This window comes from Lipophrys pholis (genome assembly GCF_963383615.2).
Source record: "Lipophrys pholis genome assembly, chromosome: 2".
Lineage (NCBI taxonomy): Eukaryota > Metazoa > Chordata > Actinopteri > Blenniiformes > Blenniidae > Lipophrys > Lipophrys pholis.
Genome location: NC_137636.1, coordinates 15,938,562 through 16,082,740, shown reverse-complemented (window position 1 = coordinate 16,082,740; position 144,179 = coordinate 15,938,562). Strand labels below are relative to the sequence as shown.

Sequence of the window (144,179 nt, the reverse complement as noted above, 5' to 3'; positions counted from 1 at the left end):
TTTTTTTTTTTTTTTAATTCAAGGCAGATGTTTTTATTGTAATTATTATTGCTATGGCATGTATTGGGTTTATTAGTCAGAGATTGCAGGAGCTTAAAAAATGAAAGGGGAACTGTTCCTTTATTAGAAGCCACGCTGTATAATTAGACATGCAGAGTGGGGGAAGGGGTCAGTGTATATTGGGGCTCAGACTACCAGCTCAGAACAAGTGTAAATCGCCCTGATTATCTTTTTAATGAATTATATATTAATTGTCTTTGATATTTGTACTCATTGCTTTTTGAGTTAGATTTGAAATGATATGATTTATGTCTACAAGGTGTTTGTTGTGCAGCTATTGCTTTAGCCACTTAGTGAATACTGACTGAATGTATATTTCGTCCAGAAGTTAATTCAGTTCCGTAAATGTATAAGTCGGAAATAGACAAAGACTAATTAACAGCAAATACAAAGCAGTCCAAATTAAAAATAAAAAATGTCTGCTCAATGCTCAAAGCAGTGCAGTCTCTCCGAGTCTCTTTGCGGACACTGTGCACTCCAGCCGCAGGAGACCTGTTGGTAAACAGTGACCAGGGTCCACATTATAATTCTGATCCTGGCTTTCTCTCCACAATAGCCACTTTGTGAAAGGAGCACTTGACAAAGGTCCACCACTTCTTTTTCCCCAACATTGTATATGTGAGAGGTTGCTGCAGTAAACCGCAGGCAGAGAGGTGGGAACAACGGTCCAGACCAGACAGTGGCAGATGCCTGCATTAGCACAGCAGCCATCAGAGTGTCTTCTAGAAATATTGAGCCTTTGTCTTCCTGCTTCTTTATGTCTGCTACCATCTTTCACACTCAGCGTATGGGTGAGCAATAATGTGGGGTCTCATGCCTGTAATAATGAATGAGAATGTGACTGTTCTCATCAAATAGTTTGTCCTTCTTGTATCGGATTATGACATATTTCCCCCTTTCTTTCAACGATGTGTCACACTGCAATTTCTTTAAAATTATAGCTCATGGACAATCACACAGTAACACAGTTTCTTCTAATGAGAAATACTAACAGCTAACAAAATCTTAAAATATTGGAACTTTATTAGATATGTACTGCTTGCAGGGAATATGGATTGTATAAAGTCGAAGGGAATGCAGTTTTCTCACCTGATGCATCAATGACACATTGCCAGCTGACCAAGTGGTGAAACAAGTTTTGAACGAGAGGTATTTGGAACAATTGATGTGTCTTTGGGGATAAGATGATACGTTTATTTTGCCTTGTGTAAGAAACAGATGTGTCATGAAAGATGTTATCGAAGTGTATTGATCATTCTTTGCGGAAAAAACAAATTCTTGTCTAAAATCTGCCATCTTAGTCTCACAGATGTTATCTTTGTCATGAGCTTGTTTTGATCAGGTCAGACTAAAAGGCCGAGACTTGTTGTCACATGAACAAAGCCTTTCTAACACCCAGGGTTTTTATGGTTGGAGTGGTTCTGGTCCAGATAAGTTAAACAGTCTCACATCTCAGCAGGAGAACCTGAGTAGAACGAGGTTGACCTTGAGCGCTCCTGAAAACAGGACTTTGTATGTTTTACGTCTCATAACCCCTCCCCAGGACAACGCAGCTGCGATCCTGTCTTAATCTGGGGATAAACACGATTATCCTGCTATGGCTTGTTCTTGGCTTTGTAACTGCGACAGGGGACCTTTCACAGCTCCCTTTTTCCCATGGTCGAGTGGGTCTGAGCGGCTAAGACCCCCGATGAGGACCACTCACCATTCATTTCGGCCGGAGCAAACAAGCACACCGCACTGACCTGGAGGAAGCTCGACTTTGAGCGTTATAAATATTGGCCTCACGGTGTTATTGAGCTTTTCATAGTCCTCATCCCCAAAGATGAAACTCCCCACAATCATGATGAAGACAAATGAAATCACACTGTAATATTGCATGTGTATGTATAGATTATATGCCAGGAGATTACATGACGCTTATCTGATAGCACAAAAATACGGATCTCTAGTCAAATATCCTTAACAGTTGCTTAATATGAATATAATTTTACTATTTATGATCATCCTAAAAAAAAAAATACTCTTTTTGATACAATGTATGTATTATTCTGTGATTTGATTTTTTATTTAAATGTGATCAATGTAGAACAATTGAAATCGCATAATATTACGGCTGAGATCAACTGCATTCCACCAAGAAAATGTCCCAACTTTCATAAGATAAATAGGTTTAGCATTTTCATAAATGTCACATCTGCACTCATTACCATTCCTTCTCGCCACTCATTCAGACTGTCAGTCAAGTTCAAGTTCACAGGGGTAGAAACGTCTCGACTCCTCATTCACTCCTGTCACTTGTACCCCCCTGAAGTCCTCCTCCTCTCCCTCCGCTGCATGGCGTTTCTATGACAGAGGGGCTGTGGCGTTGTTATGGCAGCAGGCTGGACGGCCCGGCTATGTGCTGGTGAAAAGGACAGCCTGTCAAAGTCTGAGCGAGACAGAGAGAGAGAGGGAGATTCAGGATCCCCCCCCAACAGCTGGGCACAGCCACCCCCCATACACCCACCCCTTCAGGCCTTTCAAACACCATCCAGACCCTGGGAACACCAAGAATTTCACATTCATCTTCCTCTCTCTCTCTCTCTCTCTCTCTCTCTCTCTCTCTCTCTCTCTCTCTCTCTCTCTCTCTCTCTCTCTCTCTCTCTCCAGACACACACCATCCACACCCCTCTCAACCTTAAACTTCATGCCCCCCAACCAGCTCCTGCATCCCTGCATGATCCAACATCACCTCCACCTCCAACCTTCCATGTATTCTTTGTTTTGGTCTCATTCTCAGTGCCCCAATACGACCATGTATGATAAAGCAAAAAAAAGAAAAAAAAAAGAAAGAAAATTGAAATGTGAAGAATGAAGACGATGGAGATGATGACAAAAATACATGGGTGAATTTTCAACCATAGTCTGTGTGTGTCTGTGAATGTGTTTGCCCATGTGTGAGTGTGAGTGTGAGTGTGAGAGAGAGATTTTATTGAGGTCTCATTCAACTTTGTGCATGAAAGGCTGTTCATTTGCATAAACTGCATGCTGTCTGAGGGGTTTGGGGGTGGCAGCCATACTGAGAAAAGATATGAGGGAACATGAAAAAAAGAGAGCACAATCCTGCATTATGGAGCTACAGGAAGAAAGAGTAGGTTTGAATAAGTGAGAGGGTGAAAATTGGCGGCGAAAGGGCCTTAGCATGTCTCCCGGTGGGATTAAATTGTCCAGGAACCTCTTTATACATAATTTGGTGAATCTGGCAGCAGCATGGCTGCAGGGCTGGACTCCGACTGAGCGCACATGGAGCTCCCGCCTCAACTCATCTGACAAGAGCTACATATAAGCCTGGATGATGCAAATTTCTAAAGAAGACTGTAAATGTTCACAGAGATTCACCTGACATCATTTCCTCTCACTGATGAATATCAACACACAAACAACACTTTACGTTGAATAAGCGTTGGTTTTCATGGGGTTTTGTCTTCTTTTTTCCCCACAGAAAGGAGCCACTCTGCTGGGATGCTGTTGAAGATCCTCCATGATGATATCACCACTTTAGCTTTATGAGCTCTGATCTCCTGGCCTCTAAATGAAAAGTAATGTAAAAACTTCAAGATGTTCAAACAGAAAAAAATGTGTGTGTAACTGAATAATAAATTAATTGCTCATCCTGACCAGATGTATAAGTTGTTCACATTATTTTTTGTAGCCTATCAGTCATGTTGAAAATTCTTTTTTAAAAGACATTAATTTCCACATTTGATTTTGCTGCTCCAGATGTGTGTGTGTGTGTGTGTGTGTGTGTGTGCACGCACAAATACTCACATGCAGATGTGTATCTAAAGTTATTGTTTGTGTTAATCACTTATGTAGCACTTTGACTTGCATTTCATTTTACTGACTGTAATATGCGACACAAATAAAGATTGATAATTCAGCCACACAAATACTATATGTTGCCCGTGTTGTTGTTGTTTTTTTAATGTGATGAAAGACTCTATTGTGTCTCTCAACAAAAATAAATAAAAAATAAATATTGCATAGCTGCACAGCATTATCAGTTCACATAAAATTTCAGCGTTTGGGGCGGCATGGCTCGGTTGGCAGAGCGGTTGTCTACCAATTGGAAGGTTGCAGGTTCAATTCCCATCTTTGCCTGCCTGCACGCTGAAATGTCCTTGGGCAAGACACTTATACCCAACCTGTCTCTGTGAATGCAGCGTGAGACTGAGTGGTTGCCGGTGGTGCAGTTTGGTGTCCTCGCTTCTGTCAGTGTGCCCCAGGGCAGTGTGGCGACATACGAAGTTGACCACCATGGAGTGAATGCATGCATGTATGCATCTTCGTGTGTTAGAAGGAGAAAAATAAACGTGTGAAGATTTGACCAAGTTTAAAAGGAGTCAAAATGTGACGGCTGGACAACTGGGCAGACCAAGTCCAAAACTGCAGCTCTTGTGGGTCCAAAGAAATGAACTGGTCATGTGATCCAATTCAATAGAGCTACTGCAGCTTAAACTGCTGCTGAAAGTAATGCTGGTTCTTCTAGGAAGGTGCAAAGTCTATCACAGTTTGTTGTATATGGAGAGCAAAGTGGTGCTACAGGATATCAGTCAGGTCAGGTGATCATAACTGTATGGCTCATTGTTGTATTCTTTGTTGATGATGATGTTGACGTCTGTGTGAAGCTCCTGTTTCACCGTTTGCATAGGCCAGGGAGACAGCGAAGTCTGGATCTCTCTTCCTTATATCTAAAACTCCGCAAAACTGATAGAGTGGACCAATATCATAGATGCAATGATGCCTCTGTCAAGCTTTAACACTATATGTTGAAAAACTACAGCAGCCTTTTCAATGATCTATTGGAGCCAAACAATTGCTCCAGAGAAACCTCTAAGTTTGTTCTCAATTAAATGAAACTGACGAGCCACACTGAGAATTACCTTCTCTACATGTAAATGTAGGCATAGTTAGACTTTTTTTACTCTATAATCTTAAATAATTTATTTTGTGTTTGTGTTATTTTATTTTCTGTTAAAGTTATGCTATAGAAGAAAAGAAATCCCAAAACAAACACACCCCTGCACATGGCGCATGACTCATGTTTGGTTGTGTCTTTGCAGCAGATTAAACAAATTACCTCCCACAGTGTGAACGCTTGATGTCCGGAGAGCCTTGGTCTGTTGCTGGACAGCGATCTGACCTTTTACTCTCCCGGGACTCCAGCTTGACCCGGCACAAGCCGGCAGACACGTGTGTCTTCATTTGACGAGCCTCAGAGAGCAACGCTTCCGCCATTCTGACAAAAGACAGGTCACAGGCGCTGATGCAACCAAGATGTCAAAAACAAATGAAAAGAAAGAAAGAATGAAAGAATGAAAGAAAAAGAATGGAATTTCTCTGGGAATGATGTCTTGTACAACAATCTGTGTTAATGCCACATGGTGTCAGGACAAGTAGTGTTCCTCTGACTGCAGCATTAGTTCCAAATCTCAGCAGTCATCTGGGAGCACAGTAACACATCATGTGAATGCACACAGTGACCACATTCTTTCTACTGTACCTGTTGCTTCTGCATCTTTAAATTCAAACCAACCAGGAATATTAGTGCTGATTTGTCAAGCATATTTATGTTTTGAGTATTTGGAATTTTAGTTTAAAAGCAGTATTGCATACAATCAATGAATTATGCTCTTCTATACTTTTAGAAAATAGAGGAAAATTAAACAAGCAAATCCTCGTGTGCCCTGTTCAAAACAAGGAGTAGGAAGGAGTGTAAACTTTGTATGTTTTAAAGCACGAGACACTAACAGTAGAAGTAATTGGAGACAATATAGCAGGACACTTTCTTTGCACTTTGAGCTGCAGTGATGTATGTGAAAGTGATCAAAGGATGAGCTGCTGGCTGCAGGAGTTTTCTCCCATGCCACTCACTGTATTCAGCCATTAATCCTGCTCTGATTTTCTACTTGTCGACAGATCTAGATAGATGTTTCTCATTGTGTTTGCAGTCACCGGAGGTCATACTACTCACCAGAGCCGAGAAATTAATTCTACTGGCAACACAAAAGCACACTTTTATGTGCTCTTTAGTGTACTTATCATGACACCTATTCCCTGCAATGCCCCTAAACAAGAATTCCAGAGGATCTCCGACATTTTTCAAGAGATAGCATTGAATGTAATTCTCAAATGTTTATCCGAGCTGTCATTCAGCTCAGCGTGTACATTTCAGTCAGCAGGCAGGAAGTGAGACATTTAGGGTGAACTCAGACAACGCTGCTCTACCTCATGAATGGCGAGCAGGCAGCTGTAGACCAGGCTTGTGTCTGTGGAGGGCTGCAGATGATTGTCCAGTCATTTATATCTTCCAACTCAGTGAGCTTTAGGTCTTGTTCTCTGCGTTTGCATAAGAATAGAATCAGGTCCTGTGAACTTCCCCAACCTATTGACCCAGCTCCCCAGACATGAATAGCTCTGCTTTCAGGCTCCCCAGCCTCTCAAACAGGCTTTAACCATGCCTTAAGTCCCAATCATGGTAATTTAATATATCTTAAGCTCCTGGCTGTTTTGCTGAAACCCCTCTACAGTTAGTTTTAGGCATTCCTTGTTTCTCACCTCATAAGTAATACGTAGTGCCACATTGATGGGGGCTGCTGAGGCACGGTGAGTCCCCCGTGAGCAGCTAAATAGGCCGAGATTTCTTGTAATTAGAGAAAGTTTTCGCTATTGTTATTCAGTCTTTTTCAGTTAAAACGATTTTTTTTTTACTGAGGGTAGAAAATTTTGGTGAAACAATCTCTCTATTTATTAATGAGCAACTAAATATATCACCACACTACCCTGAGTAAGCGCATAGCTGTTTGGACATCAATACAGTATGACTATAGACTGTGTACAATGTCGTATTTGATTGGAAATCAAACAATCAAAATTTGCTTTAAATGAAGACTTTAAGGTGTTTATATCCAAAGCCTGTGAACAGCGAAAGTATTTCAAAACATCTTATACAGTATGATCCCTGCAACTTTTACAGGACGCAGCAGTAATACAATGACATGCTAAAAATATTGTGTTTCTGTGCATGAATAGAAATTATTTGAACATCATTTCAAATGTTTAACTAATATTGCCACATATTGATATAAATGTTTTATTTTTTGGGGGGTTTCTTAGCTTTAAAGTTTGTTATAATGAAAGAATAAGCTAGACTTGGATTTTACCCACAAAATAGGAAGAAAAGTGCAATAAAAGGTGATACAGAAATACAAAATTAATAAAACAGCATGATGAAATATCTTTACTGCCGAAACCTGGTTATTATGAGAGGTATGCAGTAAAGTCCCAGAGGTTGTTACATGATGACTTTAATATGTAATAAGAAAAACAGGCCTTAAAACAGGTTTCAGTGTTGGAAAACAAAATGATTGTTTCTTCATGTGTCTTTTATATAGAAGTAATGTGGTTTTGGGATTGATAGGAGAGACATGTTACTGCATCTAACACAGGTTTCGCCCTGTAACATGACTATGTAGAACCATTCAAGTTTAATGTTAATTATTATGAAATTTACAACAGAAATAAAAAAATATTTTTTACTTGGATTTATCTATCAATGTTTTAATCATTAATTAAAACTTGTGGATTTATTGTGAGGGACTTTTTAACCACAGTTTTGATAAAAAATTAAAGATACTGCCAAAATGAAAAAAATCATTATTATATATGTAACACTGTACTACATTAGACCTCTGGAGCCACAGTAAAGACAATTCCTGTTCTCATAATGATTGTATTTGCATTGGCATCTTGCACTGGCCGGTTGAACTGTTGCTGCAAACACATGCCACAATGCAAAATAAGATGTGACATGTTGTGGTGAATTATAAAGAACCCCCCCCCCCCCCTTTAAAAAAAATAAAAATAAAATACAAAACACAAAGAAGTGAATGAAAATATGTCGGCCTTAAATAATTAAATGTTTCAGAAGACAAGCTTGTGTCATTGCTGTTGTGGCACCACCTGCTGGAAATAAAGACAAAACTCTTTCATCTGTCTGGGTCCCTGCTTCCTCGCTTTCATGCACCTCTTCTCTTGTCATTGATCATAAACATACAAATCCACAAAAGCATACGATGCAGCTGAAAATGTCAAAAGAATAAAACACAAACGGTTATGCAAGTGACCTGAAAACCGCTTAATCGTACTTTCAGCATATAGAGCATTATTGACACGCGTTCAATTGAAGCATAAAAAGTTAATAGAATAGAATAGAATAGAATAGAAAAATTTAAAAGATTTTTCTCTCAAATGTTTAGTGCAGATGGACACGTTTCTGTGTTTTTATATATAATATTTAATTCTATGTGCAATACAATACACAAAATGCACACAGTATTGTAAAATTGTTTGTGGTCATGTTTACTTCTTGTCCCCCAACCCTTCAAAAAAAGAGATGCTGCACCTTCAGTACAGTTCACCCTCTAAACAATACTCTACATGTATATTGCCACACACAGGCAAAGGCTTTTGGACATCCCTCCATAGATTTCAATACAGTGCATTGTTTTAGTTCTTTGGGAGCCCTGATGAGCGTTTGGATATTTTCCCAGGGTACAAAGATGGGACTGGTCCTGAAACAAAGATCTCACTAAAGTTTCTGCATTTCTGCAAATACACAAACCCCCGAGAGGAGGGATTAGTTCAAGACAACAAAGCAGACGTTTGTTTCTCTTCTCTTGATGTCCTAATCACAGCCTCTAATTAACACAGTTTCTTTTCAAATAGCGAAGATCAAATAGTTGCAATTATCTATGCAAACCTTGATGAGATGGAATCCCAACCATTTATGTCTGCACATTTGACAATAATCTCAGTCCATGGTCTGGTTCACTGCACAGCCAAAGCTTCGTGAGGCCCACTCGGCCCAATATCTCTAATGAAGGGCTGTACAATGATCAATGTGGTGCCAAAAAACCTGGCACATGCACACATGCACGCACGCACCTTCACAATGGTACTCATTCATCGTTTGTTTGTTTCTTATAAATGCCTGAAAACCTTCAGTATTCAGTCTTTGTGAATTTGCTGGAGTAAAAGCACTTTACAGGGCAAAAACCGAATCGAGAGCTGTGATTTATAGGAAATCGTTCTTCACACATACACAACTTCAACTGTTACACGTTCTTTCATTTCGGAAATGCTGACTGAATAATGAATCCAAAAATAGTTTGTAAATCTCTGTGTTCCTCCCAAGCTGAACTATACTATCTGACACCATCACGTTTTCATTTTGTGTGATATTCAGATCGATTCATCCATTTTTTCTTTTTTTTTAACTTAAGGGAATCTGGCGCCTGCAGAGACAAGTGGCAATTGGTCAGGGAGTTCCAGGCCTTGCTCAACGGCTCACAGTGGTGGTGATGAGAGTGGAGACATGTGACTTTGCCACATAAATCTTTGTCCGGCGTGTTACAGGCCAGGGCCGCAACATGGCGGAAGAACCTTTCTATTGGAAACCTCTTTCTCTTTGTTTCTCCACTACAATCAACCACGTGCAGTAAATATGAGGTTTTTCACTGCGGGAGGTAACCAGAGTAATCTGTGAAAATTCATGCACGCTCACAGGTAAAACTTACAAACTCCAGACTAAAAGTCAAACCACATGTAAATGTGTCTCCTTGGCTGGACAAATCACAGGAAAATCACAGGGCTCCCTCGTACACAGCACCATTCCCAACTCAGATATAAAAAAAATACAATTTTTAATATTTCAACTTTAGTTATTTCAAATCTAACAAGTAAAAGTTAACACATCAGTAAGAGTACTGAGGTGAGCAGCAGAAAATGTTTAAAAAGGATTTCATCAAATAAATATCATCTTTACAATATGTGTGCAAAAGAATGGTATCACATTTGCACAATACTCTCAATTTTAAGTAAATCTGTTCTCATTTAAAATGTTTCTAGTCTCATTATTATCCCTTTGATTGCCAGTAGTGTGAAGTTTGCATGTTCTCCTTGTACATCAGTTTTCTCCGGGTGCTCAGGTTTCCTCACACAGAAAAAAACAAGAACAAAACCTGTACTTGAAGTTAATGGTTAACCTCAAGTACTTGGCGAAAATTTTTAATCGAAAATGAATCAGTGATCAAGATACTGGAACACTGCAAGTAAAAACTTTACAATTAAATAATTAAAAAAAATATAATAACTTACATGAGGCTTGCAAAATGAAAAGGGAAAAAAAACAACCCAATCTGATCATAAGTATCATCACACAGTGAAATGAGTTCTACAAAAAATAACCTTGACACATCACCAATATTTCCAGCAGATAGAATTGCAGCTTTGGGCCTGAAAATTAGCAGGTTTTAATTTAGCTGATTTTTGACAATGGAAGTTCTCACACATGCACAAATGCAAAGTTCATAAAAACAAGATCCTTGAGGGCCAGGGAGGGAAAAGGTTTAAATTTCATCAGCAAAGCATAAAACCACAAGGCCACAGTGTGTCTCTGTAGCCGGGCAGGCCAATGTGTGCACATCAGGTTTTGTGGGGCTCTGACGAGATGTGACAGCCCAGCTCTCACTCAAAGATCCGAGAATTTGGCCCATTTTCTGCCCTTTTCATTTACAATGCTTCAGTGGAGATTTCTTTATTTCAGAATGGACAATGGTCTCTTTCTTTCTCGTTCCCCACATCGCCTTCTCTGTGCGTGCGCGCGCGCGCACACACACACACACACACACACACACACACACACACACACACACACACACACACACACACACACACACACACACACACACACACACACAAAGCCTTACTGGCAGACGCACGCATGCTTCCTTGCTTGCTTGCTTGCTGTCATGCTCATTTTGATGGTAATTAATGACATCACCACTGCGTGAGGGAGCATGGTGGTGTGTCAGTGTGTGTGTCTGTGTGTGAGTGTGTGTTTGTGTGTGAGTGTGTGTTTTGGGGTGGTAGGGGTACGTTTGTTTGTTGAGCAAACCGTGGGAACAGGGAGCTCTCCAGGGTGGCGAGTCAGGGCCTCCAACAATACATATGCTGTTGCTTTTCACCCAAACACCCTCCCTTCCCAAGATAATCATTGCTCTCCCCTTCTCTCCTGTCCCCATCTTTCCCTCCATTTTTCAGTGACTTTCCCTCCTATGTTTGCATTTGTTGCAGTGCTGGAGTGTGAGATTACTGCCCCCTCCCTGTCAATGTGTCTCATCAGACTTACTGTTTTATGTGAGTGTCCCTTCACATTACTTTGCATAAGAACACCAACAAATATATAAAGTATATCTTTTTTTATTCTCCTCACCGCCACAACTATTTGCTGCTCATGTTTTCCATTAGAAACCATAAGAAACCCCTTAAGGCCGTTATTAGCACCATGTCACTAACAACATTATTCTGATGGACCTGGTCCAGAACTGATTAACTCAAACAAATCAATTTAATATGCGTGAACCATCATTTAGCTTCTAACTGATGTAACTTCAGCTGAACACAACGAGTCAATCAATCATTGGACTGACCAACTCAATGCTGACAGCACAGATGTCTGGCACAGCATTCATCCTCTCACCTTCAATAGCACTTTCAGCCGATTCAGGGTCTCAGCAGGCTGGAGCCGTTCCAAACTGAGTATTAGGTGAAGGTGAAGTTCATTCTGGACCGGTCACCAGTCCTTCACAGGGAAAAAAACACACCACATCAACAATACAGTAATACAGCTTTGTGTACATTACCATGACATCCTATATGAGAGATACAGTCGATATTTATTTCACTACTTTGCCTCCCATTGTTCTTCTCTGATCACATTTGTTTTTTCTTCAGTGACCTTTCTGAGAATTTTCAACGTGGACTTGAATGAAAGAAGACTGAAGAGAAAGAAGGTTTAATAATGGCAATGTTACAGAGATGGGAGAACCCCACAGTAAAGACTTAGTGAGACATACATTTCATCACGTTAACCTTCAGAAAGACACAGGACTCAAGAATAAAGACAATCTGAATAAATCCAGGGCGAGTATCTTAAAGAAACTTCTTGGGATGAAGCTAATAACTTATGCTCCTTGGCGGGTGAACATACTTTGGTGCATCCTCTTGTTTTTACACGTCTGCTGTTGTAAAGGTTTTCCTTCGTCATGAATGGCATAATAGTCTGTAAAATGATTCAACATTTTTAAGTGTTTCCTTTTCTGGGAGTTGCCATTTAATAACAACATTTGTCTTCAACTTTCTGTACACCAAGGCGTTCTGCAGAGCTTCATCGTGGTACTTTCATTAAATTCAGGTGTGATGGAGCAAGGGGACATTGAAAGCATGCAGGGCTGTGAACCTCCAGGACCAATGCCCACCCCTGGTTTAGGAGATAGAAAGAGGATAGGACAACAACAGAGAGCAACAAGCAGAGAATGTTCGTGACAGAGGAGAGAAGAGACGGTCAGAGCAGCCAAGGTCTTCCAGCAGACTTAACCTACAGCAGCTTTACGAGAAAATGGTCTGGGGTGGCCTGAACCATGTAACGGCAAGCTTGATTAAACTGTAATGTTTAAAGCCGAGTGTTAAAAGTAGACTGTGCCAGCTTTCCACATGAGAGGAGCCTGAAAGATGAAATCTCTGCTGTCCATTCTACTTTTATTAACCTTGGAACCTCCGGTAGGTCAGCACTCCGCATCTACAAGAAAGTCAACCGGAGTGATGCAAAGAAAACTGCTTTCCGTTGGATCCACATAGAATTGAAGCAAATATTGATTATTTCCCTAAATTTGGTCACTTGACTGATAGAAATCTCCTATATTTCAATTCCTTTCCCAGGTGCTGTAAAGCCAGTTAATGTAAATTTAGACAATCTGACGACAGAGGGTCGTTTTCATCAATGTCAATACCAGAAGTCAGGACAAGATCGAGGTTGTGAATAAAATAAGGAACGGTTCACCTTCTGGGAAAAGCCGGCTGTATCTTGTAATGAAGTAAATGTGATTTTGGGGCTATAATTGTCAACTTCTTTACAAATGTTAAAGTCTATGATGTGTTTTTCTGAGTTCAGCACTAAAGTGGAGAGAAAGTCTGAGAATTCAGATCAAAATTCCCAATATGGTGCTGGGGGACGATACATTCCGGTAAATTGAACTGGTTGTTGCATCAGTCAGAGTGCATGAGGTTCAGAGCGAGACTTTCAAAAGAGATCTGGCTGGTTTTAGTGCTGGGACTGATGAGAAGACTAGAGTTGTAAATGGATGCGGCTCCAGTTTCTTGAAGAATATGATCATAAATATAAGCAGTATTACTTCATTTCGGCCAAGATATTCTTCCCCCATAACCAAATTTTGGTGAGAGTAAATGAGTCAAATTTTGATGAGTCAGTTGTAATTTTAAATAAGTTTCTAAGATTAACTCTTCTCTCGTGGAACTAGCTTTGTCTTAAATGAAATGGTCAGTGAACAGACACAGTCTCCACAGGATTACTATTGCAACAACACATCACCAGTAGGGTAAAACTAAAGAATCCTCTCCAGGCCAAGTTTTACTAAAGAACTATTCAAATTTTTTTTCTGGACACCATCAAGATAACCAGCGATTAAATGAGGACTTCCGACTAAACATGTCGGAAACATTGGTCAGAAAATGTCATTACACTTGAAGTTAAATGTTCTAGTTGCATGTAAAGTTGATTGACTCATTAGAAAATATGCAGAAGAGAAATCACCAGCCTTATTTACTTTATGACAACCAAATAAAGCCTCTAAAGCATTAACAAGGACTCTGAGAGGCAGGTGCACCTAATTAGTTAAACCATTCAGGTTGGATCTCTCATGCATGTTTTAAACAAGCTCTGATGTCTACTTCTTTCAGTCCAGGCAGGGAACTGGTGGCCTTTGTGCACAAATCAAAGCACTCCCTGCTATGAATAGTGATTTCTCTGGTTCTCCTCCTCTGAAGTTCTGGCAGAAAGGTCTTCCCCCCTGAGACTTTCCTCTTTGACCCCAACAAATGGACTCTTGTCAACTGGATAAAAAAGTAGTGATTGGTCTTTAGCACTGCCTGGTGTTCAGGCAAAAGAAGTTTGATGAGTAATCACAATGACAGAGAACATCCAGCTGAGAGATCGGTGGACTCCAACACTCATGGGGATATCTTGTGATACATATAATGTCAGCATTGCAAGATCTTCCAATGCATCCTTTTGCTCAGGTTGTTGATTGTTGCCCAATCAATCAGTTTAACATCACACATCATTGGTTCTGTGCTGTTTACAGATGTATTAATACAATTAAACAACAAGAAAAAAAACTGAGATCCAATGTTTGATCATTTCTGCCTTCTAAGTAAGCATCTATCACTGATGTTATGCAGGGCAGAATGTCTTATTATTATTATTTCATAATGGCAGGAATGTTTACCTTCCAAAAACGTCTAAAACATATTTCCAATTACAATTTTCCCTAGCACTAAAGATGTATGGGTAGGTTTCAGATTTAGGTCAAAAGAAGAATGTGAACTGTGCTTGTGATGTTTAACTACATCACGTTTGGTTAAATAACCTAAATTGGATTTTTAGCACACGAGCGTTTTGGCTGAAAAGCTTTATTCTGAAGTAGCTGTCACTCTGAGTTTCCTACTTGGCTCCCAAAGGACATTGTAGCAAAGGTAAACATGAGTCATTTTACAGACCGTGTGTTTAAGGACGGGGTGGTCTGTTTAAGGAGCGTGTTGTGGAGTTTTATTTAGACTGCTAGCTTCTGCTATCTTGCTCGGCAGCCTGGTCAGACCACTTGGACGGGACAGTGAGAAAATGTAGGGTGGATGTGTCCAGCTATAAGCCCACATGGACTCTGCAGCCTGCTCCAATCATCTCACAAAGGTGATATAATTGCCAGGGCAAGATGGGACAAGGCTGCTGCCTTTGGAGTTCTCCAGTCTCCTCCTTTTCCCATTGCACCTATTCTCTCCCACTCTATACTCACTGATTATACTCCCCTCCCTCATTGTCCCATTATCCGTCTCTAACAACAGGCCAATTTGTCCCTCCAGCTTGGCTCCCGCCTCCCCTCCTGCTGCGTTATTTAGCCCCTCTTCTGCACTTCAATGGCAGGTACTGATTAGAGAACTTCCACGACCTCTTCGCTATTCCTCTAAAATCCCTCCTCCCCTTCCCAGCAACCTTTAATCTGATTACAGGCTTTCTGCAGCTTTTCAGAGGAGGCCAGTCCCAGGAGGACAATAGGAGACCAAGTGGTTTCACAAACACTCTACTCTGGGTCAGATGATTCAGACAAGGATGTGCGTTTACTCTCCTGTGGCATCAGATCCATGATAAGTTTGTCTGTGCTGTGGTTTAAGGGAAACGCCACGGTTACAGTTACCTCATCTCTCCTCATGCGCCCTGATCTCAGATTTGGTCTCTGAGAACATGTGATTATTGTCAACATCCACAAACTATTATTTCTTATTTGATGAAGTAATTATAGGTTCAAGTTTAACTTACTTGCAGCTTAAAAAGCTATTGTCACACTATGATTTGTAACTTCATTTCATAATATTTAAACTATATTGATATTTTCTTCTTTTTTGAAAATCTTTTTTTAATAGATATGCTTGAATCTTTTCAGAAACTAGAAGTTAATTTTATTTTATTTTTTTATAAACCTTTTTATGAAACATGACCATAAACATATACCATGTTGAATTGAGAAGGGTTCTCTTCTGTATTTTTAACATTAGAAAAGCCTCTAAATAATCTGCACTTAATGTTACTGTAATGTCTAACCTCAGTACTAATGATTCAGTTATTTCACCCCTCAAGGAAAATGCAAACAATATTACCTTGTAAAGGTAGAAATGATGACAAATCCACTCTTCAGGATACACTTTTCAGGGTTACTCAAACAATAAGTAATCAATTAGTAGATATGTTGATTTATGTGAGATTAGAATTACAATATCAACAACAGCCATTTGTAGCAAACATCATGTGGTTGTGTCCTATAATAAAATACTTAAAAAATTTTTTTAAAACTTTGTTAGTATACGCAAGCAAAGCTATTCATTATCAGTCTCATTAATGCACTTAATTTTGCACAAAAGCAATGCCACACAAAATGAAGGCATACAAAATCAATCACACCATGAAATGATGTTGCTTTAAATTAATACTTCAGTCTCTGAGAGCGCCCCAAAACGGTTTAATCACCAAAATCAGCCTGTTTGATCCCGTCATACCTTTTGAAAGACCACTTCAGCCAATAAACCTCAGAGAAAACCAACACAAAGCTCATGTTCAGCCGGTGTGTTTAGAGTTCATTAATGTCACAGTGATTGGTCAGAAAAAGATCCATTGACTGGCCTCTGTCCGGACCTCATTACCATGAGACTAAAAGGGGCAGAGACACCAGAGGCCTGAGGGCAACAAGTGTGCCCCCAATGACCAAAGGAAGCCCACTTAACAATCTTTGACTCTCTAGTTTTCAACCAAAAGTCAGGTCAAGGTGATGCTAAGGACTTGAGAGACGGCGGGACCATTAAATGGTAATAAAGTCAAGAGAACTTAGTTATGTAACGACCACCTGGAGTCCTCCATTCATTTGTCACACAAATAATATGTCAGATAAATCAGTTTTTCCTTTTTGAATACTGACTTACACTAATCTGCTGACAACTTATAAACCAGTAAAACTCGAAAGAAGACAACTTTAGAATACTTCAACTTTCCTCAGTTTGGGTGCCACGGCTTCTCACGTCTAACTTTCCCTGTCATGCTTCGCATATGTCAGTAATTAGAGTTGTGAAGATGTTTCACTCGAATACCCAAATCTTTTATATATATAGATATATATATATATATATCTATATATATATCTATCTATATATATATATATATATATATATATATATATATATCTATATCTATATATATCTATCTATATATCTATATATATATATCTATATAAGCCAAAAAGATGAATCAAACGGGGATCCTCATGACAATCAACACCAAGTGCTGTGCACCCAGAAGAGAATTGTAAATCAAAAACTGATGTATGTAGTCTATAAGTATAAGTGCATTGAAACACTATTAATCCTGAGATAACAGTCAAACAACACATAATCGAAACTTTTTCTCACACCTCTCAGAATAAGTACAGGAAGTTGGCGGATCATAGAAAGTCTGAGCTCACAATTACCAGCATTTATATACTCCTCGCGCCACCATGTGGCGTTAATGGGATAATACAACTGAAGAAAACAACGCTGCATACTTCAACCTGTGTTTAATTTTTTTTATTGTTTATTCTGGTGTGATACTTTCTCAGAAAAAAAAACGTTTGCTTTAATTTTTTCAACTGTCAACCGGTTCAGCAACATTTTTAAAGATCAGCTTGGGCGAGGTACTAAAAAGCATTGTTTGACCACGGTGACAGCAGAAACAAAAAAAGGAATGTTAATTAACGAGCAATAAATAACAATGTCAGGAAAAATGAAGATGAACTAAAAATCTAAGCTTTTGCTTTCAAATAACCAGCTCAAGAGGATTTTTTAGTCAGATGGTATCAGCACGCATGTTATTTTTAATTAATCAGTCACCGCAAACGCTCCCATGAGTGGCAGAGACAGATTGTTTTTTTTAGCAGCAATGGAGAATTCAGAAAAAAAACAGCATGTACTGCGGTGAAGTGCATTATTTAAGTATTTTAAAAACAAAGGATCAAGATCGAAGAAGCTCTTCTAAATTTAACCCAATCTTACAAAAAATTCTAAAGAAATTATATCAGTGGCTTCTATGTGATTTATGACCGAGGGAAGAATATTATTCAATCTGCACCTGCGTCTCATTATTTGAACACGTCAGTCATTGTCAACTTTTATGGGCTCAACTTTCTGAATTTTCACACTTTAAGTAATACATCTAAGATTAATTGGATGAACCCAATCTTAAAAAAAAAAAAAAAAAAACAGCTTCAACTTGGAATATTATTTCTCCCCATATATTACCCAAAGTAGGTGGCAGACCTGTACTCCCAGCCATCTCGTTATGAGGAACACTAGTAACCACGGCACCGAAGTGAAATTGGTCAGACCTTTTTTTTTTTTTTTAAATCATTGGTTCAGCTTTAAAAAAAATTGACAAACGACATAAACACAATAAAATTACTTTATTATTTAATTCTAGTACAATGTGATTTATGGAGGCATGTCATTCCAGGAAGTCACATCCAGTAAAGTGATAGAAAGGTTCAATACAACAGCGAGAAAACTACTGGAAGAATCATTGTTACTGAAGTTACTCAAAACTTCCATTAAGTTCATATGTAAGCAATACAACAAAAGGCTGCAAGCGCGAGCGGCGTGAGGGGATAACATATATACATGTAGCTTACAAAGAAACAACTAATAATATATAAAACATAAAAATGACATTATTTCGCAGCAGAAATATCTTTGATTCCTACTTGACTTCATTTATGTCTGCACATGCAACTCAACAGACTCTTTGTTTCAAGGAAATACTATCGCAAACATGAACAGTGACCATATTTAGTAACCAAAAATAAAGTAAATGTAGTCTTACAGTAATTGGATGTACACCCACCGACATAGACAGTAATGCACATATCCCTTTGACTTTCTGTGCTTTGTGAACAGCTCTCACTACATAAACACATCTTCCCATCTTACCAGTCAGATTCAGTGCCAGACATCAGTTCATCAAATTTTTGGTTGCACAACAAAAAAGAGATTGAATTCAATTTAGCTGTTTAAGCTTCCTTCATTCCTAATGCCAGATCTGATTTACATTATTTCTCTATAAACTAGAACTTTTTAAAAACTGTTGCAACAAGAGTGACGCATCAGATGAAAGGAGTGGCAGAGATCTGCTTGTCAAAGCATTCAGTTCTAGAAGAATTGCTCTTTTTTTTTTCTTTCTTTTTTCTTTTTTAAAGCTCTTTCAGGTTGTTTAAGGAACATCAAGTTCATTACGATATGACCAGTTCAGGCTCCCACTTTGTGAATCTAACTTTGCTCCACGGAGAAGTTCGACTCAGAGCTGTGAAATAAAAAACAGAGAGATTAAATTAAATCACTGCTAAATACAAAGAAATTAATGGAGAAAAGAGTGCGAGTGTGACCGAGCTCACATTTCCTGGTGCTTGTGTATCATGTGGTTGTTGTACTCCAGAACAGGAGGGACAGTCTCCTCGTCCTCAGGGAGCTAAAACAGATGAATCAGATCATAAGACAAAAGTGTTTTGAACGTTCAGGTTGATAGACTGCCAGAGCGAAACGCCCAAGAAGGACTGTCTGCTGGTAGAAATACACCCTTACCTCCCAGTAAACTTCATCATCGAAGCAGTTATCATCGCCTGGATCGCCCCAGATGGGAAACTTTAGGATGAAACCTTTAAAGAGAGAGTGAACAAGCCTTAAGCAAAGCGACTAACCACAGTTATCCCTGTTATCTCCAACTAAATAGGGAAAAAGCTGAGGTTAGGAATGTTTGCAAGATATTTCAAAATTGCCTTCTGAGAAAAAAAATCGAAACAAAAAGTGTTCTACAAACAAATACACTTCCAAGAATCCAAAAGACAGACCGATTGATTGGAAACGAGCCAAGTTTTTCAGGTTTTTATGGTATTGCACAACACATTCTGCAATCTTACCAACAATAGCTCCCCCAACAAGGCCAAACGCAATCGACACACACGTGCCGGCAGCCTGGAAGCCTCCCTGTGTTCCCGGAGTCCTGTCTGCAAACTCGCCCTCAAAGTCAAACGTGTTGATCAACCTAAACGTCGAAACACAGCGTGTCATAAGAGCCAGTTCACTTCAGTCTGATCAAATCAAAAGAAACTTTGAATATCTTAGCATTTAATCACAAAATCCTGATGACGCCAGATAAAAGAGGGTGTTTCTGGCATGAAGCCACAGACAGGACTGATCAAGTTTTTAGCCTGGTTGTGTCACCCACCCCTCGCGGCCGTAGACAGATTCACTGGCTGCTGCAGCAACGATGGCCCCGATGAAGCCACCGAGCATCCCAGGGACTGCATGCAGGTTGTGGACACCGCATGTATCCTGGAGCTTGAGGGATTTCTCCAGAAAAGGCTGGGAATGAGAAACATCCATTATTAATTTGTTGCCTGATCTGTGGGATTAGAATTTTAAAACTAGTCGTAGCTTGATTCGACTTGACTGAATCTAACATGATTTTTTTTTTTCTTAAAATTAAATGTGCCTCCAAGAACCAGAATGGTTTTTTTTTTTTATTGAGTCATCAGCGTTGTAATCAGTGTGGTATTTGTCTTTTAAATCAGCGTGCAGTTGAGTTAGTGTCCTGTATTTGCAGCAATTAGATCCGAATGGGCTGGAAAAACTGCAGACTCACCGTGACAAAAATATAACCAAAGGTGGAGATGATGCCCATGCAGAAGCCCACAATGAGTGCACCATATGGAGAGATCATGAACTCTGCTGCTGTTCCCATGGCAACGCCACCAGCAAGAGTGGCGTTTTGGATGTGCACCTGCCAGGTAAACAGAATACCAGTTTTAAGAAACAGGGTTTTAACAGTTTTAAGACAGGCCAGTAAGGGCAGTGTGGCCATTATACCATGTCCAGTTTTCCTCTCTTCTGCGACATGCTGGAGAGAGCCACGGCGGTGAGAACAGAGGAGGCGAGGGCCAGGTACGTGTTGATGGCTGTTCTGTGCTGTCCATCGCCGTGGTCTGTGATGGCGGAGTTGAAACTGGGCCAGTACATCCACAGGAAGAGCGTCCCTGAGAAGAGAGAGTCCATCGTTATCGCAGACAATCGAGGATATAACTCTTGAAGCGTAAAGCTGACAAAGCCCGCCACTCACCAATCATAGCAAACAGGTCAGAGTGGTAGATCGCTCCATTGTGGCTTTTGCTTAGGTGAAGATTTGGTCGATAGAGCACCCAGGAGACGGCCAAACCGTAGTAGCCTCCGAAGCAGTGAATGACCATGGAGCCACCAGCGTCTCTGCACTGTGGAAAGACATACATTTCGCTGCTGATTTGGAAACACAGCCGCAGAAGCATGAAATATGGAATACAACATTTGGATGAAAGTTGTTGCTGCACTAAGAGTTCGATTTCCTGTGAGCGGATTTTGCTTGATGAGACTCACATGAAGAAGGTCAAGGATGATGTACTCCTCCACCGCAAACAGTGTCACGCCAAACAAAGCAAGAACCAGTGTCTGGACAGGGCTCACTTTCCCCAGTAGAGCGCCAAAGGCGATTAGAGAGCCGGCACAGCAGAAGTCTGCGTTGATTAAACTGTTTGGAACGAGAAGAACCAAAGTAAAATGCTGGATGATTGCTTCAACTCAAAGAATGCGGTCTAGTGGTTGAGTGGCGCAACACACTGAGGAGACATACCTCTCTACTCCGATGGTGATTTTCCCAGTTTCAGGGTTTAGCGCGTGAAACCAGCCTTGCATGAGAAGAGCCCACTGCAGACCGAAGGCCGCAATCAGAAAATTGAAGCCCACGCCACCGTAGCTGTAGCGCCTCAGAAACGTCATGAGGAAACCAAACCCGACAAAGATCATGACGTGGACGTCCTGGAAGCCTGGACAGATGGAAATAAAACACAAAGTCTTTAAAAATTATTTACAATCATAGTTGTAAACTTTTCTTATAAATGATGGATTTTTAATTTGTGCTTTCTTTTTCAAGTTGAATGTTAAAATTTACAGGTGTCCAAAGGCTGCAATATTCCAACATATTGATTAATCAGTAAATGCCAGGCTGACATCTACAAAATTGATCAAAGATGCATTTTACTGCATTTGATGTTTGTTTTTTGTTGTTGTTGTTGTTGTTACATCTAAATAGAAAATATATAAGATTGTTCTGCTTTCAAGAGCAATTTTTTTTAAAATTAATATGTTTAACAGCCTCCTGTCATAAATCCTGCAAGTTTGGATGATCTCTGACCTCAGAAAATATAACGATAACACTGTAATTTCAGGTCCTCGAAAAGATCTAAACTCTGCAACAGCGATCTGCTTCTACAACTGTATACCAAATGGGTGGTCACATTTCTGGTTTCATCTTTTAGTTGAATGGAATCTTTAGCAGACTCATTGAAACAACATGACCGACTGGATGCACAACATCATAAAATTAAGCACCTGCCCTTAAATTGTTAGTTGTGTTGGAAGGCGGCTGCTGCTTGCTGTTGCACTTACTGGGATATCTGAAGTAGAAGTCATTTTCAATGTCGCTGGTGATGTTATTTTCTCTCCTGAATTCAATCCAATGTGCGTCTGACTCCTCATCGTACCGGATGAACACTCCAAACAGCACAATCATTGCAATCTGCCAAACAAAGCAGACGGCCGGCAGACTGATCCGCACATTGGTGTTCTTCTGCGGGCCAAAAAAGTTGCTTGCGCTCTCACAACAATTCCCCATGCTGAAGCTGTTTGATGCCCTGTGTCCTGGTCAATCCTCAGCAGAGCCTCCTGTACTGACTCCCACTCGTGTGTGAGCATCCTTATATACAGCAGCCTGTGGAGGTGTGACTCTCTCCCCCTGTCACAAACAAGGCGTAGACTGATCTTACCTGTTAGCAAGTTTAAAAACCACCCCTCCCATCACCTGCTGATATTTTTTACAAAGAACCCATAAACCTTTACCCTTGAACAAGCAGCAGCAAAAATGTAATCGCTGCAGCACGGTTTGCGATTGTAACAATGCAGTACGCTTATTTAATGAAGATGGACTTCATTTTATAACATCAGTAATGAAAGCCATTCTTTTAACATGCTCAATTTCTCAGGTTTCATCTCAGTGTAAGAAAACATGGTGGTACGCTTTATAACGGTATATATCGAGTCTGTAAGAGGTTACGAGATAAACTCCTGAAGAACGTGATCTCCTACTAGAAAAGACTTGTGACTGTCAGGTATGTATACACTGAAAGCATTAAACTGCCCTCAGGAGAAAGCGCCTGTCAGTCAGGCTCACGCTGCTCATCATTTTGAACGCTGCACTCTGAATGAAGACGTGCGTAAGGCTGATTGGTGAAGTGAATACACCACACCATAATAATAATAATACTGCAACCATATTTACTTTGTACCAAAAAACACATTTCTCTGAAGGAAATCAGTGTGAAGGGAGTTGCTTTATCCTTGTTTAGTTAGAAGTGTACTTGGTGGTTTAAAACAATCATATCATTATACAGAGTTAATGGTTCTGTCCACAAGGAATTAAATTCCAGTAAGAAGTCCGTAGTCTGCCTGAGAGCAGGAGTGCGCAGGGAGATTCTCAGTAAATGAACAGGAAATAGTTGAGTGATGAGCAGCAATAATTATCAGGCCTGGGCGTGTTTTTCCAAATCATTTTTAGACTTAGACCATATATTCAGACCAACGCATTGACCTCACATGTTTCTTGTATCCCCCGCCTGCAACAATCAAAAACAGACTTGTCAAACTCTACAGTCCAGTCTTCTTTTCTTTAACTGATCTGATCATTTCATTCACTTCTTCTGTCAGATACCTGAATTTCAGGTTTTTTTCGGACCCTTGAAGCACTGCATCGTCGGTTTCATGTGCATCAACGTGCGAGCTTAATCTCTCTGTGCCATCAGTCTTTCTGTCCTATACAGTAAACGGGCACATGGTTGACTCTGAGCCCCACACGTTTTTGCTGTATTTTCAGACCTCAGAGATTATCTGGAGGACAAGATTCCACTTTCAGTATTTATCATGTAGCGTGTCGGAGCTCTCAAACTTTGAGACAAAGAACATTCTTGATGATATCTGCGTTCCGTCTTCAGCTCCTTGTGTAACGCCGCTCACGCCGAGATGCTCCTGGTTGACAGTATCGCAAGTGCTGTATGCTCATGATTCACTGGTTGTAAACACCCCACCTTTCCTTTTTTGTCTGATGTTATTAAAATAAATTTCCCAATGTCAGTCATCAGCTGCCCTTAATTCATAAATGTCAGAAGCTTAAGATTTATTGCATGCAGGTGTACTTTTAGGACAGGACGAATTCCACTTTTATGCTTCGGAGAATTACTTCATTGTGCTATGCTGCTATGCACTTTATATCTAAGTTTGAAATCAAAGAGTCAAAAAGTCAAAGAGTCACTTGAGTTAGATTTAATGAATACAATTAATGAGTTGTTCACCAGCTGTGAGGCGAGTGAGTGGCATTGAAGTTCAGCCGGCTGCAGCCGGCAAGACAAAAATAACTTTGATGTCAAGACAATGGATTGTTGTTTTATGTCAATTACTTTGTCACACTGCTGACAGGGAAATCTTTTTTATGATCGCTTACATCTTTCTGAGATCCACAACGATCAGCGCTAAAAACCAAAAAAACTTAAAAAGTAATGAATTATACAATAATACAATTTATTTTGCAGGTTCTCATGACGATATATTTTTTTCAAAAGTTTTCCTCAAAAGAGTCTCTTGTCCAAATAATCCTCCTGATCAGTGTTGTAAATGTTATCATGGGCCAGTGTTGTGTCTCCTGAGAAAACAGAAATACTGCATCGTGGGTAAACCTAACAGCACCGGCAGGAACTAGATATAGATATTCAGCAGCTGAAATATAATATTACGGCTCACCCTGCCATTTCTAGACGACAAACATAATGTAGAAACTGAGTCCTCAGTTAGGAAACAAGATGGCGTGAAGAGGAAGAACAATGCTGCTCAGTCACAAATTCATATTCAAAACCAAGGAAGCATCTGAAAAAAAAAAAAAACCTCCAGCAAAAAGAGCCTCTGATTTTACAAATGAATGCTGCTGCAAAAATTCAGATAGAAAAGCTCTATATAGAACAAAAAAACACAAGTCGTTATTTTTTAACGACCCAGAGCAGAACGGTAGTCAATAAGACTACTTCCCTGTAAAACATTTATCAATCATTACAATTGAGGCAGAAATGATACACTGTCTACCTAAAATGGTTTAGCCCTGGGTGGTGAAACATGTGACTGAGGAGCAGATGGAGGGTTCAGATCTTATCAGTGGAAGGTATTTCTGCATGTCCTTGTCACATGGTGTGGTATGCTCTGCCTCAGAGGCACCACTCTGTAATGATCCTGCTGGAGATATTACGAGCCGCTGTCAATCTGCAGGCGGGACACAGATCACTTCGTGGCAACTATTCAAACAAACAACAGCACTTCTTATTTTTCCTCCTTTCCTTCAACCCAGCCATTGTCTTAAATGTACTGACATGAAGAATGGCACCACACTCAAGAGCGGGAACGTGAAAAAACCAACAAAATCTAAAGAAATGGCCCACATGATCATATAATCATGGTCAGTATGACTATAATTACACTGCATTCAGAAATCGTCCAACCTCCTTCACTCCATTCATTCTGCATCAACAGTTTACATTCAGCAGTTCATGAGGGAATCTTTCATTTGTAATTTAGGGGAATCTGAGACACATCACTAACATTAACATTCAGCAATTTACTTTGTACTTTGAAAGCCCGTTCTTATCACAGCATCGACTTTTCACAGGGAGGATGTCGTAAGTTGGTTTGCGTTTGTTGCTTGTTTCGTTTGGTTAGTTCAATTTCTTTATTTTGATTTATTCACACATGCTTGGCCCTGATCTCAAACTGGGATGTTGTCACAGTGCAGGCGTCTCTAGGGAGCGTCGCTAAAGTTCGGGTCAAGGTTGGATGACAAAGTTCTTGCCCGGACAGTCAGATGTTGTCTTGGATCTGACTGTGAACCTCCAGGCCAGTTTAAGATCCTCTGAATCTACCAGCTCCATATCAGGCAACACCAGTGGGTTGGAAGCATTTAGTCTGAAGAGTGCTGGGCCTTTAGCTTCTTTCTAGGAGATTTATCAGGTGTCTTTTCTTGACTTGACAAATGTTTAAGTTTCTACTCTCTACATGATTAAAACTGACTTGTTCTTTGTTTTTACCTGTATGAGAATAATTCAAGTGAACGGATGAACGAAATGATGAAGTATAACAATCATTGAGTGATCAAGTTACTACGATGATGAGCGAATGAAAAGATTTTATATTAAAAAAAATAAATAAATGCGTCAAATGGAATTCATAGTGTTTTATCTGATGTTCATGCAGGTTGTGATTTATTTGACTCAGAAAATACTTTAATTTATGATCTATAAACTATGACAACAGTTGAAATATGATCTTTTCTATCACACATTACATTTGAACACATCACATTTCTGAGTTCATTGTACAACTGGATTTGTATTCATTGAATAGGTACTTTTTCTTTTGCCAAAGTTTTTTTCAAACACAACTTTCTGTACTTGAACATACCTAAAGATTAAAATTATTAGAATATGTTGCCAGTGTAATGTTTACAAATTACAATTGTGGAATAAACTTCAGTTCAAAATCGTTAGTGAAACAGTTAATTCTGAGCATACAAACAATCTAATTAATAAATGAAAACTACCTATCCAGCACAAGAAGAGCTGTGCTTTTTTTACTCCCTCTTTTATCGCTCATGGATCACAAGACAACAATAACATCTTGTAATAAGACAAACATTTAGAAGTCCAGCATTCAACCAAAAATGACCACGTCAGGTGAAACAAAGCAGTGAGTGATGTGAGAACTGGTGGAAAGCAAGAAAACATACCTTATTAATTGCCCTGGAGAAATTCCTTCTCCGCATTTAACCCATCCTCTTCATAGTTAACCTTAACTCAGCGCAGTGCCTGGGAAGCGGCAGGGTCAAAGGTCATGCTTGGGCACCCACAGTGGTGGCTCGTCAGCCGTGAGAGTCGAAGCTGCAACCTTGTGATCTCAAATTCTATTCTCGATTTGACAGGAACGTGTATTTTTCCCCACGTCATCCTATATGTTTATTAAATCAAAAAGTCACTCAAGTGACTTGGCCGTTAATTTGATATGTTTGGAGGAGCCGAAGCATGTGAGCCACCACAGAGGAATTTCCTGGAACCTTGGCAGGGACACACAGTAACTTGCCACACAGTCAGATGCCGTAAAGATACGCGCCCGTCAGGCAGTCGGCTCGTCACAAAAACTGCAGTGAACTCCTGAAAACGATGTGACTGTAAGATAACCTCCAGCAGCTGCAGCAGCGGCAGCAGCAGCTGCACGGAAGAGATGCAAGTTTTGCTTTCTGCGTCCCTCACATGGTCTTCAGGCTCAGGCACATGCAGATTGGACCAGACGCGTCACACAGTCTCATGTGTCTCCATCAGTCACGCAGGTGACTCGGAAGTACGGGCGACACATTTCTGATTCAGGCCCGGCGTCGTCAGCCGTTCCTAGAAATGGACTCATTGGCAAAATGTACACAATGTTTTTGAAAGAGGTGACGCCATTTTGTGTTATTGCACTTATATATTTATTTGTTTATTATCAAAGCCAGGGATTTCCTTGGTAATATACAGTCACATTCCCGTCGCCTCCCTTTGCTTTTTGCAGTTTCATAATTATTGCTAATCATTTTTTCATACATTTTCATAGATTTTGCTGCTGCAATCTCATTAAAAGCATCCAGAACATGCGTTGGATCATCAAATAACATTATTAAATATGAACTGTTTTCGCTAATCTTAACTCCGATATTCTAAATCAGTCATTTTATGTGTTGAAACATTTCATTGGAATAAAGAGTGTTTTAATTGTTTTAATCCCATCACAGGATTTTTGTATAAGTTGATTCTCTTCTTGATTTTTTGATTGATCTTGAGGTTTGTGTTTTTTATGTAAAACCTAGTTTTTATTGTTAGCCCAGTGTGAACGGAATGATAATGTGAGCGTAAGTTGAAGTAAAGGCGGATCTTGTGCGTCATCATCTGCACTTTCCCACTGTAATAAACTACAAAGCGTTCATCAAAACACATATCATCAGAGATAATGATGCTCTTTTGAAAAGAAAAAGATGCAGTCTTTTGTATAATGTAATGATGTAGTTTAAAGGTTTTTGTTTTTTTCAAAGACTCAAAACCTAAAGCTACAAGTAAATTTAAGTAAACGAACAAGTTACGAACCAATTATATTTAGAAAGTTGTATTTTTTGTCGTAATTGGTTTCTTTAGATAGAAGAAAAATAAGTGGGAGGAATCCTTGGTCATCGGGAGAAAGCTGGTTTTTCTCTCTCATTATGCTTTTTTTGTTGGTCCAGTCCCACAAAACCAACATTTTTGTCATTTTTAAAACAAGCTGCAGGTCAAATCAAGTACAAGTGAAAAGTTTAACTAGTTCAAACACAACAACACCAACAACAACTTTATCTTTTACCATCTTTTGAGTTATTTCGGTGGTTAGAGTCACTTATTTAGGATTGAATGCTGCAAACTCTTAAAACTGCGGGAAAAAAAATCTGAGCTCACTTATAGAAGAGGCATTTTTGTTCTTCAAGTGGCCGTATTTGATACCTCGCTATATATCTCTTTGTTTACTTCTAAACTAACAATGTTAAGGAGTGAAGGAAATACTAAAACATGGGGGGGTCAAAATAGATGTGCATATCATAGAGAAATGTAGTATTTTTGTGATGTTTCTTATAATAGAACGCCATAAACATGGTTATGTTTGGCCCCTTGGCTTTAACAAAGCATCTTCAATTGAGTGCTCCTGATTTATGACAAAACGTAAACAAAGTGTGCACGTACATCAGCACCGTACAGAGAATAGTTTTAAAAAGGCACACCCAGTCGTTCAGTGAGTCAGAAGGAGGGAAACGCTTGTATAAATAACACATTGTATTGTAGAATAGTGGCGCTCCGTAATGTATAGGGAATCTCTGTCATCTTTGTCTTTATCTCACATTTCTGATCACAATGGTTCAGTTTCAGGCACATGCAGACTGAACTGCACATGTCATACAGTCTCATGGGCCTATATCAGTCCGACAGGTGACTTTGCAAGAAATCTTTGTAAAGATTGGCGAGAAATCTCCCTTCACAATCTGCATGTAATGGTCTATGTTTATACTGACTTCAACAACACGTCAGAGGTACATTTTTTGTTACTCATATTTTAACATAAAGATTTAAAATAGTGTCATGGAAACACTTGAATACACGCTGCCAAATTAGGGTTCATATTTCATACAATTAAAGCCTGAAAATGAAAAAGGAGACATATATAATAATGCTTCCTTTTTATGTCTTTCATTCGGGATTTATTCTTTTTCCTTTTTCCTTTAAGTTTTGATTTGATTTGAAATTTTTATTTCGAACATGCAAAAAAAAAAAAACAGAACATCTAATTCCATAAACAATTTAAAAGGGTCAACACCCTATGTGCCCGTGTTTTTCACATGCACGAAAAGGAGTAGGACGAAGATACACTTATTTAATCCTACACTTCACATCATTAAGTTTATACATTTCATGCATTTCTTTTATTTATTCTTTTTTTTTTAAATTTGATAGCAGGTCAATTATTTTATAAACATTAATTTCACATTCTGACTGATTCCATTTTTACTTGGTTGCATGAAATGAAAAGTAATATTTTGCCTCTATTTTCATTTACTCGCCTTTTGGAGTTTTATGATTAAAAACAGCTGGTACGATCGGGGGAATTGCTTTCAAGTCGCTGTTGTTTAAAAGTACTTTATTTTGATTCAGATGCATTATATTTGAATTCTGGATGTATTTAACATGTCTTAAGGTTTTTTTGGGAAGTGTTCTTTGTGAGCAGGCAGAGAACAGTTTAAGCAGAAGAGTTTAAGCACCCACAACGTTGCATTTGCATTCCGTTCCTGAAGAAGCTCACGTGCAACCACATCGGGCCATATTGTAGTAAACCATTATGTTAAACGTGAGACGAGGATGGCATGGGAGGACGACTGGACGAGTTTATAACGTGGGTCAGGAGACGCAGAGTGGAGTAATCTGTTATTTCTACAGTCTGTAAAGCTTCTTCAACCTGAGTGTCAGACCTGATGTGTCCTACGTTCAGCCTGGTCTTCATAAGACACTCAGGTGACGAGCAAAAGCTACCGAACATGCTCAACTGGTAAGGTTTCACAGACAAAATGACTTGGAGTTGATGGGTGAGAAGCAGAAGGGGCCACACCTTCCTCACCGCATATCTTTGACAATAAGCTGAGTGCACAACAAAACCTTAGTTTCAGTGTGCTCCTTTGACATGGTCAAAACTCAATACCAACCCTATGATGTCTTAATTGTATTTATTATTCTTCTGCCGTATTTTTGATCTTGAAGGAAAAACACCATTCTGTAATATTCTTATTGTTTTCTTTGTGTATCCGGGGAACCCATAATCGTGTGAACGCTGCTTGATGATTCAAAAAGTTGTGTAACATCCTTTGGAAGTACAGTCACCTCTGACTACAACACTATCATGTTTTCATTCACCAAAGGATTAATTTCAACTTGGATTACAGGCCTGAAATCCTGCAGCAGGAAAACTGTCTTATCAGTCAACACAAATAAAGGATTATCCATCCTGGTGTGTGTAATCCGTATCAAATACGGCTTAAGAACAGACAATGTAAATAAATTCAGGAACAATGATTGTAATATTGTCCACTTGTCTGAATGACATGAAAGCAAGGATATCCATGGCCAGACAGGAAAGTGACAGGCAACGCTGTTGGATTTGTGTCGTGGAATAGTTCAAAGTAACCTTTCTATGACATTGCACGCCTACACTGTTATCATGAGGCAACATGTCAGTGTCACTCAAAAATGTCACCTGTCTTCTCTGAACAAAAGGCTGATGCTTCAAATTAAGAGACTTTGTTGACTTTACATCCGTACATCCGTAATAAGTTCCAATTATACTTTTAAAATGTGTCGCTGCATTACAAACCGCAACTCCACTGACACTGGACCCGCACTGGTTGTAAGTCTGCTCGGTTCCCCTTGACGGACACACATCTGTTTATTCACGCATCTTCTCTTCTTTTCCTGTGTGTCACACTCAACAAGAATTGGAGGGTGAAAAAAGAAATCTCACCCAAGTGAAAGGATCTTGAGTAAGTGATAAATGCAACCTACATTATAAGCAGCAATGATATAATTACTGAGAAACAATGAAAAAAACTTTTCAGTGTGTCCTACTTCAACACCAAAGTGTGTGACCATTGTGACACGGTGGGGAAGTGGTTAGCACTCTTGCGGCACAGCAATAAGATCTGGGTTCAAACACTGAAGGGTCAATCAGTACAGAAATTTCCCCAAGGGGGGTTTTAATGAAGTATGATAGAATAATAATTATGGCAAAAACACAAATGTGTCCATTTGGCTGTTCATGTTAACAAGCGTCACCACAGCGAGTCACTGCAACCCTCAACCTCCAGAGGCCGTCAGTCTCATAACTGGAACATGAGGTTGACGGTCTGAACCTGATGTGACACCAGGGAGCGCAGACAGAAAAAAATATTTCCATCCCCTATTCTAAAAGTATCTACATTTTCATTTCTTAATTCTATTTGTTTGTTTGTATGTTACCAGCTCTGTTTCAGGGTGCATCCTGCCTCCTGCCTCCTGCCTCCTGCCTCCTGCCTCCTGCCTCCTGCCTCCTGCCTCCTACCTTGCATTCACTGGGATAAACGCTCCAAACAATGACATAGATAAAATTTGTGAAAAATATGTGTTTGGAGCTACTGATGGAAAGACCCACAACTATATGTGGGGAGATATTTCTGAGGCACATATTTTCAGAGGGTAGATTTTCCTGTGAAAAGTCAAACGATCCATCAAAACTCAAAAATAGCTGTGAGACATAGAGTCTTTATTATACAGCACACTTTTTGACATTTTGAGCCAGGTGGGACAAATCTGATAACACTGCTGACATTTCAGGCTGAAATGGCAGATTTATAAGCCAATTGTTTCCCATTACTGATCCAGCGTGTAAAGATGAGGTCCGAATGTCGTGTTAAACCTTTAGGAGCTGCGGTGAAATGCTAAAAGCTCCAACGGCACTCTGCAGAGCGCGGGGTGATACAGGTCGGGTTTTGGTAATAATTCTTTGTTAACATCACATAGGCTCACATTATTACAAATATGATTATATCTGTGGCTGAGATAAAAAGAGAGAACCTTTCTAATAAAGTCTATAATATATCATGTAAATCAATTGGATGAATCATATAATCAGAGCTTCTAGAGATGCGTGTCTCGTTCACAGCCAGGAGGTCACTGTACTGGGACGGAACTGTCTCTCTTGTTGAAACACAAGCTGTTGCTGTTATTCAGAGGCTCACACAGCTGTGGTACAGTCACAGAGGAAGCTGGCTGCTTACGCTGTGACTAAAATGGATGTCACTTCGGTTGTGTTTCATTTCTGTTGCATCAGATTTGGAAGAGTGGAAGCAAAGGCGTTTTAAACAGGTTTGATCACATAAGTGTTTTCTGACTCTTCTGATTTTGGAGGATTTTATTTGGCTAAAGTGTGGGGAAATGGATTCTATTTATAAAGGGTATCAAACAAACAAAAACAATTTAATCAATTTAATTTAAATCAGCTTTGTTAAAAGCATTTATGTGTGTTTTGTCTGGTTTTATGACTATGTTTTTAAGTAAAAATCTAGGTCGAGATTTTGAAAGGTTGTTTTAATGAGTTGAAAAACTAGTATTTTGAGGAGAACAAAGTGAGTTACAGTTAAGTCCTAATTGTACCCTTTGGTATTTTTCCTTCTCAAGTGTTTCAGGAGTGCTTTACTGAAAATCCATTCAGCAAGTAAAATACGGGAAACGCTTTATTTAGAACAAGACACATTATAAATGTTTTCAGAAAAGCTGACTTAAAATAGGCAAAGACAACAGAGAAGAGAGCTGCCATGAGCTCGCCTGTTGATGTTTGATGAGTCCTGAAAGTCACTTACAAGATTATTTCTATTCACGTCACGTTAAGGTTCAACAGCAGAACAGAGTGCGCCCTCTAGCGGCCACCAGGCGGAACTGACAAGCTATATGCGCTTTGCGCGTTTTTGTGAGTATTTATTCAGTAGTTTCATTGAATTTCCACTTACTTTATGAAACAAATAAAGAAAAACAAATACATATACAAAGGTTAACCCCACTATCAATCACCGGGTCCGCATCAGGAGGTTTTGTTGTTAATGGCACTGAGCTCGACTCGAAGTCTCTTGAATGAAGGCCTTTTCTGGGGGTCGTACTCCCAGCAGTTGCTCATAATTCTGAAGATTTCTGCAGGGCAGCCTTGTGGAGCGGCCATACGGTGTCCTGAAACAGTCAGACAGATGGTGTGATGGTTTGAGCACAGTGGTATCAGCCATCTTCCCTCCATGGCTGCCTGGACAGTTGGGAAGCTTCTCTCCGGGAGGCTGGTGTGTGGATGTCGGTCCTTACCTCTCTCCACCTCTTCTCGAGTCTGTTGGTTGGTCATGCTCACGTAGGGCGTCATTCCCATGGAGAAGGTCTCCCACAATAAAACCCCGAAACTCCAGACGTCGCTCTCTGTGGTGAACCGACCTGGAGACACCAGCAGGGGGCAGCATTAGCACGGACACAGCCTCGGCTGCGTCAGGCTTCAGTTGACTGCTGGTACGGTGAAACAGGCGAAATGTTTGTGACTTCAGGGCCGGAGCTCTGGTGGTGTACCATAGTTCAAGGCTTCTGGAGCAGTCCATTTGACGGGGACCTGCCTGGCCCCCCCCTCTGTAGAGTAGACACCGTCATCCTGCTGACGGGACATCCCAAAGTCACTGATCTTCACCACGTTGTGCTCAGCCACCAGACAGTTTCTGGCTGCAAGGTCTCTGAAAGAAAGAGGACAATAAAAGATGCAAAAAGACAGAGGGGAAGAGATGTAAGAGGGGTGTATCCAGAGGGTGATGAAAAATGAATGCAGAAAGACGCTCGGTATGAAAGAAACAGTGAGGGAGCAGTCTGCAGCAAGAGGGGTGACAGAACAGGCGTTCTTGTCATGTCTCTGCTGTTGCGTGTGAGTGCAGTTTGACATGCAGCATTACAGGCTGAGCAGCTACCAGCAGTCTGCTCTGATCTGTCCCCACTGGGCAAACTCTACAGTGCTTCTGTAATGAGGCGGATGTCACAACCTCCTCCTCAGCTCCCGCATCTCCGACGCTTCATCCTCAACCCCTTAGTCCCACATCCACTAATATGCTAAGAAGAAAAATGAGCATTCAGTCCCATTTTTGGTTGGATTTACAGCAATTATAGAAAAAAAGAAACGGTCTTATTTAGATTTGACCCTTTTCTTATTTCTCTCTGCGCTAAAAGCTAGATGCTTTGTTTGTGGGGAAGTTTTAAAGCCCCCTGTTTGATCTGTACATGCAGCCCTATCTCACAGAGCCACAGTCTTTTGAGGCTGTGTTTATGAGGGTGTGAGCCAGTTTTTCTATCGGCTTCTCAGTAATGTTCAGAAGGATTTCATCAGGGCTTTTTTCTCCATTCTTGCATTTGCAACCTGTCTGTTTCACAGCTGATTAAAAAAAAAAAATAAAGATAAAAAATGCCACTATTAAATAAAGAGTTTATATGGATCTGAATGGTTTAGGACCACCTGAGCTTCACTAGTTATTAAACACTTAACACCTGCTTAGATCACTGTGAGGATTTATCAGCAATTCAGACAGAAGCATAGATACACACACTGAGGACATATTTTCAAACAAGCTTTTCAACTTTTGATATCAATAAATCTTCTGTTCAAACAATTCGCGCTTTGTTTTTTAGTGTTTTCAATTGTTAGTCAGGCTTCCTGTATTATAAAGGAAATATGAAAGTCTTTTTAAAAAGTTATTGTACATAACGATAGCTGTTTGAAAATACAGCATTATTGTAGATTTTCAGTCATGAATTTATTACAAGGATGCCTTTTTATACAAGAACATCATAGTTTGCTTTGATTAAAGGAAACTTTAGATTACTGCTTTCCTGTTGAAAGTTTCACTCCACATTTGAGGAAGTGAGTGATGTTCTGCTTTATGTTGATTAAAGTGAAGGCGCACAGATCCACATGCCTGCATGGGGCTCATTCCAAATCTTCTTGTGAAAAGTTATTGTTTTGAGTGACGAATAATATATTTCATTACGCTATGAAAAGACTTTTTTTTCCCTTTTGTTTATATTTTGATCAATTCCACAGTTTCTAGAAATATCTGAAGTCACTGATAAAAGAGCTTTTCTCAGTGTGGTTTTTGGGTTAGTTCTGTAATCCATTCTTCATTTATATTTCTGTGGCCGGCTGGAAGGGAAACTTCCTAACACTGAGTGAATGATTCCAGTAAAATATCTAAATAAACCCAAAACTCTTTACTCGCGCTCATTGATCAAAAAAACCTTCTGCAATATCTGTCCCTGATTTGAGTGAACAGACGGTGAACAAATGTATATTCTTGTGTATTTAAGATCTGTTGGTTTGACAATCCTACTTCCTTCAAGGATTTCCACAGAAGGTTATATGATCCACATGTTTGATTTGGAACACATTTTTACTTTGGCTTGACTTCCTGATGTCACCTGAACAGTTGGAGGTTCAAAGCCTCATTCTGAGAGTCACCTTAAAGACCATTCAGCAGGTTTTGAACCAAATGTACAACTTAATCAATTTTATTCTACTTCAAGTGTTAACTTGGTGTAATTTACTGATATGATGGAAGTCATTGACCAACCTGTGGATACACTTCCTGCTCGCCAAATACTCCATACCAGATGCAACATTTTCAGTCATTTTGACCAACGTTATGGGTGTCAGACTGTGACCCTCGACCCTCAAGAAGGTGAGAAAATCACCACCTGGGAAAGTGGAAACAGAAAGAGATATGAGGGAGGAGAAAGAGCTACTAATGGTTCTAATGGGACAAACAAGCCTGGTGATATAACAATGGTGCGTAACAGGATCATATATACCTTCAACCAGCTCCATGATGATGTAGATGGGTTGTTTCTGTGTGCACACTCCAATAAGTCTCACAATGTTGGGGTGGTCGTACTGCTTCAGGATCCTGGATGGAAAACATAGAAAACAATAGAAACAACAAGAGTGTGTGTGTGTTATTGCTGGCCTGTGCGTGCGTGTGTGCGTGCGTGCGTGCGTGCGTGTGCGTCTCAACCTGGCTTCCATCAGGAACTTGTTCTTCTGCTCTGGGGCCAGGTTCTCCTTACAGCTTTTCACAGCTACGGGGGTATTATCGGAGCGTAAACGGCCAATGAACACCTCTCCAAAGTTACCCTGTGTAACACAAAACAGACTTTTTTCCTGTCTTCTTTCAAAACTATGTACAGCACACATTTAGCACCACACCAGATTGTTTATGGTTGACGCTCTCACAACAAAGGATTGTCTCAATGAATTGAAGCAAAGATGGATTTCCGAAATTTGTGACTATAATCATTTGCAGCATCTCCATGTTTGTCTTCAGAAGGACTTCATATTGTTCAGGGCTTTTACTTGGACATTTTCAGTTCATCTCCCTCTGAAGAGCAGTTCCATTGTATGTGAACGAGGATTTCATCTACCGACTGTATCATCACTCAAAAATCAACTCAGATTTCATGAACACTCTCGTTCATCCAGTCACAAAATTACAATTTGTGGACTTGAAAATATTATCTGATCAGCCATAATATTATAACCACCTGTCTGATGCTGAGCATGTGCTCCTACAAAGCAGAAGCAGCCCCATCCCGATGAGAAACAAGACTCCACCAGACCAGTGGAGGCTGCTGTGGTGTTGGGCTTCAGGATGTTATCAGCGGGTCCTTTAAGTTCTCTAAATTGCAAGGTGGAGTCTCCGCGGGAGCTCCTTCTTTCCATGGACCCTTTTGACAGATAATGACCACTGCAGACCAGGAACAGCCAGCAACAACTGGAGTTCCAGACTTTTCTTTGACCAACTTTAAGGCAAAAATGTTGATTTGCTGCCAAACATATATCAACCCACTATTGTGTGCCATGATAAGCTGATAGTCGACGTCATAACAGTGGTTAGAATATTATTATTGATCTGTATATGCAAATTTCACCCCTCCATATAAGCGAATGGTAAAGTTTACTTACCCGTCCAATCAGGTGTCCCAAGACAATATCATCATGCTCAAGGACCCACTTGTCCTAACAGAAGTGAAAACAATGCCGATGATGAAGGAGTGAAGGAGGGAAAAACAGAGTCAGTCATTAGAGAAAATGTTTTTCCATTTGGTCTTGACTGTCAAAGTATTCACGTTAAAATTGTGCATTAAAACTGGCTCATGGGCGGATGGCAGCCTGCCGACCTTTGCACCCTTACTAAGTGGTTTGGGAGACCATCTCAAAAAACAAATAGATTATTGGATTCACATGTAATGATAGGATGATTGTTACTGTAAGCACATTTTGTCCAGATATCATACTGAATTTAATTGAAGGTTTAAAAAAAAAAAATGCATGATGTATACTAAGCAAGATTGAAGACATATTAATTCCATTCTATGAAATTGGCTGCCTTAGTTTGCATAAATGCGTGTAGTCGAGGAGCTTACTTCAATCTAACACAGAGCATATAATGTATGCGTTCTGAACAAAGATCAAGGATTCTCCTCACTGATCTACAGAGCTGAAGAAAATAGAGTGAGCGGTTCATTTCAGGACATTTGGATGTCTGCGTGTCATAGAGTTACCTTCAGCACAGGTTTCTGCAGCACAATGTCAGACCTCCTGGTGACATGTTTTTGTGTGGACAGTAGATGGTGAATCAGCTGCGGGACCGTGTGGAAGCCTTCCCCATCCAGACGGTACAGATTCTGTGCAGAAAAGCCTTTACTGTAAGGTCAACTGATGTGCAAACAGAGGAACATGTTGATTCATTGATTTGAAAAAAAAATTAAATCATTCAGATAATATAATAATACGGCAATATTGCAAATAAGAATCAGAATGACTTTATTAATCCCTGGGGGAAATCCTGTCAAAGGTTTTAAAAATCAGAATGTCAAAAAACAGGTTTTGCGCTGTATAACTAAACATGACAACAGAAATATGCAGCATGCAGAACATAGCTGTGTATGTGTTCCTTTCACTCAGGGCTTCCTTGTATTAAAAAAATGAGAAATACATATTTAAAAAACAAAAACAAAAGAAAGAAAGATCAGCGGGGGTTGATCACAGAAGATGTGCATGCATAATCAAAAAAATTTAAACATTCAAAGTAAATGATGTAAGAATGTGAAATGCGCTCATTTCCATGAGGCAGATCTACTTACATCCACATTCTGTACGAGGAAATGCTTGCAGGATCCATCCCATTGCACTGACAGAACATAACCCTGTTTCTCTTGACTCTTCCTCACCAAGAAGTCTCCATTGTCCTTCAGCAGCTGCTGGACCTCCAGCCGGGGAATAGCACCGTGGTACCAATCCTGCTGCCCCAGAGGACGATTCACCTCTTGTACCTGCTCATGGACTGGAGGCAGCTGTCGAGAAAAGCAGGATCTTTTAGCTGACGTGAATAATACAACAATAAGAGTTGGTAATAACAGTTGGCTTTCCGGGTGATTTTGCAGAGATCATATAGAGATACTTCAAAGATGAGCCTGAAAATGTTTAAAGACGAACCACACCACACTTTATGCCTCGAGGGGACCACAAGGCTGGGAGTTAGACAGGGAGAGGTAGCTCACACACAAAATAGCAACACCTTCATCCTTAAGCTCAGACTTTGATATTAAAAACTAAATCGTGTCAGGTGATCATTCACAGTCATTTCTATGATTCTGGTAGACGAGAGACCGAGCAAGGCCTTTTCCTGTGGAAAGTCTGTATGCAGCTGGGTCCCAAATCCCTCAGCGCTACTGTCAACAATGATTAAATAATGAAATGTAATATAGCTGCATTGGAGATAAACTTGGTTTGAGGTCAGTAGAAATGTTGGAAGTGGCAGCTTGACCCACACAAGCGACCTCAATCAGTCCCACGACACCGTGAGGAGCACAAAACCCCCAAGTACGATCACACGCCTGACCGAGCTGAACCGTGCAGAGGATATGAAGCTCTGCCACGTTTTTCCACAACATGATTTATTGTTTGTTGTGTGGTTTGAGGTTTGAGTGCACCCAAACAGGTATTGCAGCAGGAGTTAAGAGCAAGAAGGTGCAAAGGTGGCAAATAGAAATATCCTTCAACTGTGACAAGAGCCTCTCATGTGAAATCTGTCGCGAGACAGGTCAGTGGTACATCTTGTTTGATGTTTCTACATCTGTTGTTATAAACTTAGTGTACAACGCACCTCAGTTTTGGTCTTAAAGAAGCTGCTCAGATTGTTCATAATCCCATTCATGAGGAGCCTGGATTGGCTCCCACTCTGATCCTGAAAACATATCAGAGATGTTATTGTCAGTCAAACCTCAGTGTCGCTGAGGTGTGTCGTGTTGAACCAAATGTTCCCTGAAGAAGCATGAAAAACATTTTTGTGCTGACTCACCTTGTTCATATTAATAGTAAATGATGATAAGAATATGAACAAAATAGTATATGTACCAATTTCATTAGTAAGATTTGGATGATGAAAGAGTATCATTCCTAATCTGAGGACAAAGTTCACCATTTTACAGTCTCTCTAAATAACTCAATCCTTTCAGGTTATATACAAAATATGGTAACCCTCAGATTATGTTCCTGCACAGGTTATTTTTTGACGGGGCCAGTTGCCTCTGGGTCTGTGTAATATGAATGGTGATTTCACAGAAGATAAGCTGTATAAGTTGACAGAGGAAAAGATTTGGTTCAGGCTATAAAAAAGACAACAAATAAAACCTGAGTCTTCTCTGCTCAGATTGTTATAGAGCTTTGAATCAGTGTGCCAGCAGCTAATCAATCAGTGAGAACAGGAGAGGAAAAGCAGATTTACCAGGGTGTATTTAGAGTTCAATAAAGAGAAAATGTTCAACAAAATAATTTGTGTTGAAGTCATCTGTCACAGTTTTATCTGAGGTCAACTAAAAGTTAACTTTATGTACAGTACAGGCTGTACTGTATGATTTAAAACTAAAAGTTTAACTCCACAAGAAAGTGTTCAGGATACAAAATGTATATAAATAGATAGATAGATATAAATTTCAGACTTGCACTTGAATTTGAATTTAAAGTTTAAACTTATTGTGGCACCTAATTGTATATTGACGTCTAAAGTGATTTAGCAAATCAGTCTTGTTTAGAGGAAATAGAGAAAGAAAGCCCAGGCCTGTGATTTTAAACTCATTATGAACGGAACACTCTTCTTTACATGTGCACTGCTCTCAATTATAAAAGTCCCAATGAGACGTTTTTATTCTTTTTACCACACCTTGTTTATGGAGCTATATTTATCCCTGCCTGGCTGACAGAACCAATAATTAGATAAGATCAAAGACAAAGAGCTGCGTTATGAAGAACACACATTGCTTGAAGAGGATGAAAGTGAAACAGTGTCTCCATCCAGAACAGAGGGAGGATCTTTGGAGCCCAGCGCGTCCAGTTTCTCCTTAAGAAGAAGCCTCTGAGCCTCCAGCTTGGCTCTGATGCCTCGAGACAGAGCGACCTGCTGCCGGCACTCCTCCATCGCGTGTCTCTTGCTGAACTGGTAAACCCTGGACAGAAGAAAGCGCAGGAGGACAAGATATTTCCCTGTTTCAGTGTGATTCAAAGGCTTGCACAAGTCAATAAAATAACACCGCTCAGTACCAAAGCACACAGGCATCGATAAAATGGCTGTTTGTGCAGATCTGCAGTTGCTTTCTATTGATTAATGCAATCAATAAACGGGCTTTTTCTGGCACCAGATCAGTCTGTCCTTGTCCTGTCAGTGTGCATGCTAAACCAATAAACCTCGAATGACCTAGAGGATCCCACAAGTCTGGTGAAACAGAGAGCTCCAAGCCGAGAGTTCATTCATTACAATGGTTCCTTATTAAAACATACCAGCACATCTGGATTAACCTGTGTGTGTGTGTGTGTGTGTGTGTGTGTGTGTGTGTGTGTGTGTGTGTGTGTGTGTGTGTGTGTGTGTGTGTGTGTGTGTGTGTGTGTGTGTGTGTGTGTGTGTGTGTGCCAAGTCTCTTCAATCAGAGTGCACGTGACATCCATTGTATACAGACAGTCCAATCATTTCATTGAGATATTTCCACACGAGAAGTTTCATCAGGAAAGAAACAAACAGGTATTTGAAAGGAAATTAACGGGCAAAACTGTGAAAAATCCAGTGGTTCTCAAAGTGTGGGGTGGGTCTAGACTGGAAGCAGAGAGCTTCAGGGACAGCCAGAAGAATGTGAGGGTCAGGGGAATGCCTTTTACTTTCAATGTTTGAGAAAAAAAAAAGAATTACTGAAACACACATTACTGCATTTGCTGTAAGCGTAATGGAAACAATTTGGAGTGATTAAACAAGATTTAGTGCAAAAAGTTTGACAGCATTGCAATATATAAAGACTATAAACCCAATTCCAAATTTTGGATATGGATCCCAGCAGCCATAACAATAATATCACATAATGTGAAAAATATAAAAAAAATTATTAATTTTGCCATAAATTACAACCATGCATGACACAAAACATGTGGCACGAGAGTTTATGACATGGTGTAAACCCTCACTGGGTGCACACCAAAAAAATCAAAAATCATAAAAAACATAGTTATGAATATCAAAATAACAACAAAACACTAATCAGTAAAAGACATAAGTTAAAGAGGAAACTGACTTAGTCAGTCTGAGATTCTCTGCTGTTGAATTTTACGATAAAGGGGCCAGAACATCGAACACGTTGTCACCCTGAGTGAAGAGTCATATCGACACAGGTAACAGGATCTGTGTTCGGAGGAGAATAATCGTTCTGAGACGAGCAGAAGTGACAGGTGGGATGTGGTCAATTCTTCTTTGTTGACAGCGTTTTGGATGAGCTGCAGTCTGTGCATGTCACGATAGCTGATATCAAAGTAAAGGGAACTACATGATCTAATCTGGAAGTTATGGAAACATGAATGACCTTTTTCAAATCAGCAAGGCTGAGAAACTATCTGATCCTTTGTGAAGGCTTCAGTTGTGTTTCATAATCTGTCTCATTTTGTTTCCTGAAATTTGAGCTGATGTAGAGTGAATATACTTACATTTTGGACCGTTGGGATTTTTTTCTCTCCTGACATTTTTGTAAGCAAACTATTCACTTAGACATGCTATTGCAAACTGATAAAAGCTACTTTGAACAATTTAAAAACGACTCAACATTTGTGTTGACCCTATTATTGGAGCAGTTGTAGTTTCTTCTTTTACTGCAGGAGACTAAAATGGAAAATTTTTTCCCAATTGGACTCCTGCAGAGCACGAGACATTTGAATTGCCACAGAGAAATGTGCACATGTTGTACAAGGTCTGTAGCCATCCGTCTTTTGTACCACTTTGGGTGCAGCTACTAAATGACTAAGGGTGAAGACGAGATTTAAGCTGGAGGACAAGTGGCCCGTCCATCACAGGTAAGACAGCCACATTTTCCCACATTCCCACTAAAGGCAATTGAGGTTCCACGATTAACTTTTCATGCATGTTCCTTGCCTTTGGGAGGAAATTGGAGTACGATTGGGAAAACCGACATACACAGGAAAAGCACATGCAAACTCCCCGCAGAAAGGCCCGAACCCAGATTTAATCCCACAACCTTCTTGCTATGAGCTGCTAATCTTCATGCACCAACTTCCTGCCAGGGTCTTTATATATTGACTGACGTGTACTTCAATGTGAACACTAAAAGTGCTTCATAACCCAATTATAAGACCAATGAAGACATAAAAGAAAAATGTTAAATCTGAATTCAAAAAGGAAACAATTTTCAGTAAGACTTTTTGGAAAAAGTTCAAAAGGGAAAAGATGTTAAATTGGAAGCAGTGGGAGAAGGATCAGTGTGTGGCTCAGTTATTTTTTTTTTTAATGGTTTCTTTTGGTGCATATCTGCAGTTTAAAAGGGAGCTCATTCCAGCCGTGCAGCACGGTGTCTTTTCTTCGTGTCTGGTTTGAACTCTTGAATTGACCGTTCCCTGCAGATATGAGGGACCCACCGGGATTGAACTCAGAAAGCGTGCCTCATATATTTCAGGTGCAGACCACTGAGAAACTTGCAGACAATGAGCAGCACTTCGAAAAATCTATATTTATCTGAAACCAGTGCAGAGATCCAAGCGCCAAAGAAATGTGTGAGTAATTTAACAGCAGCCTTTTAAACCGGCGTCAAATGTGTGACGGTTATCGAGGCGTATGGGAGCAGAAAGCAGCGCATCAAATGGTTTAACCCAACAAAAAGTATAAATGAGCTTTTAGAACTTTTCTCCAACTTCAAGTTTTCACTATGTTAGAGGTGCCTGCATGGTTCTGTTAAGGTTTTGATTTGAAAAAATGTAATTTAAATCCTAAGCAGGTATTACATCAAACCTTTGACTCAGGTTTGTATCTGTGGTATAGAAAAGAGACTCAGCTTTGGCTTTTTAAAATTATTACCAAACCCAATTATTTCAGCCTTCTTGGAAGTTTAATTTTCTTTTTTGTGTAGTTTATATTGTTGAGGACCAGGTGGGGTGTCGAGGTTAGTTCTCTCAGAGAACAGTGGAAATGCCCTCGTTTCATATCCAGAGTGGGTTTGGAGCCTTTCTGCTTGTGTCTCTGTGCTTGGATTGGATCTAAAACATCTCGGTTGGATAAAGACATATAGAAGATTAAATAAACTACAATTCAATGCGGGGGAATCTATTCGATTTCAAATATTAAATGTTTCAATTAAATGTGTTATGATATGTCATGATAGAATATGATGGAGAGGAATTCACCGCATGATAAAATATGATATGGCAAGACAAGGTAGGACACGATCAAATATATCAGAATACAATAGGCTAAATTACAACACCATATGTGAAGATATTTGATAATACAATATGATAAGACACAATATTATATGTGTACATGATAACATACAATTAAATAGAAGATGATATGATGAGATATTATTAGATACCATGAAATGATGTACATGATGCACGATATGATGTGATGTGAAATAACACAAAAAACAAAAGACGCTGATGGTCTGCAAAAATTATTGTTCTGACAAGCCTGCGTTTGTTTCATTTCTCAGCATGTGGATTTTTTTATTTATTTTCTCCTGGAGGGCTCTGACAACTGCAGTTTTTAATGATGCCAGAGAGATATCTGAGAGACAAGAACCATTTCTGCAACAGCACCACAGTCAGAGAGCTGAAAACTTTTTTTTTAAAAGCTTGTAGGCAGAATAGCTAACAAGATGCTGCACCTTGGGAGTTTTGTTATTAATGGCCTTGAAGTCGAACACCAAAAAATGAAACTTTTTGCAGAAGGGTGAAAAGGTTACTGTCTGCTGGGCCGAGAGGCTGTAATTTTTTATATTTTCTATATTAGATACATGCATCCCAGCTACAAGAGGTGACATTGGGTCAGCCTAATCACATTTTTCCTGGAATTTTACAAAATGTTTTGTAAAACACAAACAAAGGGATATTATAACCTCTGATCCCCACGTGGACCCCACCAGCACCATATGTGCTCCCCAGCAGCTCTTTTAACAACCCTAAACTTCTGGCAGAGGAATACTTTGTTACTGTTCGTCCTTCAGGAGCTCATTACTTCCTCAATGACTCCCATAGGAATGCAAAATGTACCTACTGAAACACCTACAGACAGCCTCATCAACTAAACAAACGAGGGAGTGTAGCGTCATAACTCTGTATATATCTCTGTATTATGACTCAAAGGGCTCTCTGCGGCCCCTGAGACCACCATAGTTATTACACCTTTAAACAGCCAAGAGCTGAACTCCCCCGACTTGAACGGCAGACTGCCTGCAGAGGCAAACACTGGTAATTTGTCTTAGCACCTAAAGCTCTGTGTTTTCATATCAATATATCTCTGTAACCTTTGAATTCAACATCACGGCGTCTGTTGTGCCGGCGGTCCTCTCACCTCTGGCCCTTCCTGACGCCTTCCTGCTCCTCCTCCAGGTCCCGCTCCAGCTGATCTGCAGAAGTCTGCTGAGATCCCATATTCCGAGCCAGACTCAGCAGCTGCTCCTCAACTGTAGTCAACCTGGAAAAGCACAGAGGATTTTAATTGTATTCCCTTTTTCTATTGTTCTGCAATTTAACTTTTATTTATTTTACTGATCTATTTACTTTGGTTTATTTTTATCATTATCCTTACTTCTGTACTTATTGGTTATTTGATTGAATATTTTTCACTCTTGAGTGTATTAATTTCTTAGCTGGCTCCCAATTTCATGGCAATATTCCAGTTTCTGTTCTCTTTCGATTTACTGAGCAGTGTCCTTGTTTTCACGTTACCTTAAATAGGCTTTAAAGAAGTTCGTCTTTCTTTTTTTGTTGTTTTCTGCTGCTTTTGCCGTCAAAGCACTTTGTAGACTGTGTTTTTAGGAGGCTATTTAAAGTTATTGAAATAATGAGTGCAGAGGAAGTAAGTGATGCAAAGTGTAAAGAGAGCGATGGGGGAGGATGAAGTGATAGAAACATGAAAAAAATGGAAGATCAGCAATCGGAATCAGATTGCATTGTGTTTTTGCATTCACCTGTGCTGAATTGTCTCGAGTGTGAGATCGTTCAGTTCGATCTCTCCGGGATTGAGCTGCTCGGCGTCCTCCAGGAGGCTACAGTCAAAATCTGCACACACAGGAATCTCCCCAACAGACCTGCAAGCACAAACCCACAGTCCACAGGATCGGTGCTCAGCTCGGTTGGCTTTCATGACTGTGATGCTGCTGAGGGGGGAAGTTTTCCTCTGCCCACCTGTTCTGATGGATGAAGCTCTCATATTCCGTGTGAGGATCGATGACTGTTAGAGCAGAAGACATCTCCCCGTGGATCTGCTGCACTTGGTGGTGGAGGAGAGTGGAGATGTCAAAGTACTCCTCCAGGATCTCCTTTCTGCAGGCTCAGGAAGTGACAACAGAGAGGCAACATGATGCACAATCTTTGGACCAGTTTTAGTCTAATACAGAAGATTTTAAAATGTGGGAGGAAGAGTTTGAACTAGGCCGTTCCAGTTCACACCACCAACTCTTGCCCTCTCTGACTGGACAAGAATTATTTTTTGTTGAATGCCAGACAGCAATGTTTTTTGTCTTGTCGAAGGTTGTTGAAATTTCATCCATCCATCGTGGGGCACTGGATTTATAACCACACACACTCACATTCACCCCTCTGGGCAATTTAGGGTCACCAAACCACCCCAGGACGTGAGGGTTTCCTCCAGGTACTCCTGTTTCCTCCCACATCTAGAAACATGCATGTGAGCTTAACTGGTTGTTGGCATTTATTCATCTTTATTCTGTACTGGGCAAACAGTGACATTCACCTCTAAGGGCATTTTAGAATCACCAATTAACACCCGTGTGAAGAAAATCCAATCGTGCTCAGGGAAGACATGCAAACTCCACACAAAAAGGCCAGTTCCTGCAGTTAAAGTCTTTGAATTTCATGTATTTTGCAACCCTTGATTAATCACGCTGGGAAACAGTATCACCCCATTCCCAGATTTCATTCTTCTGCTGCTCCCTATGTGTGTTGGTGGAACATAGAGGGAGACTCACTTTGAAGACCCCAGAGTCTAACGCAAATTCACATATGCAGCACAAACAGTCTCTCAACATGTTTGCTCCATACTTTACCACAACTGTCTGTTTTGAGACTTTTAGCCAAACCTACTTCATAAATACTTTAACTCTTTCTCAAATGTGTGTCACTCGTTCTTGTTTTTGTCGTTCTATTTTCAAAAAACTAAAAGTCACTAACATTTCAGATGTGACAGGTGATTGTCACATATTTATTGTAGACAGCTTTTAAACTCAGATTATCAGCTTCACAGCTTTGATTCTTGCATTTCTTTTCTTTTTTTTTTTCCCACTTCTACATGTCATATCTTAAAGTTATGCAGCTTTCAGAACTTTTTTGTTTTTTAAAGCACAAATGAGGAAAAGCTGTCAAAACAGCTGCTCTTCTCAGCGGCTCAGCACAGCCAAACATTATTACCATAAAGCTGTGAGGAAAAAAATTTATCCTAAACACCGTCTGTAATTCATTGGCTTTAGGTCAGCATCAAATCAATGCAAACCATTTTGCACAACGTGGAGAACTGATGATAGTTAAACACATGTCAGTTAGAGGATGTTTGTTTATTGTAGTCTGTGGCGAAACGCTCAAAATGGCATTAATGAGGAGGCAAGACGACTTGAGATAAATGAGTAAACGTTGGTGATGTGTTGTGATCGGGCATCATAGGATCTTACAGTATGAGCACCATCTCCTGCTGCAGAGTCTGCAGCGCGCTGAGCAGGGCGGGCTGGATGTGACTGTAGTGCTGCTCGTGGTAAACTTGAGCCGCTTGCACAGACAGGACGTAGTCGTTATGGAGCTCGTGGAGTTTGAATGTGGCCTTTACGTAACGCTCTTTAGCCTTGTCTCGTTCTTTGTCTGCAAGCAAAGACAAATACTTATTCACATTTATGCCAAAAACAGAATGATACAAAATGGAGAAGGAAAAAAAACAGACACTGTTTCAGAAGCGTGAAACCTCTGTTAAGAGAAGTAAGAGTTACCAGGAACTCCCACCTTTACTGGTTTCCTGGAACTTCCTCTTTGCCTGAGCTGCATCTCTCACCACCTGCCGGTAGCTGCTCTTCAGCCTCTCCAGCTCCGAGTGCGTCACCTGAAAAGAAACAACGCATGGGAACCGTCAGCACAATTGATTAACTCACTGAACAAATAACTAAAAGTGATGTCATTGACACAACAAACAATTAAACGATTGTGCTCAACTTTGAGGTAGGTTTTGAGGAAATAAAGAAAAAGCACAACAATTCCCACTTCTTTAATTTAAAAATAAAACTGTTTTGGCCCTTAAGTTTTCTTACTTTCATTCAGTGCACCTGACTGATACAATCAGCATAAATCAGGATAAAATAATTGATCACACTGTAAACACAAGTGCATGTGACTGTTTTTATTTTAATGAGTAGTTCATCTCGTCAGTCACATTATATGACAATACAGCATCATATGACAGTAATGCTGAAAGATGCATGTGGCAACTTGATTGCCAGCATGTTTTAGGATTTCTGGTGAGAAATTCATTCCTTTCAACAGACGGCACAGTTTAATATGTGGGATTTTGTTGAATTCAATATAAAAGATAATGAATATTCAGTATGTATTACCATATAATGAGTGTTAATACCTTTAAACTACTACCTTTAAATAAAATCACAAAGGTTTAAAACGTACTTTGAAAAATGTCATTGGGTGGAAAAGTCTTTAAATCATTTCAGTGAGTATTTATATTCTACGTAAAACCGAGAGAGTAAAAAATAACTGCAGAACTGTTGCCAACATATCCAGCTGTTGTCAGATCCTCAGACTTGTTTTTGGTCCTACAGCATAAAACTGTTAAGCATGAAACTTAAAGCCTCTGCACTCTCTATTCTGAAATGACCAAAAGGCTGGAGGTAGAGAACTTAAGTGCTTGGGTTCATGGATCAGCAGCATGTCAGACATTCACTTTTAGGAGTTTTTACCGACGATTAAACACATTTTAAAATCAATAGAAGAAGTGACAGCCAACCATCAAGATACAAATAATGTGCTCTGTCCTTTCTTCTTAGTCAGCACTGAGGCAGCAGAGTTTTTAATCAGTCCAACACGTTTGCACATTTTTGAGGAACATCAGATGGATGAGCATTAGAGCGGGCCGAGCTGCTGCAGATGAAAGTGCCTCCGGTCTCCATGAGCTGATACGACAAACATGGCTTCACATTAGGTTCATTTTTTGAGAAGATAAAAAAGTGTTTCTGTGGCGAATCCAAGACTGAGTCCAATGTTTTGTCTCATCATCCCTATATTACAGTTACTTGACACCTTTTTTAAAAAAAAATAGTGACGATAAGTTTATCTCACACGCTATTTTGTAAAAGAACTTTTACATTGGCTTCCACATGGCCGGTGTTGTAAGGTATGAGTGTTTGGGATTGTCTCTCTGTCCTGTGATGGACGGGTGACCTGTCCAGTATGTGCTCTGCCTTTGCTCACAGTCAGATGGAATTGGCTCGCCAACTTACTCACCGTGTGGATTCTGTGAGGTCAAAACGCGCAAACCTTTCCAAGGAAAACAAGCCAAATCTCAGAATTGAGCAAGAGTGTTCTCACTGTGAGGTGGTACTGACCACTGCACCAAAGTGTCGTGACAAGAAGCCCATGGAATCCATTAAGCCACAGTATAAATTATCTTTGCGGAAGCAGTCAAGTCAATTACAATCATCTTCTTTAAAGTACTTCTCACCACACAGATAACACCGAAATAGAGATCAGGATGAATGCTCTGGACTAGGAAGTTCCTCTTTTGCTGCCCACAGAGGGTTTGTATCAGGGGGAGCATGTCAGACGTGCCCACTGTGAGCGCTGACTTCCCACACGGATATGTTCTCTCTATTTACCAATGAATTCATGGTCGGGTAAAGACATTTTAAGTTTGTTCAAGGAAGTGGCCCAACATGGACTTTGTTGGCCCATTTGGCTCAAGCACAGAAACTTCAAATGTGATGTCACATTATTTGTTTTGAATTGAACGTGGTCAGTGTGGGCTTCCTCTCGGTACTTTGGTTCCCAGAACCGTCCAAACACACCCACTTTTTTGTGATGGGGAACATTTTCAAACTGTTTATCTCAAAGGGATGTTCACAGCAACTTCAGCAGATACTGGGGCTTGTTTATAAAAGAGTGGCAGAAAATGTTTCAACTTTTCATATCTGCTTGGTGTGCAGGTCACCTAAATTGCAGACTTAAGACAATAACAATAATAGGAAAATCCCAGGAGCCTGTGATCTAACTTTGTTACAACTAGGACAAGGTTAAAGGTGAGGAGCCTCCTGGACGATCACGCTCATCTTTTTTCAAGTCCGTTTGAACTTTTAAACTCTGAGAGGAACTACAGAGTTCCTCTGGCAAGTAACATTATATCCATGAAATCCCTTATGCTAATATTCCTCATCCTGTAACTTGATCAATGTGGGCTGGACCACAGCTGATACCTGAATTCTTCTTGATGTTTGATTTTTATTCTTCATTAAATTGTATCTGTTTATACGTTTTGTTTCGTGAGCAAAAGGCAAATTTCCACCCCAGAGGACAATAAAGATTTATTCTATTCTGGTAGTAGTCTGTCCATTTAAACTATTTAAGCTATCAACGATCATCTACGCAGATTAAACAACATTTACATGGAAGTTGAATGGCTTTTAGATTTATAATCATTCTTTACTCGAAACTGGGAGCATCTTTTTAAATAGTTTTTATTTCTTTATGTAAAACATCACACATGCAAAATGTATCTGTTTACAGCCCACACTGATATGTGCAAAGAGGACTTGTTTCTGCACTGTGTGTGTGTGTGTGTGTGTGTGTGTGTGTGTGTGTGTGTGTGTGTGTGTGTGTGTGTGTGTGTGTGTGTGTGTGTGTGTGTGTGTGTGTGTGTGTGTGTGTGTGGGTGGGTGGGTGCGTGTGTGTTCTCACAAACACAGGAAGTGGACAGCCGCCCAGTTAATGTTTCGCTGCAGACAAACATGAAACATGAGAGAAGACATGTGAGGAAATGATGTGGCCTTTCTAGTGTTGCAAGTGACAGTCTACTTCAAAAGTCACTGATCGCACCTCTGACGCTGTTGTTGTTTCAGTCATCACAGAAAACCTAGACACCTTGTCACCACACAATGTTACACAGAGAAAAAAGATCCAAAGCTGTCTGGACTTTCTCTGAACTGCAAAGTGAGAAAATTTAAATGAACAAACTGCCTGGCAGAAATTTACAATGCAAACCAATATGGATCACTGAAATCGAACACATCGTTCGTCTCATGTAATTGGGTAATAAAAACACTGCGGCGCTGCCACGGTTTGAGATAGCATCAAAATGCATTTGCTCACACTCTTTCCAGTCTACTGAGTCTCATTTCATGTGACTGTTGTCTTTATAACAGAGTCATCATGGTAACCATCTTTAATTCAACATGACACACCTTCAAAAAATAGAGCTTCTTTCTTAGTTGTGACTCATGTCATACTCAGAAATACTCCACTTCAACATCCATCATGCTTCTGTGCCTGCTAGAGACACAAAAGCTCTCAATCTAAACATTAAAACACTCAAGACAAATGAAAATAGCTTCTTTTTTTGTTGTTGTCCTGTTTAGACCTTCAGTGAGATAGATTTGGTGCCCAAACACATTTGCTCTTTGCAAAGGAAGGGTCTGACTTATTTTTCCCGTTGTGAACTTTGCATTGATTTATTATTGATTCATTGGCAAAGCTGCCAGACCAAAGTGGAACGAAAGAGAGAAAGGTCATAACAGTGAAGAAAAACAACAACAAAAAACTGAAAAACAAAAGCAGAAATAGTGACGTGCCAGATCTTGGGATCATGAAAACTCCAGCCAAAGCAACTGACCCGGTACCGGCCAGAAGCCTCAGAACCCCACCAGCCAGGGGCCCGCCCAGACCCTCAGAGCAGGGCACCCAGGCCACCAGTGGTCCCCTTTCAGCTCAATGTGGGAATACAAAACCCAGAGAGACATCCTGGCCTGCTGACGCAAATGTTGATGAAAGTTACTTTTCAGGTTTAAAAGTCAGTCTGCAGTGTTACTTTTTTAAAGAAAGGTTCGAAGAGTAGCCTGAACCAATAAACTGGGTGATAGGTTTTAATGGGGTGTGTGGTGCCTCACAGCAAAGTAAATCCCCGGTTCGAGTCCGAGGTTGAAGGCTGTGATGGGAGGTATTGAACAGTTCTGCACTTCTGCTTTTTAAAGTGAGTCAAAGTACACTTTTAAATGTTCTCACAAGCCTTCATCTTTGCACCAATTAAAAGTTAGTTTACCTTGACAAAAGATGTTTTGCTGTTGGCCTGATATTTTTTTTATATTTGCTATGTCTGTGCATGTGTACTTATGCTCTGATGAAAGAATCGTAAACCACAAGGACAATAGCCAACATTAAAAAAAATTTAAAAGAAAAACTGCAGTGCCAGAGGCCTGACTCAACAAAGGCCGTTTGTAGAAGTTGTCAAAAAAACACTGTATTTGAGTGTGTGGGCTTGAATGTGTGTAATTTATAACTTATGTTGTGAGGATATCTGCCTGGACCATCTCCCTCTGGGGACCTGACTGCTGCTTCTTTGGGGGACAAAACACAAGCACTCATAAATTAGGGTTCTGTGTGTGTGTGTGTGTGTGTGTGTGTGTGTGTGTGTGTGTGTGTGTGTGTGTGTGTGTGTGTGTGTGTGTGTGTGTGTGTGTGTGTGTGCGTGTGTGTGTGTGTGTGTGTGTGTGTGTGTGCCTTCCAGGCAGGTGATGAGGAGGTGAGAAAAGTACGGGAGGAGCTGAAGATAAAGATCAGAGAGTTGAGGAGGAAAATAGGAGGAAGCTGGAGGGGAAGCTCCAGCAGAACAATATGAGAGAGAATGAGAACCATCACAGGCTCCACACAGTCCACCAACAGAGGGTGGATGGATCTGTGGATAGGGCTGACAAACTCAGGTCCCCAACCTGCAGGAGGGAATCGCGACCGTGAAAGAATCTTTACACCTTGGGAGCCGGTATAAACACTCCTATAAAAACAGGAGAGACTCGTCCTGGAGCACCTCCGCCCCCTCCTCAGGCCTCACCTGGATCTCCTCCAGTTCGCCTACGAACCGTAACTCAGGACAGAGGACATAATCATCTTCCTACTCAACTACACCTATGCCCACCTGGACAGAGCGGCCAGCACTGTGAGAGTCATGTTCTTTGACTTCTCCAGTTCCTTCACCACCATCAGGCTCCGCTGGGTGAGAAACTGACCTCAATGCGGGTGGATGCCCCACTCAAGTCCTGGATTGTTCACTACCTGACTGGCAGGCCACAGTTTGTGTGGGCTGTATAGAATTTTCTATTCTATACATTATTTTAAAAATGCTGAATCACAGTAATTTCAGAGAAAACAAGTTTTTTAGACCAAAGATGAGAGTTCTATTAAGACGATTTTAAGGCGTTTAGTTCAAATGGTTTGATTCAGGGTCAAGGGTACAATCTGTGAACGAGTGGGCCTCACAGGTAACGCTGGTGCTATTGTGAGAGTGAAAGCGTGACAGAAGGACACTTGTACTCAACATGTGTGCATTTGGTTGTGTCTCACACCTTGTTGAGCTCCTGTCTCAGCAGGTTCCACTGGTCTGTGTAGGTTTTGCGGAGCTGCTGTTTGTCTCTGATGAGCAGCATCAGTTTGTTGATGGGGCCGTCCAGCAGATCTTCAGAGCACTTCTTCATCACGTGACTGAGAGACTCCGTCTGTGAGACCAGCACGGCCCACGACTGGCAGTCAGAAGCAAAAGTGAAAGAAACAGGACATGTGAAATTAATGACTGGAAATCCCAGAGAAAGCACACATATCTGTCAAGACTGGAAACTCCGTCCCTGTCTTTGGCCGTAAACTTAGTCAGCTTATTTTGTAATTCAAATTGTATATTTTGGAGAAAAACTAATTACATGTTTGCACAGACTTAAAAGGGAAGTTGACCAAGAGCTACAGACAACCATTCATTCATCAGTTCAGCTCTCATGTGTCCACAGAGCCTCTCACATGAATAAACATTCATTACTCACATTGAACAAAGCATCTTCACCACCTCTGTTTAAACTTTATTATAATCACTTTGCGATTGCTTTCAAATCTGGATGACATGAAGTTTCCCCCACAGGTAGCACGACAGAATCCCTCATTTTTCTGTTTGTATATCTTGTAATATGAAGACGTGCTGGTCAGACACAGACCTGACAAGCATCCTCTCTTGAGGAGTGTGCAATCGCACACAGCAATAAACTGCAAATAAAAGTAACTAGAAGTCACTTTAACTCTCAAAGTGTCACAGTCGGAGTTGTGAGTTGATCGGTTCATTGTGAGCTTGTGTTCACTTAACTTTGCAGGGATGCAAATAAAGTCCAGACACACACATGACCTCTGAGGTTGGAGAGGAAAGCTGGTGGCATTTTCATCATCGCAACTTCTACTCAAAGCCAGTCCTGTTCTAAAACACATTTTGACTTTAATCCGCTCCTTACAGGTTTTACACATCCCTGGAAACAACAGTGTGAAAGTTTTAGTAACAACGAGTGAGAAACAATCAACAACCTGAAAAACATTTTATTCTTCAGAGTCAATCGAGAAGAGGGGGGGAAATAAAGAAAATGTCATAGTAAACAATACGATGTTTTCAGAGGATTTCTAGTGTGGACAAGTTGACATTTTCATGGGGTGAATGTAGCAGTGCTCCATGCATCTGTGCACTTTATTCAGATTAAGATGCAGGAGGCTGGCGACTGGCTGCATAACAAATGGACGGCAGTGACACTACTCAAACAGTCATCACAACGACAACTTGTTTCATTGTGCTGTTCTTTCTTTAGAATCACTTCAACTCTCTGTGATGCATTAAAGTGTGAAACTCAGACAGTAGTGATAAGAGTCAAACTGTGGTGGAAGTGGTAATTTATTCCTGCAAGGAGCTTAAATCATCGTACCTACTCATTACCAATTCCTTGTTTTTTTTTTTTTAAAGAAAATCTCACTTTAGATTTTCATCTTGTGTTTTTGTACAATTGCGTGTAAATACACACATTGGCAGCTAATGATAAGCACAACACTGAATTATCTATATATTTTAGCAGATGCTGTTAAAATGTCTGTTATTCATTCTGAACATTAGAAAATCATTTGAGTAAATATTTAGATTCAGGATTCCATTTTTTGAAGTAACATTTTGATTTAATGGATTTTCCAACATCTTTAAGCTGAACTTCGCAGACTTTCATTCACTGAAATTATGATTTGCTGTTTATTTGATGATGTGGCGCCGGTGAGGAGCTCACCTTGTTGAGCTGACTGATGTGGTCCAGTCCTGCATTGGGCTGAGGTCGGTCCAGCTTCTCCACCAACACGCTCATCTGATGCAGCTGCATAGAAAACTCCCGCTCACTCTTTGCTCGCTGTACCATCCACTTTCTCATGACCTCCATCAGGTGAAGCTCAGAGTCCAGCAGCCGCATCACTGCAGTGTGTGCCTGTGGACACCTCAGGTCTTCACCGAAACCCATCTCTGGATAGACCCGCTCTCCTCTGGCCAGTGATATGCCGTCTGCGATATTTCCTACGGCACGTTTATGCAACTGAAGCAGATGTTGATGACCAAGAGATGTATTTCTCTGTGGCTGTGGAAGGCTTTCACTTCCCCGTCAGCAGAGAAGCAAAAGCTCTGATGTGTAGGGTGAGTTAGGACTTCCTCCTGCCTGTGCGATTGTGATTATGCTGTTGTAATTTTGCTTTCAATTTATGGCCACCTCGAGAGCTGCAATCCCCTAAACTCTGAATTATTGTTTGATGGATCAATAATATAACACAGACAGGATGAGTGTGCTTCTACACAGCCAGATACTGGCGTGTCATCTTTATATTTATGAACATTGTTCATCTGTCACACTGCAAAAGTAAGCTCTTTAGGGAACAATGTCAAACAAAATTAAGGATTTTACTCCTGCCGGTTAATTACTCACATTCAAATTAATTACAGGAACACATGTGTCTCTTTAAGCTATTCTACAGTTCAGTTTTATGTTCATTTTACCAGGAAGTCTCACTGAGATAACGATTTGTTTTGCATGCCAGACCTGACAAAGGAAACAGCCAGTAAAAATTACAAGAACAAGATAATGGATCCACTAAACACACGTATTTGTACCACAAGGATAAATATAGAGAAACTTTGTATGAAAAAACACATGAGAGTCACTACAAATACATTGATGAGGAAACAAGTCAAGTGAACTCATTTCAAGGCTCATATTTCGGTATGACTCAGAGGGTTCCCTTTATCTATTTATTCTCTGTACTGCGTTATTCAACCCGGTATCACAAAGCCCCGTCGATCCTCGCTCAGCAAAGGCAGGAGACACCTGGACAGACCACCACTCATTCACAGGGGTGGAAGAGAGGCATTACACCCATTCACATTCACACCTACATTCAATTTGGCCTCAATAATTTGCATTGTTTTTGGACTGTGGGAGGAAAGCAGAGGAAACCCAAGCATGCACTAGGAGAGCATGCAAACTGCACACAGAGAGCCCCGGACTCAAACTGGGCATGTTGTCATCGTGAGACAATAGTGGTAACTACTGCGTGACTCTTTGTATTTCACTTTAGAAAGGAGAAAGAAAAATTCGACACAAAAGAGGAAGAAGTCTTCTCTCCGGACATACAGCCTGTGCATCAGCTGTGGACAATATGGAGCAACAAAGGGAAAATACAATGAGGATAACCCAGAAAGAAACAGCACTGGGAGTGTCTATATGAGGATCTTGTGTCTGGTCTGGTGCCACCAAGCAGACCTGATTCAGGCAGCCTTCAGACCGAGAAAGAGGACAAAGAGGGAGAAAGACACAAGGACAGCATGCACCCAAAGGGGAAAAGAAACAAAATAATAGATAGCTGAAAATAGATAAAAACAGACCCAAAACATTTGGAATGAGGCTTTGGCAGCCAGAGGAGGAAGGGCAGTTGCAGGATGACCGATGGTCCTGCACAGTGGATGTGAAACAGTGGACAGGTAGGATAAAACACCGAAATAGAGATAAGAGGGAGAGAGTAGAGGCTCCTGTGCTTTAGGGACAACAAATAAGGTTAGAGAGATGCTGTAATCTCATTGGCAGGATGCTGGAGTCCACACTGTAAGTACAGAGACTGAGAAAGACCACCTGGAATTGAAGCAGAAGATGGTGGTAACAGGTTCAAGGCCTGAGGTAATCAAACCATAATATTGTGACCACAACTATTGTCTTCTAATTAACACTGAGTAGAAATAGCAGCCTCTTGCTGTGTGTGAAGGAAGAAACCGGGAGGTTCAACAAAGGGGCAAACTCATTTTAAAATCCATTAAAAGCTCGTTTAAGTCTGACCTGGGATTATAGCGTGTAGGAAGACGAAAAGCAAGTACTTATAGTATTGAAGATCTCTCAGTAAATGCAGAAGCAAAATGTGTGTGCATCGGTTGAGGACATAAAGCATCAAATTGTAGCAACCAGTGAATTATTGCAGTCCTGATGAAACATTGTCAGACCTTGATCAACCCGTCACAGGAGTCACAGCTGCTTGATCGACCTTTCCTGGCCGCTGATCTTTTAAAAAGCTTCTGCCACTACGAGTTTAAAGCAGCATTTTAAACGCTCTTGTCGGTTATTTGTACACATTTGTGTTGCTTCTTTGATGCCAGTGTGTTTCCGAAGGACGAATGCTGCAGCCAGCGAGCAGGTTACTGCGACACTGTGGTTTTGCAACTTCCCCACAGTGATCTGAGAATCTGGCACAGGCAGGTTTATCATCCTCACTCGGTGCTGTTAAACTTTGTGCAATGGCTCGTGTGTTGACATTTTTAAGCAGACAGCTCATCACTTTAAGGCCACAGCAGACTGTGAGACACTGCTGAGGGTCTCTGCTGCATACAATACAAAGTTTTATGTTTCCTACTCACCACAGTGTGAGTCCTGTCTCACTTCATTACCTTCATTTACGACTTGGTTGGCGTTGGAGGCAACCTCCCCGCTGTAAACTCATCGACGTAATTATGCCGACCATACATCAACAAATGCACTCGATACAAGCGCTGGAGAGAAGAGGGAACAAATATAGAAAAACAGAAAAAAAAAAAAAAGATGAATACAGCAGTGCTGACAGACTAAAGAAATAACTGCACCACTTCTGTTGAGGGAAGAAACACGTTACAGGTACAGCAAGGAGTCGTGATATGACCTTTCTTTGATGTCCAAAAGTCACCTCACATGAATCAAATCGTAAGTCAAACTCGTTTTAGTTCAGCGAGCAGACAGTTTAATCTGCAGTGAAAACAGTAAAATTCAGTAAGTTAACCTATGCAGAAGAAAAACTCTTTTCTCTCTTTCTATTTCAGTGCAATGAGGAACGAGGCTTCATTCATTTAATCACCAGTCTACAAAATATTCAAATAAATGCAAATTCAACAGTATGATATGTTTAACAAACCTCCCTCTCTCCATCAGTCTCCTCTACCGCTTCCTCCAACTTCGGAGCCAATGTGGACTCTTAAACATAAAATTGAAAATGGAATTAGGCATCAACACTTTATCTGAGCCCTCAAAATAAATAGTAGCGTTGAAATAATCCTTTAAAAGGATAAAAGGAAGATATTGGCACTGAAAATTAAAACAGCTTTTAATTTGAGGAGCTGTTTCTGTTTGACCATAAGCACACTGTCTTAAAAGTTAAAAGGTGTCCTGCCCGTTCTCATTTTATTTCTTACCGATAAACATCTCCTCAGTGTCAGCTCATTACTTTCTGCAGATGGCTGCTGCTGTTGGCACCATGACCAGGGTTCTCAGCCATCAGCACCAGGAAACACTATATGAGGATCATCTCTGACGCTTAAAAACACCTGATCCTGCCGCCTCCGTCTGTGGAAAGAGCAACTGAAGAAACCAACGAGTGCACGTCAATCTCTAAAAACATCAGTTCTTCTAAGACCAAACACTTTATCACTGAGTCCTGATTTAAGATCAATATTTGCACAAACTCGCTTTAATTGAATCTGTGGAGGTTCCTTTAATAACAGAAGAACGTTATAACCACTGTGGGATATTAGTGAATGAATGAATGCTGGACAGGAAGTCTTTATATGAAGCCACACACCTGTTAGACCCTGCAACACTTTTCCGTGCGATTTCTTCCCAAAACAAAACACCCTCCACTTATTTTGCCACATATCACACTTTTTTTTTTACAAGACCTGTTCCCACAGGCATGCAGGAACTATTTCATTCTCTGCCTGTCAGTAAGAAACGACAGCTGTGAACGGTTAAGCTGAAGTCACAGGCTCAGTTGAAAGTTGTGATTGATGATAGCAGATTGCAGCTCAGTCATGTGGGAGATTTAATAGCTGGGGACACTGCAACAAGTCTATTTGTGGAAAAACCCGAAACAAAAATAAGAAAATAAGAAAGCAAAGCTGATGTCTTCGTCTTACTGTGAAGATATGTATTGAGCCAATCCACTGTGAGCTCTTTAGACTTAAAGCATCTGTATTGTGGCATTTTGGTTTTGCACGTCCGCAAGAGGAAACAAGTTGCTAAGACGCTGAGAAGAATGCAGAGCAGTAGAGAGGAGTTTTTTTTTTTTTTTTTTTATAACATTGCTGAAAACAATGCACCAGCATGCAGGGTCATAATAGATTATTCTGGTGGTACACCTGCCAAACCACCAGCATACATTGTGTTTTGGAGCCGGTTTGCCGGCAGCATTTCAGCAAAGACCAGATAAAAGTCTGTTGCTGTAGTCTACAGCAAAAGTTTTGCAGTTTGTTCTCTCCACAAAGCTCTAACTCGGTTGGGCATGACAGGGGCAGTCAAGGGACAGGCCATTCATTTTCCAAGTCAAGTAACAGAGAAATCCACAAGGAGGCTCCGGATTAGGACTAATCTGTGGGGTGATGTTGAACTGGAGCTTCATCAACCCTGCATGCACCACCTGGTTAAATGTGTTTTATGGTGTGAAACCGAGGATGTGATGTGGAATTCACACTAAAGTTGGTTTTCATCATTTGAACATGTCTCTATTACAATTGAACATACTTCTAGAAATATGCAATTTAATGAAAGAACTATGTCCCCCCATTCAAAACTAAAAGGAAAGAAATCCTGCTGAGAAAAGGCATCTTCCTGATCCCGAGATGTTTTTCTCCTGCTGCTGCGCTCTCCGGCGCTCCCGGTGGCAGGCCGGCACAACTCTTAGAAAAACGAATTTCTTATTCAAAACTTTCCTGAAAACATGCTGAGTTTTCTGACCATGTCATTTTTTCTTTTAATCTTAGGAGACTTCTGGATTTTTTTTCAGAATAAAACCCCCAAATATGTAATAGGATTAAAGTTATGTTTACTGAGTTACTCACTGCGACTGTCAGGGAATCAGAGAGTCTGTAGGATTTACTTTCTCTGATCCATGAATGTGTGCAGATACATTCAGGCAAACCCATCAAACAGTAGTTCAGATTGTGACGCTACTGATAACCCTGGTCTGCTGGACAAAGACAAACCTTTAGCTTAAATGCAAAGTTTGAAGCGAAGCTGAAAATATCCAGTATTTAACTTTTTGAAACAATTATTTAAAAAAAAAAGTGTGAGAGTGATTTGACAGCCGCCTCAGCTGCAGCTAGATTTCATGTAAATGTAAGAGGAAGCTCTAGTTTCCTTTTCAACTCATTAGTTAGTATGATTTTCTTGCTGTTATAAATAGAGAGCCTACAGACACTGTATGTGTCTTGTTCTGTTAAACCGCAGCTCACCACCGTGACTGAGCAATATTAGCAGAGCAGTGTAGAAACCCGCCTATTTTAAATTAACACCTTACAGAAATAACTTCTTGCAATACTTATTTGTCTTATTAATCGAGTAACACCAATACATTTACTGGGCTTCCAGTTACTTGTTACTTGTAAATGGATTTCACTTATAAAGTGCCTTTCAGCTGTGTGAGCAGCCCCAAAGTGTAACTTTAAATAACCTTATCTTACCTTACCGTTTGGCTGGTCCTGCAACTCCTTTTCAGAAACGACTCCTATATTAAGATAAAATACCATCTGGGACCACTAGATGTCACTGTATGACAACAGAATGCTGCTACAATAACACCCGAAACCCTTTGTTCAGAGAAAAAAGCAACACAGCAGAATTTTAAGTAAAAATAACAAAACATGCAGCAGCAAATGGAAACAAAGCCGCAGAAACGGATCATAGTGTCCAAGAAATGTGAAAGAGAGGAAAGCAGAAAAGCCGACGAAGGCAAATTGTAGGCTGCAAGCACAAAAGGCCAGAGCTGCAGGGAGAAATTCAGATTGTTCTGGAAGAGCTGGATGAGACTTATCCATGTTGCAGTTACATCTGTGAATGGTAAAACAAGTGTGACTTACATCTGTTTTTCTTCTTCATGGGGTATTGTTTCAACAGATGCAGCTTATAGTCTGATAAACATGGTAACCTCACTTCTCGCACCTATAATCAAAGGTTCTGTAACTTGCACGACACTAGCATCATGTTTAGCATTCAAATAAACAAACGGAAACTTTTTTTTTTTTCAAATTTGCATAGATCTTTATTTTTAGTAGAATCTATAATTGACATCAATTAAATAAAAAGGAGAAAACGAAGCAAAAAAATCTTTAAATTACAAGAAAATTACACTGCACCATTCATATAGTACAAAAATAGGCCTTATTTTAGAGTTTTGTCCCGTGTAAGAGTCATTCTTATACATTAATCATAGGTCACAAGTCTGTAAGGTACCGTGTGCAGCCACAGGTCAGGGTGGAGGCCGCCAGAGCCCAGGCTGCTCCACTGACCACCTCTCCATCACAAAGTGTTTCTTTTCTACTTTAACAAGCATGTGCACACTCCAACGTGCGCAGATCTAATTCAGCCCTTAAGGTAATGGCGATGGGATACATTCTACCTGCTCCCTCCATAGCGGTTGCAAACATACAGAGTTTCGCTGCAGATCTTCGCAAAGGCAGAGATGAAAAACAAAAAACAAACAAAAAAAACACTTTGAACACAAGTGAAGTGTGTGTAGATGGACAGTGACAACTTGAGAGCATCACAACCTAACACTAAACGGACAGCATTAAAATGATTGTCTTTGGTTATGCCAAAGATATTGCTCCAAATAACCCCACCCAACTTCATATTGATCACTTCAGAAGATATCCCAAAGCAGGACGGGAGCAACATCCAGCTCCACGTGTAAAGAACCAGCAATATAAAGAGGAGTCTCCACCGTGACCATCTTATCTCTAAAGTGAAGGGGAGACGATTTGCACGGAGCAGAATCCTTTAACGTCAAAAGGCTTCACACTTTACTGCCACTGCAGTGGTCAGCGTCTAATTGTGAGCTGCTTTCTCTCACAGTCAGAGGACCCCTTCCTTTCTTTAGTGTGTAGTTTCTATCACATTCGTGCGGTGAAAGGAATGAGGAGGCTGCTAACAGATTTCAGCAGCTCCTGTGCTTTGGAAGCACAAGCTACTTAACGCTGCCTGCATTCATGATTTTCTTAGAAGTTAAACCACTGAATGCGCAGAGATCCAAGTTCATCAGTTGAAAAGTTTTTTTTTTTTCTTTTCTTTTTTTTCAAGATTTCAAGCGGTAGTGAATGCAACATCAAGCCAACATGAATAAATCATTTTGTGTGTGCACTCATGTGGCTGCAGAAACCTGTCTGAGCTCCCCAAAAGGATGCATTTCCAAAAGAAATGGTTACAGCTGGGAAGCAACACAAATCTGTTGTAATGGAAAATGCACAGTGCGTAATGTTGTCTTGAGCGAGAATCAATTAGTCCACAGTAATTCCAACAAATTGGTCAAAGTCCCTCATTGTAGTGCGTCAAAAGAAACATACTAATTATCATCAACAGTTTAAGAAAATTGTTTATGGAAGCAATTTTGTTGCTGCGTTAGGCCATTATCTGTTGATTACACACTTTGCAACAAGCTGGGAAGTCAATACAATTTGGTGGCTGAGGTCTGAGACTGGAGTTAATACTTTGATATTACCACCCTCCTGTAACCGGGGCCAATCAAAGCCTAAATGGAAGTAGGCACTAATGTACATCACAATCTCCTACAGCACAGGCTCGCCACATTAGCTTTGTCCCCTTCTGGGACATTTTCTCCAAATACACACTGTCGGGTGAGCTTCCAACTTAGAAACAGCCACAACACCGTGAAGCCAAATGTGCTACACCTGCACCCGCCATCTGAGATGAATTAAGCTTCCGGGCTCAGTGTTTGACGGCCCACATACCAATCTTTCCCCGTCACTCTGAGGGGAGGGCTTTTTTTGTTGGCAGGTATCGTTTGAAAATCTTTTTATTCTTTGCAGTTTTTCCTTTTTTTGTTTTTAAAGTGGACTTTTGAACTTTAAAAAAAAAAAAAACTAAACCATTTTTTAAATCACATTGATCTGCATATGTACAAACATGATTGCGACAGCTAACGGTGGGAAGCAAGACTAAAAATTTAAATGCATTTGTTTATGTGCTTCCGCTCATTTTCAGTCCTAAAATCAAGGGTGGTGCCTGATTGTCAGCGACAGAAACTTGGGAGAAACACAGGGCACGACTCCAGGTGGATCCACCCTGATAAAGAAAACACTTGCACTTCTGTAAACACAGGCCAAGAAGATTTATGGACAATTCTCCTACCTATTCTATTTCAGTAACTGGGTTTAAAGCCAAAGGGTGACTGCACATGAATGCTGATCCTGAAGGAAGTAAATTTCAGGAGCAGTGGGAGTTCGAGGAGACTTGAATTTACAGAGCAGCTTTACAGTTTGTGAATTGCATTTGCTTGTTTCTTGTCTGAAACATAAATTTGATGCACATGCCTATCCTATTAAATCTTTCAAGAGAAGCATCCTCATACCTACCCTACATATAATTTGACCTCTATAATCATTTAACAGCCCCTCTAACGGCCTATTAAACCTTGCCGAATGATAGGAGAGGTAGATAAAAGGATGAGCAGCTGCAGTTTTCTATGCATGTCATCCCCATGACAACCTCTCAGCAAGCGCCGCTCATTTATTGTGCTGAAAAAAGGAGGGAAAAAAAAAGAAGAAAAGATAATGATTTGACATAGAAGAAGACGAAGGAATCAGTGGAATCTAAATGGCTACACTGGATTAAATAATGAGATGCATATTTCAGATGATACCCAGCCCAGGAGAAAAATCCCTCTCATACAATCTTCCCTAAAGGTATGATTAAAACCGCTCAGAATAAATAGTTCTGCTGCAGTATCTTTCAGAATATAATTAATTGGCAAGTATGCTCAAGAGATAATCTGAAATTCAGACTGGATGAAGACTGGAGGGTAGGTGCAGTGATGCAGCATTTTCAAACAATATTCAAGATTAGGACAAGAGAGCAGAGACGGTGAGATGAGGGAGGAAAAGGAAGCCTCACTTCAGAGGGTGGATAAACATTCCTCAGCCTCACACACACACACACACACACAGTAAACTAACTCACACACCCACACACACATGAACTAACTCAGTCAGTACAATGTGAGATGTGTGTTTTGTAGTGTTGACGTGCTCTGATAAATGGAAAGGCCTTGCTGTATTGTTATCCTGTCTGCTCTGTCAAGGAATCCATCACAGGTAACTGAACACCAGCGATCTGCAGTGAGAAGCTCCAGTCGCTCCGTGTTCAGGTTCTCGTCGGCCTCGCTCACTTCTCTCTGCGCCGCGAGCACATTGCCGATATTAAACATCCTTCGAAGGAATTGTGCCTCAGGGTTGATCAGGTGGACTGTGTGTGTTTATTTTAAAATAATCCATCGTTTTGAACATTTCTGTGTGTAACGGTCGTGAATTTGTTCTGGCAGGACAATTAATAGTTCCTAACACCAGAATGAGTTTAGGTCAACTGGAATCACAAAAGCCTGAGAAAGCTGTTCACTGAGCGACTCGCTGTTTGTTCTTCCAGAGCTCTGAGACCTCTCCAGATTGTACAAGAAGAATTAAAATCCTGGTTTTAAAAGCCACTGCCGAAAAGAAGGGTTGTATTTGAAGCAGACACTATTGTTTTATCAACATAAAGAGGAAGTGAGAAGAAGTGGCACATTTCGTCGGCTCTGAGACAGTTTACTCTGTCTGACTGGTGGCATTAAACTATTCAAGTCCGCACATTTACTTCTCAGCTATTATGCATTTGATTTGTGCCTTCTTATAATGCACTTTAAATATGTAAATCGCTTCAGATAAGTGGTGCTTTTCTGAACAGACTTTAAAAGCTGGCATCTCTGAACACTTTAAAGAGAACAAACATTTCCAAATGGGATTTTATGTCTCATAATACAACTTTTTGTCATCAATTTCAGTTAAAATACTAAATATGACGGGACCCGCATTAGCCTCTCTATAAAGGGCACTACACTGCTCATCTGATTTACACACTCGCATACACTCACACACACGCGCACACGCACACACACGCCTAGTACTCGCATTCAACAATCTCGTCTGGCTACTGCACTGAGACTAATGGAAAGAGAGGGGGGGGGGAGGAAGGAAGCAAATAATAATCATTTGTTTACTGTAACAAAAAGGGGCTGGAGCTGGAGGGGAAAATGGACTCTTCACAGACAGACACTGTTAGTGATTGAGGGCAAGAGGAGGGAGCGAGTCCGTTTAATAGAAATGCACCCAAGTGTGAACAGAGCAAAGCTCCGGCCATCCCAGGCTTTGAGAGACAGCAGCTTCCCATCAGGTCTACCACAACAGAGTGAAAGCCCAGACCCAAAACAGGACTCCGATGGGAATCTGATAAGACAGAAAAAGAAGAAGGAGAAGAAGAAAAAAGGGGATAAAAGATAAAACCAGAATAGACTGTGAATGGACAGTTACCACAGCCCTGACTTATCAGACATATGGGAGATGAGAGGATTTTAAAAGCAGGAGAGAAGGAGGGATGTGCAGGAGGCATTAAAGAGCACTTTGTGTTTTGATAAAGGCAGTTCTCTCATTATGGACGTCAAAATCTTCGTTATCGGAGTCTGTATTAACCCCATCATCCCCCCATACTGTTGGGATGCCCCGATACGACACCACCCTATTCCCTCCGAGGCTGAAGCTGCCCCCGAGGCCGCCACCAGCCTCCAGAGAGGGCAGTTTGATGAGAGCGCCGGAGCGCAGCTGCAGCAGCAGGAAGATACCGGCGAAGGTGGCGATGATGGCCATGCAGCTGAGTACAGCGATGGTGATGGGCAGCCGGGAGTTGAGCTGGAGCTGCAATTTTGGATTCCCCTGGCCAACCATGAAGCTCCCGGGGGACTCGCGCATGTACTGGTTGAGGTGGATGCAGGTGCTGGAGATGGGATCCAAGGAACTGTGTGGAGGGCAGGACAGGCAGGACTGAGGGCTGAGGCTGCTGCAGGTCAGACAGGGCGACGGGCACGGCAGGCAGGCCGGGACGGAAGCTGGTGATATGAAGTTCCCCACGGTGTAGTTGAGGGGCTGAGAGCCCACCGAGTAGCCCGCTGGACACTGTTTCACACAGCCCTGCTGGAAGAGGTAGTAGCCAGCGTTGCACTCTGTGTTACACAGGGAGAAAAAAAAAAAAAACAAAACTGAAATGAGCAGCTGCACACATCCTGAAACAAGTGAGGCGTCCCAAAAACACAGAACCAGGATTCCTGCCCAGACAGCCAGAGAGCACAGAGGCATGATTGGAAGTGTTAAGTTTGAAGAAAATTTCCGTTTCTCACTTTTAGTACTTTGCCACACTAAGAAAACCTGGTGACGGACAGTGTTGAGGTTGTATACGCTGAGTTCAGCATGTTTAAACCAGCAGACATATTTCTATATGCAGCAGGTCCAGATGCAGACCATTGCCTATAATGACAATTAACAGACTGTGGCTGCTGCGTGCGGGTAACAGAGCTGAAAAGGGGAGAGCCAACAGAAGGCGAAAAATCAAATTTACTGCAGCATCTTGTCAAATAGATCAAGAAGTGAGATGAGTGAATACTGCGAGTCCTAATCAAAGTACCCTGTGTACCATGTGAATCAGGTATCATGTATGATAACATACCGTGGGGTGCAGAAAGCATGATTACTATATCAAATGTATCAGGCATCTGTATGTCAGTACCAGTGTTGGCCTCTAGGGGTCAGACTGTCACTGTTTCAGACTTGAAAGTGGACTTCTGTGAGTTGCTGCTTAGTGGCATCCTGAGACCTGGCCTTAAGCTGTATTTCTATTAGGGAGGAGGCAGCAGTATGAACACCATTAAACTTAAATTATGTTATTCAGAAAAAAAGAGAGTCCTAATTAAAAACACTTTGATCTAATCTAAACTTAGATCTTTCAAATTTTCAATCGGGGACTTTCGAGGGCGGCTCGATGAAGCTCACAGTGGAGGCACAATGTGAACCGATTCAGCTGAACACAAAAGATAACATTGTACAATATGATATAAATGAAAAACACGCAGCAGTCTTACCGATGCATATCTGCCTCAGATCCAAGGTCTTGCAACTGTCATTGGCGGGCTGAGTCTTGCTAGAGGAGCTAGAAGATGCTGAGCTGGTGCCATACAGCACCAGGACGAACTGGGTCAGAGTGCCTGTAACACAGATGGGGAAAATAATGAAATTAACTGGGAAAAAGTAGGCCTGTCTAAAACAGTGAGGCTCCCACTCTCCAGAGGGGGGACTTTCTAAATGTATCTTCCTATCATTCTCGCCGAGTACATTTTCATACTCAAGTGCCAAGAAAGGACTCCTTGATATAAGCTGCAAATTTAAAGACACTCTCTACTTAACAAGAGCTATGAAGTGCACGTCTCACACAAATCATTCAAGCTTAAGGCCTTGGGAGAGGTTGCACTTTAGTAAATCACACGTTACCGAGGGTGGAGGTGCGAGCCATTGATCTAGAAGTGCTTTCAGGAGTATTATCTATCTGAGCATTGTCGTTATGGATGTCCAGAAATAAACGGTGATTGTTGGATAATCCAAGGGCAAGCAAAGAATGAAGCATTCTCTCCACTTCTTCATCATGTTTCACACAGTAAGAAAATAGATTGCTGCAGAGATGAAGCAGAGAGCAAAGACAGTTGGAGGTGCCTCTTGATCTCCGTTGTCCTGACGCTGACCTCCAACCTATAAGCCGAACTGTAGACTCAGCAGATTATCGTATGTTAAGTAACAGTCAAATGAGGTTATTTAATGCTTTCCTTGATGACCTCGTGGACGAAATCCAGAGTTGTCTTTTAGGTTGAACACTGTTAAGACAACCTGGCTACGCCTTTCATAATTATCAAAATATGTATCTGAAAATTAAGATGAGACTAATTGCTATGCAGGTTAATATTTGACTGGAACTGAATTCTACATATAAATATCTGAAGCATCTGACATCAAGCATCTGGCCAATTTGTTCCTGTATGTATCTTTTCTGCCATGTAGATAACAACAACATTGCTCTACCATAGTCACTGGCACCCGCCACGTTCTCAATCTCCAGCGTCCAAGCCCCGGTGGGGTTCTCATCCCAGGAATGGGTGGTCATGAAGGCCCAGTCGTTAAAACCCTCAGAGGAGTAGTCATGAGGCCTGCAGGAAAACAATAATGAGTGCAGAGCAGTTTGCGTATACCATTCTCCACTGTCCGTCTCCTTTTTGCCATTTGTTTGTGTCATTGTGCGTCTGTACCTTGGGTGGAGCAGCGTGGAGCGCGTGCCAGCAGGGCTGATAAGGTGGATGGCCAGGTTTCCTCTCCGGTTGTAGGACAAGGTGAGCCGGGCCTGGACGTGCTCCAATGAGGTCACATGACTGTCTGACCCGATGCAGGCGTCCACACTCTTGTTTATAGATAAATGGCTGCCAATGTTCCTACCAAACATGCAGAAGACACACTGAGCCAGGTATTGACGGAACTTGAAGGTTGTGCACCACTTGAGCTGGCTTGTTCCGAGAGCTGGATAAGCAGCAATCCAGGCAAATGTGAGTGAGACGTTCTCTCTGAGCTGCTGTGAAAGGCTGCAAGAGGTGAAGTTTGTGGCCTTGAACAGGATTAGTGTATCACAACCTGTAGCATCGCTGTTCTCTGTGGAAGAAAAGCACCCACTTCTATCAGCCTCCCAAAAGCCTCAAATCCGCTTAGAAGATTACACGCATCCACAACAATTTGGAGGAGGAGGGAGACGCGGGGCTTCAGTGACACAGATGTGCCCAAATTATAGACAAGATGTGGTGTGAGCATTAAAATGTAAGGCTGTTTGAAGAGTCCCTCCTGGTTTGGCTCAATTCCCTTTTTTCATGATGCATTGAAGGGCCACATACAGAAACTTTTTGAAGCAGTGTAACATCTGCAAGGTGCTGCAAAGTACCTGTCAATGAGTCCCAGTGAAAATTCATCTTTACCATTACTGCTATAATAGCACAAATTACTGTAACAGCTAACCCATCCTTCAACTTGTGAATATTTATAATACATATGTTGTGGTGTCCCTAGGCATAGTCAGGAAAACATAAGAGGAAATTTATGCAGAGGTCCTCTGAAGCTGATTTATCATTACGAGCTGACCAGCGCAGAAAGGCGCCCGTGATTTAACCTCTCAAGAAAGCATAATTTGTGACTCTGGTACAAGCCGGCCGTCCATCTTCGCAAGCACACACAAAGAAGGCAGGAACAAGAAATGGAGGGCGAGGTATCAAAGAACTTCAAGGGTCCCTTTAAATTTTCTACAATTTATTTCTTGACATTTGTCCCACCGACACATACCGGTGTTTGCTTTTTTTAAACATTCTTTCACCTATTTTAAATCAATTTCAGAGTGTGTTCCCAGACATCTGGTTTGAGTCTATTCAAACAAACTCACACAGAGTGTGAATCAGTCGTATGAAAAATCTTAACCAACATCAGCCACAACCAAAAAGGTGAGCAGTGCATCGAAAACCCTCTGTGATTTAACCTCTTGAAGAAACTTGGGACTGTGGCGCCGACTGGTCATCTGCTCTTACAAGGACACTCAAGGAAAGGCAGAGGGAGCAATACACAGCAAACAACTGACAACCAGGAAGAAGCAATTGATCACAGAGCTACTCCTTGTGGTCCCTTCCCTTTACGATTCCACAATTTGTCTTTTTAGATTTATTTTCTACCAACATGTACCAAGTCTTAAAATCATTTTTGGGTGTTTGTTCACTCATATCAGCTTTGTTTCTATTAAAACCAACCTTAATGTGGGAGCTGCTAGTCTGGTTTAATTTGAGAAAGTGTGAATACGGTCATTTGAACTCCTGCATCAAACAAGCTGACTGAGAACAGTTTTTTTCCCCCACACATCTTTAACACATATTTGTGTATGAAGATACTTTCCTTTTGAAGCATTTTTCTGCATTTTGACAGTGTTCATGCATATGAGCTCAAAGTTGGAGAGAATATGTCTTTTTGGTATATATTTTAATTTCACTCTCAGCTGCTATAAAAGATCAAACATGTAGTGTATAATCAAAATACTCCGGTTTTGGTCCCTCAACACATTTTTCTGTCCGTTCACTTCCACTGAAACCACATAGTTTTGATCCCTTTAAAAACACATTAAAAACAGTGAGTTTTATTTATGTATTTTTTTTTCTCTGCAATGTTGCCTCGCCTGCCAGACCAATCGGCCTTGTAAGGAAGGAAATTTTGAAAATACCACGAGCTGGTATTTTTGTCTGTTCCAGCAGAGAACCAATAAAAACACAGAGTAATTCCTATGATAAGGGTTGAAAATGTCAAACATCAAACATTTTCACATCTCTGTCTCTCTTGCACACACGCACGCACGCACGCACGCACAGTATTTCCGTTCTGCTGAGCTGTAAGTGAATGTTATTTTTGTTCCTAAACTTGTATTTCTGCATAAAACCATTTAAGGGCAATAGCATTAATGGAAAAAAATTCATCTTTACATAAACTACAGGTGAGGTTCTTTACTAAATAAACAGCAAAGGATCACAACTGGAGTAAATCAAAAATCTGACACCGTACAAAAATACTTAAATGCATCTGAATCAAAGTTGTTCATTTTTTGAAATATACATGACTGCAAAAAAAACCCTGACAAAAAAATCCACTTTGGATTTATGATGTTATTTTTTAAATTTCATTCGAGGGTTTTTTCCTGATAAATATAACACTGGTATTTTGACCGAAAAAAATGAATGGCATTTAATGGGTTAAATGCTGAACATGATGATGGAATTAGTTTTCATGATCAAGACTAAAGTTGGAAAACAAAAAACAACCTGGGAAAATATATTCTAATATTTATGTTTGTATTCATATGGGATACATAAAAAACGTGTATGAAGAACAAAAACGGGAGTAAATGTAATGATGAGGTACATGCTGAATAACTCAAACTGAAGCCCAGGCAAAGCGATGTAAATGGACAAAACACAGGGCGACAGGCTTTCAGGGAAGCAGTATCCTTGCAGCACATCATAAATTATGTACAGAGAAGGAGAACTGCCACCACAACAATTCCACATGCATTTAATTCAAGCCAGCACCTAACATTGTCGTAGAAGTAATGCTGAAGAATATATGTCAAAGCAGCTGCTAAATATTTGTTTTGTTTCTACCTTTTGATGCAATGTTATATACGTCCGAGTGAGTGCCAAGCAAACTCTGTAGGGTGTCTATGTTCCTAAATACGATATGGACCGTATGTAGCGGCGGCCTTAAATACCTTCATGCAATGCTCTTTTTGAAGTTGAAGTATATTTGAAGAACACGTTTATAAATGATTCATGATTTATAGAATGTTTGAGAGTTAGTAGAGTCACAGTCCTTGTGGCTGTTGAGGAGAAAAATAGAGCCAGTGTGCTTTCTGAGCAATGCCTGATTTGTACATACAGAACGAAGGAGTAGTAGAAAAGTCCGTTCACATCTTGACAACCATATAATTCAACAAAAATGTGTTTTTCCTTTAATTCACTGTTGGTGCAGCTTTTCTAAATAAGCAAGACTATTTTGAGAAATACCAAAACATTAAACACTGTAATGCATTTAGCAGAGTACCATGGCCGATTCATGAGGGCGTTTCTAAATCATCAAAATCACTTTTTTAAAAGTGATATTAGAGCTTCCTTACACAGAACATGCGCCGCGTTTTATCGATGTAACATCTTCTGCAAAATGTGTGCACACAAGAGGATTCGTGGAACATTCAACATTCAAACTGAAGATAAGAAATATTGCCGATGCGCTTTTTCAACGAGGCCTTTATTCTGCTACTCTGTCTTAGAAAAGTGCTTATGCAAGCATTTCAGCCAAGACCCCCCCCCCCAGGCAAAAATATAAACACAAGAATAGTTTTGAAGATTTAATTCAAACCATCGAATCGCAATCTAATGAAGTTATTCGTCATTTTACTGCATCAGTAACTGACCGAATGTCAGTTAACTGCTGTCAGAATATTTCATTGGGACTGCAGCTCAAACAAACTTTAACAGTTGTTCAAAATAACACAAATTCACTTATTCAAGTAAAGTTGACTGGGCAGCAGTGTCAGTATTTAATTGTCAATATAAACTTGACTCATTCAAAAACTTTTTTCCTTTTTAGGTTTACAGCCATAGATTTATATCACGAAAGAGACCAGCTTCTGGCAAGTCAGTCTCAATAAGTGCTTTAGCTAAACACCTAAAATGTAAATTGAATAACCTGCGCTGACTGCTGTTCCCAGACGCTCAAACCATCTGCTGTGAGCATCTCGTAGCCACAGTAAAAGAGAGAGAAGCCTCAAAAGTTGGAGGAGAAGTGACAGAGCGCGCATAATGAAGAGATGTCAGGCTGGGTTTAGACGGTGACTCCAGGAAAAAAAAGGAAGAAAGCTATTGAATAGAGAGATCCGGTCTGAACAGTCAAAAGGAGCACGTGAATTTACAAATTGTTATTTACGATTTTCTAAAATTTTCTTTCAAGCTGTGCCAAGTGCCGTCATCCACACATGCTCACACAGACAGGCACTTCAACAGAGCCCAGAGCCACGCTGACGATGAAGATGTGTCACTGCAGCAAGATATGACAGCCCTATTACATACATGAGCCCTGATACATACATCTTTATGTATAAACTCTTGGCTGTGGAAACATTGAGATTCATCTCATCACGTTTCCAAGTCATTGCTTCAGCTCAAGTCAATCAGCAAAGCGGCATCAAAATGCAACTGCATTGAGTGTCTGCAACACCCGATACACGTTCTTAATGAGATTGCACTACATGTAGTATATGGTTTATTTATTTATACTTTCTTTTTCATGTGGCCAGCTCAACTTACTCTGCACTCTTGACACTGCGCTCAATTTTACAAAGTTCAGAGGAACAAATTACTTCACCACAGCTGAGACTTTGTTAGGTGTTTTCAAATGAATTTAAAAGTGGTGAAAATGTCTTGATTTTGATGTAACAGCTCTCATCAATGAGATATATTCAGTGAGGTGTTGCATGAGTGTGAGTGCCGTTTACTCACTTTGGCTCGCTGACCATGGTGATCACACATTTTCGCTGTGGTCCCACACTGGTCCACGTCTCTGCCAGCTTTACAATTGCACTGGCATCAAGCAGACCATATCCATATGAGTGGCTAACTGCAGAAATTAGGAGGGGGGAGGGGGGAGGGTGTGGGGGGGGGGGGGGGGGGGGGGGGGGGCAGTACGACATGAATGTCAGCCAGCAGAATGTTGTATCCTCACTTCAGGAGGATATTATACTCGCAGAGTATTGCATTTTAAAAATCTCACTAAACCTCTGAGTCCAGTTCCAGCAATTTGCATTTCTAATGATGTTTTGATTTATGAGATGCACAATAAGTCAATGAGCCTCAAAGGACTCTCAAACTGCAGGGTGGAGAAGAAGAGAACTCGGGAGAAGTTGTTGTACCTTTGCGTCCAACCCCATTGGTCCTCCAGTCATTTGTGAGCAGGTGGGCCGGGTGAGAAGTTCTCACAACCAGATGTTGCATATCCCTCCAGGTCAGGTTTTTACTGGAACACGTGTACATGCAAGCAGATACACACACAGACACAGGCACAGGCACGCAGTAAGACTCTGGCTTACAAATCAAGGGCAGCGGCAGATCAAATGCATGCCTGAAACAATACACCCCACAACCTGAACTTGCAGGTGCACGATTGACTAAACACAGATTACAATACAATGAATTACCAGTCATATTTTCTCTGATTAACATAAAATTTTCATTCAACATGGTTTTGAACTCAATTTCTGCCCTCCGGCGAAATGTCTTGTGAAGAGTAAACCTGACAAATTGTTATTCTTCCTCCTCTTTCAGTAGTTAAACAGGTTTTGAATAGACCACAAATGAACTTGGGGTAACATAAGGTCTCACCTGGGTTTGCTACTGTACTGTGATTAACTACATACAGGCTTTAAGCCCCTAACTATTATTGTGAAATTAAAAGTAATTGTGTTTATCGCATAACTTTGCTCAATCATTTTCTCTTAACAATTAATTTTCAATTTCAGTCTTTTTCTATCACCTCGTTCTGTTTTGTTATAGGACTAATGACTCATTTTCTGTGCTGTTCTGACGACCATGTTTGTTCCTCCATTAGCGCCGCCTGACTAGATAAGAATGATTAACACTCGCAGCCAAATTGCAGTTTGGACGTTGCAGATGAAGGGTTAAAAAATAATTTAGTAGAAGTTATTTACATTCTTAAGTGTATGTTTCGGTCAATACGGATTCTTCCATTGAATCATTTCTGCCCAATGCAATGAGGTTGTTTTGTAAGGTAATGTGTTTTCTCTTCCATAGGACTGACTGACTTTAATAAACCAAACTAAGAGAACTCAGCAGACAGAAGCCTGAAGTAAAGCTGCGGAGCCAAAAAGAATTGCAAGGCTTGGTCAGACATACAGAAAATTTGTGATAAGCACTTACTTGGCCTCAAGGGCAAGAGCAATGATCCCAGCAGCCAGGGGGGCAGAGGCAGAGGTGCCTGTGTGGGAGTCTGTGCATTTTGATTTCAGGTCTGTAGTCACCTAAGGAAGATGAACACAGAAGGCTTAAAAAGACAAAATCCCGCCACTATTACATTCTTCTTCTTATTTGAAGGTCAAAATAACCCCACAAACAGCTTGCATTTCACTTACTGCAGTGTCAGGCTAGAAAACATCAATTCCTCTACTTATTCACTTTCATTACTTGGGCAAATCCTCATATTATTGTAATACACCTAAACCTTAAGAAGAACAGTACTTTGTCTCCATATAGAAACAAAATATATAAATGTTTTACACGCTGAAAACTTATCTGTCTCTTTTAGGAAAATAAAAGCCTTTAGTCTCCACATATGTTCCTATAGGTAGTTACTGGAGGCAGAAATTGCATGAACTTAGGAGCAAACAGTTGTCAGCAGTAGAATCACACTGAGTAAATGATATAGCTGATGCTCTCCTTCTCTCGAGTACTCGTTTAAGACCAAACTACTCCTGCAGAGATTCCATCACTGACTGTGGTTGTACTGGGCAGCACCCAGGTGTGAATGTCTGCAGCTGCATGAATACAAAGCAAGGCGGTGCAGAACCAGAGTATTTGTCCTCAGTGAAATCCACCTCTTGAAGGGTGAAGGTTACAAAACGCTGCCTTGTGAGAAGCGTCAGTCACCCATTGTACTCTGGAGCAAGAGGATATCATTCTCTGCTACTGAATGAGACAGATACAAAAAATAGTTAAGATCACACATCTGCCCAATGTGCTGACCTCTTCAGGGCATACTGAAACTGATCTTTAAACAGAATTCTAAATGCACCGCCAGTATGATTTTAATGGCCAATATGTATTCAGGACGTTCAGGAGCATATCGTTCTTACTTAAAATCGAGAGAGATATGTGTGATTTAATATTTTAAAATTTTTTTTAAAAATCCCTCTAAACAGACAGGGAGATATTGGCTCCCCAGAGGTCTCACCATCTCTCTTTAACGCCAGTTCTCCATCCCCAGGTTCATGAGTGACAGCACAATTAAACAAGTACATCACCGCAGCATTAAGGGAGCAGCCACATGTCATGGAGATGTCATAAGCTGTCCTTCCCAATGGGATGACAGCGAGATAGCACGTTATAGAAATGAAGTGTGTATGTGAGCGTGCGTGAGAGCATTTCTGACTCAGAGATCTAAAGTTTGTGAACAGAATGTTAAGCAGCAACAGAAAGCCAGATGGAGTTTCAGATGGTCTCTATTCATAATCATTTTAATGGGCCAAGGCTGTATGAATGGAGACAATGAGTGTAAAGTCCTGCAGTGATTCTGAGAGCAGACATGGATAAAAACTGCTGATCCGAATGATAATGATAAAAATGATAATTGCTATTCACCTTCCCAATGTAAGACTTTAAAAGCAATTAAACTCTGACTTAAGACCCATTCTATTTGGTTAATAGTGCAATCTCATTAAAATGTAGTAATGCTCCACTAATGTGCCTGACAACACCTCATTTAAAGCCCAACTCACCCAAAAGCACAAACGGCTATTTAAGTCCAAACTTACATACTTGTACTGCACTTAGTGTGGGAGACAGAGCCTTTTGTTTTTATATCAATGTTAACAGTGGCGCAGATGTTTTTTCTTTTCTTTTTCATTTAACATAACACAGCCTTATAACTTGATTAACACTTCAAACATGCTCTATTGTTATGACCTCAGACTTTTAATAAAACATTTCAGCAGCTGCTGGTAGGCAGCTTGTGGCTCTGATAAACTATGGAAATAAATGCTGCCATCATGATGATCATGATGAAATATCTTACTGGAGACAAGCAGGCAGGAACTTGGCACAATAGCTTCAGAGCAAAAGGCCTGTGTGGGTGAAGAAAGGAGAAGCAAGGAAACAGGGGATACTAAACACCGCAGCAACTTACTATCTGTTTCTCGTTGAGGTTCCCGGAGCTGTAGGTGGTGGCGAGGGTGGAGGAGCAAGCCTCGCTGTACCAGGGGACGTTGCCATTTTGAGTAGAGCTGCTGATAGAGAGGGTGTAGATGCTGTTGGTGTAGCCATCACAGTTACAGCTGTCCTTCTCTCTTCCGCCATTGCCCGAAGCCCAAACAAAGATGGAGCCTAAGCCACCGCGACCCTGAAGAAAAAGCAACCACACATGATATAATTCATGTATTCCTCTGACCACGATTACCTGGGAAACATGTCATTCAATCTTTGAATTTCAATAATAGGAGAGTAAATCAATTCAATGGCTCATTTCAGATCACGCCCATTACAGCTCAGCATACATCTCAGAGCCCAGGGTGGTCACTCAGTAATTTATAAAGAGCTAAATATCTCATGAGAGCAATGCAATACAGAAGGCACTACATGACAACAGCTCATCTTAATAAATCACAGATCCTCTCAGCCTTTGAAGCACACTAATTTCCATCTGAGAGCTGCTTTATTGTATTGAGTGGCACTGTCTCTCTACATTGATCAATCCCAGCCATGCACCACCCACACCGCCATCTGACAGCACTGTCACCGAGGCAATTTTCTTAGTAGTCAGTGTCAGTGGTTCCAATGAGCTTTATGGCACATGCCTTGAATCCTAGCGCTCCATAACAAGAGTCAGTGTTGGCGGGATAAATGTGTTTATCCAAGGAGAGCAGATGTGAGGATCCGGGGTGTGATGTGTATATTTATTAATCTGCTAACTTGTTGTTTCAGAATACATGACACCGGCCTGATGCATTCATACAAGAGCTGATGCACAACAACAGGACTGATGACTGCACTTGCTCCACATTCGATGCATTATTATTGTTAGATGCTGACAAACTAGTTTCCTGAATTCCTCTTTTAAAATCTCTCTGCATGTAAATGCAAATAGATAATCAGGCGTTTGGAGGCTTTTAATTAGAAATTCTTGTCAAGTAATTTAAAGCTCCAGTAACTGTTTAATTTGAATTCTTTCAACCTTGTTTTTTTTCCAAAATATTTCACACTTGGAGAAACAGCATGCTGACTAACTGAAAGCACGGGAAGATAAAAGATGACCTGGCAGTTTATGGAGTGCCCTTTCACTCACAATAGATATTAGAGGAGAAAATAAAATATGAAAGAAAATGGAAAAAACTCAATTTCTCTCAGCGCAACATCGATTCATTTTTCAAGATTTTTCTGCCCTGGTGGCTTTTAGAGGACATTCCTTTCCATTCATAATTGTCAGGGTCAAAAACGGCTTTGTTCTTCTTGCTTGTGTCCTCTCATGCTTGAACTGTTCGATTACTGACTGCTGAAAGGAAACAAAACGCAGGCAGCAAATATTTTCTGTCATACACAAACACACACACACATACACAAACTCACACACACACCTCGGTAACTCCACGCAGAAAGGCTTCTTTGGCGAGTTTGGCAGGTCCGTCGACTGTTTTGCCGTCATCCTCAGGGCCCCAGCTGGCGCTGTAGACGTCGATGTGTTGGGGATTCAGACTGAGAGACTGGGCTTCCACCATATCTGTTACTTCACCGTCCAACATACGAACACCTGCAGCCATGGCACCAAATGCAAACACCCACACAGACACAAACAAAAAAGAAATGTTTCTTAGCGCTTTTACATTGCACATTCACATGTTCTATTGATATTATACATAAATGAATTAATTTTCAATGAAATTAAAAACATTATAAACATGGAACCGAAGTAGGAATTCACTCTGGGATAAAAGTAAGTGTTGGAGGTGAAACAAGGGGCACATATTTTAATGAAATGTTTTATATGAATATTCTAACTCTTCATTAGTATGTCCTACACAACAATAAACATGTTGTTGAAGCTGTTTCAATCTGACAATTCCAGTGCATTTCTTTTACCTCAGGAGCTCCTTCACCTTTGACTTCCGCACGCTATGGTCTGCACAAGTCAAAAATATCTAAGGCTCCAGTCTGAGAATGCTCTTCCTAAGTATGAAAATTCTATAAAAATGTAGGGGTGTTGAGGTAACCTCGACCAAAGGTGAATCCCAGATCAAACTGTGATAAACAAGAACAGTGAATAGAAGAAAGAATATGCAATGATTTAATCTATTAAATGCAAAAAAAAAAAGCTTTAGTTAAACCCTAAACGGGAGGTTTTTGGGTGTCATACAGATGATGACGATCATCTTGCCGAATGACATTCCATTCTGCAGCTCAGTGTGTCAGGATACAGTTGATTTGATGTTTCACCACAGGAAGATGATGGGCCAAAGCCCTGCTGCTTTAGCATCTACATATACACACTTTCACATTTGATTGTCAGGGTGCACAACACATATGGATGTTTAGCATATGCATCTCATGCAGTGGTCCATGGAAGGATGCGCTCTTGGTGCTTATTTGTACTTCTGGTCCTTATGAACGCTAAAAATTTGAACCCAAAACGATCTGTATTGATTTTCTTTGGTGCTTGAGGTAGACTGAAAAAAACCCGAATGAAATGAGATGAAATGCATCAAGTGTGAACAAGCTACTCAAGTGTAAAGCAGATTTTTAAAACTGAGGAGTTAAATTAAAAGATGACAGAAACCATAGGACATCTTCCTCTTTGTGTCAGGGTAAAATTAGTACATCCATCAGAGTGTAAATTGGAACAGACTTGTTCTCATTTCAGAAGAAGTAAACAACCTTGCCTGTATCTACTGGCAGGCTCCAAGTCAAGCTCATTTATAATGTCAATTGAAAGTGAGAGCAGAAGAAGTGCTGCACTAGAGAAAGTAACATATAAATGTATGCAAGGTAACTGTGTAGGAGGAGAACACACAGGAGTGAAGAGGTTGCCTAAACAGATTCTTTCTGACTCAAGTCCAAAGACTTTCTCTGTCTCAATAATCTTCTTCTACAACAAGAACGGTAAGAAGCTCGAACACACTCTACAAACAAACTAGCTTCCTCCTTTGATACATGGCAGGTCAGGTTACTCCATGATGCTGTATATAGATTGAACAACCAAGCCGAAGCTCTTTGAAGTTCTCCAAAAGCATCAAACGGGCTCTGAGCTGCTTGTGTTTCCATGGCAGCCTGCACTTTGGTGAGAATAAAGTGTGATTCACTCTGGAGACTTGCGCATTTCCAATACTTCTTCAAAATAACACCTCTCCCCCAAAAACCTGGGACCAAGACTGATTGTACATCAAGGTTGAGTCCACCTTCTCTCCATATACAAGATGTAGTATTGGAAACACCAAGTGTTCAGGCTGAGACATGCAGCAGCAGAAATGACAGTCTCCAGACAGTTGTGGTGAAACGGGGGCTGAGATTATGAGGTGAAACACTTTAATTATCAGTTCATCTGCAGCACCACCCTCACCTGTTGCTGTCAACTTTTAATCAGGGTGATAGTTTTGATAACTACATAGAACTCAAGAAAAGCCAGCTCAGCTCCGTACCTAGAGGAGCCAGGTGAAGTGGTTTCTACTTCCATCAGACCCGTCCAACAAGGACTTGGCCTTGAGGTCGGGTCATAACCCGCAGGAGAGAAGAGACAGCGTCTCTTTGGGTTGGAACAGTTTAGTGTCCACATTGCCAAGCTGGGGAAGGTTGTGAACGCAGTGATTTCTGTGCTTCTCAGCTCTCCTTACCACCAAGTAGACCGAGTACGGGAGTGGATGACTTGACCGTGCTAAACTCTCTGATCTACTAAAGTATTGATTCAACTCAATACTTTAACCAGTTATACATCAGTTTAAAATGGCCAAAACTGCCTCTGGTCCACTAAGCTACAGACATTTGTTTGTGGTGACTTTAGGGTGAAGATCCTTGAATGTGAGACAATTCTGCAAAAAGAGGACAAAGCAGCTTGTCTTTGTGGCACAACCGTGAAATTACTTCACAGGGAAGTCTCCCAGCTGAATGATATACTTCTTTTCAGCAGGTGACATTAGGGTTGTTAATAGTGCAGAGGACTCGAACAGCTTCCTTTTCCCCGCACATGGTCTTTTCAGTTTAGCTGAAATATTATTCAACCTGTTCAGATGCTTTTAAAACAAATGCTCGGATTTTTGCTTTTTGCTTTCAATGGAACATTGATTCTCAGTCAGCCAATAGTTTGGACATACAACAGCATTTGCTCAAACGGGTCTTTTCTGTATTACAATGCATGCACCAGCTCAATGATCAGTGCATTTCTGGTGAGTCAGGGTGCTGTGTAAAGGGAAAATTTATATTCTTGAGCCTAACAGCCTGCAATAAAATGTATTCTGAATAAAATGTTCATTTTCCTATATTTTTGTAGCAAACGGTGCCATGAGACATACTTTAAAATGGAGAAAGTGCTTTTCTTTGTGTGGCTGATGTGGAACAAGGCCTATTCTTCAAGCTTTTATTGTTACCGTGCTTTAGTTCTACCTTCCAAATACACTGATGGTGAAGGTGCAAATAAAAAGCAAATGTTTGTCGATGTACCACTTGAGTCTGCCTTCTGTTTCACCTACATGACCACATACAAACAACTTGTTGGAAGAGCAAAACACCATGTGGTATATTAGCATTTGCCATCTGTAAGTATTATAGGGACTACAGTTAGGACACATTGCCTGGGCCCAAGTTTTATCACAGCAGGAAGTAGGTAGAAATGCTTTCGGGATAATGAGGCAAGAGCATATATTGGGCCAAATGAGCTTCTATAGATGAAAGAACTAAATGTTTTTAATGCGACATTCCCAATTGTGTGACACATCCTCAGGACAAAAATAAGAAATACCGAGTACAAAAGGCACACATGTGTACTGGTAATAGGCATATAAAGAGGATTTGCTTTATTTGTGAAAGTCGATTTAATGTAGATAGTCTCATACGCAGAGTCAGAAAAAAATAAATTTAAACTGTGAAGGAAAAAAATAATCTTTCCAATTAAAAAGCTAAACAAATCAACTTTATTGTGTTTTTAAATATCATAGTTGATTCTTTTGAAGAATGTAAATTCAAATTATAAAAGCTGTTTTCTCGCTACTGGCACACAAAAAACAACCTATTACGGGCTCTTCAGAAGACACAAATTAATATTTTACACTATTTTGCCATGCTCGCCTAAATTCTTTTTTATTTGAACCAACTCTGCTTTGCTTAGTGTCTGTCTGACATCAAACACCATTCTAACATCTAACTGTGCGTTTCATTGCTAAATTGTCATAGCTTTCACTCCTCAAGTCAGACACCCGAGCAAGATGTTTTATTGGTTTGCATTTATGAGTTGGCGACTCGAGTGCACAGCACCTGGAAGTACTCTGCTGAGGAAACTCTTCAAGAAAAGGTTTTAACTCACACACAACATGAACTACTTTCATTATCAATCAATATGCCATCAAGCTTCTGGGTTGATCAATTAATCATACATCTATAAATCATGAATGGTATATTTATAATTTCTAAGTATTAATAATTTAACAATAAAAATGAACTAACAAAAATGGCAACAACCGATGATTGCTTTTATCAAAGGAAATGAAAAATCCCTAAATATTAATACGTCGTTGAAACGGCCCTCAATTAATTTACTATTGGCTGTCCTGCTTCATCTCGATCAACTGCAGGAATTAAGTGTTTGGTTATTGGCTTCCTTGATGAAAATGTGAATAAAAAAACTGAATGAAAAACAGCAAGGCCAGATGAGGTTATATTGGTAACCTGGAGAACAATCCTTTTTAATTTTACCTGACTTGTGGTACTGGAATGCAAACAAGGGACGATGAAACTGCATGTACTGTACATTTAGAGTGACGATAACGTTTCAAAAGTGATACAGGTATCATGTATTTTAGAAAGGACTTTTTTCAAGTTACGGTTACATCAATTCAAAACAAACATCCGAGCAGGACTTAAAAATAGACCCAGGCAAACCAGTGCTGTAAAATCCGTCCCATCTGCGACAAGACTGCAGACAAATCTTACAGCTGATGCATTGCCTTCAACAAACTATAAACACAGCATTTTCAAGTTTGCAATACAACAGTTAAACTTTGGGGGTCCGTTTAATTCCCTTTTTTCAACACCACCAGCACCACCAGATGCCTGTAAAAACACTGATTCTGCAGTTTACTCTGTGCAATTTAAGACAATCCAGCAAAACAACTCCGTCATAAACCCTTTCCTTATGAGGTTGAGCTTTTGCTGACACATTGTCAGAGAGGTGTTAACTAAGCCGATAATTTCGGTGGGTGTTCCCTGTGGCATCATCGTATTGAAGAATGAGTGGCACAGCGTTTGTGAGTTACATCAACTATGTTTTTCTTTCTATGTGTAAACTGATAAGTCTGACTAGCAGCTTCAGGAAAAACCCACAGGATTGTACCATCGCAGGAACATTTCTGTAATGTAGCTCCATGCAAAAGCAATACACTTACAGTGCACTGGCAAGCCACATAACACCTGCAGTGATGCTCAAAAAGATTCAGGGGCACGCTGTGCACGGGAAATGGACCGCAAATATAACTGGTGCACCAGAACAAGCATTTCACCTATTCTGGCAGTTAAAAAAAAGAAGCGATGAGATGAAACTATGGTTTGCCTCGCTGAGATCAAATCAATCATTCACACTGCACCTCCAATCTTTGCATTGTAGGCCACTCCGACTCCACAGACCCCGTTGTTTGCTACGGCTGCCACTTCTCCTGCACACCGTGTCCCGTGCCTGCAGAGGAGAGAGAACAAAAAGGTGAGAAGGAAACTGATTATCCTTGCACGTGTCATTCAGGTATTGACACAACATTTTCCAGAGTACATGTCAAACAAAGGCTACTTGTAAAATAATGTGCTTCGCATTACTCCGCGGTTGAGCAGCAGACTCAGACAAAACAAATACAAAGAGAATGATTCTTGGCCCAGATCTCTTTAAAACAAATCGGAATTCTGATTTAGAAATGAAAGAAAACCTCCAGTCAGTGACGAGTCCACTCTACATTATCTGTGGCCCTGTAGCTTTAATAACTTTGCAGAGCCTCAAGCCACAATTAAACAGAGTAAAATCAGGACAAGAGGACACGGTACCATCACATATGAGAAGAAAATGTGAATTATATTTTCACAATCGGTCTTTCATTAAGTCTGAACTCCTGTAGTGAAATATAGCTCCCGGCATCACGGTGCAGAGATCCACAAGGCGTCTGCAGAAGAGTTGATCACATTCCAGTCAGGTGCATCCCTCTGGTCTGCCAGATGGATATGCACTCTTAATGCCCTCCAAACAGTGGTGCAATCCCCTCTGAATTACAGCCATTCCCAGACAGGAATGCTGGATCCTGGGCAACACTGTGTTACATCAGGAAACAACAGACACAGAGAACATTCGCCACTGGAGAAACTATCTCAGCCAGCAGGCTTCCATTACAGCTCTCTGAGTAAGCAGCCAAACCAAAAACCAACTAATCAAAACACCATATCAGCAGTGAGTGACTGTCAGGCACTGATAAAAGCAGACTGGACTTGACGTCAGTACAGATCTGTGTACAGCCTGCCAAAAAGTGTCAAAGCTAGTTATTCATCAGAACTAAGAAATGCTTAATCCTGTCAATTGTGTGACCTTACGAGGATTTTAAACTCTGGCATAGAGGTCAGAGGTCACAAGTATCGTGACGGTATCCGTTTTGACACAACAAATTGAAATCTGCCTTCGAAGTTCTGGTGTCATTAAAAACACAGGTACAATGACAGACGGTTATTGTATTGTAATGAATTTGTTGCACTCTCCAGTTCCCGTTAGACACTGTGATGAGTTGTGGGGGCAAAGGGTAAAGTCAACACTGGCAGCACGTCTCTCACGTGTCGCAGGACATCCGTGAGATAGAAACAGTGACCCTGCTTTAGCATGCTGAGAGCAGACTGACTGCCAAATGATGAAAACATCCTGATAGTCACCAAAGTACACACAGAGAGTATTTGCACACAAATGTCATCGGAGCGATTTTCCAGGGAACCGTATCAAATTCCTGGCAGGGCTCAGCTGTTGTCCCACAGCATTCATGTTTGTGATGTAGCTGGTGATAAGCAGCAGCTCAGGTGTCTGCAATGAGATGCCAGGTATGCGCATACCTGTCCCTCCAGTGTTCATTTGAGCCTTTCTGATAGATTCATCAGAATCAGCTGATTCATGGGATACAAATGTTACCGAGATGAAGACCTCAGTTCCTGAGCCTCTTGATACAGGAACTAGATGCATAATCCAGTTTTTTGAGGATATTGTTTCACTGCTCTCCCTCACTTCTAAGGTCAACAAGAAGGCGAAAAAGGCCTGTGGGTTGTAAAAGCAAATCATGCCCTTGTATTCATTTATTCCGACTTAAAAAGGTATTTTAAAAAAAACCCAACTCAAAACATCATCATCCACAAGGATTAAGCCCCGAGAGGCTTCAATCCTCTGCACTGATATCAAGACGTGACGGTAAGAATGGGTGCTGGCTTTAAAACCATCCTCATTTCGATTGTTCTTAAGTTCTGAAAATAATGACTGGACATGAAACCAAACAAGCACTATGCCACAAGTGGGGGACTGAGTAAGCGAAGGCCAAAGAGGTGAGTTCAATGCAGTGCAAGACACCATCACATGAACAGCTCCGGAGATACAATTCACAGAGATTGTCTGCGACAACAAAGAGCTGCCTGTCACGACAAGCGCTGCAGTGTTCGCTCAGTTGTTAACAAGTCACACAGATTAATTAGTGCTGTAATATCAGCCTGATTTATTCTCTGACACATTGAGGCACTTTGTGTTACTAATTACCAGAGTTAACACTCAAATGAGCTCACTTATTAAAAAAAAACAATAATCCACTCTAATGTCAGAGGTCAAAAAAACAGTCAAGTAGCTACACTCCAGCAAGTTTTATAGACTTTTCAAGCTGACTATATCTGCCAATACATTATTTACTTTAGTTATATTTCCTTTGTTGTAGTTTATTTTATTTGATCTTATTTGCAATGCCCTTCCAGATATGCTTGTGTAAACCATGCACACAAAGAGACAATTGTAATCTTTTAAGCAAAATGTATTTTTATTGGCAAGGAATAGCACTGGAGAGGAGCTGGTAAACACACCAATCATCATATTGTCAACAACTCATAAAAATGTTTTCCTTATTCAATTGTGTGGCGACAGGCTAAACTTCAGTATGATAAACACCGCACCACTCAGATTCAGATTGCCTTTGAAAAGAGAAAAGAACAGACCTCGTGAAGCACAACAGTCACTTATTGCGAGGTTGTCCCACACCACCAACATTATGCAAACCATACGACTAAAGTGTACATACAGCCACTGCAGATAGCAGCGATGTTTTTCTCACCACACTGGTGAAAACCAATGCAGTATGAAAAACATGTGCTATTACTGAAAATACTTTCATGCCTGCAACTTGTCAGTCTTAACAGAATCACAACTGGAAACAGACTGACTTCTTGGAAAAAGAAATGAAAGGATCATCTTCGTAGAAACTTCAAAACACCTTTCATGTGTGATGTACAAAAACAGGGAATTCTTGCATCAGACATTACAGCAATAACAGTAAATTATGGTGAACAAAGAGCAATTTCAACAAAGTCTTGTTCCGATTACAGCGAGAACAAGCCCCATGGCAGACTCAAGGCGCAGAGAGTAACTCAGGTTACAGCAACTACAGTTGGCTGCAGGCCAACAGTGTAATCAGTATTCATACCCACAGCTGGCAGAACCATCACCACGGTACAAAACCTAAACTGCTTCCCTCTGGAGACTTGCTGAAGAGGCATGCTATTGTCATTCAGATGTATCCGTGGAAACAAGATCAAAGATTTGGAAAAAAAAACTAAAACAAAAAAAACCCTATTCATCCTGACCTTAACGGTTGAAACTGGGCATTTACTAAAAAATAAAAAACCCTGAACAAAGCCAGTTTTGTTAGTTTATTAAAATGTCATCCAAATACAGAAATAGATGTGCAGCATATACATCTCGCTGTCCTCCAGGGTCCAACATCCACACAACAGATATTTAAAAAAAATAAGGCTTTGAATGTGATTTATACATGTCAAGGCCCATCTAAAGTTAATCACAATCTTTTTAAGCTTTCACAAAAAATGTAAGCAAAAAATACCAATGTAATGCATTATTGTGAAATATGTGCTTGATTGACAATACACTGATCTATTTATATCTTGGCAGCCTCAGTGGTCACTCATATACAAAGCATGGCACAAAACACCTTTCATTCACTTGCTTTCTTTATCATGCGTTGGCTTAATTACTATAAACCATTGAGGTTCTTGAGGCTGCGGATCGAGGCATTTGCTGTTCATTAGTCTCTGGGCTGGACTGAACCTCAAAGGTAAATCTGAACAAGTGTTTTGCTGTGCTCATTCTTAAGTGTGTTAATGGTCCTGCCAGTTTACTAATGAGCTGGCCTCAAGGACAAAAAGTCCAGTGATTTTTATAAAGCACAGTAAGGAGAGGAATATGGAAGGAAAAAAAAAATCTGGGGATTAACACGAGGCAAGAACAAGATTAATCAGATTGCAGTACTTTTACAAAGTCCTTTATTCACTGTTAAGAGTTGAAAAGTTCAGAATTTATCAATTTAGTTAAGAACTGTCATCTATAATGCTCCAGAATTTCATCTTATTAATTTTCTATTCTGTACTGATAGTATGAAGTCAAGAAACTATGCCTGACACTACACATCGATACCAAGGACTAAAAGACTATTCCAACTCCACCAGGTTTGCTCAAGGAAATGCACATTTGGAAACCATCCTGATAGGAGTCTAGAGAAACCTTGGAAAAAGAAACATCAGATCACATGCTGTTTTAGATAAACATAAGGGTGAATGGTCCTCACTGCGGCCCGTATGCTTGGAAAGAAAGACAGCTTCATGGAAGAGAACAGAGCTGGGCTTTTTGCAGGGAACAGACACTTTCAGTGTTACACAACCTTATGCAGTTTCATTCCCGCCCACAGGTTGTTTACACATGCATCTGCAAAAACGCCACTGTAAAGCAAATGAAACAGGCAAACACACACACATGCATACACACATACTGATATTCCCCCTCTAAATTGGTCCGGCCACAAGAAAGAGCGAAAGCTGGGTGGCAAGAGATAAGGGCTGAGGTGAGCGAGGGTAGGAAAGAAGTGCAGCCAAACTGAAGGAAACATCAATAGTAAGTGTCTCAGCTGGGCTCTGGGCCACTGTGAGCTGCAAAAAGAGCTTAAGTGTGCCTTGGCGAAGATTTTGGATATGTGGTGCTGCACCGGAGGGATGTTCTCCCACATTTTCCACATGGAATTCCACCATTTAGCGTTTTGTTGATGGCAGCGAAAACATTTTCTGGCACTCGCACACCACTGAGCCGAATTAAACAGTGGTGACAAAGTGTTTGCAGCGTTTCCATTGTTTATCAAAACTTTTACTGGTAATTGTGTGTGTGGTTCAGACCCAAACAAATAAACTCTATTTTTAGAGTTGTGTTGCAGACCTTCTACAATCAGCCTGTGTATGTTTCACAGAGCCTTTAAGGCAGTGGTGCAGGATTAGCATACTCAGAATATGTTTGGATCTATCTGAAGCTCTCACTGTATCCCTCTGGCCTTCATATTGATTCTGCCAGCCCCAGGCGACTGTCTCAGTAGGAGCATTTGATTTTCATTCATGCCTGACTATAATCTTCTCTGTCCATCATGAGTAATCAGGATGAGTCTCAAGTTAAAGAAGCCTTCCAAGCCTGTGGCCCCACAAACAGCAGATTACAGCAAGTGAGAAATTAAATTCAGAGAGGACTCCGCCAGCGAGATTGAATGAAGACCAGGAGGGGCCATTCTGAGCCAAAAGATTTGCTCTTTCATTAATGCTGATGAAGTTAATTCAATCAATTCTCTGCACGACATCACTCTGGTGGTAAACAACTCCTAATGCTCTCAGCAGATGCCCTGCAACAAAGCTGTTTTCTTCACACCCCACCGTAATCGTGGCGTGGCCTTACTCTTTTTACCCAAAGCATAAAGCTGTCCTGCAGTCCCCTCCATGTTTTCAGAGGCCAAATCAAATCAATGTAGAAGAGTAGAAAAAGTTGATATTATGGACAACAAAAACAACAACAAATGACATTTAAGTAGATTTGTTCTCATAATTGGAGCAGCTTGACTTAAGTATGAATGGGAAACAGCCATCAACCAATCGAGATGCTGATTATCGATTATCTGACAGCGACGAGAACAAATTAATGTAAAACAAATGAAAAGATTTCCTGACATGTCTTATCTTACTTTCACTCCCTCCAGATACGTTAAGTCCCCACCATCACAGAAGAAGAAGAGAGCACAGAAATACACCAAACAGAAATACAGAGAAAAATATGTCACACATCTACCTGTTGTCATTAAGTTGTGTGTATCGAGGCTGAGGATCTGGATCACCGTCATTTACATCATAACTGGCATCCGGATCCTATGAAAAACACAAAGCAAACTGTGATGAGTGAAATGCATTAACTGCAGGATTTTATTTGTTTGGTCCATCATCTTGAATGATCTTATTTTTCTTGATACAATAATAAAAAGAAAACTAACACAAATTCTTGGTATGGAGAAACGTTAATGGATCAATTATTCTGTTTAAGTAGAGAAAGATGATATATTCAATTCAAAATCTGTTAAAAAGAATTTTCAGCTGCAGCCATAGCTGTGATAAATGACTTATACTCACGTAGTTCTCACTTAGGTCAGGATGGTTCTTCTCTATTCCATCGTCCAGTATGGAGACCACAACACCTTTACCTGTGTAGCCCAACTGCCACGCAGCTTTGGCATTCAAGTCACGGTGGTTGTTGTTGTACTAAAAATGAAGAAAGTCAGTGAGTTAGATTCAATTGAATTATCGAAGAAACACTTGTGTGTTGGTAAGAACATGGTTTCAGCTACACCGGGAAGTGCTTACTTAAAAGGTCATTTTTGAGAATTTAATGAAGAGACTTCACGCAGGCATCAACGAAGAATAAAGTGCAGCTTTTTGAATTTCAGCCATTAGCCCATAGTGGAAGATGCCACATCAGGTGTAATTACTTCATTTCTGTCAAAAAGTGGATGTATTTTGAAACCATCATCACCAGGCTTGCATTTATTATTAATACCACACAAAGCACAGCGATGATGAAGGGGATGATGGCACATAGCAATCATTCTGTATTCCTTTTGATTGGCTTCGACATTCAACTTGACCTTTTGTCAAACGCCATGTCTTTCTTTTCACTTCAAAGCTTTTCTTTTCAAAGTGCACCATTAAAATCTAATGTGTCTGATGTACCATTCATTGTTTTTCCTCTCAGATTTCAGGCCCTCGTGAGTGCAGTTCATCACACTGAATTTGGTTTGTTCCTTAACCTTGTAACGCCATTGACACTTAAAACCATCAGAACGAAAATCAATTACAACTAAAAGTTGTGATCTGCAATGCTGACTCAGATTGAAAAAGCCCTTTTGTGGCTGACACACTGAGTGAATAATAAATCTGAGAGGCATGTACAAGGTTTCATTTCCAATATTGCTCACAAACTCATTCCTCTCCCTTCCTCTTTAATGTCAAGGCGCACTGACTTCTAGAGGATGTGCAGCTAAAGATCTCTTCTTTAAGACTTGCCCATAATCTATCAATGAAGAAAAGATCTGTCTCGTCAACTACGTGAATATCAGAACAACATTAACTGTTCAGTGTAACAGCAGATGGTGATCATTAGCGTCCGTCCATCAAGGGCACCCGACCTACCGGCCCACCCACACCCTCCTCTGGCCAGCCAGGTTCAGATTTAATGAGGCTTGAACTTCTTTAGTGCAGGAAAAGAGCAGCAGCATATTTGTGCAACCCCACAACCGTCACCATAACTCTGCACTCATGAATATATGCCACAACTGCTAAACAAAATGTATTTCAATAGCTTTGTTTGTCGGAGACTTCTCAAGGGATCAGGGTGATCATGTCAAAACAGCTCAAATCCAGAACTTTATTTATTTATTAAATTTTTTTTAAAACAATGTTAGGGTATTAATTAATCCCTGCAAATGTAACTCTTTAAAACTAGTAGACATCATTTTGGGCTCTGGGGAGTTGTGTGGTGCATTTTTATTACCATCTGACATTTTGGAGGCTAAATAATGATGAATAAATCTATTGACAAACAGTAGAATAATGAGCACGTATTACACAGTAAACATGCCCATATGAATCACATGCAGGTTTATCCAACTGGTAAATTTCAAATAATCCAAACGTGACAGAATGCATGACAACAATTGGTACAAGTTCAACCAGAAGGGCCCCATGATATTTACAATGCAGAAACTGAAGATAGATTGAACACATTACAAAAATAAGTATTTTTTTTTCTTTTTCCCTTCCACATTTTAAGAGATTTGTGAGCAGGTAGACTGCTGGCCAAAAGTTTATGCACGTTGCCTGGTAACTAAGTTTCCAATCTTCATGTTCGGTATGCCAATTTGCCTAATATATGCACAAGTAAAACTCAGAACAAAAAGAATAGTCTCTGGTAGGCCAACCAAAAAACCAGAAACCCCAAAAAAACAAAAGAGGCTGAACAATATCCCAAGGCTTGACGTGCTTGGTAGTGTCGAGAGTAAACTATAGGTAATCTGGCTATTAAATTAAACAATTTCAAAGCAGAATTCCACAAAAAAATAAACAAAACACAATTTCATAGAGCCTGTAAGATGGCGGAAGTGTTTCACGGGTTTGTCAAGATACCACCAACAGCAGCTTGAACAGAGCAAATTGAAGTACAGCCATTTTGAACAAGTCATGATGCAAATCTGTTTTGTAACTCCATGAATCTTCATCTGCCTGGAGCAACCTTGTCGTAATTGACGGAAGAAAAGAGCTGAGCAGAAAACCTCAGGAGCTGTTACTGCCGCTTTTAACAGGCCAATGTATCAATGACATTCTTTGAGTCAAATGTGAAAATCAATCAACTAAAAACAAGTGCACTTTCAAGATGAGTCACCTCTGCTTTCCATCTTTGTTGCTGTGCTGTTTATGGAGTGAAGTAAACCATCCATTTCTAGAAGGCTGCTGCTCAGCATTCAAAGGTGCTCTGTATACTGCCTTCCAGAAGTATTGCAACAGTGAGACCAATCCCTTTGTTTTTGCCTTAGACTAAAAACATTTGGGTTTGCCATCAACAAAATCAATACGAGACAAACACAGCAACATCTCAGAATTTAGTCCCATTCTCATTTAATCTGGATCTGAAACACAGTTCCGGAGATACCATCTTTTGTCTGAACCCACCAGTTTTTCTGAGCACAATTATTAGAACATGCGACTGAGAGGTCCGTCAATAATACGCATTGATTATTCAGACAATAAGAGGCACTGTGCAATTATCGTGAGAGGCGTAACCAACATGAAAAGCCAGACCTACCTAGCAACCTATTAAGATCTGTTTATGATCCCAAACCCAGTGGAGGTAAGGTCATAGCTTCTTCTGGCGCAGGCTCATTAATCTTAGGTTAAGATGAGTTAGTCAGTCTCCAGAACATTCCAGAGGAGACAGAATGGAGAGACATTTGAAAGAGGCTGAGGTGAATACAGTAACTGGAAAATAATCACTAAAGAAGAATGCAAAGGTTAAGAGATGCGAATTGGTCACAGGCGTGATGCAGTTAGTATAAGCAAAGGATTTGCAACTTGATAATAAGTCTCAGAATAAGTCAAATTAAATGTAATTTATTTTAAGTTTATCTGTTCCAATTCATTTTTTGGACTAGAAAAAATAATGGGTTGAGACAAAGGTGATATCTTCTGAACGGTTTATCAGATCCAGATGGAAATCCAAAGCTGAGAAGTTGATCTTTTATCTAATGTCAATTTTCTTTATAGCAAACCCAAATGTTTTGAAGAAACAGCAAAAACAAAGAGATTGGCCTCACTGTACCAGTACTTCTGGAGGGGAGTGTAGGAAAATGCTTTACCTCGCTTGTTTTGTAGCTCAGCAGAACTATCATGGTTAAGTAAACTTCAATAATGATCATACTCACAAGGTACCATTGGTCTTTGAACTTGGGATCTACAGGCTCGACAAAAACATCCCTCTTTTTCCTCCGTTTCACCAGCTGTTGCTCTGCCCAGCTCACCTGAACAAACAGAGCACAAACAAAGGAGAATAAAATAAACAGATGAACTGGGGGGGGGGGGGGGGGGGTTCCAGAACAAAGGAAATATACACGTCAAATGTCAAAGATTAACACATACATTTAATAAAATTGGACAAAGTATAATTGTGCCAACTGTGAGTGTCACCATGTCAAATGAATTAATAGAGATCCCATAATTCTCAGCTGGATTACAGTAGACAGAGTGTGATTAGAGGCGCAGGGGCATCATGGACTCTTCACTAATGAGACTCGCTGATGAATTCCCGAGCAGCCCCGAGACTAATTAAAATTGCTGCTTGGTGTAAAACGCCATGCATCAGGAATCCTTTCATGCTTACAGGTACACGTATGCAAATTAACGACACACGACACTGAGGTATGATTTCAGCACACGTCTAATAACCGTCTGCATCAGGCTTTCATTATGTGGGCGCGCCTGCAGAAAGTGTTGACAGAAGCAGAATGCACACCGCGAAAATAAGCGCGCATCGTACTCCCACCGCAGGACTGCGCCTCGTGTAAAGCAAATCACCCAGGTCGGTGAGCGGAGAAAAATTGTTTTGAGGAAGAAGATAGAGAACTGCCTGCTGCAAGGACGGAGCAGCTGATGTGAAGGACACCTAAATCATGGCGCGCCTCTCTCTCCGCCTCTGCAGATCACCAGACACAGGAGGGAAAGATGAAGACAAGAAATTAAGGACACACTAACTGTTACGCTGAAGTGTTGAACACAACACAACAATAACATAATGGAAGAATTTCACTTGAAGCGACCGAGAGGTTCGGCTGCAAAGTTAATGAATGAATAAATCAATCAAAATGGAAGAGATGTTTATCCTAAGATTCCTCCAACTCCCATTGAGAAGTCAGCGCAATGAGGAGGTACTATGGCATTTGAGGAACATTGGAGACATACTTAGGGCACAGGGAGTGACACACTTTCAGGTCACATAAAGTCGCAAAGCTGTTGGTGTCAAAGAAATAGAAAATATGTCAAAACAAAAGTTTTTCCCACTAAAAGGTGCAGGCATTATTTTCAACCTTCAGCTGGTCATCAACATTCATGTGTATTCTGTCATTGCTGGAAAAGAAATAACAAGCAAGTTATCTCTTTTTGCAGCCAAAAGATTGCAGCACAGATGAACAAAACAAAAACCCACTTTCACGCCATTTTGAATCTGACAGTCTCTTCTGTGTACACACTCAAAAAAAAAAAACATTGGAATATGTCTAAGCAAATAAAAAGAGACAATATAACTTCTATTTTTCCAGCTTTTCAAAAAAGATAGGAAATCTTATCTCCCACATATGGAAAATTAAATGTCTGTTTCTCACTGCCAGCCCATTTAATTCTGCCAAACTCAGTTGGAAGCTACAATGAAAAAAGAAAGAAAAGATGGTAAATCATTCTGTAGTCAAATATTATTAAAGCTACTTTCCCCAACACTGATGTTTCGATTTTTTTAAAATAAGCATATGACTTTTCAAAACACTGAGTTCAATATCATCAGTTACTTGCTACATTTCAGGGACGAGTTGCTGTGTCAGACATGGCTTTCCCACAATGACAACCCACATTAATTATCTAGAGAGATAATAGGGGTTGTGTCAGAACAACTTGTGTTAGGCTTTTTGTATAAACAAAAGAGCATTCTTGACTAAAGTGAATTATACTGTCAGAGAAACTAAGACTTGGTTGTGCGAAGTGTCTAAATACTGCGACAGTCTACGCTTCAATCATGGAAAAAACCAACTACTTTGTCCTGCGTCATCAGGCGATTTGTGATTTCCCCTTTCCTACTTCTTTATCTGTTTTTCAATCATACATCAAATCTTGGTTTCACACACGTAGAGCGGAGGTCTGTATGGTCTTTCATTTCCATGCCAACTGTAAATGTGTAAAAGAATTCTCAAAAAACATCACACGCAATCTTCTCGTCTGCAGCACCACAGGAAGTGTATGTGGGAAAAGATTATCACACCTGTGCAGTGCACGTAGTTTTGTGTGCATCAGATCAGCTTCTTAAGCCATCGCGTTATCACCAAAGAACATGATGTAACTTTTAAGTTGCTGTGTTCGGCACTACCCTACACTCAAAAAACCATCCAACTCAGAGACACTAATCATTCCATTTTTGACAACGTGGCGGCTTCTAGTCACTTGCTTGATTGGTACTATTATAGAAATGTTACAGTGTCTAACAAAGTGCCCTGGGATAACAAGTCTGGCAGGGGGGAACACCCACAGGTTCGACTGAGATCACCAAAAAAGGCACAAAATTCAACCCAAGAAATCTGATTCATCCCTTCGGGGTGTAGTTGTTCATACATGCAATTTATTTTTGCGAGATCTTTCACAGGACTTGTGGAGAGAATACCTTTCCTCACTATATATTCAATATTGGAGAAAACTCTGAGCAGAATGTGAAGGAGCACACGCCGGCTGTCACTGCTCTCCTGCCTGCTGAACACTCTACTGCATTCATCAGCATACCTGGAGAAAACCCATGCAAGAAGAAAACATGCAAACTGCAAACAGAAAAGACTCAATTCTGGGACATTGAAGAGTAGATCAGTAGATTAACGTGAAGCATGGAAGTGCCGGCGAACGAGCAAATTCAAAAGCTGTATTTTCCTTGTAAAATCGAAATCTAGCCACTCATCAATTCGCCCATTAAAGTCAAAACTCATCTAACTACACCGCAATAAGATGACTGCTCAATCAAAGCTCAGACATCCAACAAACATATCACGAGCTACAACTTCTGCAGCCTTCAGCTGCAGGCATTTCAGTAACACTAGTGATTTCCCGCTATTTTGTGCAGCCAGTCATATTAATGTCACAAACAGTTCTTAGAAATGTCAATCAGAATGGAGCAAAGATGGTATTTTCAACTAATTATTGTACTAAAGCGGACTGTTTTAGTTCCAGTGAAGAGGAAATAATGGGACAAATCAGACGGTCTAGGTCTGTTTTTAAACTAAACACACGGCAAGCGTGCAGTGAGTACAGAGTTACAGAAATATATTCTTGGCACCTTACTTTATTTACCATCATCATCATTTTTAACACAGCATGCCAGGACTAATGTGGCAAAGAATCTTCTGAAGTAACACAAGAAAGAAAGTTGTCTCCAAACTTATAAAATAGCAGAAAAATAGATTTCCGCTTTTGGTGTAGGTGTAACAACAACAAACATTTCCTATATCTGTTCTGAAAGATTCATATGAAGAGTCTTTTTCAAATTCTTTAATAATCCCAAACGTGGGCAAACAACATTTTTTTAATCATAAATGGGCTTTGAAAATGAAGAAGTGTGTCTATCTTGTACACCCAGACCGAACCAATGCACATCTAATGTTCAAAAACAGGCTGCTCCGGCTCATGTTTAGGTGGACGAGAGTCCTATCTGCTTAATGCATTGATTTCCCACCAGAGCTTTTTTTGCCCACCTACTGCTTTGTCCTACTTCAATATAAAAAAAAAAGTCCCTTTAAGGCCAAAGACTGGATCATTACCATAGTGGAATACATTGGCAACTAGAGCACAGTTCAACAGCAATGTCATTTCTATTTCTGCGCAGGCTTGTTTTAATGTTACAGCAGATAGTATTATGGCCCGCAGTGATTAAACCTCATATTGTCAACAAAATGACAATCATGTTGTGAAATTCAGTATTTCTGGAGTCACTCAGTGCTGTGCTATGTCTGCCTTTTTCTCTTTTACTGTTCAACTAACCAGACAAAAACACTGAAGCGAAGTAAAGTGCCCACACCAACAAACCAGATCAACAGCAGAATAAAAGTGAACAGTGGAAAGCATGGAGGAAGCAGATAGACCCAAGCTTTAAATCTTCAGCAGACCCTATTAACGGGGCTCTGTCGTCAGTCTGTGAGATCTGGCACAGCTCCAGGTGCTTTTGTAAGTAATTAGAAGCGCTTCAAAAAAAGGTTTACCGAGTCTTTTGTTCAGGCTTCGTCTCAATCAGTTTAAAAGCCGGGGACACGCTCTGTATGGCTTCAAATTCCTGTTTTTTTTTTATATTTTAGCAATATCTTTGTTTGAGTGAAATGTGAATCCTGATTGGCTGCGTACCACTTTGATAAAGCTGTTACAAAAATATGTTGATGTTAGTGTGAGGGGATAAGGGGATGATTTAAGAAATCTGCAAGCTACTGCAGAGATTTAAAAGTTCCCTTGATAAGACAAACAACAAAAACAAAATCTGGTAAACCACCGACCAGCCGCCCTGACTCTTCTTGAACATACAGGAGGACCTGAAACTGTAACGCTCCACTTTCTCTGAGGTGCTGGGGGAAAAAAGGAATTCAACAACAGGAAATGAAGCCACAGTGTCAAAGGAAATCCCAAAGTGGGAGGTGGACCCGTTCTAGCTTGTACGCAAACAAACCCTACAGAAGTTGCTCTATTCCCCGCCTGCACCTGTACTGTGCTCATGGTCAGTGATAAGATAGGGTAATAACTTCTGTTTTGGTGTCTGTTTCTCCAGAAGCACGTGAGTGAATCTAAATACAGATGTATATCTATATTCTGAAATGTGTATTGCCACTGTATTTTTTTTTCCCATAATAAAAATCAGGAAACACTTTACAGTCAATGCAGTTATGCTGCGATCATCTTCAAAGATGACAGCAAGACAAAGTGAACATTAATATGAAAGCATTGAGAATAATGTGAATCATATCTAATTGTTTAGCTCAAGTTGGGAAACAAATAACAGCTCCTCTACGGAGTTAAAGAGCCTGACCAAGTCCCATGGAGGCAGCAAACGAAGCAACAGTCATTTCAGATCTGTTTCTCACTGACACCCGCTGAGCTCTGGGTCGGCTACCTGTCAAATGCACCACAGGTTGTTTAGCTCTTTGGGTGAATGTGCTCCTAAAGCCACAGTGTTGTCAGGCAGTGACCTATAGAGGAGCACAAATACATCACAGCCAGCAGTTCCAAATCATTATTTTCACATTGACAGTGCATGTCAGGGAGGAATACAGGAGAGACTTCTCTGGATTTCTTTTTCTGTTTTGTTCCAGAATAATGTAAGAGTTGAACAGTTGCTCTAAAACACTGAAAACTTTAATTGAACTTTTGTTGTGAAAATAAATCAGCTGAATTTAGTCCAAACTCTTATCATAACTGAAATAGAAAACAAACTAATGTAATTTCCACAATTTATTTTTTAAACTATAATTGTTGGTTACTTTACAGATTAGGCCAGTTGCTGACTAATTGGAGGTTTAATGGTTCATTTCTCACTTTTCCTGACAACGAAGACCAAATCACTTGTGACGGTGAGAGAAGCATTGTGCATGGCCACCTGTCGCCATCAGTTGCGGACTGTGCATGCATGTGCATGTGTCCATAAATCGCTGTGTGTGTGTGTACACGTGCGTGAGAGGACACAAACTGGAAATGTTTTACATTTCAAAAGAAATGCTGATCTCGTAAGGATGGATCGTTTAAGCTTCTCACATTTAAAAACATTGCTGCTTTGCTCTGACTTTATACTAACCAATTCAGACCAGAAGCAACAACTGTGCACAATTCTGCATGACTGGATGTGAGGCTTGTGTGTTTCTTCCTTTGGGAATACATGCAGCACAATTTTGCCTTTTCCTACATGTATTTCAATGAATCATGAAGAGTTTCAGTGGTCTCGGGCCTTGCAAACGATGGCATCATCTGAACTGTGTTCAGTGCACTTACAGTCCAATAGGGAAAAGCACACACATTTTTTTCCTTAGATAGGAAAGTCAAAACAGATGAATAATGTGGTAGGTTTTGGTACATGCTCCAAAATGTTCATATAGAAAAAACATTTCCAATTTGTCTTTCTTGTCATAAAAAGACTTCCATTTCAGGTGCATTTGTTTTGATGCTATGAGCTACTTTCTTGCTACTTTCAGTTGTTTGTTAATCATACTGGAAAAAGATTTGTATTCATAATATCCTTTTGTTCAAGGTTTTTCTATTTGTGTAGCTTCACAAAAGTGTTTTTGAAATTTCAGAGGTTTAATGAAAGGGGCTACTCTTTAAAAATGCAGTCATACACTCTCATCCTCAGCCATGAATGTTAATTTCACACTCTTTCCTTTGTCCTTCCCAGTGGGGTAGGACACGGACTCATTTTCACACGAACCTCAAACTCTATTGCAAAACACTCACAAAATGTGATATTTCAAATTAGATCAGTCAAGGAGGAAGAACTGGGGCCACAGAGGGGCAACGTGTGTCTGGGGAGTATCTACAGAGAAGCAAAGGTTCACCATTGGAGTACTCGGGTAAATGTGGCTCGTCTGATACAGCCTTTACAAGAAGATGATAGATGGCCAAGGGTTTGACCTTCTACCTTGCAGCTATGCGCTCTAATTTGTTTTTAATAGAGCCTTTTATTCCACTGGTCAGTTAGTGAGTAAACAAACTCAAATTATCAACTGTATTTGAAAGATTCAACACGTTTTCATTGTATTTTCAAAGGACAACGTAAACTTTAAGACTTTATTACATTTCTCAACAGCTACAGATGAACGATTCTAATATATTGTGGTTCAATAGGAGTTTGCATGTTATTCCTTCACGTTCATGGGTTTTGTTCATGTGTTTGCACCTGTGCTGGAGCGGTGAGCCACCCAGGCAGAAGAGGTATGACCAAGTCAAGGACGAACCAGACTTGTGGAGGTTCACAATTGTCTTCCTGATATCTTGCCAGATTTCTTCTGATTTCCGCATGATGTCAAACAAGGAAGCAGTGTGTTTGAGGAGTGGCCTTAAAAAACATTCCCAGGTGAGCCTTCAAATAACTCTGACGGTGTCAGTTAACCTTTTAGAAGCTTCCAACGCAATGACATCATCGGGGCTTTGTCACATAGTTTAAGGACATAGCAATCTTTGTGGAATTAAACTTTTTACTTTAAAGAATGTAATAAAACATTCTCTCAGAAATTCTCTCTCTCATTATTGTGGCATTTAGCAAATAGAAATACTTTTGGGAGTCCTAACTGACCTAAAACAGGAGAAGTTTAGACTGATTTAACTTCAGACAGTGAGAAAAAAAAGGGGGGGTTATGTGTCTTTTTATACAATGTATGTAAACTTCTGGTTTCAACTGTACAGGAAATGCAAGTATTCTTCCCAACTGCAAGAAACAAGCTCATCCACAGCATCATCAATGCACACTTAAAAAAGCATAACATCATCAAAACTGATGATTGCCGCCCCTAAAATAACATTCTTACCTTGGGATCGTTGAGCAGACGGATGTGGGTACCCCTGTGTTCAGAAAGCGACCGCTTCACCACCGTGCGATGCCGAAAGTGATAATAGTCACCAAAGACCTACAAAGACAAAAGCAGTACGATCCATTGTCAAAATAGTTTTTTTTTTTTTTTATACATCTTTCTTTTTCTCTTTCCTCTTATTTTTTTTGTGTGGTAACTCAGGGATTGTGGGAATAGTTTAGGGTGCGTTAGACAGATATGAAATATTGCTTTGAGACGGAACTGCTGTTTACTATTACTGCCCTGTAATTTTGCCCGTTTTGTTCTGTGCAAATCTCAATACAGAAATTTTGAATAAAAGGTTTGTGAAATGTGTTCTCTCAAAAACCTCTACATATGATAATAGTTGCAACGAAGTATGAAATTACTCTGGTCACACTAGTTGTACTTTTTGCTACTAGTAAATCACAATTTCTATCAAAATTACTGAACCATTGCAGACAGGGTAATGGGGGGGGGGGGGGGGGGGGGGGGGGGTAGGAAACAGACGACAACACACGTCTGCAAGAACAAATAGCACATGTTGCTGTTGATTGAAAATTATTTTGACATGACCCTACAGGAGCTCGAAGACATCCGACCTTCACACGTTACACTGTAAATCTAATATCATTTGCAACTATATTCAGAGGGATCAATATTTTCGAATCAAATCATTGCGAGTCCCAAATCTTTAAAAAAAATGTTTTGTCAATTTCTCTGTTAAAAAGCGACATATTCTGTTTAATAATTCCCTAAAATTTTGCATCTGCAAAGTAAAAATGTTTCCATTTTGCAGTGTTAATGCAAGTCATGCGAATGGGAAGTATAAACCAGTAAGAAGAGCTGCATTTCATTAAGATAAAACTATTTCCATATTTAATGTGGTGAACTCAGCTCACCCTCAAACAGCCTCCCTTTTGGGCACCGCCAGCTCAACTTACACATTACCCTGTGGGAAATCCTATACGCGACCCATAATCCACATCGCTCAGTCAGTTAATAGAGTATAATTGAGGTCATTAATATTGAGCAGTGACACACTTAACTTCAGAGAGTATGTGGACTGGTAAAATGAGGAACTCTTCAAGGCCCAGCAGAACAGTTACAAAGCGAATAATATTGTATGGTGTGAATTTACACGGGTGCTAAATCTATTAATTGATTGACAGCGTCCTGTTATATTTTAATATTTCAACAGTTAAAAAGATAAAAGTGTCTGGCTTCTCCATCTTACAGTCAATTTGATTTTATTACTAGTTCTCCTCAGATCTTTAGGGCTAAAGGCATATCGATGGATAAATCCTATAAAGTATGTTTGGGTTTTTTTTCCATTTGGGAATCCAAATGCAACAAGAAATCAAACTTATTCAAACTTCTGTTGTGAAATTAATTTGCTGTTCAGAATTTTTCATTATTTCACAAAAAAAGAAAATAGGGAAAAACAATCAGACAGTCATACGGAAGATTACTGCAACACAAAATTAACATGATCATCAGCTGCATAAACTTATGCGAAGTTGTGATGTTCAAAGAGCTTAAAAATCTGAACAGGACTTTTTTGTGTCTCATCGCAGGCAGATTTAGAGCTCAGGTACTGCAGTATGTACTGCAACATTCCTTCATTCTAAGAGGCACCGCTCAATCCCCCTGAACTTTTGCTCCCATTTATTCACAGTAAACAGGACGATTCCAGCCGGGCTGACACAAAAAGCCCCTGCACACACAGACAGCAGACAATAGCGAGGCAATAGCCATGAAGGAGGGGTCACTTTACAGTGGCATTGAGCTCAAAGGTGGTACTACCAAAACCACGAGTCCGTGTATGTCTGTGCGAGTGAGTGTGCAAAATCATTAAAGAACGAGACCGAAGAAAAAAACGTTGAATATAAAGGGGGATAAAACACTGACATCCAAAGGCATTAGCTGAATCAACAGACCCTTTTCTGAATAAGAGAAGTATAAAAGCAGGACGTGAGCCCATTGTGTCTGCCCAGATAACAGCCTGGAAGGCTTGACAATGATCAAAGACATGGGAGGAGACTCGCAGGATCTATTAAGCAACACTGAATAACACCAGTGCAGGTGAAAAGATTCACTTTAAAAAAAAAAGTGCACTGACTGTCAATGGGCCCATTCAGACATTGTTTTAAAGATAATCCACCACAGTTAACACAACACACTGTTGGTTAAGCATCTTCCATTTTGAGGATTAGTAAGATATTTCACAAACTGTGTTGACGGAGGAGAATATTATCTCCAAAAGCGCATCATTATAGTGAACAAACAAGTTGTGGTGTGCACATGCAGCATCTTTCAAAAAGTGATGACAAGCCCTCTAAAAACACAAGTCGAGACAAAGCAACAGAGATCTGTTCTAAGACACAAAAACACCCTTGCACAACATCCACACACACACACACGCACACGCACACGCACACGCACACACACACGCACACACACACGCACACGCACACAGGTCAACTCCCCTAAAAGCTGCTCGAGTGTTGCGAAAATGTGCGCGAACACACATACTTGCCTCACTCAACAAAATGACGCCCATTTGTCGTGCTGAACGTCTAGCCTGCAGCTTAACCATCATCTCGCAATCAGTAGCAGCACTTGAGAGCGTATGTTTTCGACAATTTAATCTGAAGACCACATTGTTTCAGTGATGTTTAACTGCTTTCCACTGGAAAAAAAAGTCATTCACGACAAAGACATTTAGGTGGGAAAATGATGTGGAAACACGGATCAGGTCTTTGGAGTGACCATTACTGCTGATGATAAGCCGGGCGCTGTTAGAGCGGAACAGGCTTAACCGGTGCTCACCAAGTGGCCTGTTGCTGAAGTGAAGCATTAATCCATCAACCTCATTAAAATGCATGATAACAGACAGTGGAAAATTACTGTCTGCTGGTTTGTTTGCGTGTTTGCTCCCCACCCGCCTGCTAAATTTACCTGGTGGGAAAGCACTTATCAAAAGGTCTGGTGTCTCATCTCTAGTGATTGTTGACACAATTATGTTTTACAAAGAGCCAAACAATGTCTGGAGACAGATTGGGGAAGAGGTTTAGAGCTGCAATACAAAGATAGGAGGCTGTTTTCCATACGTAGCCTCCAACATTAGGCACGCCAGTGGATTTCAAAATTTCCATTTGAGGAATTCATAACATAACATCGGTTTTGAAACTTCTTTTATGGTACTACATTTGATTATAGAACACCATGGCACACAGCCCGTTTTGCCTCAGTGAATTTAGATGGACTGAATAAAAATGAGACGTGATACAGGCTCCTGAAATAGTTCAGCAAGTTGTTTATATCATCAGGCAGGAGTCTAATTATTCTGTGGCAAAAGGGTAGGACAGGGCCACGGACCGGCACAGTGGCAGCCTGACATAACAAGCAGTTTTGTTTAAAACATGGTGGAGCAGCCTGAGCTGCCGACACACCTGAAAATGGGATTGTACAACTGGCCTGCCTTTCTGGTAAACTAAATGTAGTCATTACACAGTATCTGCTCATTATTTTTCCCACCCTTATTTGTCCTAGCATTCGCTCTGTCTCAGTGCTCATAAACCTGTTTTTCAGTCATCTGTGGTCAAATGGACACACATGTAAGTGATCTGGTGGAGAGAACACATCGAACACAACTTGAAATACATTATTAGGTTTACAAAGCCTTAAAAGGCAAACTTCAGCTACTCTATTTATCAACACACTATTCTCTCTCAACAAGTCCACATTCCCCCGCTGTTTATACAGTAAATACAGATTATCGTTGTTGGCACAGTCCATCATTCACCTCGATTGTTCGAAAAAAAAAAAAAAAAAAAGTTTGGTTAATTAATCTAATGGTGTTGACAAAAACAAGCAGATTAAAATGGATGGTGAAATATGGGACATCTGAGTTGCAGGGACAACAAATAAGTTCATTATTTACAAGGATATAGAAAGCTGACATCTTGTTTAAAATTCATAAAAAAAAGTATGACTTCAAGCTCTGATAAAACATAAAAAAAAAAAAGAGAGTGCCAAGTTTTGTGGCAGCCTCTGGGCCACTGTGCAAAAAAAACAAAACATGATTTGCTGCTTTGGGAATTATTAACCTTCTGGGCTCTCTCCGGTCATGGAAGACTGGGAAATCACTTGGGCGGATACTTTAGTTTGTTGCCCAAAGGCTACAGGTTTTCTAAAACCGAGATGGTGTTTCTGTTGTGACAAATGCATTGTATGTTCTGTGCTCAAATTACTCTTGTCTTTAAAACCCTTTATGGTGTGGAATAGCAGGAAAACAAATGTCATTGCTGTGCTAAAAAGGAACAATTTCAGGTACTTTGCTTAAGTTTTGTGCTTCAAAAAATCGTTGGTACTGAAAGTTCGGGTACATCTTGCCACAGTTCCATCAGGGAAATCTCTGATGATCCAAAATTTGTTCTAGAGAATGACAACGGCCGTAAACATACACTCAGAGCTATAAATAACTGTCGGCAACAACAAGAAGAAAAAGGACTCCTACAGAAGTTGGGTTGGCCCCCACAGAGCCCTCGTGTCAACATCATGGAGTTAGAAGACATCGAGACGGCTTAAAACCACAGAACACACTCTGTAATGCTCATAACAACCTGCCTGCCATGAAGAACACAAGCATACCAAGGAGAATTGAAGTTGTTTTAAAGACAAAGACGTGTCACTCGAAACGCTGATTTGATTTGTCAATGTACTCCACGATAAAACACACTAGAGATCAGAAGAGAAGGCAAATGCAAACGCTCAGGAGTATTGACAAGTTCAGGTCAGGAAACGTTCCACATTGCTGTCGTTAGTGGTCATAAGGTCCTGTAGTGAAGGAGTGGAGGATAGCCAAATCGGTGGCGATGTCGCTGACATAGCGGTCTGAGTCATGAGGCGAAGATCACATATTTCGTTATAGTTCTTTTTCACTGTCAGCCAATCTGACGGCCCTTTCACTTCTTATTTGGCAGTGAAATGGTGCCTGCATAGCTTCATGAAAACTAGCATCTTACACTGACAGCATAACAGCGATTTGATGCAGCCCAGGAAAACCACATGACACTCATTCTATTTATTTACTACCAAGGACACCGTGAATGTTGAAGTTGTATCGAGAATGAAATGAACACTCAATGTACTGACGAAACTACATTAACCACAGTGATGGATGACTCGGTCATATAAAGGTGGTGTAGGAATAATAAAACATACAAGAGGTAACTTCTGGCTTTTTAGTTCCCAATAAAAACACGGGTCTTGCGGCACATTGTTTGCGCCCATCTCTTCTGGATTTTTGTATTGATTAAAAGAGGTGCAGTAATTCCTACGATACAGCGCTCCTGACTTAATGGAGAAGAAGGACATGTGAAAAGTTTGATATGTCATGGCAGAACTGCTGCAGGGCCATTAGCTCCAGGGTCAATGAGAGCAGTTCTCAAATGAATAACTCCTTGCGGTGTCTTCACTGTGCTGGAAGAAGAACATGTATACAGCTGCACAAGCCTACAACCAAGAAAGCCTCAGCTGTACAGAGTTCATGGGGAGCATCATAATCAATTATAGAAAAGTCAATACATGTGAGAAGCTGACAGGCAATCACTCTATCCGGGTGTGTGATATGGAAAAAAAAAATTTTATGAGCTAAGTCAAGGATTCTACCCTCTAGCTATTCAACCACGTTTGAAAAACTGGAGTATTTTTTTTCTCCATGTATATATGAAAAAAAACAACCATATTGCCATGGTAAAAGGAAAGAATAGCGAGAACACACACAATACTTTCACCAGCCCACCAAGCCGGAGAAACTCATGGTGTGAGATGTGAACTTTAGCCTCTTGATGGAGTGAGATGTCATCTCAAAGAAGTTTTTCATCCGGAGAGGAGCTGCAAGCAGCAGGTGCTCCCAGGAAAAGGTTTCTAGCCGTCTTTCTGACCTCAGTCTGAAAAGTATTTCTGAAAATTTTCTCCAGGAACAGAGCATGCCCCTTTGAAAAAGAGGTGATCAGCAGGACTTCTTCAAAATAAAAATCAATCTATACTTACAGTCTGTCCAAGATAACTGTTTACTATGTTCGAGTGAGATTACGTTGCTCTTTTTGGGGTCACTATTGGAAAACTATATCTAAGAAAGACAGCAAAGAGCTTCGTAACTTTGTCAAAAGTATAGTCCAACTCTACTTTGCCTTGTTTTTATCTGTTTTTATGGAGATAGGTCAAAGAAAGATGAATTGGTACCTAAAGCCAACAGAGCTTGTTTTGGATTTAATGGCTATGAGTGAGACACCCCCCCCCCCCCCCGCAATAATAACATCTTAAGACGTTATTCAGTATTATCGTGTGTTTTTGATAGTACTGACGACCTCATGTTACAGATTTGTGACAGACCATTGAAACTTGTCTATGACTGGACAGTTGTACTGCAGAAGCCTGGTGTATAGGCACAGAGCTTAATTTGTTTGCGTTTTGGTAGTTTTCAAAACGTCAGCCCAGGAGTTATGTTTATGAGAAGTTCACACGTGTGGGGAAAAGGAATGAAATGGTTAACTAAGTTTCTTTTTTCATTTAAGAAAACATCCCAGTGTTACTCGCATGTTGGTTCTTTCGCAAATGTAAATATAAATGTGAAGTCAGTGCCAAATAAAAACTGTGGATCCAGTCAGTGGTAACAAGCAAAGGATTACAGGGTTAAATATTCTCCATGTTACTTGCATCAGGGAAAAATAATAAAGTCAACTTTAGTGCATTTATTTACATTATTCCAACTGCAGCAGCGGTACTGTAGTGTCATTCATTACTCCTCCTCCGCCAACATTTCATTCTCGTTAATATTTAATTCTCAATTTAATTTATCTTTCTGTAAACATCTCCCAGGATGCTGTGCTGCCTGTGCACACAGAAATTGCTGCATTACTCCGAAATGATTTCCTTTGGCAACAAAAGTCTTCAGGCTTAACCTGCGAAGAATTTGTCAGATTTTTCAACTTGGGTGGTCTTCAACAGGGAGCAGAAGCATTAAAGCATTCAACTGCAACTGAACCTGAATTTTGCCGCAAAACGGAAAGCTGTTGTGGTGTATCAATTATAAAAAAAAATAACTATTTCAATCCATTAACTCCTAAATGAAATGGAATTCAACCAAACAATTAATAGTAGCAGTGTTAATTAACTAAATGAAAAGAAGGGGTCAATTTAAACATGTGCATGTGTGGTGAAACAAAAAGTTCCTTTCTTGAAGCAAATACTAAGTTTATATTCTTTTAAGCAAATGCATTTCAAAACTTTCATAACTTCTTCAACCGATTGTGTAAACTCACGAGGGTGTCTGACCAATAAAATTGATGAAAAGATGTGTTGGCTGTGCAGTTTGTATTAAGTATTTTCTTATATTGCACACAGCTTGGGTACAAGCCACACGTCTTCGATTTCACCGACTACAAAGAGCCTTCATCCTACTTATAGGCTCGAGTCACTGTTGCTTTCTTTAAATGTGTTTAAACAGAAAGTAAAAACCTGCTCAAAGTTTCTGGTGCACATAGTTTTAAAACTGAATTTCTATCATAGGTACTTTCACAGACAACCCACTTTTATTACAGTGCAACATCAACACTGGACATACAGCCATACACTCAGCTGCGTGACCAGTGCCACCAAACTTCCAGCGTGAAGAATCTGTAATTCCACTCGTGGGATTTTTCTGACAGCCGGAAGCAAACAACTTTTCATGATCTGTCTGCTGGGAATCAAATGTTGCCCCATTAGAGTTATATTAACAGCTGAGAGGTGATCTCAACAAACACGTCGTGGAATCTCATGCAGATGCCTTGATGAGTCCAGCCTCATTAGTGGCCTGCATCCATCGCCGGGTGCCGTGCATGCAAGCTTGAGCGAGAGCAAGAGAGATGGAGGACCGTGTATTGGGGGGAGGTGTGGGAGGGAGACACAGCTAAACTGAGATGGAGGAAATTGGAGAGGGACAGGGAGGAAGCAGGTTTTCATCTCAAGGGAGGTAGTTCTATCACCGGGCGAGGAGACTGTATGATTGCTTCTGACACTGTAGGGGAATACTAAATCTAATCTGAGCTTTGAACCTGTATTAAATGGTATAGTAACACTGACCAGCAAATGTGTAAAAGGATATAAAACACTGCCAAAAATAAGCTTTTAAAAAAACATCAAAATAAAATGCATTTAATAGCAACAAAAAAAAACACCTGGTGACAGAAGCTGTGAAAAAATTGTCATTGTTGTAGAGCTTTAAAGAACAAAACTGCTGAAAAATGAGGGACTCATTATACATTTCGCATGAGTATAGTGTACACCCCAACTACTCAGTTATCACATAGTTTGGCTGTGGGTTTTCAGGAGTAACAAAATGATCAACCTTTACTTTAGGACACAACCTGAAAACATGATGACTTGTTAGAAAAAAACTTATCTCGACCATTCTATATTACCCAGAAAAACATTCACAGATGTCACCAAGGAAGCACAGTCTAAAACATCTTTCTGTAGTTTACTGAAGTCTTATCTGTCAGGCGTCAACGTGATGAAAACCACAAGGACATTAATGTTACGTGGCAAGAATCTAAGCTATTCATTGCAAGCACTTCAAAACTGACAATACTGAGGAATCAGTGTGTGTGTGTGTGTGTGTGTGTGTGTGTGTGTGTGTGTGTGTGTGTGTGTGTGTGTGTGTGTGTGTGTGTGTGTGTGTGTGTGTGTGTGTGTGTGTGTGTGTGTGTGTGTGTGTGTGTGTGTGTGTGTGTGTGTGTGTGTGTGTGTTTTTACTATACCACATTTATTTCATCAAAATATTTTTAAGTATGCTCTCATGCTGCCAACTAACTTTAATTGATTCCCCACAAGCGTCCTCATTTTGGTTTCAGCAAATTATTATTCTGTACATTTGACAAGCCATGGCTTCAAGAATATCCCCATTGACACGATCAATATGTGGCTGAAACAGAACCACCATCTCACCATTAGTTATCAAAACAACTTCCTTAATTCCTTAAAATCCATTTTTCATATCCTGTCATCGCATGACACCTAGACTATTTACGCTTCCACAAAAGATTCAAAAACTACCAAAAAGCAGATACTAGTTTTCAGAAGGCTCCAGGCATTTTGTAAGGGGACCATCCAATCAGACAATATTTACCACTGTGTCACATTTGTAACATAAAGTACTAACTCAGTGCTGTCAAAAACACAGTAATAAAACAACTACCAGATAGTGAATGTTGACGGTACCTTGGAAAAAAGACAGAAACACTCAATCCTTGCACATTGTTACAAGTCTAAAGCCCTAAAATAGAATGGTCATCATAGAATGGTTTGAGCAACATTCAAGGCAAAACCATGTTTGCCAAGAGGATCAAAGCCCCATTACATGCAACACTTTGATGTGCCATCAATTGTCAACTATAAGATTAAAGCAAGCCTGTTAAAGTGCAGGGGAAAAAAACACATTTTAAGAAGTTTATTATGATAATGCTTTGAATAAAAATAATTACAGAAAGAGTTGAGATCATCTTACACTATTGAATACCACAGGCGAAATAATAAAGAAGCATTTTTTCCACACTATGCTGAACAATGTAAAATGATGGAGACAAACAATTTTGTCATGAATTGAACTGCATTTCATCAGACGCAGTTTGCTTCTTAGCCTCAAGGTGCCCTGCCAGGAGTGCTAGAATAAATGTCATTATATAAGACATGAAAGCGTGCTGCATATAATCCTGAGTTGGACAGAATTATTGGGAACTGATGAATAAGCATGAAGAGTGATATTAATACAACAGTGAGTCACAAATAACGATGAGCGTGAAACTTCCAGTCTCATTTAATTTCTGCTCTCTGAATCAAGATCTGTGCACTTGAAAGGTTTCAGGCTTGGTAAGAGGAGCTTTAAGGTCAGTTTACAAAGTATATACAGAGTTGTCCTTGACGGTGAAGTTGACAGCTGGATCTAAAACTTTTATGATGGAGTTAACAGTGCGTCAAAACTGGCAAAGAAGTTCGCTGGCTGTATAATGCTGAGAGAACAAGGACGCACGTAAATATAACAGGCTTCATTTCAATTATAATATCAATAATCTGTTGCATTTTTCCGGCTACCGTTTCATTCTAATTGTGTGCGCACACACACACACACACACACACACACACACACACACACACACACACACACACACACACACACACACACACACACACACACACACACACACACACACACACACACACACACACACACACACACACACACACACACACACGATGAAAGTAGTGTGAAAGGTGATTGCCAGAGGGAGAGGAGCTAATAAGATTTAACTCTGGCGTCTAATTCCATCTACCCTTTTTAGTCTTAGTGCAAAGATAGTGCACTGCTGCTGGACAGAAATACCAAGCAGGTTCTTGCCATTGGAGGGCCGCTGGGGCCATTTGAGGAGCTGCACTCTCTTAATTTCAGACTAACTCTCCATCTCTGTACTCTCGCCCACCACATGTAGCCAAACCCTTGTGCCTCGATTTAATGGACTGTCATGAAGGTCTCCCTAAGGTGCACAGAGGCCGAGTTTTCAGAGTGACTTTGGCCAAAAGGTGAGAAGGATGTCTTGCTTCAGTGTATAATTCATTGTATAGTCAGTGAACTCGGGACAGCAGCCGCACCTCTTTCTGAATAACTCATTGCCCCTTCCCCCGGCTCACACTTCAAGCCGTCAGACAGACTCTTGCTCCACCGTCTCGTGTTGTCGTATGAACATGTCGTATATGCCAATGATAACGTTGACAGTGATACCTAATCCTGACACTGACCACCTTAATATATTACATAAGTATAAGTGTTCATTTACACCTTTACCACTACTACTTTATCTGAGTATAAAACTGACAGCGAGCAATATTTTTTTGCAATTGCAACTTGACAGTTTCTAAATTTGATGTCCAGCAAGAATGTATCTCATTAGCTACAGATTGATTCTGCAGCAGAAGAAAACAGCCCCAAACATACAGCCAATGTTTAGTATTTGTAAAGTCAATTCAGAACATTGTATAATCTAAAACACTATAGTTTTGCAATTTTGGAAGTGGGAGATCTCAAAAAACAAGAACCAGCACACAGATGGAGGAGGGGAGGCCCTCCACCACTGTTTGTTACTGTGGTTTCCATGGAGCTTGGCTCAGTTATGATAATGTGGTGTTGTGGTAAGAGGATGTTTTTGGGCAGGGTAATGTAAAGTATGTATATTTGAAGTATTTTATTTAGTGTGAGCATAACAATTGAGCGGTTTATTTTTCAAAGCATGGGAATGATACGGAGGGTGGCTCGTATCAGATTTTCCATTGGAATGCAAAACAAATGTTGTTATGCTCTGTACTCTTGTTCAATGCCACGGGCCTTTTCATATCATGACACCCACTAGACATAACTGATGTAGATTCTCAATCGTATGCATTGCACACCTTTCTGATTAGAAAACAGCCGTTTAGTGCAATAATCTGGCTGAATAACAGACTATCTCATCAGTCATTGCTTATCAGGACAGCTATTGTCTTGCCTTAGGGAGGAGTACAAGCTAGGGCTTTTTGCTTCTCTAATGTTATCACCAAGTTTCTAATTTTGACAAAATCTTCTTTCTGTTCCATACACACAGTGAATTTGATCTAGCAGTGGGTACCTGGCGTCCTACGGATCACTGAAAACACACGCACACTTGTTTGATTTCCCTCAACCTGTTTCAACATCAATTTCATGGATAAATATGCATCAGTTTGCAAGAAAATTGATCCTGTGACTACTCATACTTAAAAAGTGCGAAAACCACAAAAAGATTGTGAAATTAATATATTTTTCTACAGTTTCCTTGTCACAAGCTGATGAAAGTCCACATAATCTAAACAGTATAGATAGACACAACATCAGTACAGCATAAATGTGCATAATGAGTACACTCATTTTCCAGCTTTATGGCAGTATCTGCGCACCAACATCAAAGTTTCCCATAAATTACTGTATCGCGGCTGTGAACAGTACCAGGAAACTGCCATGAACCATTTCTGAGAGCACTTTTGATATTTATCGGCTGAACATCCTGCAAGTAAAGGATCATTTCCTTGAATATCTCCGCCATCTTTCAAGTCGATTTTATAAGCAAAGCATGTCACACCCAAGTCTGACCTACATTCACAGAGCAAAATGGCTGGCTGAGTCCGATCAAGAACTTGTGCAACTTCTGTGAAAGTCACAGTCAAATCAAGATTAAAAACCACTGCTGAAGATAGTGAGACAACTCTATAGATGCATAGATTATGACAGGCCAATGTATTCAGTTATAAACTCTGCTATATTGTTCATTAAGGCTTATTATATATTATTGTATATTATTATAATACAGTCCTGCTGAGCTGAACAGCCTGATATTACAATGTGTTTCTGATATTATAGCTTCTAATTAAGGGAAATAAAAACAGGGAAAATATCAAGAAGCAGGATTTCTTATTGAATTGCCAAACAGTGGGTACACTATTAGTCACATTTGACTGCAGTAGTTTGCTTTATTACAGTATCTTGCCACTTCCGTAGGTGAAGTACAAAAGACAAAAAGAAAAAAACGACCCACAACTTCAATGACACACATGCTGTGCTTCAGTAGGCAGTGTGTTTCCACAAGTACCACAATAAAGGACTATCATGTTCTTTTAGACGCATGCAAGCAGCAGTTACGATGTACTGCCCACTGGTCCATAACTGCAAATGGCGTGACAACAAAGTCAGCTGCCAGTAAAAATGGAGGAGCGCTCTGAGCAGGTAAAACCACTGGGGGAGTGTGCCAATGTGAGGGAACAATACAACTGTTTATGTGGAAAAAAATCTAATCTAATACAAGACAAAGTAAACCACAGGACACCTTCACATTATCATCTGCAATTAGGATGCTGTATTACAACTAATTATGAAAAATCATTTGCCTTCACAGTTTGAACTAAAACAGTGGTGTGCTTTGAATACGAAGATCTTGCGCCAACGCTGAACTATATGATGCTTCTTATTTCTGATAAAAGGCATGTGAGTGTACAGTCATCGCCAATTATTTAGAAAGAAAATTAGTGACAGGCACCATCAATGTTAGATAAATTGGGCCCTTGCAGCTCATTTTGCTTCATTAGTCTAAAATCTTATGGGCTAACGACAACTTATAAGTCACATGATAACTGTGTCCAACTGTCGCCGTCACAATAGACTCTGTGTCTTCCTGTCTGAAATTGATCTGTTCATTTATGAGGATGAATGTCGATCAACAAAATTATTCATAATTCCCATTCCCTCAGCACAGTAAACAAATAAGCCCTTCCAACCAAGTAATTCAGCAATCTGGGGAAGATATGTTGAATGCGGTTCCTATATACAATTATTCACAGTAGGCAGCAGCGCAGCGCAAAACAACTTGGGTCTCATCTACATTATGAGAATAAAAAGCAGTCAGTGCCTTGTCAAGGAACATTAAACTCATATGACATGGCGGCCTTTATTTCAGCTCCCTGTCAAGTAAAGCTGCACTTGGCCTGGCATAAAAATAATATCAATCAGAGACTCGTTCCAGAGAGTGGCGAGTGTATAGACATTAAGCAGTGCATTGCCTTGCATATTATATGTGATCCTGGCAACAAAAACATTACAATCAAGCCCAACATCAATACAATTTAAGTGACGCAACATGAGTGGAGAAAGCTGCGTGTTTGCACAAGATGAATCACCAAAACTAATTATGAGCACATCTTGCTGGCTCACTTGAATAACCTCAATGTCAGACAAAATGGCCTCTCAATATGCATGATAAGTGTGCTCTTTGGAAACCGGCTTTTTATGAAGCATTTGTGACTTATTTATATGGATTGCAGTGAAACACTCTATACAGCCAGCTGTTTTGAATGATTAAATTTCTCATAAATTGGCATACACAATTAAATATTACAGTTCGGGAGAGGCTGCATGCTTCACTTACCATGATCAATTAAAGTGTACAGATGTTCGTTCTCTCAGTGGTTCACACAGACTTTGTACTGTAAATTAAAGTACGACTGGGACAGGTTCCTACAGTGTGCTGCCACAGTGCTGTCCTGGTAACTTTATCCATATTGTGTTCTTTTTTCTTCTGTACTCATCACTTGGCTGTTAGCGATCATAACTAGCAAGCCTTGAAGGACAAAGACACTTCAAAACACTGAATGAAAAAGGCGGAATGTGTTTGGCATTGGTCTAAATGGGACACTGGTAAAGATGCCCATTAAACAGCATGGCATGGCGGACTACAGTATTGTTGGATGGGCCCTCATGGAAACAGGATGTGCTCCACATCGTCAGAGTACACAGACTCTGAGACGTTCTCTTTCCCCAACTCCACCTCCTCCTCAATCTCACTCACAGCAGGCGAGAGCGAAAACAACAGAGCTGAGCACAACACAATGGCTGGATACCGGCAGTGACCTTACAGAGGCATCAATTCCTAGTTTGGATGCTCTACTCTTTCCTGAGGTTTTTTTCTGTTAAGGAACATAAACTGATCAATATAATCAAGTAAATCAAGAGCAAAAACTTGACTGCTTTGTCCTTTAGTCAATTAAGTTTATATAGTACAAGTAAATCTTTCAGAACTGAACATTACTGCATGCAATCTGAAAACTGTATGTATGTAGTAAAGTCTGGTTTATAGTTTAACAAGAGGCAGCTGCTGTAGTTGATGCTTTAGACTACATCGCAGTTGACATACAAGCCCCCAAAGCATGTAATTACATGAGCTCCACTGCTTGCAGAGTCACCAAATGAAGCCTATAGAAACTGTCATTTAGAGCCACCTGTGTTTTCTCCCATGCTTTCTGAGAATATTAGGAAATAAAAACAACATAAAATAAAATGAAAAGGGAGCTCAATTAGCTTACAATAAATGAACAGTTAGAAATACTGCACAGCAGAGGTCTCCCATTTAGTCAACGGGAGAAATAGAAGTTGTCCAAATGCAGCTGAAAATCAGTCCACATCACAAAGTAAATGAAAGAATGCAAGCTGTGGGGGGGCTTTAATTACAGCATAATATGGCCCCAGCATGTGCTTGTGTTTAGTATCACCGTGGAAATATCAGTGGGCGAAATCCAAATTTACAATGCAGGTATCCATGTCAGGGCTCCCATTAAATATCCCCCCCACACGCATAATCTACTCACACAGATGCTTTTACGTGTTGCCTGAGAAAACCTCGTCACAAGTAGATGTTGAGGTGTACAGGCGGTGCTGAACCAGCAGATCTTTCCCTCTCCCGTTAGCATCATCAGGGCTGGACATTTTACCACATCATCATTGTTCAGTTCATTGAGTTTGGTTTTCAGTATAGCGTAACGCCATCAAAGTCTATGGACTATAGGTGCAACCAGCCAGAATAACCTTATCAAGTACCAGCTTGGATCAACTATGCTAAAATATGTCATTCATGGAAGAAAGAGAAAGAAAACCAGACAGCTACAGAATCGGTTTCAAGTATTTTAGCCGTTACCGAGGGTACGTGTGTGTGTGTGTGTGTGCGCTTGTCCAGGCGTGCGTGCATGCGTGCTGTGGTAGCATGTCAGATCACAGGACTCCACAAAGGGAAACATTCCTTTCTCAGAGAGTCCAGTCCAGCCACAAACTCTAACACACCAACTGCATCTAGCTGACAGCCACAACTGTTAGATTCAGCTCTCTGGATATTCTGGACGGCCAAACCACAGTGCTGCATGATGGTTGGGACAATGGCAGGAAGGCTGACCACAAACATTTCCTTGAGTTGAACAACACTGTACTACCGTTGGTTCTATGCGTTATCTATGTGCTCACATTACCGGTTTCTCTTCACTTTAGCACACGAGGAGATATTGGTAACATGTTCTCATGTATACTCCTGAACAAATATTTTGCCGGAAGCATAAAATAATCAACAATACACTAAAAATTCCTTTGAGGCCCAGATTAGCTCACAGTTACCATCAATTGTGTGTGTAGTTATTAAGATGCTATAAATAATTTATCATCCCTGTAACCATAACAAATACATTGCACTGGTGTGTGAGGATGCAGTAAGCCAGGACAATGTAACAAGAGGTCAAAAGTAAATGAACCCAGGGCACAAATAAAGATAATACAAGGTTATTTTGTGTGTGTGTGTGTGAGAGTGTGTGTATGTGTGTGTGTTATGATGCAGTATTATGTGTGTAGAAAGCAGTGGGAGTATGACAATTTTCTGTGGACTAAACAGTAAAGCCACTTGTTGGGAAAGCTCCCTCACAGCTAAGCTCAGCACAGGACTCTATTTCCAAAGCAACTTAATTGCTGTTCTTCTGGTTTAGTTTGTGTATCAGTGAGACTCTCAACTCGGCTCTCAGTGAAAACCTGGGAGCATCTCCACTGTGCTTTAGAAGGCACCGTCTGCGTAGACTAAGGGGAACAAGCAATGCACCATGAGCCACTGCAGCTCACCAGAAAAAAACCACCAGTGTTCTGTCCAAAACATTTGTAATATTCTCCGAATAGCAGGCATCACAGAAACTCTCCCAAAGAGATGAAGATTTCTCAAAAAACCTCTTTAGAGTTACATTGGCAGCTTGTTTTCTGTATTTTGCAGTAAATCTGAAAGGCATGTGAACATTCTTGGGGGTTTTGGAGGTCCACGGACTTGTGAGCCTACTGCAGCATCAGTTGTAATAGATTATCTTCATATTTACATCATGAAGCCCTGTTATTCCCCTGGTTTAATTGTGAAATTAAGATGTGACTCTGGAATAATTAGGAATCAGCTGATGATCATTATTGCCAAATAATGCTATGAACTAAAGCAATACTCAATACAAACTATTTTCATCTCTGTTAGCAGGACTGGTGAAATCCATGTTTTTCTTCCTGGAAAAACAATTTATGGAAATGAACACTTCTGGACAAGTGTAGAGGCAGATATAGCCAAACACGCAATAATTGGGGCAGTAACTGTGAATGTTTGCCCACACCCTTCAGAGAATGTTGGATACTTCATATTTCTAATCTTGATTTATGCAGTTATATGAAGTTAATAGTGAATCTGATGTCATATTCATACAAGCCCATTGTAGCCAAAAGGTAAGAAACTTCATGCTTGTGTTTCTAACGTCTTTTGGTCACTAAAACAAATATAAAACATTGCATTGTCTGAATAGATGAGCAAACGATAAGAAAACAATTACTGTTAACAGCTATTCAGATGTGACACATTGTGGTAAACTTAATTAATGTTATTGTGGTCTAACTCTAAATGGAAGGAGATTATTACTTAGTCCTTCTCGGAGTGCCAAGCAAGACACAAAACTCCAAACAAAACTGCGCAGAGGCCAAAAACAGATATTGAAAGCATTATCCCAAGCAAACAACAACTGCGACAGTTAAATGCCGACCATAAAGCATCCAATTCATTGAGCGTGGCTTCAGTCAGCAAAACCATCATGCACAATAAAAATGATGAGCACCGTCTTCAATAGTATGCATCCAGGGATTCAATTTCACAAACATCTGATGAGGTAGGGGGAGGGAGGGAATTTACTCATGCATAACTTACATCAGCAATAAAATATTCATGAACACACACACACCAACAACTGATACTGTACACAGATGTGGTGAATTCTTCATCCTTTGCGACATGGATAGATGACCTAGAAAGAAGTCCTCCGCTTTAGAGAGCGCGCGTGTCACTCGTCTGTTGAGCGCAAACTCGACGACTTTAAGGAGTTTCATGGGAAGAGAAGAACAGAGAGACCTGACGAGTCTGTCACATCAATAAAGTGGAAGATATAACATGCTCGAAGGACAAACATTCCTTTTTCAAAGGATATCAGAAAAAATAAACTCCACCTCTAGCACATTTAGAAATGATCCCTGCCAAGTTGGCAGGTTACCAAAACATTACTGGAAACACTTAAAAACAAATAAGCGCCCACTCAGAGTGAGGTGCTGCGAAGGGGGGGGGGGGGGGGGGGGGGCAGCCCGGTGCATGATTGGGAGGCTCTGAAAAACTTTGAAAAATGAATTTGATGTGCAACAAAAACACAGAATTGTTTGTTTGTTTGAGTCAAACTGTATTTTGACAAGATTGCTTCCAAGGTGGACTCCGCACATGACTGAAATAAACTATACTGAGGTCTTTTAGGCTTAATAGAAAAAAAAGTGAATAGAAAAAGAGAAGACCTCAAACTAAATGCTCCCTGTATTCTAATTTCACTGCAAAGACCCAACTGTGCTGGCAGATAGAGAGGATATACTGAGCATGTATATCACTAAAAGGCAACAGTGCATCTTTCACACATTATATTCCACAGTTATCTGTTAGATAAATCCCTTCCAATAGGAACCTGTTTCTTCGCTGCTGGCTGTCCTGCGAAGCGACACTAATTCTATCAGCGAAAGCGACACCTGATCTGAAATCTAACTCCAGCATCTATGCAACACTGCAGCACAACACCAGCTCAAAACTGTTACAACTAAGCAGGATTCCTGTTGCAAAAAAAAACAAAAAAAAAAACGCACCGCCGTCAAAATAAAGTTCCACCCAAATTCTGCATTCCTCCCACTCAGCTGTCTCCATTAGGCTAGTTACAGGGTTTTAAACAGTCACCTCAATGTTTTTATTGTAAAAGACTTATCAGATCGAGCCTTCCCCCGCTTCAAATTGCACCTCAAACAACTGCACCACCTCCCGGGTCGGCTTGCATGTGCTCAACATGAGGAGGAAGGCTGGGTTGCGTGGCCCTGCTTGGAGAGGAGCGTTCCGTCCTTGCTATGGGCGCAGTGACATGAGAAAGGAGCCAAAACCCAAGACTTCCACGGACATATCACTTACCTCTAACACAAGTGCAGAACAATTGTGGCTTACGCCAGCTGCCAGCAACTTAATTTAACTGTCCTGGTTGAGTCACTCAACTGGGAAAAATAAAGGAATATCTGTTAGTGCTTTATAACGAGAAACCACCGGGGCTTAGTGCATTTTATTACTTTTCATCTCAATAAATCCTGCATGGATTCATTTGGCAAGGATACTGATTTTTAGTGACAAACAGGACGTTCACACATGGAGTGCCCAGTACCCCCAGTCTTATCTTGTGGCCACTGGAGCAGATGGGTAAGTGCATTGTTTAACAACCCCATGAATTAGCTTTCTGTCTGAACGTGACGTGTTCATTTCCTCACTGAGATTTATAGCCAAAGGATCAAACTTGTGACCTTACTTTGAAAAGACTGCTTCTTTGTTTCTGTAGGATAATCTATATAATCTTAATGAAGGGCATAAAAAGTAACCAAAGACATTGATTTTGGTCAATACCCTACATACTTGTCATTCTAATTACAGTGATGGTACTTCCTAGTTATACAGGCATTAACAGTGTGTAGAATTCTTTAATGAAAAATAAAATACAACAAGCTGCCCTGGCCAACACTGCACATCACAGTTAGATAGAGTGCATTTACAGAACATTATGGTATTGGATGAAAACTTCACAAGGTTCCTAATTTAAAAATATAGTTCCAGACTTCATTTAATCCTTTAAAAGTTAAATATCCAAACACTACTTGCAAAAAGTAAACACATTTTTGATATGGTACATGGACTTCACTTATACAGCACTTCAACTGCGTGAGCAGCCCCAAAGCGCCTTATATCGTTCAGGACATTCACCCATTCGCACACCACTGGAAGCTGCGGCCATGCAAGGCGCTGACACTCCAATGGGAGCAGTTTGGGGTTCAGTGTCTTGCCCAAGGACGCTTCGGCATGTGGTGGAGATGGGAATCAAACCTGCAACCTTCCGATTGGGAGACGACCGCTCTACCAACCAAGCCATGCCGCCCCAATATCAGTTTTAATGGAAAAATTTTTCAAGCACTTTTACATTATTAGGTAATGAATAAGAATATATATGAGCAAAATATGGCAAAATATAAGTAATATAAGTAAATACGTAGATTTCTTTTAAACACGAAATAAATATAAGATGGAAAAAACAACAACCCATGATTCATTCATTACAAGATATGATCAAATCTCTGATATAAAAATCCCCTGATTTCCAATTTCACTGTTTTCAGACGGTGACTGGTGATCATTTTCATCTGTTGATTCTCTTGTTTTTCATCTTCTTTTTTTTTTAATTTCTGTGAAACCATGCCTATTTTTGGCATGGCTTCCAGAGCCAAAGGGAACATCTTCAGCTGTGTTGTTTTGTATCAAAAGTTAGAAGAGCAACAAGTATAAACCTAAAATCAGTTTGTCTAAGCATGGTGATCAATAGAGGAAACACCCGCTACGGGTTTGAGAATGGAAGCTTAAAATAGCATTGGTCAATGCTTTTCACAAAGAATACATTTCTGTACAATAACTATTTTTTTCAAAGAAAAATGAAGCTTAGTGGATGAACAACAGGGGACTGCCATTATTCTACTATTATCACATATGAATAAAAGAAAAGTTCGTTTTTTTTCCCATCAGTACTGACATTCCTCAAATACCTCTTCTGTTAGTTTGTGTGTGCGTGTGCATACATGCAGGCATACTGATATATTTAAAAGCTACAGAGGTGCCTGTCCATATATTTCCATGTCCCCTGAGCACATCTGGGTCTTGTTACAGGCTCTGTGACCTGTGTGTGGTTTTGCTACATCCCAGCCCCCATCGCTCCACTGTGGGAGAGCTCAGTAATGACCGAGTGCTGCCGGGCCTTTGCTGCTGCAGTTCCCAGGAACTCTGGCAATCTGGGTGGTTCATTTCTTTAGTCTGGGTTGGAGTTGGTCTCCTGCTGAACAGGTTGTTGCTATTTTTCCCCCCCCATTGTTTTGTTTTCAGGATGGCTTTCTTCAAAGTAGGACTAAAGTCAGTGGCTGGTTCATCTGGTCATTTAGGTCATCCTCATGGTACGATGCTGCAGAATTATCCATGTGCTGTTTTTGTCTGTTGGCCTTGGCTGCTACCAATGCAGGTCACAACACTGGCAATGTTCGACAATACAGCAAATACTCGTTTGACCCAATGCAGTGTCCTTTTGATTAAAAACCCATTTCGAAGGATAAAACCAGACAAGGCCACAGAGACTTATCAGAGGTTGGGTTATAAACAAAACACTGACAAACACAACTTGGATCATAAAATCTTTTGACCTTTTCATATCATCGCCATTCAAGGAGACAGTGTTCACAGTCGAAGCAGAATAATCCAATACTGATAACGGCAAAGTCTGCAGATATATACTTTGCACAAATAAACAAAATAGTATTAGTGTATTGAAGACAAAAAAAATGTCTTTGACTCATCGGCACAATTACAGACAAATGTAACTTTACAATACAGTATCATGATTGGGTGCAGTACTCACAATATAACAAAATTGAGCAGAGAAAGTTGTTATTTTGATAGAATAAACTTCATGGGGCAGATATTTTAAAATGGATCATTATTTCAATATCACGTGTAACGCTTGTAAAAATGTTTGTGCGTATGTTTTATATATTTTAAACAACAACATACAGAGTAAATTCCATGATATATTGTGTACAATTAACTTTCAGTTTTATAATGTGAGAATATCGATGATAATATGTGACAATCCACTTTTTGCTGGTGTGTTAGGATCATAATGTACATTTCAGTCAAAAGCAGTAAACAAAGTCTGGTGTAACTTCTGCTTGTACACAATTATAATGCCACTTCTTGCTTTTTTTATGTTTGTTCTGGGATAACAGATCAATGCACAAACATAATAAGGTCAACTATGGTCATATAAGCCAAAGCTATTTCTGTGGTTGCTGGCTTGTTGTGCAGCAGTTAGAAGTAGATATGTGCAATATTATTTTGTTCCAAGAATCCATGAAACCCTTTTTGCTTTGGAAGATTCTATTTTTTAAGGGTTGCAAAAGCCACATCCAGTCACTCATTTTAAAAATTTGACAGTTTTTAGGAATATATTTATATCTGCTTTCAACAGCTTTGGATTATATTATCTTCCAACTACACGGAAAGCTGCGACTCCTTTGTGATTCGACCAATTTTCAATTGAGCTATTAACCAAAAAGCCTCTTGATCTCTGGATATTAAGGCCAAAATGTGGTCTGTACTTTGAGAGCAGCATATGCAATTGAAAAGACTGCAACGTGTCAATATGTTCACCTTGTGCACTTATTAGATCTCTGCAAAGCACAATAATGTTTTTATACTGAAATAATTTTTACTGTCTATTGCAAATTGTATTAATGTTTTAAGATATGAAACCAAGAGGAAATGACCCAGGCTTCATCTCCACTGGCAGCACCAGTGAGTGGACTGAGGTCTATGGATATGAGCCAGAGACCAAACAGCAGCCTTTAAAAAGGCTCAGCCTGTGCTCCCAAAAAAAACACATAGGACAAAGCAGGTCAAGAGTAAAAAGTAAAAGCTGTTCATTTTTTTTTCACCATCCAGAGCACAAGCCCTAAAGTCATCATGCCAATGCACTGCCTACTGTGCTACAATATGAAGCGATTCAACACCCGTACATAGTCACTGTCCTAAGCCTAGTCCCTGAAACTTCTTTTCTGGGATGAAGATCAAGCTGAAGTGCTGTTTTCTGATACAGTGGAGGAGTTCACGTCCCAGATGGTGCTCGACATGCCTGAAGAACGACGCACTCCAGGCACAGCAACATCATTGGGAGCACTATGTAACTTGACAAAGTGACAATTTTAAAGTGTATGACGGCCAAATTAAAATTGAATAGAGGTTTTGTTTTTGTTTTTAGGGGCAAATAAATTTTTTTTATTGATCAAATCCTAGCCAACCACAATACAAGATAGGCTTGTGAGGAGCTGGAGCAAAACCCAGCCAAGATCAGAAGAAAAGTACACTCAATCAAAGTCAATCACAGGGCTCACGCTTGCATGCGTGTGCACTGCCTGGAGTCACCAATCAACCCCACAAGTCAAGGTATTTTACGAAAATCAGGCACAAGGAGAGCATGCAAACTTTACATATATAGGCCATGGTCTGGAGTCAAATCCTTGTCATCATGCAGTGAGGAGACCCTGGCAACAGTCATGTGTGCCACAATTAAATTGCAATTGTTGAAAAAACTAAAAACTTTGTTGGTATAGATATATTGGCTGCAAGTTTCTTCTTTAAGATACAGAAGACTGTAACAGAGCAAACAGAAAATGTCCATCTATGCAGTTCAATATATTTCAAAGAAGAGCAGTTGCTCTGAGATGAAGTGAGATCTGGGTCTGCTTAGTGAGAGGCAGGCTGGAGTATGGAATAAAGGGAGGCTCTCATCGACAGCCACACGATGACCAAAGGCAAAGGGACCAAAGAGACGGCAGGGATGCACCAGTCTGCAGCTGATCAACCATCCCAAGATGAGAACCCATACATTCCTTTCTGAATAAAAAGCCTGGCCTCTTAATGGGTCCATATGAAACAAGGGCTCAAATCCAACATTTCTGACTATGAACTCTGTTTGCAGCCTTCATTACTGAACTTCAAAGCAGTGCCCGTCTCTAAGGGACATTCTACACTGACTGTATAGGCCTGCACACTCCATTAGAGCCATCAGCTCACACTGGCTAAAGTAGGCCACAGCCACAGTACACAAAGTGGTGTGTTAAAGATTAATGAAGATATGGCAGAAGTAAACCAGCTTACAAAACATGCTTAAGCATAATAAAATATTTAGAATTGGCAATCTATATAGTTGGGTGTGTTGGAACCACATGTTTGACTCAAAGATGTTGAAAGAGCCCTCTGGGTAAAGCAGCGTCCCCAAGATAAACAGAAACAGCCATGCAGTTTCAATAACTGGTGTCCATCCAGGCTTGTGCTAAATGCAGACTGTATATCATAGCATATATGACAAGTACAGCAAATGTAGGAAGACAAAAATCATTAATATTCTATTCTTAGGCTCACTCGCTCCATTCTTCTCTCTATAAAGGAAATGTGCATTGTGTAGTGGGGAAAACACATTCGTCATCTTCAGAATGATTTAGGGATGTCAGCACCAAAGGGCAACTTTAAATTATCTGTCTACCACATCAACCAGATATATTAAATGGGCTGTGCTTCCAAATTTATTAGCTTTTCTGTGTTTACATTAGAAAGTGGTAAAGCACTCTAACCTTCTGAACAGAGCAATTTGCAAATACTAACAGAAACCATCAAAATACCAATTAATTCCTGAAAGGTCATTTCTATTTGTCATCTGGACGTATTCACTGACATGGCAGCATTTTAGTTTAGGAAGCCTTATGATTCATCTCAAAGCAGGGCTGCACAAACAGCCTACCGTATCACGGTTTTAGCTTTAAAGTAAAGTGTGTTGGATCATGGCTTTGACAGAAAGCTACGGTTTACGGGTCAAGTAACAAGGCTGGAGTTCTTTCTGATGGGACTTCACAGAGTTGATGAGCCTTCTTTACAGGTGTTGCACGACAGGTTTTCATGTCTGTACTGCAGGAAATGAAAGTCTTCATATTTCTTTGAGCAATGTTTGGAAAGCCTTTTTTTAACTCCTACTTTAGGGTCGTCGCTTCATCGACGAAGAAGGAATCACCTGTGAACTGGCCGTACATTGATAGGTTAAGCACACTCATCAATGAAGCGCAAACTTCTCTTCTTTAAAACCCCTAAATGATTTGTCCAGACATATAAGACAATTCCTAGAGTGAATTCTCACCATTTTTTAATTTAAATGCAACCAAGGGCGCAAACACATCTTTCATTATAGCCTCCTGCCTCTTGTGGTCAATTGTGACACTGTGAGATCATGATTGACTGGCTTGTGTCACTACAGTAATAGAATTGTCTGGGGAACTGCAAATAATGAAACTCCCTGAAGAAAAGTGGTTACCAGGGAAACTCCATGATCCCATAAAGACAGTGCAACTTTATTTGTGTTGGACATTTCACTAACACAAAATGCTTTAGTATTGCAAACATGAACAGCAACAAATGCAGAATTACAAAGACAACAGGAAAGGCAAATGAAAACAATGAAAGATGTTTCCACATTCATGCATTATTCAAAATAATTCAAAACAGAATGAAAAATTAAACACAATACAAGCCCGCAAGACAGACTGCAGTATAGAACAAAGGATTAGAGTACTGAAAGGCAGCACCAAGCCGAGTGGTCTTCAGCAGTCTTTTTAAAGGATTCAGATTAGTTCAGAGTCTACCATGCAAAACTCAAATATTTGGTTAAAAACAAATAAAAAAAAGAAAAGTAGCTCTTGCATGTTTTGTTCTGACTCTGATGACATGGATGAGAGCAGGTTTTACTCAGACAAGATGAGAGGTTTGGATGATTCATAACGTTACACAAGATCAGAGATGTGAAATGAACTCCGGAGTAGCAGTTGGTCCAAACGCTCCTGTTGTAGCGCCAAAAGAAACGACACCACTGGGTGGGCGAGGAGAAATCAAACAATGGAGCTTTCTTAACACTCAGCAGGCAACTTCTCCCATCATCTCTGGGCCAACCACATCCCATCAGACGTTTCTCCATTTTTTTATTTTTTTTTCCTTCCCTCTCGTTCAATTTCTTCACAGTTAATTGCTTCAAGTCTCCAGAGTCCAATTACAGCCTCCATACCTGCAGTCTCTCATTTCTGATGTTTTCTCATTTGGAGTAGTTGTACCTTGCAATACAGTTGTAACTGAGAGACAGGTCATAAATTACTTGGCAGTGCAACAGCAACAATCTAGCCGTATTTAAATTGATGTATTGTATTTTATTTGTTTAATGATATTCTGATTGTGACAATGCTAAAGTGAGGCCCTCGACAATTAATATGTTTCAACACACTACAGAGAACAGCGATTAATGCACTTGTTTTTCAAAGTATTGACAGCTTAAATTGGGCAGCAACACTTTAAAACGCTCTATTATGAAAAGTCAGTGTGAAATGGCACTATACAAGTACAAAGCTGCATTCAATGCTTAATTTAGACGCTTCTTCTGCAAACCACAAGCAGACTGCATAATTCACCGTAACACATTTAGTAAAACTATTCAATGTTGTCAACACCGAATAACAAATTCACTCTGCAACTATGATACAGCAAATTCTGGCTAAAGTTTGACCGAGAGAAATGAACACAAAGATCGAGAAAGAGGAGAAAACAAACAAGGGAATATTTAAAGGCACTCCTGTTTTGAAGATTATCTGTGAAAAGACAAAAATAAAATTAAAAAACTTCTTCAGTAAAGCAGCTATAAAAATGACTAAATTGTAGCTAGGGTAGAGTGACATGTCTTTGCAGCACCAGTTTAATCATTGGTTTTAGTTCGATTTTAGCTTCTTCTTCAGCCATTTAAAGATAAGCTGTGTAAATAAATGAGTCAGGACATATAAAATTCATAGATAGTGTCTCTGTGCTGCTGCCTCAGACATCTTTCCACCAAACGTGCTAAATACTATGGAAGAGGAAGAAGGCGGACAATAGATTCTGTAGCACTGGACAATTGCAACATGGTACAGAAAGCCCCCAAATAAAACCGTAAGAACTATTTGATGGTACTTGACGGGGAAATGAGTGTCATCCACTGTTCCTCTTTGTGACACTTCACATGTTTAGCTCAGTGGGGCATAAAAACTGGGGATCATTGATAAAATGATTTTAACTGATGTTATAAAATGATTCATTTCAATGATTATTGTAAACCCAGTGGGTAATGATTTGGCTTGTTTACATTCGGGTTTGCCATCATTGGCACAATCATAATCTCATTTAGCGACATGAATGTGATTTTACTGTAATTTGCATTTTCTCTTCCCCCCCCCCCCAACAATTTGATTTCAACTTTATCTCAATTATATATTTGATCAAAGAAAATGTGGTATTACATGTCAATTTGTCCTGCACTTAGAAATTATATATCTTTTGAAGTTATAGATAACCAGCTATAGGTCCTAAGGGATGGGCGGGGGGGGGGGGGGGGGGTCTAATTACAATTAGCCTGTAAATCGATAAAAGGAAACCCGAGAATGTGTTGGGAAAGAAACTAAAAATATACCCATATCTTTAGAAAGAAGCAATCTATGAGCTCAATTAAAGGGGCAAGTTCTTACAGAAGCTGCTTTCAAGTGCAGCAAAGAGTTACCGATAGGCGAGTGTCATCTCATGAGCACCATCAGGACTCCAGATAGCATCCATCTCTTTTGCTCCTTCCCTAATCTTGAGCTGAACAGAATATTAATAATGCTCATAAAGAGTCTAACCACCTCAGACAGGGGAAGGAAATCAGCATGTTAGATCGGCTGAGATGGTTCCATGGAGTACAGTGAGGGCACAGTATGCCAAATACAATCCTCCTTTACATGCACAGCTCGAGGGTAGAATGGCAGAAAGAGCTCTGACGGCAGTTGAGCTCCAAATAGAGCTGTATGAACACAAGCTTTTTTATTCACCACCAGCCACAGACTGATCACAAGATAGGAACGTGACAAACTTCTGAGAAATGCTTTGTTTCTACTTCGAAGTGAGTGTCGGAATATATTATTTATTTATTCATTCATCACCTATTTTGCTTCAACCTCTAGTTGTAAATAATCAAATTTTGCTCACCAATTAAAAATATGGTTGATTCTGTCGTCTCAAAACAATTGCACGTATTCTTTTTTTTTTTTTTTTTTTCCAATGGATCTCAACAACCCGTTTACATTCCAGTTGTAGAAGGAAGAAAGAAGCAAGGAAGAAGGAAGAAGAAAAGAAAACAAATAGTTTTGTGAAGGGGTGCTATTGATTCCCATTGTGCAACACACCCACACGACACAAGCTCAGTGCCCGTGAACATTACATTGAGACCTGAAAAAAACACAAGGAAGCAATAGTTAAAAGTCCTCATAAACTTTACATTACGGCTTCCGCAATGTTTAATTATTGCAATTTAAGAAGTCCCCCTATAGACATAAGAGGTGTGTTAATGAATTCACCATAAGCGAGAACCACAAAGTTTTCCTGCAACACAGCAAGTTAAAAACTGAGGCGCTCAGCCTCATCATTAAGAAGCGAGCTTATATGGGCTGCATAAAAGATGAGATGGGAGGCAAAAGCCTCTAGCCACAGACAAAAAGGCCACAATGCTTTCAAACGTATGTGACTTTAAATAAAGTATCTTAAGGAGTAACTTGATTCGCTGTCAAGCTGACCACATTAAAAAAAAAGCTGCTTTTGTTACGGGAGCAACGCCTTTCATCGTGTAGTAGCTCGATTCCACTCACAGATCACACGAGAATCTTTCTTCACATTCATTCACGTCGGTCAGTCGTCCTCATCAAATGAAATCTTACAGATACCAGTTATCCCTCTGGTGCTGTTTTAGTGCTTATTTAAACACTGGCAGAATGGAAATGTAACTGAACCAGACGCACAACAAATGATCTTCTTGAAAAAGTGCAGCACAAGCCTGACGACGTGGGCAAGAAAAGACCTTTAAAATGCAAAACAACCATGTAGAGATGCAAGTTGGCACTTAATACCCGTTTTCCACAGAGTGAGTCAGCCACTTCTTAATTTTATTACTTTAACTTGGTTTTAATTATCCCCCATGTTCTTCAATGGTCCTATAAATGCTGTCAAAGCACGAGGTGTAATCTATTTGCAGAATGTTTGGTCATGGCATCCTTTTCCTTTAGAAACATCACTCTGGGTGATTTCATATGCGTTTGTGATATTTCTTACAGACTTCGGCGACTGCTCCGTCTTTAACAACAAAGGGGAGAAGAGAAAAAAGGGAGGCCTTATAAAGCCATATGGCAAATAAGTGCAAAGGAGTTGTGTAATTCAATCCTGACAGTCGGTGCACTTAGTGTGTCAGAGTTTTACATGATTTGCAGCCATTGGGCTGTGGAGCTTTCAGGCTTCTGCACTGTCACACACCAAACCCCACCGTCACAGTGGCTGGCTCAGTTTGACTGATTAGAAGTGACAAAAAACCAAAATGGACTTCAAGTGACTTTTGGCCGAAAACCCCAAGATGGACCCTAAGGATTAGAACAAAATAGAAAGACAGATGTATCACAACCAGTTAACCAAAGAGTTTTATTGTTTTGTTTTGTTTTTTTTAAACAATATACCAACAGAAAGAAATAAAAGTTATTATCATGTTACAGTGACTTTGCTGTGAAAGTCCAATTATAGGTTTGGAATACAAAATGAAAATACTGATGAACAAATTTACATTTTCAATACTACATCAGTTACTCTATGAAAAATAAGATTGAATATATATATAAAAGTAATCCACTGAGAGAAAGAAAACTACAGACATTAGGTTGCATTTAGAAAGTGGCCAACAGCTGGAAAATGTGTCTTTCTGAGACATGGTGAATAGCTTGTCACGCTCAAGTCAAAATGGTGAAGAAAAAGCCATCGGCTGTGTGGGAAGAGTGGATAGCACTTTGGCAGAAATAAGACATTTTTACTGGTTTGACTTGTGGTTTTGTATTTCTTACTGTGTAGTGGTCACCCTGCTCTCCTTTTCATGATATTTTAGAAGACGAGCAAAAATGTAACAAATGAAATCAGTTGAGAAAGTGATTCTGGTTTGGATCCATCACTGAGAGCACAGTGTGTTGCTGCCACAACAATATGTCTGGGCGTTATAATACAAGTAAATAGTGATAAACATTTAGGGACTTCAAGGAAACTAAATTCCATGTTTCTCCGTGTCTTGAACCACACATCCAATTACTAGGCATCAAATCCATTTTCTCCACTTTACTTACAATAACTACAGAGGGTGTGTCATTACACGTGCCGTTAACATACTGCTCATGCTGGACTAAGTGGTACTGACTGCCATATTTTCCAAACTATAAGTCACACTTCCTTCAGTTTAGCAACTTGCATATCAAAATACAGCAGTACATACTATCTGGCACTGTATGATAACAGTATGTTGCTACAGGAGTACCGAGAAACCTCCATCAGCACTGCAAAGAAAACGTTGGCAAAAGAAAAAGCTACAGTTGAATTTTTGCTTAAAGCTACAGAATACACCAAAAGATTATTACCGTAATTTCTGTACTATGAACCGCTACTTTTTTCACATGCTTTGAACCCTGCGTAATTTATGGATTTTCACGAGTTAACGGGCTTCATGCCGCCAGATTGTACTTCCGCATGTAGATACTTGCTGTGTTCTCCAAAACTTGCCCTAAAAGTGATATTTCTGCTCTTAGTGACCTCGTCTTGTGCTGCTTTCCGCGGTGTGAAACTCCAGCAGCTGAGCTGACGCCGTGAGTGGTGCGTTCAGGTGCATCACGTAAGCCTGCCTCTGCGCTCCGTGGAGAAATCTTCCGCCTCAGAATCACAAGCAGCAAAGAACCAATAAAATACTTTATCTACAGATAAAACCCTCGGTTTTTTAATTTTGCGGGTGCGGCTTATAGTCGGGGGGCGTCCAATATTACAGAAATTATGGTATATATGTTTCTGTACTGGAATGGTCCTCAAAAAAATCTCTTCTGAATGTGAAGTTTTTCTCGAGCAGAGAAAACAACATAATTTCCAGTCAACCGTTGCTCTATAAAAAAAAGATTGTGAACAGCAGATCTGTCACCAGTTGTGTTTGAAAATACTTAAATATTAAATGCCAAGCTTGGAATTAAGAAAAAAGGTGCGCTGCACTGTCTAATGGAAGGATCAAACGCAGCGAACAGAAGTTCAATAAGCACTTTGCTGTTACATTTAAATCTCAAAAGGGATGAGATTTCAACAGATACAGCCATTTGCAGTAACTAAAACAAAGATACTGCAAAATTCTTCAACAAGCTGATCCTAAAAATCAAGTAATGGTATTTATTAATGAATTAAGTTTTAATTTGTCATCATTGACTATAAAAACAACTAACTATAAAATTGTGATGTGCACCATCCCAGAGGCCTTTATAGTGCATGTACACGTCAACTGAGGCGACTGTTTCAGCTCAGCATTAGTCTAGTTATTGTTTTCTATGCATGTTTAATCTGACAATGACTATTATTACAGTAGCAACCCTTGACAATCTGACGACAAAGCTTTACCCTTAAATTAAGTAACTAAGTACTTAAATGTTCACATTTTGTTAAAACTCCAAATTTTACATTGATTTCGTTTTACCTTAAAGGGGACATATCATGCTAAATCCACTTTTTTAGCCCTTAAATGCATTTTGTTGTATATTTAGAGTGTTTAGAAGTACAGAAAAGTTCAAAGTAGTCTCTTCAGGTGCTCCGTTGATATCTTTATATTCTGTTTTGGTCATATTTTGCGATCGGTTTCGATTTTTCTATTCTCTATTACGTTTTTTGAACAATGACGTCACAGTATTCTCAGCGGAACTGCCAAATTAGGACATCGACGTTTCGAGCAATCCGCCATTTTTGTTTCTCGCTGCGATTTTGTAGTCCAACCGAAGTTACGAGAGGATAAGTCGAAATGTTCGGTTGTTGGATGTAGTAACCCACAAGCTTCGTTACACCGTCTCCCAGCATCAGAACCTTTTCGAAGTGCCTGGTTGAGTTTTATTTTTCACAGAAATGTACCCACATCTGTGGGTAAGGTCATTTTTGTGTGCGCGAATCACTTTAAGGACGACTGCTTCAGCAACCTCCGCCAGTATAAAGAAGGATTTGCCGAAAGACTTCGTCTGATTGAGCGGTCAGTTCCTTCTATCTATGGAGACGACGAACAGAGCACTTCGGTAAGCTGTATATAACGCTAAAAAGTGTGATGATAAGACGTCCCTGTCATTGTTTTGTTAGCATTAGCAGTTGCACCGTCTTCATATGTTAGCGCTGTGTGCTCGTTTTAGATTATAATGTAACTTCTGTGTTAAATAGTCGTTGTAATACAGGCAGTATTGTAGTAGTGGGCATGGATGGAGAAGTTAGTGTAAATATAGTAACACACCATTGCGTTACATCCATATGAAGACGTTGTTCTGAAGGTGCATCATCGTCATTTTCATCTCGCTCCGCCGGGTCCGACTCTGGCTCCAACATGTATGGCTGGATGGACAAATCTTCCGTTGTTGACATTTTGTAAATAATGTGTGAATATAAAGTTTCTGCGCCGCTAGATAATTGTATCTGTTCTATCAAACTACAAAGATGGCCGAACAGGGTGACGTTGAACCGAGTGTGACCTCTGCAACCTGGAGAGGAGGAGGGGTATGAAGTGTCTCATTTGCATTTGAAGAGACCGCCCCAAAACGAGTTGCTCTCAGAAGCGCATCAGAAAAGGGGTAGAAAAGGGGCCTGTGGAGCTCTAATAATGAGGAATTCAGACCCAAGCATTGCAGTTTCGCGTTGTATAGACCACAACTGTATGATTTATATGTAAAAAGGAAGGATTTAAAAGCATGATATGTCTCCTTTAAGGGGACTATAAGGGACTGCAGAGTCGACCTAGGAAAGGCGATTAGAGGGCAAACACCAAGAAAGACAGTCACATACATTCACATTCAATTTAGAGTCACCAATTAGCCTATCAATGCAGGAGGAAACTCCATTTCTTGGTCACACATAAAGGATGAACATGCAGACTCCACACAAAAAAGGACCTCATCCTACCACGATTTAACTGTGAGGAGAAACTGCTGATCATCTAGCTAATGATCTAAAATATAAATACACTCAACAGGTGTACTTGTGATATGGGCACTTTTAGATTCACTGTTTTTAATGCTACAAAAATATGCTAAAGAGCCAATACCTATCATAGCATGTGCCATGTGTCTGATGTGTTGAAGGCTGATGGGAACTCGCAGAGCAGACAAAATGAGTGAGACGAACTCCTAAAACAATCATCATCTGCGCTACAAAACCTGTCCAACTGCAATCTGTGGTTCTCCCACTCAGTTCACGCATGCGCACACACACACACACACACACACACACACACACACATACCTGTGTCGGCAGCCACACAGGTTGCACACCCCAAGCCTGCTCATACACTGCTCACAAAGCAAGTCATATTTCCCATAAGCTACTGAGGGAGAAAAAAGACTCAACGGATTTTGTTTGTTAATATGTCTAATGTAATGGCTTCATTTTAATCAATGAACATCAACGTTGTGCCATCAGGGCAGTTTGGGGAATGAGAGCATTTTTCAGTCCTCACTTGTGGTTACGCTGCACCTTTCAAAGTTAATGAACAGAGCGCATTCATCAGCAACAAGCCAACAAATAAACAAATGTGGCTGCTTCATGTCATCAATTCTTATGGCGTTAAAAGTCATGTTGTCGGTTCCCATTGAAACCCAGCTGAAGCCAGGGTTGAAAGCGGTCCATTTATTATCACTGCAACTGGCAATCATTTTTATTACTGATTCATTTGTTGATCATTTTGTAGATAAAAGTATGAGAACAAGTTAAGTTTTAAAAAAGCCCATAGTAATGACTGCATAATTATATCCTGGTGAGTGCAGAGAAGTTTTGCATGTTTTCTTTAATAGTCACATTGACTAATCACTGAGGTGACTGATAATCCCCTTGCTATTCTAAACACACCTTAACACGTGGTAAAAGGCCAGAGCAGCAGGAGAAGGTTCCACGTGACGATTGTTCATATACAATGACTATATTCATTTATTGTTTCAACATGACATGAGCTTCCTGACCTGGGAAAATTACTTGTAGTAAATAAATAAATAGATCCCAGTGTTGTGAATGTCAGTTTCATATTTATTTGATTCTAGCAGCCGCATGAAGGCACGTGAGGACACAGGTAATGGTGGAATTGTTTCACAGCACAAGATGGCTGCCAGACTTCTTTCCACACAACACATACCACTACAGAAATGTATGTCACGGATCTGACTTATGTAGCAGGTTTATTAGGAGTGATAACTGCTGTGAGTTAAGACCTGGAACATCTGTTTTCACTCCAGTTCATATTTCAAACTTGAGAGATCTTTAGAGTTTACTTAGCATCTTTTCGCCTACATTTATTTAGCTTTCTCCATCAGCCGGACCCAGATTCTGCTTATTGTCTATTGCAGATGCTGTAACAAGCCCAACTCATCAATTAAGCTGAGGTCAGACACCACAGCTCAATTTCCCTTCATTAAAAAGATCAGGAAATGTTTGTTAGCAAGTTGCTAAGACAGACCAAAGCGCCTCGCCTTTAGGGCACAGTTCAGAAGGAACATTGGTGTAATTGCTTTGTCTGAGCTCCTTGCCGTCCTCAGCAAATACATAGTTAAAGGATTCCAAGGAAGAGGATTACTCATTAGTGTTCATGCTGTGAATCAGAGCACAAATAACATTTGCAGTCATGACTAGTGAGAACATATGGAGCAGAGCAGAACACCGTCCCCTGGACAAGAAGTGAGGCAATGGGCCTTAACATCTGTGTGAAGAACTGTCTGACCTCTGTCTGTTAGGTTTTGTGTTTCACTTTAAAAAAAAATAAAATAAACAAAATCCTACAAATATAACTACATGAAATGTATCTTGAAATCCCTGCCTCAAATCTGAGCCAAATCTGTCAGATTTATAGGATATACTGAGAGTGTGTTTGGAAACTTGCAACTCGATTGTGTACAAATATTTCTTGTGCTGATGCAATGTCTAACAGTCTGTATGAGAAATGATGGCTTTCACTCAACTCTCCTGGCAAGTTAGACATTTGGATGCTTTGTGGGTAAATTCACAGAGTTTGTATGGGAAAGAAAAGCCAGCACAGTGATTTGCATTTATGATTTCTGACTCTATAAAACAGATTTATTACCTAAAGTGAGGTGGGAACTAAAGGAGATTCTAGAAGTGCGTGATAACAATTCGGTTTTAGAATAACACTTACGGTAAGTCAAAAAGCACCTTGTCGGTGTAACAAACAACAGAATATGTCCTGTAATAAGTTACTGTGTTTTAACAAGGCTTTGTTTTTTCTTTCTCAGGGGAGTTTGTCATGTTGTGAAGGGATAGTTCGGGAAATTAGCTTTCGTTCCATCAAACAGGAAGTCATAAAAGTGGGATACGTCTATGAAGTACACAGTTTTCCACAGTTCTAGGGTCATGTCCACGATTCCTGGAAAACTCTGGGCATAAGATTAGATTTAAAAAAATTACAGTGGCTGTACTTCTGTTACTGGTGATTCAAAATATACACAAAAACACACACACTATTTATATCAGCATCTTAATCTGGTAATGGAATTGAAGCTAATAATTTACCTTATAGCAATTCACAGCCTCACACGGCAGAATTTCAAGTGCGAGTTTTTCTTCTATTTATTTCCACCATGCTGAGAATGTTTTTCATCCTTTGACACATCGCCTCATCTGTTCAAACCAAAAGTTTTGCATGCTGTAATCTAAGCTCCGATGCTGTTTTCTGGCCTTTGCAAGTTGTCAATAGTATTAACATATATTCTCGTATTCAGAGGTGAATTTAGACGGTAGCTTCAGGCTACTGTCACAAGACTCCCCGGCAAGCATTCAGAATATTCTGAGAATGAAGCACACAAAAATAAAGTCTATTGTCTCATCTATATGTATATCTGTGCTTTAGAAAACCTGCGCCTTAGACACGAATTGCCACAACACATGTTGGAAAACACACTTTTAAAAAAGCACATCTCAAAGTCCTGGAAGTGACTACTGCATTATACATCCATAAAACAAGACAGATAGCAAGAAAAGAAATGCAGGTATTCCCCCTATGCTTTTTACCAGATTGTTATTATGACTCCTTAAAAAAAACATCAAGTTTTATTCTCTCTGAATATAAAAGTAGGGAAAAGAGAAGACATCACTCACTGCACTGTGCTCCCGGACCGCAGAGCTTGAAATATTAATGACATTTAATCAATAAGTAACTTATTTTAAATGAGCATCTGGAGTTTCATAAAACATAACCACAAAAATCACCAAGTCAGATATTTGACAGACAGTGAGGGCACGCTGTGGGTAATAGCTGCAAGCGCACCTTCTATTATATAGCATTTCAGGAGACAGCTGACTCCTGTATTTGAATAGGCAAAATGTAGTTGGTTTTATTTTTGCATGGCCTTACGAGCACCTGTAGCCTAGAAAGCAGGATTACTATTGCAACAACACATCATCAGCAGAGTAAAACTAACCTGGACACACACAAACATACATATATATATATATATATATATTTATTAAACACACATATATTAGTATGTAGTATATGAAATATATATAGTACATGAAAATTATATGGCGTGTTACTTACATGACCATAGTTGATGAAACCGTGTTTATTGGCAATTTGATCAGCTTCCTCCTGCCCTCCAGGTATGTGGACGGCCCATGTGTTGGTGTAAACCTTCTCACCCAGCACTGGTTCCAGCCCAGACACCAGCAGGACCAGCAGAGGCCCGAGGAGCAACTCCAGCAGCCTGAGCCGTGGGCCTACAGCGAGAGGTGGAGGCCCAGAAGCCATGGGTTCTGCTAGTGTAGCACGGTCACCGAGCACAGCGCCTCTCCAACAGGCCAGGCAGCTCCAAGAGCATGCAGGTGTACGGAGAGACAAGAAAGGGGGGAGTCACAGCTCACCTGGAGGCAGACACAGAAGAGAAGAAATTATGAACCAAAGCTACATATTCACTTGAAAGCCAATCTCACTCAAAAAGGATTTCCTGTAGGCCACTATGACCATAGGATTGCACTGAAACTGCAGATTCTATAGCCTACATGTGACAAACTTCATGGAAAAGCCAATAAAACATCCGTTCACGTCAGGGTTTTTTCTCTTTTCTTTTTTTGTTTGGAGGATTGTGAAATGGAGAACTAAACTCGGTGTGAAAGAATACAGGGTCAATATAGACTGTAATTGCGTACCGTCATGACGTGTTGCTATGAACACAAAACACGGCGCATAAAAGATTAATTAGTTTTGCTTTCGTGCAAAGGAGAGCAGCGCTTCCACCTCGACAGCAGTTTTGAGCGGGCGCACGGCCGGCCGGCCGGCTAAGTACAGGCATCTGATAATCCCACAGGAAGCAGCGAGCAGGGACGTCAAGGCCAAACATGTAGCAGCAAATTTTGGTGTTTACACTCCCACTGGAGGATACAGTGGATGAAGCGCACAAAAGAAAAATGTTTCGTTGTACTGCATTGGCAGCAGGACGAGAGAAGTAAGGTTGGAAAGCAAGACTACGCCCTGGATGACGAGGGATTACAGTAGAGTCCGTTTCTTTGAGGTGAAGTGGTCAGTGCTACGTGGAGTTTGAACGCCTGAGGCAGTGGGCAGCAGCACCAGCAGCCACCGAGCAGCGACGGTCAAACGTACAAAGTGTTGACACAAACTATTTACAATTGAATGATTTGACAGTTTCTCCGCAAAAAAAACCTAAACAACAACTGATCTGTTATCGCCCAGCAATAAGAAGACATCTAAAACACGATCTTATGAATGAGACAGGAGCCCTTTGTCCTATTGAACTGAATTGAAGAGAGAGGAGGGACTCAAGATTTCAGATTGAGGTGTAACTGTTTGCCGATACAATTTTGCCTTTCAGGCCAGAGGGGCAGTGTCAGCTGGGAGCATTATCCAAACTGGTAACTCTATTGTGACCCGCAGTTCACAAAACTGCACTGAATACAGAGCTTCTATTCTGTGTCTTCCCCTGGATGTAGTCACAATGGTTCTCCTGATTGAAGTCAAGTGAGAGTCGAGGCTGTTTTATTTAGTTGGTTTTTTTCCAGGTGTTACACATTTCGACAATCGTGGTCTCTGACGTTTGCCTTTCTGTGAACTATCAACTGAAATTCAACTCGCTCTGCCACTCTCCAAATGAACAAACAAGCTTCTCAAGATTCCTCTGTTGTGAAGCATGAATGTTGTGCTTTAGGGTTGGTTTGAACAATTCGCTGTGAACGTCTATAGTTGTTTTTTATCACACTATAACAACGAGGGAAATCATGCTCTTAGCGAGAAGAGGAAGAGGGGCATCAGTTTGACTTTGTGTTGGTCTTGTCGCCGGTTCTATGGGTAGTTTACATTTTCTATCTTGTTGGTTTTCTTCACAGGGTAGTCCAGTTTTGTCCCAAAACATGCACTTGAAGCCAATTGTTAATCCTAAATTGCCCCAAAATGCAAGAGTGGGTGTCGTTTGTCCCTTTGTGTTTAATCGATGATGGACTGGGAACTAATGTTTCACCCAGAGTCAGCTGAAATAAGCTTGAGTCCATCAGTGTGTGGCTGAACACAAGATGGACGGATGGACGTTATGAAGGATTTTTTTTTTTTCATGAATCAACTCCAACTAGATTCAACTTCAGCAATTCACTTAGAGACAAACACAAACGCCTTCTGGTGTACGAGTGTTTAACATGTTTCCTTCATAAAACTAATGTTAGAACTCAGAAAGTGTGCAGTATCTTTGCTACACCAGTGACTTAGTAAACACTAGTCGAGTTGAACGCCTTAAATAGTTCAGGAGTTGCAACAAAAAAAAGAAGTAATTACAGTGTTTACCTGCAATTGAGCTTTGCACTTATTACACAGTCCTTAATCTGCATGTGATGAAGTCAAGTTATTGCTCAATTTGAGTTCCCCACTTGATTTTGCAATCCCTTTGAATTTAGTGGGACAAAATCCATTTCCTGTGACCTCGAGACGTGCCCAATAAACATTTTCAAAATGAGTACTCATTCATGTTTTACCTCATCAAGAGCTGATGTTCAGCTGCACGTATAGATAAGGGTCGTTTTATGTGAACCTACTGTTCATTCTCAAGAGGTAAATTTTGTTTTATTCAAGTACGTATTTACAGCTGCAAAAACGCAACTTCAGATACATGTTTTACTAGCGTTTCATTGAGGTTTGTATTTACATTCAAGAAACAAACTCGCAAGTAAAACCTGGATTTTTTTGACAAATACTTATATTTAAAAAGTAAACCTAGACCATTTATGATATCAAGAAAACTCAAAAGAAAATATGCTCAGCTTGGCATCCATTTACTAGACGTTACAGTGGACTCAAAGACTTCTCCCCCTTCGCAGGAAAGATTCACGAGCATATCGCACATTTCAACATACCCTTGTTGTCAAAAACACACGGTTACATCAAGAATAACAGAATGTTGAAATTTGAAATGACCCTGGAAAAAAGGGGGCAGAGGCCCTCGAATGTTGCACATTCTGTTGGCAATTGGACAAAGTCACAGTAAGTCCACGTGGCAAAAGGAATATTATTGTCATAAGATGGTTAATCGCTCCTAAAGATTTAGAACAAACATCCTCAAAATTTAAATCAGTGACTTCCCATACGGTTTTCTTTAGATGATAAAGATAATATCATCCGCTTCCTTTGTTGTCATGTATTGACAAACGCTGTAATGTCCCAACTTAGCTCCGTGACTTCTTTATTGCCACAGTCCAAACATAGATAAGAGCAACAAATTCTGTCACTGTGTGCCCCCTGCCTTGTAAATCGGGTATCTGATTTATTGTGCTATAATGGCCTTCATTCATATATAGATGCTCAGCTTCACAGCCATAAAGAAGTGCTGTTTGCTCAGCTGCAACTCAATGCCATGTTTAGTTTACCTTCCTTACCTGCGGGGGAGAAGTAGGGCAGAAAGCCGACTATCTGTGTCCTGTGTCCTGTCTGTGATATAAAAAGTGAGGTGTGTGTTGTGAGGCCACAAATAAATGCATCATTAGTGATCAGCAAGCGAATAGGTTGGCCCGGCTGTGAGCTGGCATGAAGAGCTGCTAATCCTCGTCAGGTGTTTCAGCAGCAGATGATGATTTCATAAATGCCTTCACAACAGGGACGACTATATTGATAAAAACAAGCACGGCGCATATTTAGCCAAGCAGAACAGAGCAGGCATCAGAAATGTGTTTAAAAGTAGAGCCGGTAATAACAACAAATCCTTCCACCACCTTTTAGAATTCTTTCCTCCTGCTCAATTTATCCTGTTTTACTGGAAGTACGCAAAACAAGAAACTTTTACAACACAACAGCTATTAAAATTAAACCAGCAAGAAAGGCAGAGGAAGCTTGAGAAAAGGAAAAAAAAAAACTTTCGGTTTAACTCACTGAACTTGGTCCGGTGTTCTTTGATGCAACAAGTGAATCGGCAGATGGTTCCAGAGGTTCTGTTTGATTTCCAGATTACACATCGACTTTTAAGTACAGACGCCTGTGACCTCATTCGGATCATCAACCACTCAGCTTCTGTCACGTCAGCTTGACTACACCTTTGCGAGAGAAAGCGGTGAAGCCAACCGTGGCGCTGCAAGTGTTCTTTAGCGTTACTGCAGTAACTGGTACCATATGTCAGCGCGTGATAACAGAGGTTATTACACAAAAAAATTGCACCATATTATAATTAGCCAAGTATCATTAAACCCAAAGGATAATGTCGGCCTCATTACGAAACTCATCAGAACAATTTAAAAAAGGAAACAGTTCACACCTCATCAGTTTATTGTTTACATTTGAATAAGATAAAAAAGGAAGCCCGGCGCGTTTAGCCCATGAGACCATGAGGCACATACTCCAATATCTTGCAAGTACAACTAGTTCTCACATTGTGGCACACAAGACAAGAAATCACAATTTCTGTGCAAGGGAACTCAAAAACACTCCGCGGTGTTGGTGAGATAATGGATTGAGAAAAGTAGCCGAGAGATTGAATGAGAATATTAATAATACTGATACTAATTCGGCAACATGCAACTGACAAGGCTTGAAAATTGCATCGCTGCTCTTTGCTAAATACTGCAAGGAATTAACGGGACTGGTGATGTACCGCCAAGAAAAATATTCTCCGGTGTGACACAGAGCAGCATTTTCATGGCAGGCTGGAAGCATAAAACCTGGTTCAGCACAAGCAAGGTCCTGTGCAGGTAGCAGACCGTCTGCAAAAGCCTGAAATCATCCAGTGAGGTTCACGAGAGCAAAACAAAGTATCAACGGTTGATTTTCACAACCGGAGCATATATCCCACGACTATCTATTAGTTTTTCCAACAAATATTGTAAAAATAAACTGTGAATTCAAATACACATAATGGAATTATACATCATGAGAAGACATATGGAAAAGATTTGTACCCTAAAGCAAAGACTTGGAAATATAAACTACTCCTCCGATATCCCCAACACCCTCATGAAATTCTAATTAAAACAGCTCGAAGTAGTACAGTTTGGGAGAGCAGATGTGACGTTCAATCAATTACAAAATGCAATTATCATTCAAGTCAGGCACGCAAAGCAGGAGAATGATCATGCTTGCATTTTTGTATGCGCTGAATCGCGCCACCATATGACACAACCTCCACCGAGGAAACGGGAGCTGTGACACTTAAACAACTCTGACTGCACCGTCGACTTTTTCTGTCAAACATGCTCAAAAGCCTTCCTTTGGGATTGCGCATTAAGAACAGTGTGACTCTGAGATGTTTCTCCTTTTGTCTCTTAGTCAGAGGTTAAGAGAAAAAAAGGGAAGGGGGATGAAGAAGAAAAAAAGAGAAGCATTTGTGTGGCGAGGGAGCGCCGGATAAATCTTAAACCCTGACTCAAATTGGAAAAATGAAAGCCCTGACTCAAGATGTCAGGAGAGAAGAAAAAAAAAAAAAAAAACACATCAATGTTAAACCTCTCCTGCCATTGTTTTCCCTGCTGACTTAAGGTTTTCCGCTAACATGAGTCCATTTTTACTCATGTCAGGGGGAATGTGGTTTTTGAACATTTTTCTGTCTGAACATACCCCCTACGTCTTGGATGTAATATTTTACAAGTGCACACCCATAAACAGACGGGCCAGCATCTCTGCAGCGGTGCGGACTACTGAACATAGACTTCGTTATGCACAGAGTATTGTGTTCTTTGCCATCGTTTCCACAAGTAAACTTAATTTTCTACAGAGATTTTTTGATGATAAAATATATTTGAAACTTCTTAGTGGAGTGGCTATCAACTTGCCAAATTATAGCATTTTTGCAAACAATTACAAAAATAAAATTGTCTGTTCTTTTTCCTCTGGAACATCTATTTTGTTCCAGTGTTGTCATCTAACTACTTCTCCAGACTTCCCGCAGCAATGTCAGCATTACTAAATCATGCAAACACTTTCAAAATATTCTCCAGGGGCCTGAACAACTCTTTATTTGTTCAGGGTTTTTTTTTTTACTAGATAACTACAAGCACACGTAAACCCCAAACGGAACCTCAAGCAAAACACACAAAAACCTGTCTTTTCCCCAAACAATGTTCAAGTAACACCATTCAGTAAACAACTCAATGAAAGCATGTAACTGCATGCAAAAGAGGCTGCACAAAACTTGTTTTTACCGTTTGTCCATAATGATTAGGAGCTCAATACTGCTGCGTCGTAAAAGTTAAATTATAGTTTAGGGTGCAGTGGAAGCACATGTGCATACAACACAAACAGCAATTCCCATTACATCTCAATGCAGCGTCTATTATAATCAGTGTTCATTTAGACTTTCGCTGCAATGAGGTCTTCTACCAAAAGACACTTTGCACAAAGACTTAATCCAGATGGCTTCAACACCAAGTGTACATGATTTAGAAGAGGACTCCGGCGAGCCAGACAGATAAAGTAGTGAACTTCAGCTCCTCCGAGTGCCACATTCACAGCAACAGCACAACAACATCAGCTGAATTTTTCATTCTCGCTTCAGGGTCCAGAGGGACAGCAGCAGCCCGCACAGTGACAGCTGTGAGAATAGGAGTAACAGAGAATACCTATAAAGTGGATATGCTGCCTCGGAGGACAGTGTCCGTAATATACTTTGTAAGGAGCAAGAGATTAACTGCAGCTCGGATCAAGAAGGAGCACAAACTTGTGCGGCTCAGGCCTGTGGCGCTCGAAGCTGAAGTTGGAGGGCTTTTAACCACGATCAGCTGATGGCAGTGTGACTTTAGTGATCGGTCCACTCACCTCGCAGGATCACGTTAAAGTCGGCCACAACAACAACAACAACAACACGCAGTCATAACGTGGCTCGCGGCGGCGGCGGAGCTCGAGCTGGTCCGGGTGATGACTCGTGCGCTGGACAAATATGTCTGAAACTGTACCGCGCCGTGATTAACGCAAACTTGACGCCGCGGTAGGCTGACCTGCACCGTCTCACAGGTTTCCTCCCCCTTTTTTCCCTCCTCCGTCTGTCTGAGCTCTCATCCAGCCCTGACATACATTCCCCAGCCTCTCCGACCTCACATTTTTAACGACTCCAGCAGCGGGGACCTCGGGATTTTTCCTCCTCCGCTCCACGGGAGCAGCCACTGAAACCGGACGCGGCGCAGTCGACGTCAGCTCGGCATGTGTGCGAGAGAGATCCCCCCTCGGTGGCCGCTGGAGCCGACAACAACACCCCGGCGGGGCAACGAGCCGCTGCTGCCCCTCTCCTGTGCCACGGGGTCCCGGTGTTCACCGAGCTGAGGTGTCGGTAAACTCACGCCAACCCCAAACTAGTAAAATACGAGCCGGGGAAAAGAAGGAAACTTACAAAGGCTTAACTTACCAGCTGCCTTCTTCCATCCTGCTCGGCCCGGCTCGATGTCGTCTCCCACCGGGGCGTTACAACGGACGACGGCACGGCGAAACGACCGAAAAATTGATAAGAGAGAATAGCTGGTTATAAATAGTCATGATACCCCTCCGGTGTACCGCTGAGTGGTCCGTGCAAGCCCCAGGAAGTAACGTCACGACCGTGGATCGAGTGGAGACGTCGGAGGAACACCTACTCGCCGAGCAGCGGCGCTGCTACACCGCCACCTAGCGGCCGCGGCCATCTCTGCAGCTTAGACCCGACGGTCACGATGCGGCTGGACAGTATTCATAGAAAAGAAAAGAAAGGCACCACTGGGCAAAGCAAAACTACGCCTTTATGTAATACATGTGGTTGTTATAATCCTACCAATGCTTTCTGATTGTTGTTTACATATATGATCATGATATAGCTAAGGTCTTGTCTTTTGT

General features: G+C 40.4%; 3 protein-coding genes across 6 annotated transcripts; all 3 read right to left on the bottom strand.

Moving 5' to 3' along the window:
* Positions 1–18,201: 18,201 nt before the first annotated feature.
* Positions 18,202–22,801, bottom strand: rhcga (Rh family, C glycoprotein a). The gene is made up of 11 exons (XM_080458407.1): positions 22,282–22,801; positions 21,467–21,659; positions 21,214–21,364; positions 20,924–21,071; positions 20,674–20,840; positions 20,450–20,587; positions 20,033–20,169; positions 19,725–19,849; positions 19,390–19,463; positions 19,203–19,276; positions 18,202–19,111 (listed from the first exon to the last, which is right to left on the bottom strand). The coding sequence occupies exons 1-11, from the start codon at positions 22,505–22,507 to the stop codon at positions 19,078–19,080; spliced, it is 1,467 nt and encodes a 488-aa protein (XP_080314533.1). The 5' UTR covers positions 22,508–22,801; the 3' UTR covers positions 18,202–19,077.
* An 8,991-nt stretch (positions 22,802–31,792) lies between these two features.
* fes (FES proto-oncogene, tyrosine kinase) lies at positions 31,793–55,425 on the bottom strand. Of its 3 annotated transcripts, XM_080458510.1 has the most exons (18): positions 54,993–55,425; positions 53,265–53,438; positions 47,659–47,755; positions 47,337–47,520; positions 45,838–45,975; positions 45,621–45,740; positions 45,002–45,124; positions 40,424–40,613; positions 39,275–39,355; positions 38,253–38,462; positions 37,671–37,793; positions 37,072–37,125; positions 36,125–36,243; positions 35,922–36,016; positions 35,684–35,807; positions 33,648–33,805; positions 33,396–33,518; positions 31,793–33,269 (listed from the first exon to the last, which is right to left on the bottom strand). In XM_080458510.1, the coding sequence occupies exons 1-18, from the start codon at positions 55,215–55,217 to the stop codon at positions 33,127–33,129; spliced, it is 2,481 nt and encodes an 826-aa protein (XP_080314636.1). In that variant the 5' UTR covers positions 55,218–55,425; the 3' UTR covers positions 31,793–33,126. The 3 variants fall into 3 exon arrangements, with proteins under 3 accessions (XP_080314636.1, XP_080314635.1, XP_080314637.1); XM_080458509.1 differs by having other exon boundaries at positions 35,922–36,243; XM_080458511.1 differs by having other exon boundaries at positions 35,922–36,243; positions 47,646–47,755; positions 54,993–55,377.
* A 6,898-nt stretch (positions 55,426–62,323) lies between these two features.
* Positions 62,324–143,891, bottom strand: furina (furin (paired basic amino acid cleaving enzyme) a). 2 transcript variants are annotated; one of them, XM_080458376.1, is made up of 16 exons: positions 143,722–143,891; positions 136,446–136,768; positions 100,134–100,232; positions 92,763–92,858; positions 89,422–89,550; positions 89,087–89,163; positions 83,295–83,383; positions 78,090–78,262; positions 76,646–76,858; positions 74,665–74,765; positions 73,641–73,744; positions 73,231–73,348; positions 68,416–68,595; positions 68,192–68,316; positions 67,204–67,326; positions 62,324–66,291 (listed from the first exon to the last, which is right to left on the bottom strand). In XM_080458376.1, exons 2-16 carry the CDS (start codon positions 136,653–136,655, stop codon positions 65,684–65,686), a joined length of 2,445 nt encoding a protein of 814 aa, XP_080314502.1. In that variant the 5' UTR covers positions 136,656–136,768; positions 143,722–143,891; the 3' UTR covers positions 62,324–65,683. The 2 variants fall into 2 exon arrangements, with proteins under 2 accessions (XP_080314502.1, XP_080314503.1); XM_080458377.1 differs by lacking the exon at positions 143,722–143,891 and adding an exon at positions 143,139–143,287.
* Between the last annotated feature and the right edge of the window lie 288 nt (positions 143,892–144,179).

Bases quoted from the DNA above. Each gene is read 5' to 3' on its own strand.
- rhcga (XM_080458407.1), bottom strand. From the start codon at position 22,507: ATGGGGAATTGTTGTGAGAGCGCAAGCAACTTTTTTGGCCCGCAGAAG. The intron at 21,365-21,466 runs GTATGTCTCCTC...CGTTCCAAACAG, and splicing joins ATCACCATCGGAGTAGAGAG to TTTAATCAACGCAGACTTCT. The intron at 21,072-21,213 runs GTGAGTCTCATC...GTCTTTCCACAG, and splicing joins TCATCCTTGACCTTCTTCAT to TGCAGAGACGCTGGTGGCTC.
- fes (XM_080458509.1), bottom strand. From the start codon at position 55,217: ATGGGTTTCGGTGAAGACCTGAGGTGTCCACAGGCACACACTGCAGTG. The intron at 35,808-35,921 runs GTATATATGATC...CCACTTTCCCAG, and splicing joins CATCATGGAGCTGGTTGAAG to GTGGTGATTTTCTCACCTTC. The intron at 33,806-35,683 runs GTTGGTCAATGA...TCTTTCTTTCAG, and splicing joins AGCAGGAAGTGTATCCACAG to AGACCTTGCAGCCAGAAACT.
- furina (XM_080458376.1), bottom strand. From the start codon at position 136,655: ATGGCTTCTGGGCCTCCACCTCTCGCTGTAGGCCCACGGCTCAGGCTG. The intron at 89,551-92,762 runs GTGAGTATGATC...CTTCATTTTTAG, and splicing joins TCAAAGACCAATGGTACCTT to TACAACAACAACCACCGTGA. The intron at 83,384-89,086 runs GTAGATGTGTGA...TCTCCTCTGCAG, and splicing joins ACACAACTTAATGACAACAG to GCACGGGACACGGTGTGCAG.